The sequence below is a fragment of the Haliotis cracherodii genome, unplaced genomic scaffold (assembly GCF_022045235.1).
Source record: "Haliotis cracherodii isolate W230 unplaced genomic scaffold, xgHalCrac1.p SCAF_13, whole genome shotgun sequence".
In the NCBI taxonomy this organism is placed as follows: domain Eukaryota; kingdom Metazoa; phylum Mollusca; class Gastropoda; order Lepetellida; family Haliotidae; genus Haliotis; species Haliotis cracherodii.
In genome coordinates this window covers 32795843-32912429 of record NW_027266268.1, presented here as the reverse complement: position 1 = coordinate 32912429, position 116587 = coordinate 32795843, and the positions used below count along the sequence as shown (strand labels likewise).

General features: G+C 40.0%; 5 protein-coding genes across 6 annotated transcripts; 1 reads left to right on the top strand and 4 right to left on the bottom strand.

Moving 5' to 3' along the window:
• Window positions 1-330: 330 nt before the first annotated feature.
• On the bottom strand, window positions 331-4612 carry LOC139459868 (uncharacterized). The gene has a single exon (XM_071241576.1). It carries the CDS (start codon window positions 4498-4500, stop codon window positions 3193-3195), a length of 1308 nt encoding a protein of 435 aa, XP_071097677.1. The 5' UTR covers window positions 4501-4612; the 3' UTR covers window positions 331-3192.
• A 10372-nt stretch (window positions 4613-14984) lies between these two features.
• LOC139459200 (gem-associated protein 4-like) lies at window positions 14985-28928 on the bottom strand. 2 transcript variants are annotated; one of them, XM_071240654.1, is made up of 16 exons: window positions 28798-28928; window positions 27544-27930; window positions 25673-26343; window positions 24643-24800; window positions 23813-23867; window positions 22357-22486; window positions 21831-21995; window positions 20624-20731; window positions 20015-20173; window positions 19466-19829; window positions 18687-18802; window positions 17830-17869; window positions 17362-17489; window positions 16799-16931; window positions 15898-16022; window positions 14985-15357 (listed from the first exon to the last, which is right to left on the bottom strand). In XM_071240654.1, exons 1-16 carry the CDS (start codon window positions 28855-28857, stop codon window positions 15037-15039), a joined length of 3120 nt encoding a protein of 1039 aa, XP_071096755.1. In that variant the 5' UTR covers window positions 28858-28928; the 3' UTR covers window positions 14985-15036. The 2 variants fall into 2 exon arrangements, with proteins under 2 accessions (XP_071096755.1, XP_071096756.1); XM_071240655.1 differs by having other exon boundaries at window positions 18690-18802.
• Window positions 28929-33971: 5043 nt separating this feature from the next.
• On the bottom strand, window positions 33972-58904 carry LOC139459199 (coiled-coil alpha-helical rod protein 1-like). Its single transcript, XM_071240653.1, has 20 exons — window positions 58847-58904; window positions 58145-58292; window positions 57736-57769; window positions 56574-56828; window positions 54659-54846; window positions 53180-53315; window positions 50024-50131; window positions 48879-48931; window positions 47975-48062; window positions 45316-45426; window positions 44813-44919; window positions 43743-43855; window positions 42869-42956; window positions 41788-41912; window positions 41250-41320; window positions 39981-40098; window positions 39606-39707; window positions 37414-37565; window positions 36149-36257; window positions 33972-35057 (listed from the first exon to the last, which is right to left on the bottom strand). Exons 1-20 carry the CDS (start codon window positions 58896-58898, stop codon window positions 34960-34962), a joined length of 2256 nt encoding a protein of 751 aa, XP_071096754.1. The 5' UTR covers window positions 58899-58904; the 3' UTR covers window positions 33972-34959.
• A 3570-nt stretch (window positions 58905-62474) lies between these two features.
• LOC139459198 (tubulin polyglutamylase TTLL11-like) lies at window positions 62475-107039 on the top strand. Its single transcript, XM_071240651.1, has 7 exons — window positions 62475-63195; window positions 71879-71978; window positions 75222-75922; window positions 102236-102447; window positions 103166-103657; window positions 104173-104276; window positions 106337-107039. Exons 1-7 carry the CDS (start codon window positions 62512-62514, stop codon window positions 106717-106719), a joined length of 2676 nt encoding a protein of 891 aa, XP_071096752.1. The 5' UTR covers window positions 62475-62511; the 3' UTR covers window positions 106720-107039.
• Window positions 84084-90414, bottom strand: LOC139459197 (uncharacterized). Its single transcript, XM_071240650.1, has 2 exons — window positions 90306-90414; window positions 84084-86596 (listed from the first exon to the last, which is right to left on the bottom strand). The coding sequence occupies exons 1-2, from the start codon at window positions 90412-90414 to the stop codon at window positions 84222-84224; spliced, it is 2484 nt and encodes an 827-aa protein (XP_071096751.1). The 3' UTR covers window positions 84084-84221.
• Window positions 107040-116587: the final 9548 nt, after the last annotated feature.

Sequence of the window (116587 nt, the reverse complement as noted above, 5' to 3'; positions counted from 1 at the left end):
CTTTTTTGGTACAGACTACTTTCAACTGACATAGGTTTCAAAATTTAATATAATAAATCCTCATGGACATCTAGTCCTTTGTTTTTTCTTTGATCATTTTCATTTCTCTTGGGTTGTTAAAAGGTCTCATATTCTGTTTACATGTTTATCTAAGATGAGGCCTCTGTTCATAGATTGAGAGTGTGAATACATTTAAGGTTAGAAATGATACTTTGTGTGTGAATGTGATCGATACCTGATTGAGAAGCAAAATTTGCGATCGACCGATGCATCGGTGTATCATCCCACTACTACTAATCATGCTAATAAAGTGTATCATAACCTTGATAACCAATGATAATTCCACCACAAATATCACAGATGCTCTGAATGATAACCTTCAATCATAGTCAATCATGTCAATCGTAACCCTTCAGAGCAATCAATACATCAATGAACACTGATGAAGGAACTGCCGTATACCTGAGAGCATAAGCATAGGTTTGAAACTTATTATCTTCGATAAAACAGAATAGCACTCATCAAAGGTAGGAGATTTGGGGTTTAATGTTGGTTTAAATACCAATACCAGTTTAACTAAACATGCTAAAGGGAAAATCCACCTTGAAACCCACTATAATGATGTTGGGATTTAGGGCTGTAACAATTCACCGATGCCTATATCATCAATACTTATGTACACAAGATACTTGAATCGTCAGTTTGTGAGATCAAAATATGCTATAAATAGAACAGGATTTAATAGAGTTACCTCCCATAATGGCAGAAGTGGCATAGCGCCACCTCTAGAAATGGCAGAACATAGGGAAATGGTGGCTGAGGATATGCAGACTATCTGTTACATCTCATAGCCATCCTCTTAAATAAAACTGCTTTGTTCATCATGTTCACATGGTTTTCTTTGTTAAAGCTTTTGAGGTTGATATAAATAAATGTATGAAGAAAGAGGTTTTAGAGCTGAATTTCAGTGATTTCATCATTTCTTACTATTTGAAGTGGTGTATCGTGATACCAGTAGTATCATCAGTCCATATCGTGATACGAATCGTTTCGCAAGATACCAGGTGATTCTCAGCTGTACTGGGTATGGTGCTGGCAGTGTGAAGATTAACATACCGAAGTACTCTGGATTCTTTTAATACACATGATATAGTTCACCAGAGTCCCTAGGAAGCTAGCTAACTGCATATAAACAATGTGGATATTCAGCTAAAACACCATTGTATTCTGATATATTACTGTGTAATCAATATTGAGAGTAGTTGACAAATATACACATTAATCATGTTAATCATGACAACTATTTAAACATGACTTGCATTCAATAAATATTGTTAATGTTTACTTACCAAAGTAACCTGTAACCATGGTAACCTGACCCACCATGAAATACTAGAGACTCTGTATTAGCTGGTAGTTGAACAGTTTCTGTTATCATTCACATGTTTTACAGCAATATAACTTGAAATATAATCCATCGTATGTATTGTGCTACAGGGGTCGTAAGTCGATGTATTGTATCATCAAGATCATGGGTCTGTATCGCGTTACAGTACTGTAGAACCGTATCATTACACCACAGTTTCTGTTATCATTCACATGTTTTACAGCAATATAACTTGTAATGTAATGTATCGTATGTATCGTGATATACCTGATATAAGGGTTGTAGTGACTGAGTATGGTTTTACGCCGCTTTTAGCAATATTCCAGCAATATCACGGCGGGGGACACCAGAAATGGGCTTCACACATTGTACCCATGTCGGGAATCGAACCCGGGTCTTCGGCGTGACGAGCCAACGCTTTAACCACTAGGCTACCCGACCGCCCGATATAAGGGTTGTAAATCGACGTATTGTATCATGGGCCTCGTATCGCAATACAGTACTGTAGAACCGTATCATTACACCATGAAAATATGCATGCATTTGTAAAGCTTAACACATATGTTATTTTCCTAATCTATATTTATGACAGAGAAACACACAAGGTAAATAATATCTTTGTCAATCTTAAAATAATCAAATATTGACATATTTTCATTCACTAATATAACAGGAAGACAATGACTGCCCTATTTATAATACAGCACCAAATGATTTCCAGCTATGTTCATTTACATATGCACTCAAACATCGGGAAACCATACCTAAAGTTTTCGGAAACTGTACGCAAAGGTTTTGGAGCCAGTGGGCATCAGTGAGTGAGAGTATGGTTTTACGCCGCTTTTAGCAATATTCCAGCAATATCACGGCGGGGGACACCAGAAACGGGCTTCACACATTTTACCCATGTCGGGAATCGAACCCGGGTCTTCGGCGTGACGAGCGAACGCTTTAACCACTAGGCTACCCGACCGCCCCCAGTGGGCATCAGATGTACATGAACAGTTCTTACAACAAGTTGTTCCTACTAGATGACCTCATTTGCATATTTCTCGTATTGTGGTACCAAGTTAACTGGATTGCATGCTTTATAACATCAATAACACTGACCATTATCATGATTATGTGATAGCCCCAAACAATAATCTAGCCGAACATGATGAAAAACGAGAAATAATCAAAACATAGCATACATCATGTACACAAACATAACTTGCTCCTGATTTGAGTGGAATGAAAATGTTTATGAAACAAAAAATGATCTGACTGTGTTGCAGTCTATTGTCAATAAATTTGGTAGCACTGTTACCATGGTTACACCATAGGCTCTGCATTGTATTTACAGATGACCCTTACTGCAACTGTGTACAGACACATAAATAATGATATATATATCTACGAGCTACATGACCATGATGACACATAAGTAATTGTTGGCAGTAGTTATACAAGGTATTGTGACGTGATATTCAATGAAATGGTAATAGCACTAAGCATGCTAAGATGACTAAGCTTTTGCTTATGACAGGCAATCAGTACATGTACCATGTTGTCAAGGTAGTAAAATTATCTTATTTTTCTTTGTGCAAAATGATAATATTCTACAAAGTTTCATCTACCTTATGGGAAAGTAGAAGTTTACGAGAAAATGTCACTATTCCCTTCTCATTTTACTAGTCTCAGACTAGTGGACATATCACGTCATAATTTGTAAACCTGAATCAGCATATTTCAAAAGTGAAGAGTATGAAACCTTTTAAAAGATTCATTTACAGGTAGCATGGTTACAATTATCAAGCTCTCTATCACACAAATACATCCATAACCTTTTGAATTCTTTGTCTGCATAATGGGCAAACACGTCTTTCTATCAATCGAGATCGGACAATTCGATTTGCACAGTCTACACACAAGCACATATGCCGACATGGCAAAATGAGAACTGACTTCGTCTGATCTTGACATACAACACATTTCCTCTTGTCTTTCTCTCGTTCAATTTCAATTTCATACTCATGGGTACTCATTTCTAGCTTCTGTGCCCTGCTTGGTGTGGAAGATCGACTCCGTAAACTATACCTCTCAGCTGGACTAGGGAGCTGGACTTCAATATCATGGTCACTATCATCCGAGGAAAAAGTTTGAGAATTCAAAGACCCTTCACTCTCATCATCATCTTCATCATCCGAATCTTCATCACTCCCATCTTCATCATCACTACCTCCTGTCAATGTTTCATTGTCATCACTGACATACTCATTCTCTTCACTTTCATAGTCTTGATCATCAAAATCAAAGTCACTCTCAAAGTCATTGTCAATATCAAATATATTGTGTGCCCTTCGGTGTTGTCTTCTCACTCCTCGTCGCCACAATCTCAAAAATGAAAAACCTCTGTTCTGAAAAAACTTGATCAGCTCGGATACGATGACATAAAACATACAACACAACAGAATACCCAGGTACACTTCCTTTGAGAATGTAAACGTTTCTGAGAGATTTGTTGTCACATTGTCCCAGGCATTGCACAATTTGTCTCCAAGTTTCCACACACACTCAAGCAAGGATGCAAACCCATACCCAAGGCCACTGAAGACACCTTTGACAATAGATACTGTCAAAGTTCCAATCATTGAGAAACCGCCAACGACGGTGTCAACAAAGTTTCTTGACATGTCAATACCATAGTTCCATGTAGATCCACACGTTTCAATGACATCTGTTGCAGAATGCTTTAAGGTTGTTAAAGTCACATAGCTTCCTGTCCATATGCACACTGCAATTGTTTCAATTCCAGTCAAAACAAAACAAACAACTTTGTACAACAACAATAATATTCTCCAAATAAGGGCACAGAGAGTGCAGAAACACCCAAACAAATCTGTTGCGAAGTCAAAGATGTGATGTCCTACATCCATTGTTGCACAGACGATCCTCTCTAACGCCCAGGCAAGTGTTGTGACAATCAAAGATGCGTAAAGACACACTGTCGACATAACTTGGTAGTTTGTATACACAACATAACTGACAATTTCACAGATCGTTGCTACGGTCTGGGACATCGTTGAACAAAATGTAAAAAATCCCTGAGATACTGCTTCCACAGTGACCATCTTTGTTACACGTGTTAGCAATTATCTTCTGAATTTCATAAGTTCTGTTTCCGTTTATTGAAAAAATGATAAACACTTGAACAGAACCTGCAAGTACGCTGACACGACGCCATTTTTCTAGAGCACGGGAGTTGTTTCCGGTTTTGAAAAGAAATTCTATCAGATGCAACTTATTATGCTTTAAGAATTTCATGGGATGAACATATGACTTAAACGTGAAACAGAAGTTCAATTGACCTACAATAACGCAATCCTGTCTTTTCTTATACAGGTCGGACAGATAATAAACTTCTATATGATACTTGATTGAAATCTCAACATTTATGCTTGAATTTATGTAAGTAGTTGTAAAGAAAATATTAAGAGAATGACATAACCGGAAGGGAATTCCGTGTATCGAAAGAAGCTAAGGGATGCATCTATTTATACATGTCAAGAAGACCTTTTGCAGTAAAATGGTGCCGGCTTGATAGCATTAATTGCGCTGTGTTCAAATAGGCATCAGATCTGGCTTAATCAGGGATTTTGATATAAAAAACTGACAATGGCAATTGAATATACCGCGTGCAAGCCATGTTGTTTACATTGGTTGCAGGATCTTTCCTGATTTCAGTGGCTGGTTGCGTTTGTGTGACATTGAAGATATACTACGCTATGCCTCCCAATCTGACGTCAGGTCTCCGCTACACCTTTGACTTTATTGTAGCATTGGCAGAATTTATCCTTAAACTCGCATACATCATTATTTTATTTGTGATAAACATTGTTACGTATGTTTTATCAAGCATACTGCAGTTTGTGCCATATTTGTTCAAGACATTTTCCTCCCTCCTCTCGTTCCTGTTCTGGATTTTGACACAGCTCATTCGAGGAATATTTGGAATGGGAGACAAGACGACAAACACGCTAAGCTGGCTCTTCTTACTGTGTTCAGTGTATTTATACTTTGATCATAAAGGATATTTTTTCAGGTCAAAGACTCCAGAACAAACTCCTGAAAACCAGGATAACAGACAGAATGTTAGAACACAAAATAATAGAACTCCGAGAGAAAATCGTAGGAACGAACCAGAAGGTCGCCCACGTAATGATAATGAAAATGCACGACAGCGCATAGGGAGAGTAGTGGGAGAACGAATAAATGCAAACGACAGAGCAAGTAGAAATCAAAATCAAACAGACAGGCTGCGTGAAGTTCAAAGGCCACAAGCTCAGGAAATCAGGGCAGAGACTATTCAACGTCCACAAGCACAAGAAATTGTGGCTGGGGATATTCCTGATGATGCAAATGATGACACCCAACAACTTGAAGCCGAGAATCGCGAGAATGAAAATGAAGCCAACTCCCAAGAAGAAGCAGATAGAACAAGAATGCGTGATGACAATGTTCGGAACACGGAACGGGAACTGTACGATGGCGCCGCACCACCTAGGGCAGAGGAGAATATTGATACCACTCTGTGTGTAATATGTTTAGACAGAGAACGGAACGTTGCTGTGTTTCCTTGCGGCCACACCCATCTTTGCCTGACCTGTGTCCAGCGACTGAGAGAAGAAAATGGACTGTGTCCCATGTGTCAGAGACATATCAAAGAATACAGACAGATTTTTGTGTAAATGTTGTGAATGATTCCAACATATAATTATTAATATCAATGGTCACAGTAAATCTTGTTTATTAATGATTAATATTTTTTTCACTTTTTGTCAATTCGTGCTTAAACTGATTTTGTTTTTGTCAGTGAAATGTTTAACATGTTTAACTCAAAGAACATACTGTGTTACTCTTTTGAGCCTAAATACATGCTGGTTGTAGAGGCTGGAACCTGTAGGATAAACCAAGTACATGGTTCATAATATTATGAATTGGTGAATACAATATGTGATTTGTAAATGGTCATATTTAAAATTAATTTTTAAATGCAGAAAAGTAAAAAATTGTCAACTGCTTATCCTACTGATAAATATATTCCTTTTTGTGCCATATTTCACCCATTTTAAACCATTTGCAGAAATGGTTTGATTTAAATATTTTTTTACAATTAACCTTGTTAAGACAAACCTGATTGTGTCTGAAGGAACCTCCCTGTGTAATAGCCTAGCTTGGAAAAATGGTTTTTCTTTGATGAACTGGAATTCAAGAGTATTATCTATTTGTTTTTTTGTGTTTATTCCTCTTTCATATTTTTTGTATGATTTGAGGCGAGTCCTACCTACATGTTGTATTGCATGCCTTGCTGCCAGTCAATTCATATCAAAATATCATCCAATATACCCATCATTGATGTGATCCCCTTCAGTATATCTTGATTACAGTATTTGTAATGGTCTATGTGAAAACATTGCTGTGTTTGTGCTTCCAGGATCCAGGCAATCCTATTTGTTACCATGGTTACTTAGATGACTTTAATTGATTATGTTGTTCATGAAAGTGTATTGCAATTCATTTGAAACCTCACACTGACACAATTGGTTTCAAATTAATTTCAGAGGTTTCAAATCTCATATTCAAAACACAATAGATTTATGTTAGACGTGTATCAAAATTTACCCCCAGTGTTAAATCTGATCTTCCGGTACTTATTAATCTAGCCATGTCAGAAAGGTCAACTGTAGTGAACCAGTCAGCATGCTCAGATTACATGTTGATAAAAATATAAAACAATAGATTTTAGCCTTTAAATCAATATCAATAGCTGCACTGAACATGATTTTTCTGATGTGTATCAGTGTGTATTGTGTGTCACGTTATATAATGAACGTTGTATGTAATTCAGTGGATATACAAGTATTGTGGTAGAATTGTCAATAATGTCAAGACAGCCAGAGGGGATTCCAGGTGAAACTTGGTCACCAGCAACATAAGCTTGTCATACCAGATGCTTGTCATACCAGATGACTTAATAATCAGGTGGTGAGACTTGGTCACCAGCTACATAAGCTTGTCATACCAGATGCTTGTCATACCAGATGACTTAATAATCCGGTGGTGAGACTTGGTCACCAGCAACGTATGCTTGTCATACCAGATGCTTGTCATACCAGATGACTTAATAATCCGGTGGTGAGACTTGGTCACCAGCAACGTATGCTTGTCATACCAGATGCTTGTCATACCAGATGACTTAATAATCCGGTGGTCAGACTTGGTCACCAGCAACGTATGCTTGTCATTGCAGATGCTTGTCGTACCAGATGACTTAATAATCCGGTGGTGAGACTTGGTCACCAGCAACGTATGCTTGTCATACCAGATGCTTGTCATACCAGATGACTTAATAATCAGGTGGTGAGACTTGGTCACCAGCAACGTATGCTTGTCATACCAGATGCTTGTCATACCAGATGACTTAATAATCCGGTGGTCAGACTTGGTCACCAGCAACGTATGCTTGTCATACCAGATGCTTGTCATACCAGATGACTTGATAATCAGGTGGTCAGACTTGGTCACCAGCAACGTATGCTTGTCATGCCAGATGCTTGTCATACCAGATGACTTAATAATCAGGTGGTCAGACTTCGTCACCAGCAACGTATGCTTGTCATACCAGATGCTTGTCGTACCAGATGACTTAATAATCCGGTGGTCAGACTTGGTCACCAGCAACGTATGCTTGTCATACCAGATGCTTGTCATACCAGATGACTAAATAATCAGTTGGTGAGACTTGGTCACCAGCAATGTATGCTTGTCATACCAGATGACTTAATAATCGGTTGGTGAGACTTGGTCACCAGCAACGTATGCTTGTCATACCAGATGCTTGTCATACCAGATGACTTAATAATCAGTTGGTGAGACTTGGTCACCAGCAATGTATGCCTGTCATACCAGATGCTTGTCATACCAGATGCTTGTCATGCCAGATGCTTGTCATACCAGATGCTTGTCATACCAGTTCACTTAATGAATAGAGTGGTGACACCCAGTGACTTGGTTGACAGCATGTCATCATACCCAGACAGAGTGGTTCTTTGCTGATCATATCAATCACTGGTTTGTCTGGTTCTGACTCAATTATTTACAGGTTGCCATTCTATGGCTGGAATATACTGAGTGCAGCATTAAACAACAAACAAATCAACACTGTGCAATAGATGCGTCCTTGGTCATGCCAAGTTATGACATATGTTTTAATAATGCATTTTTCTTGAAATTGCCAATTTGAGCAGAGGCAAGTGTCAGCTGTCTCTACTACTAGTCAACACAATCTAAAAAAAAAATAATCTTAGTACTCGCTACTGCTAAACAATTGTGTTGCAATAGCAAGCATTAAGATCTGATTTTAATGAGATTGTTATCATGTGACAAGTGAAAAAATACTGGTTTCCTCAGGTATATTAAAAAAAGTCATCAATATTTGAATACACACATACATTTCTCAATTCTCATCTCCAGGGTTTAATTCTAAGTCACATTTGAATGACTGAAGATCCTCTTGCTAAAACAATCTCAGAAAAAATCTCAATTCCGGGTTTTATATTTATTCAGTCACATTTTAATGACTGAAGATCCCAAATCTGATCAAGATCATTTTCTAACTTACCGGTAACTGTTTTAGTTTTATAGTTCTAGTTCCCAGCATTCCCCGACAATCATGGAAGTATCGTAGATACGCCCTCTTTTGTTAAAGGAAGGGTATAGCATCATGTGTGTTCTGAATACGATTCATCACAGTTCATTAATGTTGTGTATGGGTAAACATGTTGAACACACATTTTGGCATGTGCACGTACATGCTGTATTGCCACTTTTTACCGTATATACCACGAAGTGCTTTAATTGTGGCAGCCTTTTGCTGCTGGCTATGCATTACCTGTCGTCATGTCTGTGACGAATACAATCTCATTAAAATCAGACCTCAGTTCTCGCTACCGCTAAACAAAGATCTGAAAAAATTCCATTAGGGGTCACTTCATAACGACCTTTCATCAGACTAATCAGAGCGTCGCTTACCAGATCATGAAATCGACAGTCGGAATGTGATTTCTAATCATACAACAACTTTAACACGGAGTATTCTGAACGATAGTTACGGGTTTAATGACTGAATCCATACAATCTAGACCATCTATTAGCCATTCAAGAATGTTCTTTTGTTTAGGTTTCAAATTTGTAATCGAGAATTTGTCAAAATATCTTGCAAAAGGTTTTCGCCAATTTGAAATTAGTGCCGTAAAGCACGAGAAAGCTGCCTTCTGATTGGTCATTCCATTGGTCAGTCAAAGTTCGCGCAAGGTCGATCTGACGTGACCCGTAATGGGATGTCGTCAGATCTTTGTTAAGCGTTGCGAGAACTAAGATCTGATTTTAATTAGATTGGTGACGAATACTGATTTTTTCAACTTGGTGCAATGAGAAATATGTGAATGTACAGTATTTTATTTTGAAGTCGTGACTGACTGATTAGCTTGCTTCTATATCACGTACACTGTTGTTAAATCTCTGACTAACAGCAGTGTTTGAAATTAAGGGGGCCCTGTGGTCCTTGAATCAATGGACCCCCTAAATTTTAAACTTTTAACATTAATGTTATTAAACTTTCATGTTTATACTTTAAGCAGTGTAACATTACAGGGGTGGAACATGCATGTTTTTATGTATATGTCAAGCCCATGCTTTCCGTAAAAGGTGACTATGCTTGTCGTAAAAGGTGACTATGCTTGTCGTAAAAGGTGACTATGCTTGTCGTAAAAGGTGACTATGCTTGTCGTAAAAGGCGACTATGCTTGTCGTAAAAGGTGACTATGCTTGCCGTAAAAGGTGACTATGCTTGCCGTAAAAGGTGACTATGCTTGTCGTAAAAGGTGACTATGCTTGTCGTAAAAGGTGACTATGCTTGTCGTAAAAGGCGACTAACGGGATCGGGTGGTCAGACTCGCTGACTTGATTGATGCATGTCATCGATCCCAATTGCATGGATCGATGCTCATGATATTAATCAGTGGATTGTCTGGTCCAGACTCGATTATTTACAGTCGCCGTGATATAGCTGGAATATTGATGAGTGCTGCGTTAAACAACAAACCAACCAACAACCAACCAATCTTCAGTCAAACAGTGATATGAGGCCATGCATTAGTTATGGAAGTCCAATAAGCACAACGTGCATGAATATTATGAGAACCCTACCGTTGTTGGAGGAGATGGCCACATGGCTGTAGCACGTTGCATGATAATTATTGATGTTTTGATATAATCCGAGCACGGACTGGTTTCCTGCTCGCTGGAACTGGGCTTTGGCTTCTGGGCTGAGTGAGTGAGTGAGTACGGTTTTACACAGCTTTTAGCAATATTCCAGCAATATCATGGCGGGGGACACTAGAAATTGGCTTCACAGAATGTACCCGTGTCGGGAATCGAACCCGGGTCTTCTGTGTGGCGAGCGAACACTTTCACCACTAGGCTACCCGACCGCCCGCTTCTGGGCTGAGCCACTACACTGCAAAGCTGCAGAGTGTTGGAGGCATGTAGTGTGGACAAACCTGTGAAGGTTTGACAAGGCTTGTGTATATCAGGTTTTGGAGTCTGAAATATGATGTCGCACAATGTGTTGAATGTCAGGCCATATTCTTGTTATTGACATTCGATTTTTCCACCCCTGAAATAAACTCATAGTATGTTATGTATGTGTTATGGAAAAAGATCTGTCATATCCAATTTCTTTTATGATTACTGTTGATCTGACTTGAACCTACAATCAAAATGAATGTGATCTGGCGCCATGATTATTGTAACCTAGCAACCTGTTGCTTTGAATCTCGTTGTCATGGAAACGTCATTCAATTTAGAAGTTTGAACTTTAATGGTTCTTTTTCATGCAAAATGTATTAAAGGTAATGGGACATTTTTGTTTCACAAAATATGGAAAGTGATTGGACTGATTCAACATAGCAGCTTTCCGCCATTTTAACTGCTCAGCAGCTCAAAGCCATGGGGACATAGCAACAGTATCCATGTAGGTGTGGCTTCGAGATGTCCGTCAGACCTATGCATTTGTTACGGGGGTTGGACCGATGGGTTAGTGCAATGTTTTTACTCAGCCATTTGATACATGATAGTACCTGATCGTGCAGGATACACTGAACCAAAACAGTTCGGGATAATGGATATTTAGGGGGATATTTTGATGAAAGTGTGTGTTCAATCTTCACTACAAATACATATCCCCAAAATATTCCTGATCCCTAATTTCTTTTATTCAGTATATATGAATAACTTCTCATTAGTAAAAACATGCAGGAAATGTCAGGTTTAGTTTGTGGTGTTCCCAGAGTTTATGTACTGTTTATGACAGTTTGTCAGATGTCTTTAATGCATAATATACTGAAGTCTTTACAAGTGTGCCACTTCTAAAGATGTTGATGTGTGCCCTTTGGAACTAAGTGAGCCCACCAGAATACTTTTCAATGAAAAACTAAATGTGTTTGTACGGATTATTTGTGCGAAATAAATTTCTCGTCTCCAAAGAGCAAACATTATCTCGACGTACTTTTGTCATGTGATTTGTAAGTGTACCTTCAGGCACCAGTGCCGGATCTGAAACATGTCATGATTTACACATGGCACTGTATCTATAGGGAACCCTGCAGTGTTAAACAGTTTTAGTCCACTAGTCCTTGTAATAACATACAGCAGAACCCTTAAAATGAATTCCTACAACTGTATTTTCTTGAGTATAGTGCGCACCCATGTATAATGCGCACCCCCCTCTAGTGGATTCAGTATTTTGGAAAAAAAAAATCGAATGTCAAGCGCAGAAAAAAATTACCTCTTCAGCAAATTCTGGTAAACGAGTGGGTGATGAGAAACTTGGTCAGTACAAATTAAAAATTTGAGATAAAAAATCACCAGACATGTTTATTTACCGTTTAAATTGTATTTTTTTTTGTTCTGCTAGGCATATTTTTACATCGTAAACTAAGCCGGAAACAGCAATCAGCTGTACACACGTTTTCTTGGAATCTACAGGTTATTCGGTCAATACACACCCAATGATATAACTTTACAGGATTTTCATGCAAGGATCGGCAAAAATTGTATCTGAAACTATTTTTTTTTCCAGGAATAATATATCCCAATATTTGGTAATTTAGTTGCAGCTTTTACAGGTCTGATGGTCCTGATGGTACATCAACTACAGGGCAGTTTAGCAAGGACTATGTCATTAGTGCCAAGTAGTAATGAGGGGCACCTGTTGGCATATTTTACATTTATTTGTGTAGCTTTTGATAACCAACCCAAATTATGTGCAGAGGATTACATAAATAGTGGTCGAGATTGAAGTAAATCTTGCATCACAACTGCTTGATCGGTCAATATTTTCCTCTCAATTTCCTACAGAGCTACTAGCATGGGCATGATGTTGTTTCTGGACTTGTATACTGAAGGTGAAACTAAGGGAACAAATGGAAATAAGCAGATTTGCTTGCTTGTTTGTGTAGACCTAAACTAAATACACAACTAAAAATAGTTAAGGGCCACCCGATTCTATTATTTTACTGAAGTTAATCTGTCATGCATGTAACTATGTACAGTAATATGAAAGAATTGGGTGGTCCTTAACCCTTTTTAGTAATATGTACTTAAGAAAGAAACATTACTATCTGTGTTCACTTCCGTATCTGTGTTTGGTACATACCAATTAATCAGTCAAAGATGACTTGCATTGCCCGTGTAATGGGGTGACCGCTTTTGACCACTTCCTGGCCTTTGTTACCAAACACTGCCTCTCTTAAAGCTTACTTTAGTTTTTTCCTTCAGAATAAGTACAACTTGTTTGTCATGCTCGTAATTGTTGCCAAATAGTTGTGTCTATTTTGTCCTACTTAGCAATTTGCTGGGTCCCTTTCAAGTCAGGCTTCGACTTTAATACTTTTATATTGCAGCCATGTAATATGTTTATATATTGCAGTCTTCAGTGACTTTTGTTGCTAATTAAAACAGTTTGGTATGATGGCTTTGTTTGTCATCCTTCCTCTATTGTGTTTGTAGTTTGGGTCACTTTTATCAGTATTCCAGTTATTTCACAGCGAGTCAGCCTAATGTGATGCCGGTCTCTGATGTTTACCATTTTGGTGGAACCCACAATGAATGTATGGTGCTGACAAACGTGAAAGATAACCATGAGAGCAAGTATTCAAACTCTTTATCATAGGTTCCTGGCGTGCCCAAGGGACACAACTCTACGCCTTAGACTGGCCTATCCGTGCCCCCTGTTACGCTTGATACACACACATGCACAACGAGGACTTTTACCAATTTGGTGAAACCCACTGGTGAGGTGGCGACAAACCAAGAACAATAATCAGTACGGTCTAATCTTGGATCTGTGTCTACGATCATGGAATTTGGTCAGGCCTAAGGGACACAACTCTGCTCAGCAAGCTGTCACACTTAGACGTCTGGGTCACCTTTCACCCCACCCCCATTCCCCCCCACCCCGATACCCATGGACTTAAAGCATGAATGAGTTTAGTGTGTGTCTAACCAAAACCATAAGGGTCATAGTGGCTCCCAGTATCACATGTTTTTGTTTGTTTGTTGTTTAACGCCACTCAGCAATTTTCCAGCTATATGACGGTGGTCTGTAAATAATCAAGTGTGGATCAGACAATCTAGTGACTGACATTATGAGCATCGATCTACGCAAGTGGGATATGATGACATGCATCAACCAAGTCAGCTAGCCTGACCACCCGTTCAGGTTAGTCACCTCTTACAACAAGCATAGGTTGCTGAAGACCAATTCATGTAAGACCACACTAATGTGAACTGGACTTGTGTGTCAGTATCTGGCACTGTCTCTCATCAGAAATGGACGAAACTTCTCAGTTTTTCTGTTGGACTGCCACATGTAACGATATAAAACACTGAGTGTAAATGTTTTATGTACTGATACACTGCAGGAACAGGGAGGGAGCAAGGGAACTGAACCCCTTTTCCAGACACTTTACATGACAAATGGCTAAAGGTAATCAGGGGCACGGGTGGCCCAGTCGTCTAAGGTGCCGCCATTCGCTGTGCAGAGTTGCGTCCCTTGGGCATGCCAGAAACCTATGATTGTGGGTTCAAATCCCGGTACGCCCCGATTATGTTTCTAGGTTTATCAGCACCAAACCTGTGCTCGCGGGTTTCACCGAAGTGGTAAACGTCTGAGATCTGCATCACTTCAGGCTTTCCTCCCACATGAAGCTGACATGCCATGATATAACTTGAATACTGTTAAAAGCGGCGTTAAACCAAACTCACTCACTCACTAAAGGTCATCAAGGGCAGGTAACTTAAGATGTGGATCAGTCCCTCGTTGAGTGTAATATGTAATGTAAGCCCTGGAGATATAGAGGATGATCGTGACTTTTTCAAAATGCTGGATCCACTTCTGTAATACATAAGACTTGGACATCCAGGGATAGACATGGCCACTTGCCGGTGAGTCCGAGAGAAGTGAAAATCCAGACTAGATTTGAAATGCCATCTTGATAGACATAAGGCGTCAGCCCATGACATCCAAGTTTTTATTTAATGAACACTCATTTCTGCAAACCTGTCTCCTGCTTTTTCTCAAATAGTTTTTTCAACAATGTCTCCTGTCTGCTGTTGTCCTCCATCAGACCCACAGCTTGCACGACAACCTGGTCCAGTTCCCGGAACTTCAGGATGTTGCTGGGAGATTGTCTCCCTTTCTTAAGGTCACTGTATTTGCCTAGCAAGTCCAGCAGAAAGACATACAAGGGTTCTGATTGGTCTGAGTCCATTGTAGTCATGGCAACAGTCACATGACTTAACATCTGAATGAGTATAAATGACACAATTTTTCTGTCCTGGACAGCCGTAAGAACCTTGGTCTGTTCCTGAAACAAGAAGGTCATGTGGTTTCCTTTAAAATCTTATTCAGGTCCAAGGCATCAACATATTTTGTGTATTAATCAAGTAAGTTTCAATAAAGATCCCATGGTGGCCATTTTGAAAATAGGACCAGAATTATGAAGCAATAACATGCACAATTTTAGCTTCAACAAGTTAAATGCAGTATCAGCAGATTACATAAAATAGTATTGTCTGGTCCAGACTTGATTATTTACAGATCGCCGTCATATAGCTGGAATATTGCCGAGTACGGCATTTAACAAACAAACAAACAAAACATAGACAGCAAGTGTAAGGTATCAAATGGCCACAAAGATCAAACAATAAAGAGTAGGGTAGAGATTGTGACATCACTTCCACAATGAAGCTTTGGTGGCGTATGGATCCAGGGTATGTATGTCATAATGGCATGGAGATGTAATGCTCTGGTTGATCAAGGACAGGTTTCAGACCGGGAAGCCTTATTACTATACAATATGTGGAACTAGTCAATAACAAAGGGAACCATCATCAATCAGCATTACCTGCAGAACTGTCACATAGCAGGTGTTGACATGCTGGACAGCAGACGCAGGAGCAGACATGTCACTAGAGGTTGCCATGACAACGTTAGACAGAATCTGAGTCAAAGTCAGCAAACATTTCACCTCTGGAAATATAAATGGCAGACCTTGAAATGAAAGGCACAGCTTATAAATTAGAAAACTAACAAACAAATCCATCAATATTTCTTGTTTATTTTCACTCACTGACTCGCTCACTATTTTACTTTTCACATTGACATAGGCACCCAGGGTAGAATGTGTCCCCAGCACCCCGTTGTTAATCAGCCCCATGACACCCGGGGTAGAATGTGTCCCCAGCACCCCATTGCTAATCAGCCCCATGACACCCGGGGTAGAATGTGTCCCCAGCACCCCATTGCTAATCAACCCCATGGCACCCGGGGTAGAATGTGTCCCCAGCACCTCATTGCTAATCAACCCCATGGCACCCGGGGTAGAATGTGTCCCCAGCACCCCATTGCTAATCAACCCCATGACACCCGGGGTAGAATGTGTCCCAAGCACCTCATTGTTAATCAACCCCATGGCACCCAGGGTAGAATGTGTCCCCAGCACCTCATTGTTAATCAACCCCATGACACCCGGGGTAGAATGTGTCCCCAGCACCCCATTGCTAATCAACCCCATGACACCCGGGGTAGAATGTGTCCCCAGCACCCCATTGCTAATCAGCCCCATGGGCACTTAAGGGGAACTGTCTGTATACCCTAATATACTACTCTTCTTTTGAGAAATACATACCAACAATATCAGCAAAGGGGACATGACAAAAGTGTTCAAACCTGGAGAATCAAACCCCAGTCTTTGGGTTCATTTCTAGTATTCCCCACAGCCCTAAGATTTCTGCGAGTATATTTACCATTTCTTGTTGCCAAGACAACCTTGTTATCCAATAGCAGCCTGTAGGGAGGAGTCAGGCAGTCGTGGGTAATGAGGGTCCACAGACAGCCGCTCACCCGTCTCCACTCCATCAGCAGCAGATTCCGCAGCATCTGCAACACCACATACATCACCATGAGGGCAACATCAGCAGGCACTTATCTCACAATGTGCAAGGACAAGCTACACCAGCAGGATAAGGACCTTTATGGCCCACTGGAAATGGCAAATTTAAAAGATGAGGACATTGATAAGATATTGCCATTGTCATATGGAAGTGTATTTTATAGTTTAACAATGATTGTAGATGTGCTGCATTGTGTTGTATTTTGCCAGTCGTCAGGAATGTAGTACTATTTATGGTAAGCAGTCGTCAGGAAGTTACTATATTTAGAAGCTAGAGTGGTGTGGTAATTTCCGGAAACGGCGAGACCCCTCCAGGATTGTATAGAGCCTTACAGCACTGTCTAGAAAGTTCAGGAAGCTACCGGTAGTTGGACAGTATGCAAGAGATGATACAGTCCTGAGACCAATCTCACCAACCTGGGACAGAGCAGACGTTAGGACATCAGGGGAGATAACTCTGTGGCCAGATGGGATTCGCTGGTTGATGGCGGTTGCTGTTTCATCGGAGACGCTGGCGCACCTCAGTAGTGGCAAACAGTTGTCAGCTGGTAGGAACAGACAAAACTTTCTCATTTTATCACTGAGCTGAGCTATAAGAAATAAGTTGTCACATACTACACTGCTAAGGGACTACAAAGAAACGTTTTCTCCCTTTTTCTGACATACACACTTCTATCAATAAATTTTGAACAAAAAGAGTGAATGATATTTGACATCCAATATAACGATATCACAGATATAATTGACTGGGTCCATGAAAGTATGATCAATCTGTGCCATCAGGTCCCAGTGACATGCACCAGCCATGGGACTACCAGATCCTGTTTAATCACAGGGAACTCTGGGCACATATTCCCCTTTGTATCATAGGAAGCCAAAACTCACCACAGCCTCGTATCACATGGTCAGCTAGGTCCTCAACAAACTACAACAGAAAAAGTGGCAAATTGACATAACCATGAAAATATACATGTTTACACTCTTGTCACAACTTAAATGGTCACCATTTTGAATTGTGTCGTTCTGATGTGACCCGTTATGGGATGTCCTCAGATCCTTGTTAAGCGGCAGCGCGAATTAAGATCTGATTTTAATGAGATTAAGAAAACCATATTATTTGATTCGGAGGAAGCTCCAGAAGTGTCCATCATTACTACTAATCAATCTACTCCAACTCCAACTCCACGCCTTGAAACTCACGCTAGTCCATCAGCCTGAGGCTACTAAATTGTGCTTGTAGTCCTCATCGACCATGTTGACTACAAGCATTTGAAGCAAGGTAGACACAATTTTATGGATAACAACTTCTTTAATACTGTGAAAAAACGACGTTTCGATACAGATTCTTATACCTGTGTCAAGCAAGACTGATATAAGGATCTATACCGAAACATCGTTTTTCACAGTATTAAAGAAGTCGTTATCCATAAAATTATGTCTACCTTGTCATCCGTCAACTTCTAAATAATGCCTATCAAACAATTTAAGCATTTGAGGGCTATAAATCTGAACCAGTTCTCAATTGTTCAATTTTGCTACAAACTGGAACTGAATATATATGAAAGAAAAAGTAAACACAGCAGTCTCATTCTCATTAGCTACAAACTCCGAGTGAAATAAGGTTTCCACTCGTCTTTAAAAAAACTAATTTTTAAGGCAGCCACTTGGCTAAACAATTAGGTCATTAACTTGAGTCAGTGGCCGTCATTGTGGATTTAACTGAGATTGCCCTGTAAACGTACCACCTGGTGTCCAGCTGCCTGTGTTGTGTCCAGGCAAGACAGAGTCTTCTGAAGGTGGACCAGAACCGTCCAATCAAGATCCTTCGTTTTCGATTTCAACCAATCAGCAGCCATCACTGCAAAATAGTCGGAAAACACACACTGATATGATTTGAAGAAAATACAAATGATAGGCCTTCCATTAAAAGCACTCTTAACATAAACAGGGCCCACTTACACAAAGTGATCTTAGCGCAAAGAAGATCGTAACACCCATACTTTAACATAGGCTTACAATAGTCTAAGCGCTAAGATCACTTTGTGCAAGTGGGCCCAGGTATTAAAATAACGTGAGTCAAATATCACAATACCAATACATGTCACTGATCACTGCATAAATTAGTTTTCCGATTATTATTTTTTATATATAGGGTCAGTTGGTGGTCAACATGTTCATAATAAAATTGCAAAGATATATTGTTGAAGCGACATCTCTATGGTTGATAGGATAAAATATGTGAAATACATTTAAAGAAACTTCACTTCCTACACTGAGCTACTTAATGGAAGAATTTCAGTGAAATCTTAACCGTGAGAAAAAAAAAAGAAAAATGATATTTGGCTTGTTCACGTCCAAAAGATATTTTCTTTTCATATGATTCAACATTTTTACGACTGAAATCAGACATGGTACAAAAGAAAACCAAAACTTAAAGTTTTCATCTTATTTCATATTTCCATAATTTTGGGTTGACAGATATACAAACAATGTAACCAAATATCACAATTTAGATGCTGACCATGCAATTTGGAGAAAATTCCAGCACATTTAGCCTGCATCAGCTGGAGACATCTCAAGCAGGACTGTTTTATACCGGACTTGTTCACTCGACCATCCCACAGCTCCACACAATCATCAAGCAGCTCAAACAGACATAGAAGTAGCGTCTGTGGCTGTAGTTCGATCAACCAGTCACAGTCCTTGTCACTTCTCTCCAGTACACAGATGAAGAGCCTCAAAGCAAGCTCTGTGTTGATTGGCTGTTCTTGATCTCCTGAGTTACATGAGCCAATGAAAGGCAAGATAGCTGCAGAGGCAAACTCTGCTGGGGGTAAGATGGCAGCTTCTTCAAATGTGTAGCCATTGACTTCTCTGTGAAAACTCTGAAAAGATTCATGATAATTTTATTGTCTACAACCTTACAAACAAGCTATTATTATATCAACATCGTATATGTCAGCAATTTTTCGCTATCATGGGATATAACCAATACCTGAAAAAAACCTGAAGGCCACAATCTTGTCACTGAAATATTTCATAAAGGCCAAGTTAGAAAGTGACCTCTCACCTGCACAGCAGTAGAAATAAACTTGATTAAATTCTTCTCTTCATTTCGATCAAGTTTGTTCACCAGCAAATACTGGGTGATCACATGACACAGGAGAGATTTCTCAGGTTGGTGGTTGCCATAGCAACAACGACACAAGTCCGGCACCGAGTTGAAAATCTGAGAATGAATGTAAAGAAATATTTTTGTTTATTTTTTTATGCTGGATAGGACCTGGTACATACTTGTGAGTGAGAAAGAGAGGGAGTGAGAATAGTTTAACACCTCTTTTAGCAATATTCCAGCAATATCATCAGAAATGGGCTTCACACACTGTACCCATGTCAGGAATATCGAACACAGATCTTCGGCGTGATGAGCGAAGGCTTTAATCACTAGACTACCTGACCGCCCCAAGGGAGGGAAGGAGGGAGGAAGGGTGGGAGGAAGTGGGTGTATGGGTGTGCGGGAGGTTTTGCATCTTATATCACAATGTCCCGTAAGTAATCGAGTCTGGTCCAGTGGATTATAAGATAAGTCACGATGGATGACACACTATCAATATTTATACTTTCAAAAATCATGTGGTGCTTGGGACATATTTTGGTGGGAGTCAGGTGAGTGATATACCTTCAGTACGACTGGAATCTGTCCTGAACTTTTGACTGCAACAGTGACAGCATACTCCACCAAAGCTACAGGGTCGACCAGGGACAGCCTCAACACAGCTCGGAGGTCCTGGCAGTAAAGAGATGCAAAGAGTGTGTGAGTGACATTTGTTTTAAATGCCACCTGGAACAGCATCAACTTGATGTTTGAGGAAAGCCCCAAGTGATGCAGGTCTTACATATTGACCACTTTGGTAAAATGGGTACGTGCTGACAAACCAAGAAACATAATCACAGAGAATCTGAGACCGAATTGATGGTGCCTTAGATGACTGGGCTACCCTGCCCTAGATATCAAGTGTATTCTACCATGAGTTTGGACATCTACCATGAGCATCGATCCACACAAATGGGATACGATGATATGCCTCAACCAAGTTGGTGAGCCTGACCACCCGATCCTGTTAGTCGCCTCTTACAACAAACATAGTCGCCTCTTACGGCATGCATGGGTTGCTGAAGACCTATTCTAAATCTAACCTGAATGAAGATATGAGGACACCACCAAACGTTACACCAGGTAAGCTTTCTAATCAGCCAATCAGCATCAAGGCTTCTAGATTCTCAATATGAGTGAGCAAAGCATTAAGACAGCATATCTGGTTTCAGTATTTTGATAACAAATATTGTCGGGGTTATTGTGCTCGGTTTCAAATAAACATAAGAGGTATCTAATGTACAGTTTGACTACCTCAAATTTCAGAACACAGTAGCACTTATCAGGTTTCAGAGACAGACATTGAAGAAAAATATAATTCAGAAGCTTCATTTTATGCTTGGTACTTTAGGCCAGACTTTTTTAATTTTATGTTTGACGGATTTATTCCAGCTTTTCCACACAAGGTCGGTCATAATAAAAATAAAGAGCTATGTCAGTCATTTATTTATTTATATGAAAGTCATTCTGCTGTGGAGTTAAAACTGCAGCTGGTTTCTTGAATCACTGATAGTGATGTAGACATGGAATTGATACATAACATTTTATATTCAGAGGGTCTAGCGGGAGACATTATAAAAACAAATATTTTAATGTTTCATTTATTTCTTTTCCAGCTGCTTTTCAGTTGGGGTGGCGGCCCGTGAAACAAAAAATACAAATTGTATGGCCTTAAGATGCTAATGTATTCTCTCAGTAAATCAAGTAAAGCATTTAGTCAGGCGTTACTTACTTTTTCTGATGTTTCGCTGGTGAACTGGTTGAAGGTAATGTTCATCTCCTGGTGGAAGCTGCCCACAGAGGAGAGAAGGTCAGGGTCGTCACAAGACAGGAAGTTCTCAAGAATTATCTTCTCTTGGGTCAAGATTGGTAATCTTGAAAAGGCATCCAACAAAATCTACAACCATAAGAATATATACATATATGGAATTCAGTACTCCCAATAAGAATTGGAAGTGCATGTATTGTCTTTTTAATTTTCTATTTCAAAATATATTTTAGTGTTTAGTGTTTAGTGTTTGTTGTGGTATATTACTTTTGAAGTTTAATAGTAACATGGACATATATACGTCTTTGCACAAGTCCATGATGGATTTTGAGACATGACTTCTCAAGACATGGGTCTTGGAGACATTTTTATCTCGGAGATATGATAGGGAAATTATACATTTCACAACTGAGGAAAATTATCAACTTTTCATCGAGACCTACCGGGGTACCACAAAAAGTAAATAAACTGACAACATCAGGAAATGTACCTGCAGGACTGGGGCTAAAGATAGACCTTGACATTCCACCCTGATTAATGTCCGTAATGTCTGAAGGAGAGCTTGGATGTCGGACTCAGAAAACAACAAATCACAGTTCTCTCGCAATAAATAAGTGTATCTGAAAAGAGAGATAAAAACGAAACCATTGGTGCAAGTATTGTGATTATTTCCTTGAAGGTGATCCCATAAAAAACCTTGATTATCCAGTATCCAGTGTATCGTATGACAGATTAAAGGGGGTTGCCAGGTGAGGTTGGTCTTAGCACTGGATCATACTTTGCAAAACCATTTTATGTAATATTTTTCCATGCCCCCCCAAAGTAATATTTTCGTCATCCCCCAAACAAAGTTGTCATTCATAAATTTTGCTGACCCTTTCCTCTATAATAAATATATAAATGACCAGTCCCTTAGCCCCTTATCTCGAGCCTGATGCTACAATTGGCCATCGAGTCACAATTCTAAAAGCAGTGTCTCAAACAATGTTACTCCCAACAAGCCAGCCAGACTCATAAATCTAACGACCCCATCTGTCAGTTGCTAACCCACAATTGTATGAACATGCTAGAATAGATAATCAACAGTTTTTGTATTAGACTGACTTTACTCTGTGCCTCCAACCTTTACAGTTTAAACATGTTTGTAATTACAAGCTTAGCTTTTGATCCCAGGTAAGTGAGTCATATGACAATGTCTGATTTAACACTGTTTAACACAGCAAGGAAATTTTCTAATAGACAGTCCATCAAGTCAGACAAAATGACATGTCATAAGTTAGAGACAGATTAAGGTGGTGGCATCCCTTCTGAAACAAAGCTAAAGAGGCCAATAGCTCCAGGGTATTTATCCCAATTGAATGCAGATGAAATAAATTGGACAACCAAGGATCCAATGAATATTGGATTTGAGCAAAATAACAAACATTATCAAATGTTACTACATGTTTTTTTTTTTTGTTTAATGCCCCATTCAGCAATATTGCAGCTATATGACGGCGGTCTGTAAATAATCACGTCTGGACCAGACAATCCAGTGATTGACATCATGAGCATCGATCCACGCAATTGGGATACGAGTCAGCGAGCCTGACCACCCGATCCCGTTAGTCGCCTCTTACAACAAGTATAGTCAACTTTTACGGCAAGCATGGGTTGCTGAAGACCTATTCTACCCCGGATCTTCACGGGTCTGCTACTACATGTACTGTACTGTAGTTTGATCTGTTGTGCGATACTCATTGATTTGAAGCATGTAAATTTGCCTATAATACCCGTATCAAATATCAAATACATCACAATCGAATAACCATTTCTTGTTTGTATTATTTTTAGACACCAACCATGAAACAAGGGTGGACACTTTCTTGTGTCTGGCCGTATATATTCTGAACTGGCTACATCAATATAATACCAACATGATCAATCTTAAAACATCTAGTTATTACCTTTCATTCCTCCAACGAGCAGGATCACAGCAAGTTACAATTCTTGTAATGTGTGCTGAAACAGAATTATTAGCTGAAACACATACTTAGAAAAAGACAAGATTCTAAAAGGCTCGCTCTCTCTGTTTCTCACTCTCTCTCTCTCTCCACAAGACGATCATAGCGCATGACAGTTGTTTGTTATATTAGAGTTATATTAACCTTAGTGCTACCCTATAATGACATGCAAACCCTTTCACTGAGTTTGACGACTTGCTTTGAAAAATATTTGGACAAAGTTCTTGATTCAAAATTGAAAACTGAACGAAAGAATATACTGGAATGTCTAATAGATGGCCTTGATTGTATGGCAGTACTTCCCATGAGCAATGCAAAGTCCCTTACATTCAAATGTTTATCCTCTTGGAGTCACAGATAGATAACAACAGATTAAAGTCAGTAACTGTCATTCGGAATACCCTATGATAAATATTTTGAGGTTGCATGATTAGAAAACACTGACTGTCACTTTCCTGATCTGGTAAGCAATGCTCTGATTGGTCGGATGAAAGGTTGTTCTGACGTAAAATTGTTATGGGATGTCCTCAGATCTTTGTTTAGCAGAATGAGAACTAAGATCTGATTCTAATGAGCAACCAATCCATGTCTTCTTATGACAAGCATAGGTTGCTGGGGACCAATTCTAAATTAGAATCCCAACAGCGTACAGCTCATAGCAACTCTCATTGTTCCCACTTGATCCCCACAGGCATTGGTGAATGGAATGGGGTCACCAAGATTTTAAGGGTGGCGTGTCCAATAGCTGGTATGGAGGGATCGTCAAGTCTTACCCTCAAAGCCAGCCAATCTCCCAAACAATATTTCCTCAAGAGTTATCTTCCCCTGCCTCTCTTCCTCCTCCTTCTGTTTCAGTGCCATCTGGTGGCAGCGATGGGATTCAAATGATGCCAGGAACTGATGTACTGTAGATATCCTCGTATCTCCAGAGCTGCAAAAACAAACATAAGCATCTGCATGAGCTGGGTGAGTGAGAGAGTGAGTTGGGTTTAAAGCCGCTTTGAACAGTATGTGGCAAAAGCCCGAAGTGACGCATGTGTCAGATGTTTACCACTTTGGTGAAACCCACGAGCACAGGTATGGTGCTGACAAACCGGAAACATAATCAGGGCAAATTCATAGGTTTCTGCGTGCCCAACTCTGCATAGTAAAGTAAGTGAGTGGGTGGGTGGGTGGGTGGTTGGTTGGTTGGTTGGTTGGGTGGGTGGGTGGGTGGGTGGGTGAGTGAGTGAGTGAGTGAGTGAGTGAGTGAGTGAGTGAGTGAGTGAGTGAGTGAGTGAGTGAGAGTGAGTGAGTGAGTGAGAGTGAGTGAGTGAGTGAGTGAGTGTGAGTGGGTGGGTGGGTGGGTGGGTGGGTGGGTGGTTTGGGAGTGAGTGAGAGCAATATTCCTGCGATATCATGGCGGGGACACTAGGAATGGGCTTCACACATTGTACCCATGTGGGGAATCAAACATGGGTGTTCCGCGTGACAAGCAAGCAATGTAACCACGAGGATACCCCAAAGGCCCCACAGTAAATTGCACAGTAAAATAGATGACTAGGCCACTCACGTCCCCCCTGCATGACCTAGGAAAGAGAGTAATAGATGTTGGAAATATTTTCCAGTACTCAGTCTCTCAACCCCATGTTAATATGAGGAATATGAAATGTTTACATGTTCAAACACGCAACTTACTTACAAAACTTGACCACACGCATCATGAAATAAAAAATTGTTATTCAAAGTGTAAAGATATTTTTCAGCAACTGTTAACTAACGACAGTTTTATTTCTGAAATTTCCAATCCGAAAGTGCAATTACCTATCAGTTTTGGTTGTTTCAAATAATCTCTCATAAAAAGAAATCACATTCAAGTCCATTATGCCAAGATCTAGAGTTGTCTCCCTTGCCAGGTCTTCCATCAATGCAGCGTTTCTTCCTGATTGGCTCTCTCCTTCACTGTTGAAGTCTTTCAGAAAAGAAGCTGAAACCTCCAACCATGTTAGCTTTGGAAAACCTTTATGAATCCTCTGTAGTAATTCTGAAAAGTTATTTTCACAATCTTGTCTTGTTCTGGACTTGTTCAAAAGTCCTAAAATCCTCGTTGTTTCTCGATGAACAACAGTTTTATCTTTTCCCTGTTCTGACTGTAAGAGCAATGTTTTTAACTCAGTAATACTTATTTTATTATGACAAACACCTCCAAGAATGACAAGTATATGAATTATTTCAATAAATAATCCCTTAGACTGTAGCTCTTGTTGGTTAATCCTATTCAAGTGCTTGTGAAACCAATTAACAGTATCTTCCATTGTCATGGCAACATTAAGTTGGCCCTGGTTTTGATTGGCTGACTTGATCACCAACCAGAAGAGGTATTTCTGACAGGTGACCACAAGTTCAAGGTTGTTGGGGTCATCTGATGACTTGACCTCTTCAATGATGGACTTGACAACTATTGCCGCTTGAGATTCATCAAGGACTTGCAAACACTGAAAAAAGAAATAACATTAAATAAAGATAATACGATCCGATAATCCCAAACTGTGAATCCAAATGCTCAAGTTCACAGGGATGATCACAGATGTTGTTTATATTAATTACCCAAAAAGGTTGACTAACATCTAGTCTCTGAAATGAACATATCTTACTGCAAAAACAGTTGTTAAATTATCTTAATAAATATATAATAAAAAGGAGCCCACAGACTCTCGTCATTTCCAGATACTGCAGTAATCTAGACTTGCCAAACCTTATAGACTTACATGGGCTGTATTTGATATATTTGTATCAGGGCCTGTATGACAGACTACCAAAAAGGCTGATTATCACTTTACACTATTTGAAAGTGTTAAGCATCACAGCATCTTGAAATTATAGAATAGTATGGAATGCTTAATAAATAGAGGTTATCATGCGAGTGTGTTTGGGGATGGTAAATATCCTGCATTAGGAATAAACATTGTATTTAGCGAGCCTAGTCTATGATACGTCACGGCCATGTTCATACGTTGTTGACAGTCGGCCTGTCCTGTCATAACGTTAAGAAGTGCAGTCAGATGTATAGACAGCAACAAAACGAAACAAGGTAACAATTCAAACATCTTTCGGCCAAATCCAACTTTTTTTAATTTGTGGAAAAGGTTTCAAGCCGCAGAGGTCTACAAGCACAGATATTGCTACTGATCCCGATTGGCTAGGCCTAGTGCCCTGGCAAAATTGTTTCGAAATTTATATCTCCAAAGTTGCCAAAACTTATAATAGTCCTTAGCTACGTCACAGTTAGACACTGATTTTCAGTATATTAGACTGTTCTTTTGATAATGATAGCAATTATCCCTGTAGTTTATCCAGATTCCCAATGGTTAATTCTGACTCGATCGCAGAATGACAAGGGCGACGCCATGTTTTTTATAAACACTGAAAGTAGTCCCTACTTGACCTTTGATATTTGCATCTCTATCCGCATATGACCCCAACTGATATTGTTTTTATCTGTTGGCTTTATCCTGCCGAGAAACCTACCCATTATATGATAAAGATTAGTTACAGGTTGGTCTAGAAGTTGGTCAGGGAGAACACTTCATACAGAATACAGTATCCTGAGAATCCTGAGATAAATTCCTGCAGTAACCATGGTAACAGTGCTACATACACCTTGATTACAAGCCTAGACTCATGAAAACACTCACCTCAAGAAGCTGTCCATTCCACTTAAACCTCTTAACAAGCTCAAAAAGGATTGCTAGATTCAAGCATGGGAAATGTTGGAAAATGTGATCAGCTGATCTGGAGCCCTTGTTGTCCGTGACTGTTGGTGTCTCTGCCTTATCCAGAGATCTGTCATTACTGTTGGAAGCTCCATTTTCTTTGACTGCATCAACCTGCTGATCCTTGTTGTGGCTGTTCTTCAAGATATGTGTCAGCAGGAAAGACAGCAGCTTGAAGTTCCACACATTTCTGTCCAAGAGACTGCGCTCACTGTCCAGCCCATCGAGGATCTCACGGACAGATGGTGATATCAGGTCAGTGAATTTCTGCACTTCGTCCGAATCTGTAATGTCAGCTGGACTTGGAAACTGTCAGATGGAACAAAGAATGCACAGTGTCATCACTCTGATTATCAAAAGATCAGTTCTACTTGATGATGTGAGATATGTAACCTGGTTACTGAGTGAGTGGGAATTCATGTACTGGTCAGCAGTAGAGATCTCAACTACATATCAAGGAAACCTGTTTCCAGTACATGGATAAGAAATGCAGCATGTTGTACTAAACTCATGTCATATTTATTCCATATCGATCAAATTTAGATGTAAAAATGTCACTGAATATCTGTGGGACAGTGTATGAGTAATGTAAATGTTCTTGTTTGTTTTTTAACAATGCACTCAGCAATATAGACTAACACTTAGTCAATGTCTTTTAAATAATAAAACATATTTTTTCGCAAGCACCATTCCTCTTCTTCAAGCAAACTAGACTTGTTTAGTTTGATCTAGACTTGCCTAGGCTTTTAGTAAAAAAAAATACCTAAAAAATATAAATTCCACAGTCATGGTGCAGGACTTTCAGCAAGTCTATAGTCATATAGCTACATGACAGCGGTGTGTAAATAATATTGTCTGGATCAGTCGCGCCAGTGATTGACATGAGAATCCATCGACGCAATTGCGATACGATGTTTCGAGTAAGTCGGTTGATAATATAGCATCTTCCTTCAGTTTACTTGTTGAGCAGAAAGTGAATAATTGCTTAGAAAATTGACATTCCGACAATATAAACTACACCTATCCAGTAATGTAAACAGATACCGCCCATGTATGTAAGTGACATGATATAGAGTGGGGGCTGAACAACTGTTGAAATGTCTATCGTGGCTAGATGGTAGCGAGCAAAATGACACACAGCATGCAGCAGTTGGCGAAATATAATTTAATTCGTACCTCTAACGTTGCGAATTTCGCTGCAGACTGAAAAACAGCTAGTTCTGCACAGAATTCCATCACCGTATTGACATGACAAAGCTCTCCTAATCAAAACGATGTTTAGAAAACAAATTCACGTGCGTTTTCCTAGACACCGGAACCGAACACAATCTTTACCTCCAAATCATAAAGAGTTACATAATTATCTCCCTTCTGTCGTATCTCTTAACGATAATTATTAAGGACATAATTGGAGCGGAACTGTCTGGATAAACGAGGTAGTACAGTATGAGTGCAGCATGTAAATTGTAAAACCATTTATTCAGAAATGTTATGAGATATCAAGTTAGCTGGCTGGATCAACAAGGGAAACTGTGAACGAAATACGCACAAAGTCGGAAAGCGCACATTAAATCCCCCATAGTAAGTAGGTAAGACTAGGGAAGGGGCTATCCACGCTTAATATTAATTAGTGGACAACTGACGTGATTGAATTAATTTTCTACATGACGTTTTGGAGTAACACAAAACAGAAATATTTTAAATCATTTGACGAATTGGCAATTTATTTTAAGTCTGTTTAGCCTTGGATTAATGAAAAAAGAAAGTTCTGTGTGCAATGTTTAAATTGATATAATTAAAACTAATCATAATGAAATCATATCTTTATATGGGATTGCATTCTGTTAAGACATGAAAAACAATATCATTATTGGTCAAAGTATGATTATTTGTCAAGGAGGAAAACAATTTTTTCAGTTTTTTGTGTATAGTTGATGTTTAACAGACATATCCTCAGACTTCAAATGTTACCCGTCTGAGATTGCATTAAGTTACAAATAGTGAAAGAGTGAGTGAGTGAGTTGGGTTTAACGCCGCTTTTAACAGTATTCCAGTTATATCAGGGCGTGTCAGCTTAATGTGGGAGGAAAGCCCGAAGTGATGCAGGTCTCAGACGTTTACCACTTCGGTGAAACCCACGAGCACGGGTATGGTATTGACAAACCTAGAAACATCATCGGAGCGAACCGGGATTCGAACCGACAATCATAGGTTTCTGGCGTGCCCAGGGGACACAACTCTGCACAGCGAATCGCGGCGCCTTAGACAACTGGGCCACCCGTGCCCCCCTACAAATAGTGAGAGAAGTGATGGCCACAATCTCCTCAGCAAGTGTCCCAATGTATCTGGACTTTGGGTGGGCTGTGACAAAAAAACACTTTTTTTCCATCGGTTTGATTTGTTGGTAATATCTCTGGTTTTCTTGAGTTTGTTGTGTGGGGAAAGGTGGCCCAGTCATCTTAGGCACCCCAATTCGCTGTACAGAGTTGCTTCCCCTGGGCACATCAGCAACCTTTGGTTTTGGTTTCGAATCCCGGTTTGCCCCGATTATGTTTCTAGGTTTCTCAGCACCATACCCGTGCTCATGGGTTTCACTAAAGTGGTAAACGTCTGAGACCTGCATCACTTCAGCCTTTCCTGCCATTTTACTAAAACAAAGTTTGTTTATTATACCCCCGTTTACGAAGCGTTCGGTCTGTCCGTCCTTCCGTCCGAGCTTTTGTACGGCCCATATCTTTTTAACTACGCATACTAGCTTCATCAAGCTTGCTACACACATTTACCACAATGAGTACTTGTGCCTTTTGCTAGTTTGAAGATTCTGAATTTTTTTATTTTTGCCGTTTCCATGGGATCATGGTGAAACATAAATTTTGGGTAGAGTTTTTGTATGATCCATGTTTACAGTATTATGTATCCTAGCTTCAGCAAACTTGCTACATTAACCACTATGATTGTTTTTGATCTTTTATAAGATTCTGAAAGTTTTCTCTTTTGCTGTTTTCATGGAAACATGATGGAATTTAGAAATTTTGATGACTGGTTTTGTATAGCTCATGGGGTTACAAAGGAAAGGGCAGTTCCTCAGATTTAAAGCAACAGGTATATTTCATTTGTTAACAAACTATTTACTATTTGTTGTTGACCAGCGGGGATAACGGGGTATGTGAGCTTTGATCACTTCTTTCTTGTTGTTCAATGCTGCACTCAGCAATATTCCAGCTATACAATAACAGTCTGTAAAATAATCAAGTCTGGACAAGACAATCCACTGATTGACATCAAGAGCATTGATCAACACTATTGGGATACAATGATATGCATCAACCAAGTTAGTGAGCCTGACCACCCGATCGCCTTTTACGACAAGAATTGTCGCCTTTTACAAATTACCACAAAGAGACTTTGTAGCTGATGTATAGGTTTCAATGTTTAGCTGATTGTGTCCTCATAACCTTTCATTGTGGCCTGATCATGTTTGTTGCCAATCATTGATGTTGTTGCTGTTCAGTGCTATAGCGGTCAACACTTGGTTTGTCCTCTCAGCTTTCATCATATATAGTCTGGAAGGTAATTTAAGGTACCGACGTTTACTACAATATCTGAAAAACTATCGGACCTACTCCAGTCAAAGTTGGTATGAGATTATAAAACAGTCATACATAACTGGATATTACATTTAAAGACAATCGGTGCATGAATAAAAAATCTGTCTGGAATCACGCACGTTGAGACGCCCAACGCTAACACCGTATTCGTGCGTGCGTGCGTGCGTGCGTGCGTGCGTGCGTGCGTGATTCCTGTGCACCCTTTCGAGTTGAGTTGACACTTTCAACTGTGTCATATGGCCCTGTGACGCAGGGGTAGCATTATGCAGATGGCTGTTTCAATGAATGCTCGTTCCACCCGTAATGAACAGGTCTGGTTGTTGATTAAATATATTGATAACTAAATAGACAGATTTTTTATTCATGCACCGATTGTCTTTATATGTAATATGCAGTTATGTATGACTGTTTAATAACCTCATACCAACTTTGACTGGAGTAGGTCCGATAGTCTTTCAGATATTGTAGTAAACGTCGGTACCTTAAATTACCTTCCAGACTATACAGGCAGTGATTATACAGCTGCGCACTTGCTCATGTTCGGTCTTTAACACAAATACAATCATGCAGGAACATATTTCTGATTCCAGGGTTATCTAAATATTCATGCGCACTCAGTATAGAGGTTAGGCGTGCGGCAGAGATTATCAGTGCTGGACACAGCGGCTTCAATCCATTGTATTAAAGAGTACATGGAGTATTCAAGAATATATTTTACTCTGAAATTTGGCATTAAAGGGGGAACTGTTTCAAGCCCATTTCAAATGTAAATCTAGATGTTGTAAGTAATATAACCCCGCAAGCTATATGACGACGGCAAGATTCCAGCTATATGACGACGGCAAGATTCCAGCTATATGACCACGACAAGATTCCAGCTATATGACGACGGCAAGATTCCAGCTGTATGACGACGGCAAGATTCCAGCTATATGACGGCGGCAAGATTCCAGCTATATGACGACTGCCTGTAAATAATCGAGTCTGGAGAGTCTGAAGCAAGACAATCAGTGATTGATCATAGGCGGATCCAGAGGATCCTTTTGAGTGAGTGAGTGAGTGAGTGAGTGAGTTGGGTTTAATACCGCTTTTAACAGTATTCCAGTTATATCACGGCGTGTCAGCTTCATGTGGGAGGAAAGCCCGAAGTGATGCAGGTCTTAGACGTTTACCACTTCAGTGAAACCCAAGAGCACGGTATGGTGCTGACAAACCTAGAAACATAATCGGGGCAAACCAGGATTCGAACCCACAATCATAGGTTTGGATCCTTTTGAAAACCAAATGTATGTTGTAGACAATCTCCCCACTGGGAGAGGATTTTGATATTTTGGACCCCTCAGTTTTAAAATGCTGGATCCGCCTATGTTGATACTGTGAGCAGGAACGGGTCTGACCATCCATTCCATTTGGTCGCCTCTAACGACAAGCATAGGTAGCCATGACCAATTCCGACCCAGAAATCCAGACAGAGGTCGAAACTTATACACAACTCCTTTGTGTAGATGCCATGGTCCTCATAAATGACAGGGGGATATTGTGATATTAATGAGATTGAATCCCCCATGACAACACATAGCATCCAAATAAGAGGCACACACACACTGGATGCTTGTGTTGATTTTATTTTTGTATTATTTACAAAATATTCACAATATAATACATTGGATTGTGTCACAAATAAGAAGCACTTTTTGACAACAGGTCCAATATTTTGGCAAAGCCTATATGTTTCATAGATATTCAAATGAGACAAGGTACAGTGAAAACTCCTGAACTCGACCACCAAATAGTGAGAGAGTGAGTATAGTTCTATGCTGCTTTTAGCAATATTCCAGCAATAGCATGGTGGGAATGCCAGAAATGAGCTTCACACATTGTACCCAAAACTAACATTTAGTCTATGAAATCTTATGTTACACAATATCCTTCTTGACTCTAAAATATACTGATTTCATGTGGAATAGAGCTAGCTTGAGCTGGCTAGACTTGCTTTTGTATGCATTTCTAGATTATTATTTTTTCTCATAAAATAACTGTATTCCACAGTCTATGGTGCAGGACTAATTGTACCCATGAAGCAGACAATATTACATAATATCCATACTTGACAACTGACATTGTGTTGAACAAACAAGTTCATTGTGTGCTCAGTTGTGTTTGTTGGTATTCTTGGTGTGAAAAGAATAAAAACTGTTTGTCCCTCATCACTTAACTTTTCAATAAAAAAATCTAAACATGTCACACCACCCTCATTTTTTGTGAATAAAGTGACTGAGAAACTGCAGAACTACTATCATATCACAGATACAACTCGGACGGAATGTTATAGTTATATGTTATAATAAAATTATTGAAATATCTTTTTCTCACAGGATGAATATGATGTACAAGTGAGTGGGTAGCTACATGCCACTTTCTGCAATATTTCAGACACACCACAGCGGAGGCACAAGACATGGGATTCGCACACTGTACCCATGTGAGCAATCGAACGTACAATCGAAGTACAAAAATTCTCAAGCCCTTGTACCGTATTTTCTTGAGAATAGTGCACACTTTTTTCCCCCAAAACACAGCTGTGTAGAAGGGGATGCGTATTATACACGAATTAATGAGTTTTGATGTTTTTTCGGTACTCAAGATTCACAAACTATGTGTTTGTTGTGTCTACAGCCATTCCGCTTGCCGAAAGAATAATGTCTCCTTAACTTCACAAGTGTTGTGTTTTTATGTATCATGACCATAATGTATATTTGCATCGTATCATAACGATGTGTTACAACCCTTATCTTCAGTGAGTGAGTGAGTAGGGTTTTACACCACTTGTTGCAATATTCCAGCCACATCATGTCGGCGGACACCAGAAACAAGATTCAGGCTTATTATCCATTTGGGAACAGAACCTGGTCTTGGATGTGTGGCACCAATGGTTCTACTACTAGGCTACCCCACTGCCCCTATTCTTGACAATGTACAAGGAGTAAATGGTTGCGCCGTGATGATCTCCTTTGTTTCAGCATCGCACTGTTGGTGAGTTAGTCCTTCTCGTCCTTCACATCTTCCCGAGGCAAGTGAGTTAACTGACATTAAAAGTCCAGTTTCCACCCTTGCCGAACTAGACTGGTATTATGGAGTTACATTTTGGCTGGACTGAGTCTATGCATTGTCCAATCAAAATCGCGCACCGAAATCGAAATCCTGTAGGTAAACGTGCAGATTTCGGTCGATTGCAGGATTTGCAAAGCATGTGCACCGCCAACTCGTTGTCAGCAGATATTTTCCAAATCTTTTCATGTTTTTATTCAAGGTGCTAGCGGGATTTGATGCATTTCGCGGTGTAAAACCTGTTTTGTCACAATATAGATCTTGATTATCGATCAGATCATCTTGACCAGGTGCCACCATTTTGTGTGAAGCAAACGCAAGTGATACGAGAGGTGAAATCTGATTGGTCCATAGGAGAGGCTTAGAAGAGACACAACTGGTAAAAGCCACTGGTGGCGCTACGATCGAGCCCAGTAATTCCAGCCTAGTTCGGCAAGGGTGGAAACTGGACTTATATAGTCAGTTAACTCTCTTGCCCTGGGAAGATGCGTCCTTCAATGATATTGCAATGGTTCTCCAACCACGCTATCTCGCTGCCCCTATTCTTGACAATGTACAAAGAGTGAATGGTTAGGCCATGATGAGACTGTCTCCTTGTTCAAGCATAGCCACGGTTGGTGAGTTAGTCTTCCTCCTCCTCGTCTTCCGATTCATCTCCCTCCTCCAGCACCGCCGCCGTCAGTGACCGCAGGTCCTCTAGCACCGATGTAATGGGCTCTCCTGCAATGTGAAGTCGAGAGATTACTTTAACAACTTCCACATCATACAGTATTTATTTAACTCATCTTCTCTTCCTCTCCATCCTCAATTATCCAGTGTTATGTCTCCATTATAATATATACCACTCAAAAGAGGTTATAGAACACACTATTCTTTCATATAAACAATACTTAATCTGTCATCTGTAGTAATATGAGAAAATTGGGCAGTCCAGTAGTATATAATACTCTGGAGCCATCATTTACCACCATGGTGAGTGAGTGAGTATGGTTTTACGCCGCTTTTAGCAATATTCCAGCAATATCACGGCGGGGGACACCAGAAATGGGCTTCACACATTGTACCCATGTCGGGAATCAAACCTGGGTCTTCGGCGTGACAAGCGAACGCTTTAACCAGTAGGCTACCCGACCGCCCCTCACCACCATGGAATCATTTAAGTCAAACTCAAATGACACAATGCAATAAACAAGTGCCTGTCACTCCAAGGTAAGAGAAACTGTCAAGGAAGTTACCGGTATCGAGAAGAGGCTTGGGATTGAAGTGATTGGCAGTGTGCAATGTATTTATCAAGATAGAACAGAGAGACAATACACTGGATAATCAAGGATACTTACCCACATTCCCTGACCTTCCGACACAGTGTTTTCCATACAACTATTACATATGCTATACCACGAAAGCTTTGATAGGGTCAATCAGATACTTCGTATTTAAATATAGACTTAAATATAGACTTGACATATTATGAGAATCATTTTTGTGTAAAATGCAAAGATGAAAATATCTCTATCAAAAGTGGAGTAGTATATATTGAACCCATTGTTCATTGAATGTGTCGCCAATTTTCAGTGCAGTCTGTGTCAAAACCTTTTGAGACTACTAGCCGGAAACATGGCTTTTCACATCCTTTCAGAAGACTTTAATGTTATAATATGGACTATTATTAACTGAGCTAGACTTTTATAAGACTCAGGCTTCAGACTAGTGGCTAAAGTCGCAGACTGTCAGTGTGCAGGGTTAATGACTCTTCAGTCTTACAGTTTAAGATATTGTTTGCCTTATTTTAGTGTAATCAATATGTAACCCACCTTTACTGCTGGCGGTGGGCTGAGTCTGTACCTCCTCACACTGGAGAGTGACGGGTTCCCCACGCTCACATCGCACTTTGCTCAGCAGCCCCTCCTGGCGCAGAGTGGCCTGCAAACAGGGAGAATACAGCTGAAGTAACAGAAGCACACAGCTGAAGTAACAGAAGCACACAGCTGAAGTAACAGAAGCATACAGCTGAAGTAACAGAAGCACACAGCTGAAGTAACAGAAGCACACAGCTGAAGTAACAGGATACAGCTGAAGTAACAGAAGCATATAGCTGAAGTAACAGAAGCACACAGCTGAAGTAACAGAAGCACACAGCTGAAGTAACAGAAGCATACAGCTGAAGTAACAGAAGCACACAGCTGAAGTAACAGAAGCACACAGCTGAAGTAGCAGAAGCACACAGCTGAAGTAACAGAAACACACAGCTGAAGTAACAGAAGCACACAGCTGAAGTAACAGGATACAGCTGAAGTAACAGAAGCATACAGCTGAAGCAACAGAAGCATACAGCTGAAGCAACAGAAGCATACAGCTGAAGTAACAGGTGCACAGCTGAAGTAACAGGATACAGCTGAAGTAACAGGTGCACAGCTGAAGTAACAGGATACAGCTGAAGTAACAGAAACAAACAGCTGAAGTAACAGAAGTACACAGCTGAAGTAACAGAGCACACAGCTGAAGTAACAGGATACAGCTGAAGTAACATGGGCACACAGCTGAAGTAACAGAAGCACACAGCTGAAGTAACAGAAGCATACAGCTGAAGTAACAGAAGCATACAGCTGAAGTAACAGAAGCACACAGCTGAAGTAACAGAAGCACACAGCTGAAGTAACAGAAGCATACAGCTGAAGTAGCAGAAACACACAGCTGAAGTAACAGAAGCACACAGCTGAAGTAACAGAAGCACACAGCTGAAGTAACAGAAGCATACAGCTGAAGTAGCAGAAACACACAGCTGAAGTAACAGAAGCATACAGCTGAAGTAACAGGTTACAGCTGAAGTAACAGAAGCACACAGCTGAAGTAACAGAAGCACACAGCTGAAGTAACAGAAACACACAGCTGAAGTAACAGAAGCATACAGCTGAAGTAACAGAAGCATACAGCTGAAGTAACAGGTTACAGCTGAAGTAACAGAAGCATACAGCTGAAGTAACAGAAGCATACAGTTGAAGTAACAGAAGCACACAGCTGAAGTAACAGAAGCACACAGCTGAAGTAACACAAGCACACAGCTGACAACACACATTACCATCATCATGTTTCTCTCTTTCTCCACCAGGGTGAGCTGCTGCTGTAGTTTATCCACCTGACGCTTGAAGTGTTCCTCCACTGTCTGCGTCTCCTCTCTCAGTCTCTCCCTCTCTCTGCCGCTCTGTCTCTCCAGCTGACGCACAGACACAACTGTAACACACGAGGGTAGCTCACTTACTTCCCGTGAACTGACAGGGGAAGATGTCAAGGGCCTGTCATTTATTTTCAAAGCAGATCCCGAATTGAAAAAAGGGGCTTGCACACCATACCACAGTCTTTCTAGACACAGATCCCAGAGCATACGAAATATTGACTATACTCGTATATTCTGTGAAACAATCACATCCATTTAAGGATTGTAGTTGTATTTGTTGACGTTCATCAGCTGATGAAGAAGTGCTTCATGGTAAATTTGCTCACGTGAGGCACTGCTTCATCAGCTGATGAACGTCAACAAATACAACCTCAATCCTTATATTGACAGACACATAAATCATGACAAAACAATCCATTAAACATGAAACTTTAATAATTGAAAGCGAACTATATCAACGCGGAGAGTTGTGACATCGTGAAGTCATCCGTCCCAAACATTCATCGGGAAATGAACGACATGTCAGCTTGGTAGTGTTCATCTAGGCAAGGTCACCCGCTACTGTCAATATTCCATACTGATGCCCTTCTCATCCCTGGCACCACAATCATCCCCCTCTTCAGCAGACTTATTTTAGAGACTTGACTGTTCCCTTTCACAATTATTTTTATTTAACCTCATACAAAACTTTATTTCAAGGACTGTATCTTAGACTTACTCTATAAAAAGCCACAGTGTAAACTTAAACACATGATGATTGAACCGCAAATGTCTGTGTGTTTAGGTACGTAGGTGGGTGGGTCGGAAGGAAGGGGTGTATCAAACTACAAGTTAAATCACCCACCCTACAGCCCAGACTTAGCCCCAGTGACTATTTCCTGTTCCGGCAAATTAAATCTGTCCTACGTGGAAGACGCTTCCAGGATGACGAGGACATAAAGGCTGCCACAGAGGCGTGGTTAGAGGGCCAATCTGCGGATTTCTATAAAAGTGGTATTAAAAGCTTGAAGGACTAATGGAATAAGTGTATTCAGGTGAAGTGAGATTGTATTGAAAAATATAAGCGCAAAAGATATTCTGTGACTTGGTCTTATATTGAAGTTGCAAAACTTAATGAACGCCTCTCGAACTTCTCAAGAGAAGTTAAAGAACACTCGATTCTTTCATATGCCATGGCATGACTGATCAACTATAGTCAAATGAAAGAATTGGGTGTTCCTTAACTTCTTTTGAATAGTATACGAGCAAAAGCACATATACTTTAACATTGGTTTACAACAAGACATGATAAGTTGGTCACTGTGAAACTTGTCATGCTTGGATCAGTGTCATGCCAGTTATCTGATAAACTACTTGAGCACAGCTGGAATGTGGAGAATCATTGACAGAAACAATATGAAGTGCTACAGGTTAACGTGTCGGCAATCCATCAATGCGTTTATTTCTTCTATGAGATATCAGTATTAAGAACAACTGGATGTTAGTAAAAAGAACATGCTTTAAAAATATTTACCTGTATTTATATCTTAAATGATTTAAACAATCTCACAATTTTCATGTCAATTATCTGTACCTTTTCTCCCAATACCGATTGTCATACCTCTCCCACTTTTGAAAGCGATTGTTTGGCCATTCCGTTTATCTAGGTTGCCCAGCAACATCTATGGGGAACAACTCACTAGACACTTCCCTCTCAAAAATAACGTCGTCCAATTTACGATAACACCAAGTCGTATGTTCAAATCTCCAGAAATTAGGTCATGATAGAACAATGTTTTATCTTATCATAAACCATGCTTCGTCATTGCTTTTCACGATTTATCACGAAATTATCTACGTTGGCTGATAATAATGCACTCAGCAACGTTCCAGCTATATGATGGCAGTCTGTAAATGATCCAGTCAGGGTCAGACAATCCAGTGATTGACATTGTGAGCAGCGATCCACGTCATCAGGGTACACTGCCAAGCATCAATTAAGTGGAGCCTAACCATCCAATCCACTTACTGGCCTCTTATGACCAGCCTAGGCTGCTCGGGACTTATTCCATATATCCACAATCAAGTCTTGTCAAGACCAGCTGTAGTTCACTCACCAGCCTTGGTGTGCTCCCTGCGAGCCTCGTTCAACTTGCGGTCCATCTCTGCCAGCTGCTCAGCGTATTCGTCTCGGTCTTGTTTCCTCTGTTCTTCCAGAGCTGCAGCATACATTGGATAAAAGTGTGCAACCGGTTCAGACCCATGAGAATGTTCCAGTTTCTGCATAAATTGGAAGAGGGTCCTCTTGGCCCACCGGCAATGTCAAATGTAATGTTGAGGAAAACTAACTGTTTCAGTCATCTAGTCCTAATAATGATAACATAGAGCAAAACCCTTAATAATGGCAAATTTCTACTCGTCCTTATGATACATGAACTATTGGACAGTTAGGACTACTGGACTAGTGCCAATTCCTAACGCTGTGGATGTACCTGTCTGTGTGGCAAACTCCTGTTTTGCCAGTTCAGATCTCAACACGTCTGCTCTGTCCTTGACGTCGTCTAGCTCCGTCTGCGTCTGCTCCAATTTCTCGCTCAGACTGGCACATGTCTGCAGACACATCAACAAGACATTGGGTTTGTAGACCAAAGCCAAACGTACATTCTTGTCAAAGACAAGCACAGATGCAGCTTTTTGGAAAAGAATGTTCAGTAATCGTGTAATTTTGACAAATGAGTCATAATGTTGTTACATGTGTGAACGTCACATGTGTACCCTCGAGTCAAAGGGCATGGACGCACAAGGCAAACCTGGGACTCAAAACATCAGCAAAGATCCAATTTAGTCGCCTCTTACTCTCAGTGATTAGTGCTGGGGGACATATTCAAGTCCCCAGGGGGTTGAAAATATGTGTTTGACTCAATGACTTGAATATATTCAATAACATATTCTGCCTTTTCAGACATTACAGCTGGTATGGTTGTGGTGATATATTAAGATCACCTTCCATTGTTGGCTGTGATTCCTTCCAAAGGCAAGTTGCTAAACATGGCTCAAAAAACAGTTTCAGCCTTTTTAGGACCTTTTTAAGTCCTACCAAAGCAATGATCTACCTTTCAAGGCTTAATGTTTTAAAACAGATTTATTAGGACATTGTTATCATCTTTCACTGTCAGAAAGGCTCCATTTGCCGTAAAAAGTGACTATGCTTGTCGTAAGAGGTGACTAACGGGAACAGGTGGTCAGACTCACTGACTTGGTTAATGCATGTCATCGATCCCAAATGCGTGAATCGCTGCACATGTCAATCACTGGATTGTCTGGTCCAGACTCGATTATTTACAGACCGCCGTCATATAGCTGGAATATTGCTGAGTGCGGCGTTAAACAACAAACAAACAAAACATTCAAAGGTAAAACATGAGTGCTTCAACATTATTTATCAAATGCGTATAAACAGACCAATCTTTTGCTATTTGATATAATATCATGACACATTATTGAAGAAAACGTTATTATAATATATCTTAGTTATATCAGAGTTGACCAAATTCAAGGCAGATTCAAATTCAAGGCAGATTCAAATTCAAGGCAGATTCATATTCTTCAAGGTAGATTCAAATTCAAGGCCTTTTCCATGCTGGACTGCTATATTTAAGGCCTGTGCAAACCTAGTACAATTGGCTAGTTCTGTATTAAAATATTTCAAATGCTGGTTCGTCTTCCTGAATACTGGTGTAATGAAGGGAACCAAGCCTTACTTGTGATTTCTGTTGAACGCTAACTTCCAGATCTTCAACTGTTTGCTTCAGGCTTGTGATCTCTCCCTCATCTGCAACAGAGCACAATCGTTTGGATGGTGGATTTAGGCAGTTGATTTCCATGATAACTTCATGAATCTGGAGCACACTTGGAGGTGAACTTAATTACCATGCAAGACTTAACAACAAACGCTCAGACACAGAATTGCTAAAGTTTCATGTTGGAGTGAGATAGTGAGTGAGTGAGTGAGTGAGTGAGTGAGTGAGTGAGTGAGTGAGTGAGTGTGAGTGAGTGAGTGAGTGAGTGAGTGAGTGAGTGAGTGAGTGAGTGAGTGGTTTTACGCCACTTTTAGCAATATTCCAGCAATATCACGGCGGGGTACACCAGAAATGGGCTTCACACATTGTACCCATGTCGGGAATCGAACCCGGGTCTTCGGCGTGACGAGCGAACGCTTTAACCACTAGGCTACCCCACCACACCTTCTGTTAGAACAATGAGGGTGACACATGAAGTGAGAGTTGAAGCAGTCCTTACACTCCGCTCTCGCCATGTCCAGCTTGTGGGAGAGAAGCTCGGCGTCCTGCTGGATCTGGCTGGCGAGCAGGTTCCTCTCACCCAGGACTCTCTCCAGCTCCTGGCTCAGATGGCTGGTGTCAGCCCTGTCGGGGGCAGATACACAGAATCAGAAGCTAATTCAAGCTACAATTTCTTAATCACATCTTTAACTCCGCTTTGATACCTGTCCCCACAAAGATCTGACAACCCTCCATAGGTGGTTGTGTCTGCTGAACTTTGTATTCAGCCAATCAGCATTAAGGCTTTTCAATTCTTGGTAGGAGCAAGTGAAGAATTTTGAGCAGAAAATCTTATTTCTGAACACAGACAGGCAGTCCTGAACGAAAATAATAAAGGTCATGCTGTACATTGTTGACATTCTATACACCCTATTCTTTCTGAACACCATGGCATTGACACCAAAAAGGGAGTACTATCAAGGAAATATTTGTGTTCAGTGTGGATTTTCTCTGGTTACGACCTGTATTTTCGAAACAAGGTGATAATGAAAAGAAACTTAATCATGTTAGAAAGCTCACATCTGATTGGCTTAAGAACAAATGAATACCTTCTATAAAATGTGACTGTCAAGATTCACTCGGACTTCAGCTGATGCAGCCTCCTATCAAGGGGTGGGGTTGATTGTGGGTGGCTGTCAAGAATACTTTACTTACACAGAGATGTGCATGTGCATGTGCGTGTGGCTGCTTGTACTAGTACGGACTAATGCTGGTTTTAAAGTGCTACCCCCTGAGATACCATGCCACAGTTAACATGGATACCCCACTGAGACACATAATACTGACTCAGAGTTGGACAGTCTATATTCTATGCCCTTAATGCCGAACACAAGGCAGGGTAACAAAAAGTACCATCATTTAACAGATTTTCGTATGACCCCCCCACAGTTTTGAACCACTGACCTTCAGCTCTCCAGGCAGATGCTCAATCCACTACACCATGCTACAATACAGAGGTAGTCTCCAACTGGGAAAACATTCCCACCGTCAGTGATATTAAAGTGTTGCGGTTGTGTCACCCCTGAGTCTAGCCTACCTACCGAGGACTTGTCCCTGTCTCTATCTCCTGGTCCACATCTTGGCTCTTGGCCTGTAACCGTAGCAATGCTTCCTTCCTTGCAAACTGACCTTGAAAATGTTAGACAAAACACATTGACATTATTACAGTTTTGGATCAACAACCTGTACTGAGAAGCTATGGAAACACATTCTGATTACAGATGATTTAAGAGACTTACTCCTTACAATATTTTACAAATTTTCATTTTTGATCAACTTAAGTCACACGGAAGTATACAAATCGGGGAGAATCTGGTATTCCAATCCCCCAACACAACTCTGCAAATTTAAATTAGAGCCTAGTAGATTCCAATAGCTGTGGTCACTATGGCCTTGGACCCAGATTCATTCTACAAGCTTGACCCTTGAACATCCGGGGTAGAATAGATCTTCAGCAACCAATGCTCGCCGTAAAAGGTGACTGTGCTTGTCGTAAGAGACGACTAACGGGATCGGGTGGTCAGGCTCGCAGACTTGGTTGATGCATGTCATCATATACTAATTGCGTAGAACAATACACATGACGTCAATCACTGGATTGTCTGGTCCAGACTCGATTTTTTTACAGACCATCGTAATATAGTTAGAATATTGCTGAGTGCGGCGTTAAACAACAAACAACAACAACAACTTCAAGCTCATAGGGGCATGGCCAAAAGGTCACATGGTACTTGTGCTATGGCTTCCATGGCTACCATAGGCGCATCCAGATGGGGGTCCAAGGGGTCCGACCACCCCCTTTTGAAAACCAAATGTGGTATGTAGTAAACAATCCCAAACCCCTAACTCCCACTGAGGGAGGATTTTGTTATTGAATGCCTCCCTTTTAAAAACGCTGGATCCACCCTTGTGTACCTTGCAGCATCTGGACCCTGTGTCCGGCGAAGCTGATCCTCTGTCCGTGTGTCTGGAGAATGCCCATCACGTCCTGCAACACTTTCAGCTTCTCCTCAAACTGACCACTCACGCTGGAAACGGAGAAAGGGGGACAACTCATACATGACGAAGGGGCATTGATGTTGCCAGAGACAAACGGCATAAGGCTAAAAAAAATAGTATTGGTTCTCAGGCACTGCCTGCTGCATCATCATAAACTTTGCCACAGGTTTCGTTTTTATTTCCATATTTAAAAAAAAAAAATCCTCAAATATTCCAAGTCCAACAGTAGTCAAATACTGTATTCCAGTATTTTTACTCCCAGGTTGATTGTAAACAACTGTTTATTAGGCTGCACAACTTTTTATTTACTAGTAGAACAACAAACAACAACAACAAAAAAGACACTGCCCTATTTTCAAAAGCCATTGTCTGAAAACCAATTCTTTTATTTTTTTAAGCCTATTATATGCATGATTTATTTGGAAGGACATTTATTTGGAAGGACATTTATGCTCATCTTGACTGTTCGTCAAAAAGAATTGCTCTTTGAAAACATCTGCTCCAGTCTTGGATAAACACTTAGAAGTTAGAAGAACATGAAGACTGATAAGAAGAATAATAAAGAATAATAAAGAAGTTTTTCACTCATAAACATGTCATGTCTTCAAACCATCTGCTATTCACGCGCTTTGTCCCATATGCTTCCAAAAGAAAAATGAACTTGATAACAAATATTTCAGCTTATTGTCTCACAATTCTAACAAGCTGGAGACAATGTTTGTTTTGTTTGTTGTTTAACGCATACTCAGCAATATTCCAGCTATATGACGGCGGTCTGTAAATAATCAAGTCTGAATCAGACAATCCAGTGATTGACATCATGAGCATTGATCCATGCAATTTGGAACAATGACATTCATCAACCAAGTAGTCATAGTCTACCCTGGATCTTCCCAGATCAGCTGGAGACAATGAACTAGATCACTATGGAAGAATTGCAGCAGGCAGACACAGAACAATCAACAAGTTGAGAAAGTGTTTGGTACCTCTGTGCCAACTGTTGCAGACCCTCGGCACTGGTTCTGTTCTGAGATAGGTTGTCATCGAGACATAGTGCCACCTGCTGGGCTTGAGTTATCTCCTCTTGGTATCTCTATTTCAAGGGAAGACGGTAAACAGAACATATAAGTGAATGAGCACAGTAAATTAAAACTGAAACTGGGAAAGACAAAATTTGGTTCGATAATTTATAAAAATCTGGGTAAATTTAAGATTTCATTCAATTCCAAAATGTAAAACTAACGGTAAACATTTAAGACTCTTCCTTTTTTACGGTTATCATTGGCATGTAAGTCAATAACATTAGTTAAAACTAGAAAAACAGGAATTCTTAATTCCAATTTTGTTCTGACATTTGCTTCCCAGATGGCCCAGATATCAGCCTCTCAGAAAGTCGTGATAAATCCCTGAATGACAAGTTATACCACTACAGTCACTGTGTGATAGGGGCCACGTGACTTGAACACTCAAACAGGAGACGTTCCACTACCTGACAGTTGTTCTGTTCCATCTGCAGCTGGGCGTTCTTCTCCATCAGTGAGTGAGTGAGCACCTCGACCCGACTCCCACTTGACACCAGCTGTTCCTCCAAGTGCTTCACCTGGTCAGTTAGGCAGGATTAATGTTACTTGATTTGTTTGTTTGTTTGTTTGTTTGTTTGTTTGTTTTTTGTTTAACGCCGCACTCAGCAATATTCTAGTTATCTAGCAACAACAGTCAGTAAATAATCGAGTCTGGACCAGACAATCCATTGATTGACATCATCAGCATCAATCTACGCAATTGGGATACGATGACATGCATCAACCAAGTCAGCGAGCATGTCCACCTGATTCCGTCAGTTGCCTCTTATGGCAAGCACAGGTTGCTGAAGACATATTCACTGACTGGATCCTTACGGGTCTAATGTCTCAGAGAATGTTGTTGCAAACAGCAAATTTCCTGCAACAACCCAGCAGCCTTAATGGATGAAGTCTGAGCCAGACAAACCAGTGGTTGATATTATGAGCACTGTCCCACACATTTGGTGTATATTGCTCTCGCTAGGGAAATACGAGAATTTAGACACTCGTGCCATACACATAGCATGACAGAAAACACTCATAAAATATCCTCTATATATCATTGGTGGGAAGAAGTAGTAACGATTACCAATATGAAATTGTTGAAACTTACATAAACTAATGTGATGAAATAAAGTTTAGATTTACCGAAACAAACTTGTTATTGCCAATCATGTCAATTATCAAAGATGGATAGCAACTGCTTTTGTTATACATGTATATCAAATGTCCACAAAGTAATCCATGCCTATATGTGTCACTGGTCACCAGTGGCATGAAATGTGTTGATTTCTATTAGGACTTTTGTGTATTTGCTTAAAGTTACTTCTCCGATATCTATCAACAATTGTTCGATATTTAGTAAGTGATTATCAATCTCTATGATCTATATCGATAGCCAGCCCTGGCAACGTCTCACACCTTTGGTGTATATTGAAAGCCTGACCAGCTGATGTTACTGGGGATCAGCTCTAACCAATAATCTAACCAAGTGATGTAGGTGGACATTTAAAACTTCATTGAAACCCATCGCCATACAGCAAAGGTTGACACAGTTGTGGAATAATAGAAACTCAACTCATAGACATCATTGTCAATACAGGTTCTGCATACACTATGTTCCTGCATCACTAACACCTTGCAGTGTTGTTGCTATTTCTAACAACCAATCAGACGTAGCGAGAGGGAAGCCAGCAAGTTCTCAGACCAATGAATGCTCACATTACAATACATGTACTATTTCTAACGCATTGCTTCTATGTCAGACAGTGGTAAGGTCCGCACGACTTCATGCACATGGCATGACAGTACAACACTACAAAGGAATTGTATATATTCACAGGTGATGAGAGAGTGAGTGAATTTGGTTATACACCGCTTTTAGCAATATTGTGCAATATCACGTGGGGACACCAAAAATGAGCTTCCCACATTGTACCCATGTCGGGAATCAAACCCTGATCTTCGGTGTGATGAGCGAACGTTAACCACTAGGCTACCCCAGTCTTGTCAGCTTTATTAGTGAGTGAGTGAGTATAGTTTTACTCTGCTTTTAGCAATATTCCAGCAATATCACGGAGGGGGACACCAGAAAATGGGCTTCACACATTGTACCCATGATGGGAATCAAACCTGGGTCTTCATCGTGACGACTCGTCACTGACGAGCGAACGGTTTAACCACTAGGCTACCCCACCGCCCCTCACTGGTGATGAAGTAACGTAGCATATACAAACCTGTGAAGTACTGACCTGATACGAGCTATAATGAATTACAGATTATGCTCCAAGTTGCATTAAAGTTGCTAATTCCGAATCTTGTCAGCTTTGTTAGTGAGTGATTGAGTGAGTATGGTTTTACTCTGCTTTTAGCAATATTCCAGAAATATCATGGCAGGGGACACTAGAAATTGGGATTCACACATTGTACCCATGTCGGGAATTGAGCCCAGGTCTTCGGCATGACGAGTGAACGCTTTAACCACTAGGCTACCCGACCGCCCCTCACACATTGTACCCATGTCGGGAATCGAACCCAGGTCTTCGGCGTGACAAGGGAACGCTTTAACCACTAGGCTACCCGACCGCCCCTCACACATTGTACCCATGTCGGGAATCGAACCCAGGTCTTCGGCGTGACAAGGGAACGCTTTAACCACTAGGCTACACGACCACCCCACACACATTGTACCCATGTCAGGAATCAAACCCAGGTCTTCGGCGTGACAAGGGAACGCTTTAACCACAAGGCTACCCGACCACCCCTCACACATTGTACCCATGTCGGGAATCGAACTCAGGTCTTCGGCGTGACAAGGGAACGCTTTAACCACATGGCTACCCGACCACCCCACACACATTGTACCCATGTCGGGAATCGAACCCAGGTCTTCGGCGTGACGAGCGAACGCTTTAACCACTAGGCTACCCGACCACCGACAGTTTTGTTAAACAAATGACCTTTCAACTCCCAAACCCTTACAAATATTTTAACTTTGTTTGGTAGCTTCATGGATCTTTTGAACAGACCCATAGCTAGCAGGTATCAACCACCCTGAAATCTCCCACCTCCCTACCACACTCTCACCTTCTCTCTCCAGTTCTGTTCATTCTTCTTCGCAACAATATCAGCGGATTTCTGCTGAACCAAAAGTGCGAAAACTTTGTCCCGCCACCTAGAACATAGACACACCTTAGATCAAAACAAGGGCACATACAGCCGTAAGGAAAAGGCCAAATAATGGGGGTGCACTTATACTGTGAAAATAACAGAAATAATCCAGAAAATAATTGTTAGACAATTGCTACCCAACAGGAGAAAGGGGACCTTATGGGTAAGAGTATACATTTGTGCTGTGTCATCATAAAGAAAGATGTTTGATGTCGACTTACTTCCGTAAATATCGCAATGTGTGCGGACTGTACAAAAATACTAGCAAAATCCAAGATATGTTTTATATTTGTATACTTATCCTACATTACTTAATTCTAATTTTTCTCCCCTTAGTTCGTAATGTAATAAAAACATTATTTCAGCATACATGTCAAGGTTAAATTAATCTGACATCATATCTAAAACATTATTTCAGCATACATGTCAAGGTTAAATTAATCTGACATCATGTCTAAAACCTGCAGTTATTACATAAACAGTTATGAGTCTGAAAATGGGACTTTGCAGATAATGAGTCCAAATGTTTAATGCCATGTATCTCTGTAATAAATATGAACTGACACCTGTGATTTGTATTTTTGTGTTCCTAAGATACAGTAGTTTTAAAATATAATGAGAAGTCAATATGAGATTTTTCACCCATAAGGTCACAATTGTTGTTTTTGTTCAAACATTCCCATATGATTCAGTTATAGCATTTTAATACGTCAACATAGGTATACTTCAAAAAGGGGCGTGGGGCTGCACATCCATGCACCACCCTCAGGATCCGCGTACATGCAAAACATAACGTAGGTCCACGTCAGTATATTCCTACCTGGTCAAGAGTAAAGCTTCCTGCTTACTACTGGATATAGTCTCACACTTGGCCTGCAAGATAAATGTACACCACCTAAAACTCACACTATTCACAATCACAAAATTCTAGAGTTATTTATATGAACTACCGTATTCGACATAATAAGTGCCCTGGGGGCTCTCAAATTTTGAAATAGGGGCTGAAAGATTGTAAATTTCATGGTTTATGCTGACAGCCTGAAATGTTTATATATGACAGATATATTTTTCCAGAATTTAATTGCCCAGGGGAGACCAGTTCTAACCCAGAATCCCCACTGAAGACCAATTGTAACCCGGAATCCACACTGGAGACCAATTCTAACCCGGAATCCACACTGGAGACCAATTCTAACCCGGAATCCACACTGGAGACCAATTCTAACCCGGAATCCACACTGGAGACCAATTCTAAACCGGAATCCACACTGGAGACCAATTCTAAACCGGAATCCACACTGGAGACCAATTCTAAACCGGAATCCACACTGGAGACCAATTCTAAACCGGAATCCACACTGGAGACCAATTCTAAACCGGAATCCACACTGGAGACCAATTCTAAACCGGAATCCACACTGGAGACCAATTCTAACCCGGAATCCACACTGGAGACCAATTCTAACCTGGAATTCACACTGGAGACCAATTCTAACCTGGAATTCACACTGGAGACCAATTCTAACTCGGAATCCACACTGGAGACCAATTCTAAACCGGAATCCACACTGGAGACCAATTCTAACCCGGAATCCACACTGGAGACCAATTCTAACCCGGAATCTACACTGGAAACCAATTCTACCTCGGAATCCACACTGGAGACCAATTCTAAACCGGAATCCACACTGGAGACCAATTCTAACCAGGAATCCACACTGGAGACCAATTCTAACCAGGAATCCACACTGGAGACCAATTCTAACCTGGAATTCCCACTGGGGAATACTACAAGCATCAATACCACACAAGAATATTGGTCAGTAAGCATGAGAAAAATGATTGCCATGATATATACAGACATCTCTAACTGTTTTGTACTTATTGTTTAACATTGATTACAATTAAGGCTATATTGTTTGTTACTCATATTGTGGAGCTACTGACAAGTTCATATTGACATACCTTGGACAGCTCTGCTTCCTGTACATTGAGAATCTCGGACATTGACTTGAGTCGGATGTTGGCAAGCTCCATGTTGGATTCTAGATTGTCCTTCTCAGCAGCGTAAATCTGAAACACCACCACATACATCATGATGCTGAGAAACAACAACCTTGTCATGAAACTGAGGACATGGAAACAACAACCTTGACATGACACTGAGAACATGGAAACAACAGCCTTGACATGACACTGAGAACATGGAAACAACAGCCTTGACATGACACTGAGAACATGGAAACAACAGCCTTGACATGAAACTGAGAACATGGAAACAACAGCCTTGACATGACACTGAGAACATGGAAACAACAGCCTTGACATGAAACTGAGAACATGGAAACAACAGCCTTGACATGACACTGAGAACATGGAAACAACAGCCTTGACATGACACTGAGAACATGGAAACAACAGTCTTGACATGACACTTAGAACATGGAAACAACAGCCTTGACATGACACTGAGAACATGGAAACAACAGTCTTGACATGACACTGAGAACATGGAAACAACAGCCTTGACATGACACTGAGAACATGGAAACAACAGTCTTGACATGACACTGAGAACATGGAAACAATGGCCTTGACATGACACTGAGAACATGGAAACAACAGCCTTGACATGACACTGATAACATGGAAATAACAGCCTTGACATGACACTGAGAACATGGAAACAACAGCCTTGACATGACACTGAGGACATGGAAACAACAGCCTTGACATGACACTGAGGACATGGAAACAACAGCCTTGACATGACACTGAGAACATGGAAACAACAGCCTTGACATGACACTGAGAACATGGAAACAACAGCCTTGACATGACACTGAGAACATGGAAACAACAGCCTTGACATGACACTGAGAACATGGAAACAACAGCCTTGACATGACACTGAGAACATGGAAACAACAGCCTTGACATGACACTGAGAACATGGAAACAACAGCCTTGACATGACACTGAGAACATGGAAACAACAGCCTTGACATGACACTGAGAACATGGAAACAACAGTCTTGACATGACACTGAGAACATGGAAACAATAGTCTTGACATGACACTGAGAACATGGAAACAACAGCCTTGACGTGACACTGATTACATGGAAATAACAGCCTTGACATGACACTGAGGACATTTAAACATCAACCTTGACATGACACTGAGAACATGGAAACAACAGCCTTGATATAACACTGATAACATGGAAACAACAGCCTTGACATGACACTGATAACATGGAAACAACAACCTTGATATAACACTGAGAACATGGAAACAACAGCCTTGACATGACACTGAGAACATGGAAACAACAGTCTTGACATGACACTGAGAACATGGAAACAATAGTCTTGACATGACACTGAGAACATGGAAACAACAGCCTTGACGTGACACTGATTACATGGAAATAACAGCCTTGACATGACACTGAGGACATGTAAACATCAACCTTGACATGACACTGAGAACATGGAAACAACAGCCTTGATATAACACTGATAACATGGAAACAACAACCTTGATATAACACTGAGAACATGGAAACAACAACCTTGACATGACACTGAGAACATGGAAACAACAGCCTTGAGATGACACTGAGAACATGGAAACAACAACCTTGAGATGACACAGAGAACATGGAAACAACAGCCTTGACATGACACAGAGAACATGGAAACAACAGCCTTGACATGACACTGAGAACATGGAAACAACAGTCTTGACATGTCACTGAGGACATGGAAACAACAACCTTGTCATGACACTGAGAACATGGAAACAACAGTCTTGACATGAAACTGAGAACATGGAAACAACAGTCTTGACATGACACTGAGAACATGGAAACAACAACCTTGACATGACACTGAGAACATGGAAACAACAACCTTGACATGACACTGAGAACATGGAAACAACAGCCTTGATATAACACTGATAACATGGAAACAACAAGCTTGACATGACACTGAGAACATAGAAACAACAGCCTTGACATGACACTGAGAACATGGAAACAACAGCCTTGACATGACACTGAGAACATGGAAACAACAGCCTTGACATGACACTGAGAACATGGAAACAACAGCCTTGACATGACACTGAGGACATGGAAACAACAGCCTTGACATGACACTGAGAACATGGGAACAACGGCCTTGACATGACACTGATAACATGGAAACAACAACCTTGACATGACACTGATAACATGGAAACAACAGCCTTGACATGACACTGAGGACATGGAAACAACGGCCTTGACATGACACTGAGAACATGGAAACAATGGCATTGACATGACACTGAGAACATGGAAACAACAGCCTTGACATGACACTGAGAACATGGAAACAACAGCCTTGACATGACACTGATAGCATGGAAACAATGGCCTTGACATGACACTGATAGCATGGAAACAACAGCCTTGACATGACACTGATAACATGGAAACAACAGCCTTGACATGACACTGAGAACATGGAAACAACAGCCTTGACATGACACTGAGAACATGGAAACAACAACCTTGAGATGACACTGAGAACATGGAAACAATGGCCTTGACCTGACACTGAGAACATGGATACAACAGCCTTGACATGACACTGAGAACATGGAAACAACAGCCTTGACATGACACAGAGAACATGGAAACAACGGCCTTGACATGACACTTAGAACATGGAAACAACAGCCTTGACATGACACAGAGAACATGGAAACAACAGCCTTGACATGACACTGAGAACATGGAAACAACAACCTTGACATGACACTGAGAACATGGAAACAACAGTCTTGACAAGAGGACTCAAACAATTGATGCATGACTTTTGAGTGGGTTTAACACCACTTGAAGTATTTCAGTCATATCATAGCTTGTCAGGCAATGACTGCCAATTTAGTTAACCCACTAGCACAGGTTCAGTGTTGAAAGCCAAGGTAAAAAGCTGAGCACACCTGGATTTGGAAACCCATGACCAACTGATCCTGGCATTGAAAAGGGTTGCAACTCTGCAAAGCAAATTGCTTCACCACAACACCATCAACCAGTGAGTCAAGCTTGGTTTGATTGGACTGACCTTGATTCTGTTATTGAGCGTCTCCCTCTCTCTCCTCCACACCTCTGCTGGCTGGTACGTCTTCTCTGTCTCCCCAATGTAGGTCTTCAGTTGCAAAATTTGCTGATTCTGATTGTCAGCAAGCATAGACTTTGATCTGGAGACCAAAAGCATCATCATTGTTTACGTTGTCATCCTCATCATCATGTAACATAGTCGTCCATCATGTAACATAGATGCTGTCCTTAAGTAAACACATCAATTCTGTTTCATTGGAATTAATCTCCACACTAACCTCACCTCCACATGCACCTTGAGCTGAGCTATGGTTGCAGAAGATTATGTTCTGAAAGACTCAATGACTCAGTCTTTTACCTCAAGGAAAAGATGAGGTTAGTGTAGAGAGATTGAGTCTTTTATCTCTAGGCAGAGATCTGCCTAGAGGTAAAAGACTCAATCTCTCCACACTAACCTGATCTCTATCTAGAGGACTCAATCTCCTCACACTAACCTAACTTCTGCCTCAAGCTCAGCGAAGGTGGCAGCAGATTCTGATCTGAGAGACTCAATCTCTCTACACTAACCTGATCTCTGCCTAGAGGTAAAAGAATCAATCTCTCCACACTAACCTGACTTCTGCCTCAAGCTCAGCGATGGTGGCAACAGATTCTGATCTGAGAGACTAAATCTCTCTACACTAACCTGATCTCTGCCTAGAGGTAAGCGACTCAATCTCTCCACACTAACCTGACTTCTGCCTCAAGCTCAGCGATGGTGGCAGCAGATTCTGATCTGAGAGACTCAATCTCTCTACACGAACCTGATCTCTGCCTAAGGTTAAGCGACTCAATCTCCTCACACTAACCTGACTTCTGCCTCAAGCTCAGCGATGGTGGCAGCAGATTCTGATCTGAGAGACTCAATCTCTCTACACTAACCTGATCTCTGCCTAAGGTTAAGCGACTCAATCTCCTCACACTAACCTGACTTCTGCCTTAAGCTCAGCGATGGTGGCAGCAGATTCTGATCTGAGAGACTCAATGTCTCTACACTAACCTGATCTCTGTCTAGAGGTAAAAGAATCAATCTCTCCACACTAACCTGACTTCTGCCTCAAGCTGAGCGATGGTGGCAGCAGATTCTGATCTGAGAGACTCAATCTCTCTACACTAACCTGATCTCTGCCTAGAGGTAAAAGAATCAATCTCTCCACACTAACCTGACTTCTGCCTCAAGCTGAGCGATGGTGGCAGCAGATTCCGATCTGAGAGACTCAATCTCTCTACACTAACCTGATCTCTGCCTAGAGGTATGCGACTCAATCTCTCCACACTAACCTGACTTCTGCCTCAAGCTGAGCGATGGTGGCAGCAGATTCTGATCTGAGAGACTCAATCTCTCTACACTAACCTGATCTCTGCCTAGAGATAAAAGACTCAATCTCTCTACACTAACCTGATCTCTGCCTAGAGGTAAGCGACTCAATCTCTCCACACTAACCTGACTTCTGCCTCAAGCTGAGCGATGGTGGCAGCAGATTCTGATCTGAGAGATTCAATCTCGGTCTCCAGACCACGCAGCCGAGCCACGTACTGCGACTTTGTTTCGGCTAGCTCCCTGGTGGTGTTGTCCAGTGCAGAGTTGATGTCGTCCACCTCCTTCTGATGCTGATGACTCAGTCGGTCCACCTGGGGATCAGCATGGTACACTCTAGATTGGTGGGTGGTCAGATCAAAGGCAGTATATATATGTGTTGTTTAATGCTGGGGTAGACTGCAGTATTTGGGTCCCCACTTCGGAAAGAACGTTTTTACGTGTTTACAGAAGTTGTCGAATGAAAAACGTTCCACAAACAACACGAAGTCGACACCACGAGAATACGGCTTTACTTTCTATCGTAAAACTCTCGTCCCCCTTAGGGGCGGAGGTTTAGACCATACTTTTCACTTCCTGCTCATTTTTGGGGTCCTTTTTGCACAAAAATGCCTCCTAATGGATTTCGGCGCGTTAGCGCGTGCGCGCTTATATATAAACAAAGCTGCCGAAGGCAGCGGTTTCCTTACGGAAACCCACGAAGTGGAGACCCAAATACTGCAGTTGACCCTTAATGCTGCACTACGCAATATTCCAGCTATATGATAGCGGATTGTAAATATTCAAAACAAAGATACAATCCAGTGATTGATATTGTGAGCAACGATCCATGTCGTCAGGATATGATGACATGCAATCAGCCAGGTCACCGAGTCCCTAAACCTAGTGTTAATGGTTGAAAATTTTGGGGTCTCTTGATAGGGGTGAAAGATACAGCAAGGTACGATATGATACCTATCACGATACATGGATCACAATATGATACATATGGTGATATGCATATTTACATCAAATCGAGTGAGAACTTCTTAATAAATATTTCAGAGCAGGTTCAAAAGGAAAAGCTAGCTGTAGAAACATGTTTGTAGCGGCTGTTTTTAATAGTGAACTTGAAACGCTAATTACAACACATCTTGTGATATTTGACTGACAGAAATGCTTGAGGTCATTGAACATGGTAAATAAGTAGGAAGCAATATATTTCAGCAAGTGTTTTGTCTGTATGTATCAATTCAGAAAAAAACATATCACGTTGCAACGATTTATCGTATCACCCTTATCTCTAGATGCAAATACTGTAGGAGCAATCCTCAGGGACCCCAGCGCCCACTTGCACAAAAGCAATCTAGGCGCTAAGATGATCGTAACTCCCATACTTTAACATAAGCTTACGATAGTCTTAGCGCTAAGATTTCTTTGTGCAAGTTGGCCCAGGACCCTTAAGTTCAAACACTGCAAGATAATGGACACTTTTGTCACAATTGGCTTGCTAAATGGGCTGCAAAATGGACTGTCCACTTACTATCACTGAGTGATATAACAATAGTTTAGTTTTGCTCATCTTCCTGTGGCAAGGGATTTAACTGACAATAAAAGTCCAGTTAAGTTTCCACCCTTGCCAAACTAGGCTGGAATTTCGTGGCTCGATAGTAGCACACCAGTGGCTATTAAGAGTTATGTCCCTTCAAGTCCCTCCTATTGACCAATCAGATTGCACCTATCATATTACTTGCATTTACTCAAAACAAAATGGCAGCCTAGTTTGGCAAGGGTGGAAACTGGACTCTTATAATAATCACTTAGCTACCTTTATCTAGCTACACTGCATTGCAATTATCAATGGTCCAATTGCAATACATTGATGACATATAAAGATATCAATAATCAACATCAATCTCTCTCAAAGATTGCCCTCTGACTTTAAAGAAAGAGAAAAGCCTAGTGACCTGGCCAGTTGGAAAAACAAACTTCCAATGACAAACACTTGTCTGTTTCAAGGCTTTGCAGCCCCATTAAAATAGAGTTAGTAATGAGGAAATACCTGTTGCTCATATCTCTCCTCACTCTCCCGCACAGCCATCTCCAGCCCGGACACCCGGTGATTGGCCTCCCGCTCCTGCAGCGCCATCTGTCTCTCCACGTCAGACATGTTCTCCTTGTGCTCATGCTGGAGAGATCGTATCTCACTCTTCAGGTTCTCAATCTCCCGGGACTGACGACTGATGAGTTCATCGGCATATTTAGTTTCTTCTTTTGATGATGGCTGATGTACAATGTGAACCTTGGGTGCTTGTGTCTAAAATGATATAAATCATAATGATAATTGTCCATTTGTATGGCACTTTTCCATGCTGGATATCACGCTCAAACCATACAGAGAATTATTACCCCGGTCATTGAATCGGTGTCCACCCCATCAGTTGAATTTCTGAAATTAAGGTAGGTAAAATAATTCTATGGATGGGGAAAGTATATTCGTGTTTACTTAACGTGTCTGCAGTTAGAGTATTCCATTATTTTTTCTCATGGGGGTGTTAGGGACAGTATATGACACCTGACACGAGGACTCCATTATTTCATATTCTTTATTCTGTTGTAACAAGGATATAACAACACATTTTCACATACATACAGCAATAACAGCATAATAAATAATCAATATATATATTATCAAACGTTTAGTTTATCTTGATGATTCTAACAATTTTCATGATCTTTATTCATAAAAACGTTTACAATAGCCACGTTAACATACATACACAAATCGGGTGGTCACCATTGAATTCGTGTGTACTAGAATTTCATTCTCAGCTCCCTGGAGAGCATACAACCCAAGCTGCCTGTGTGGTGCTAGAAGGTTAAAAGTCACATTTCTGTAGCACATGTGGTGTGTCCTTAGGCAAGTGATGTTGTTCCAAATATGCTTCTCTTTGTCAATTAGTGAATGGGTACCTGGTAGAATGAGATGGTAGTGTGACCATGTGCGTCATAAGGCAGCCTCGGTTGTATACTCCCCAGGGAGCTGAGAATGAAATTTGAGTGCACACTGATCCATTGGGGTAATATTGTCGTGCTTTGAGCATGTTTTGGGGTGTGCATTTGACACATCATATATGTATCCACATTATCATTATTGTAGTCTGTTTGACATTAAACTGTATCTTAGATAGGTCAATTGTGTTATAAGGAAAGAGACAGCTTACCTCTGGGACTACAGCAGATCTTTGCCTTTCAATTCTGTGACAAAAAATAAACAAATAATAAGCATTCAAAATTTCAGAAACAGTTTTTGTTTTTAATTCAAAGCTATTTTAGTCATGATAAATGATGGTGATAATTATATTAATTCATTTCTACAAAGAAACCAGTCATTACCATATATAAACAAAACACTGGTCAATCAAGATAAAGTGAAAGAGAGATAGGATATTGGGCTAACACCTAAGAGTAATCTCTTTTTAATCAAGAGAAAGTGAGTTTGTTTTGAAGCCACTTTGAACAGTATTTCAGCGATATCATGGTTTGTCTCCTAAAGTGCAAGAAAACCCCGAAATGAAGCTGGTGTTAGATGTTTACGACTTTGGCATGTTGATCACCATACATGGTTTATACCTCAAGTTTTCAATTTCTTGTTTGAGTTTGTTAAACTCCTCCTTGGCACGGGCAACTTCTTGCCACGGGTCTTCCTGGGTCTTCACGTTCTTCCTCTGGCTGCTGCTCTCGAACACACTGGGGGGCATCAACTCCAGGGGATTCATGTCTGAAGTGACAGTTAGCATCATGAACGTATGAGGGTATGAGTTAGCTATCTCATCTCTTTTAACAATATAGTCTTATGCAATTTGAGGAAGATCCCTACATTTTTATGAAGTTTGGCAGAGAAAATGGCTACTGTGTATTTGCATAAAGGTAAACAATCAGTGCTAATCACTTGGTAAATGAGCACTTGTTATTTCTAATAGCGCCTGTGATCCATGGTAAAGTGTTTGCTAATTAGATTAACTCGTCAGCCTCGCTTAGCTTCTAGCTGGCAACTTGACCTCGATCCTGTGTGCGATGCTAATTGAATCCGAAATATTCAAGTACTCTATTGAAATACAATGTGGAATGTTGTGAACGTCGTGAAATACAAACGATAAATGTTGTCATCACGAACTTATAAGCATGTCCAGTGCGCGCAAGCCTCAACATGTCAGTGACACAAACATATCAAAAGTGTACATAATCAGGCATAAACTTCATGTGAAACAAACATATAATCATAAAAGATAGATATGTTATCATTTTCGACGGTTGGATCGACCTAAAACATACTTGGTACATTTGGTTTGAAGAAATCACTCGGCTTATTCAAAAACGCCGCCATTGTTGTTTACATTTTAAAGGGAGACAACTCGTTCATAACTAACCCAATACTCCTTACTAAGCAGATTCTTGATAAAATGACTCTGTTAGGAGTTTTTAAATACACATAACCAGAAAGGGCTTCTTGTTATGTAAATCTTTTGAACGAGGTGAAACACACAAATGAACAAGTTTTTCAATGCGCCAAATCCACACTCTAAAGCATGCTCAAAGTGGTACATTATTACCCAGGATGAGTGTGCGCAGGATTTTCTATCTCAGCTCCCTGGGGAGTATGAAACCAGTGCTGCCTGTGAGGCTCTAGAAGGTTAACAGTCATCTAATCCTACCGGGTATCCATTCATTACTGGGTGAACATTCAGCATATACAAAAACAACATAGGTAGCGTGTTAATCGTTAGATGAACTAGCCATGTTGTGATTACAAAACGAAATATTGTTAAGGAAACTTTTAGTTTAGTCAGAGATCAAATACCAATATATGGTCTCTGGTTTAGTTTATAAATTTATATATCCACCTTTTAAGCAACCTGCACAATGACTGCGGAATATCTTCATTTCATCAAAGTAAATCTAGATGATAATAGGTGATAAAACAAGCAAATCAAGCTGGCAAAATTCCAAACAAAACATTCCTATTAGAACAAAAATGAAACTGACACATTTCTTGTATAATACAACATTTCTTAAGGGTATATGTTAGTCTACCTTTTAGTCCAATGACTGGTTTCTTTGGGAGAAAATGTTTGAAATGAAATGTGGCCAGTGAATGGATAATGGAGGTTGCCTTCCCGGTGACAATACCATCAATGAAAGGATCAAACTTATAACTAAATACACTCTCCCCAAAATGGCTGGGTGTACTAGTTCGGTTGTACAGTGCTAGCAGACTGAGATACCATGCCACAGTTTACATGGATACCCCACTCAGACAAAGTGTACTGAACCGACAAGTTCGTGTTTTATCCCTTTGGTGTCGAGCTAGGCCGGGTAACAACAAGTACCATGTTGAATTTTGGTATTTTAAATATTTTGGTATGAGTGAGTGAGTTGGGTTTAGCGCCGCTTTTAACAGTGTTCCAGTTATATCACGGCGTGTCAGCTTAATGTGGGAGGAAAGCCAGAAGTGATGCAGGTCTCAGACGTTTTCCACTTCGGTGAAACCCACGAGCACGGGTATGATGCTGACAAACCTAGAAATATAATCGGGGTGAACCGGTATTCGAACCCACAATCATAGGTTTCTGGCGTGCCCAAAGGGACGCAACTCTGCATAGCGGTTCGCGGAGCATTAGACGAATGGGCCACCCGCGCCCCCTATTTTGGTATGACGAGACCAGGATAACAAAACACCGACCTTCCGCTCCCCGGGCAGACAGTGTATGCTTTAGTCCACGGGAGTTATGATTAAGTACAAGACCAAGACCTACACCCCAAATATCTCTTTGTCGTGGAGTGATTCTCAAATTATGTTGTTGCTTATTCGATTGACGATAAATGTTGTGCACATTTTACGAGCGCTTCCAGTAGTGGCGATTTCGTACTGATCGTGAAATGACATTCTGTAGAGAAGTTCATTAACGAATCTCAAGAATTAAATATACATCGGTTAACAAATATACATGTATACACAAACACATTTGTATATACAAGTAATGTCACTCTGTCCTATACAGACGTAGAGTGGAAGTGTAAATTGAATATTAATTAGCAGCTCATTAATTCCAGCACGATATTTACGGATATGCGTCAAATGTGAAGATCCGGGGTAGAATAGGTCTTCAGCAACCCATGCTTGCCGTAAAAGGCGACTACCGGGTATGCTTTTCGTAAGAGGTCACTTACCGGATCGTGTGGTCAGACTCGCTGACTTGGTTGATGCATATCATCGTTCCCAATTGCGTGGATCGATGCTCATGATGTCAATCACTGGGCTGTCTGGTCCAGACTCGATTATTTACAGACCGCCGTCATATAGCTGGAATATTGCTGAGTGCGGCGTTAATAAACAAACAAACAAACAAATCATCATTTGTCATATAAACGATAGTTATGGAAGCGATTACTGAATGTACAGCCTGGTCCAACGACATATTCAATAAATATACTCCGACGATACAGGAAAATATATACAAATCAAAAGAAGTTAAAATGCAACTAAAGTGAAAAGTAAATGACTGCAAATACCAATTTTCCAAGAAATATTTAGTCAATTTCCAAGAGAAAAAATTCATCATATTCGTATAAACTATTTAAATGTCCAAGTGAAAGTGCTGAAATCACACGTTCCGCAATGGGGCCCAAAAACAAATATATTTTGCGGCGGCCCCGTTCCACAAAGCTATCTTAGCGCTACGATTGTCGTAAGTCAGTTATAAAGAATGGGAGTTACGATCGACTTACCGCTAAAATCACTTTGTGGAACGGGGCCCGGGCCTAAAGTTTCCGGCGCAGCGGTGACAAATGTTTTCATTTGCCGATATGTTTGCCGTGTGTATCTTTCTGGTGATTCTTAGCCGTTTTACAGTTCCTGTTTCTGCTATTTCTGTTAATCCTACAAAAATAATAACATTACATACCTTGTTGAAGACCTTTTGATCTTGACATTGTGAATAATTAAAATAACAATCAACAATCGGTAACTGGTGTTTATTACCAACAAATAACACAGAAAACACCACCAACCGCCGGTCCTATTCCACACAATAAATGCCTGTCAGAGATTAATCCCTTGTGTAAATGAATAATCATCAATGACCCGCGCTTTTTATGATAATTTTCTTATATTCATATTTAAACAATATTTTTATTATACATATTTTTCATAATTAAATGGAAACATAACACTCAGCATTGTCGAGGATGATTATTGCCCGGTGAATTATTTTCACTTCCGTTATTCTTATTTTTTAAAAGGGAGGTGTCCAAAATATCAAAATCTTCTCTCAGTGTGTGGGATGGGTACACCATATTTTGGTTTTTAAAAGGTGGGGAGGGGCGCCAGGACTCTCTGGGTGCCCCTCCGTTACTTTATTAAAAACAAACCCAGTTTACGGCTCTCTTGTAACCATTAAACACGAGTCGGAAATTGATTCAGTCGAGCGAATCCAACACATTTTACGTGCGACTCGATCAATTGTCAAACTCTTTAAGAACGTTTTAATCTCAGAAACCGAGAAGAATATTTACTTCGACAAAGACTGTTTATATCTGTTTAGATACAGTAGTTACAATAGCGGGTATCGACCAGTGCTGCCCGAGGCTCTATGTATTCCAATCAAGCCCGGCAGGGCGGGAGGGGCTGTTGCCATGGACGCAAGTACACAAAATGTCGGGAGCTTCCCCTATGTGAATGATTAATGAATAACAATGGATTCTATGGCGCGGCCGTCAAAAGCTATTTCGGTGGAGGGGTATGATCCAATACAGCATAGTGACATGGTATATACAAACACATAGATTACGCGACCAATTTGACTGTGTGCCGGACCTGTATTCGCGGGAGAGATTTTTCAGTGTCGTTATCGCCAATATCTTGGCCTTGACAGGTGCCCGTTTACTTGAAACAAAATGTGCCTCTTAACAATGTAATCAGATATGGCATAAATTGAAGCATGAGTGTCCCGTTGGAAAATAGGCTGGAAAACAGCCCATATAGCAAGCCCCAAGGCCACAGTCGTCGGGACTTAGCTTTGAAGAAAGCAGCACAGTTGCGACGGGAGAGGTTAGCGAAAGAAGCGAATGACTCGAAACAACGGGAAGAGAAGAGGTTTCGCGAGGAAACTGACATGAAACATCGCGACGACAGAGAGAGGAGATATCGAGAGGACGTGGAAATGAGACATCGAGAAGAGAGAGAATTGAGACGACGTGAGATATCTTATAGAGAAGAGAGTCTTAAGAATGACACGCGACATCGAGAGGAGAGAGACTCAAGATTAAGACCAGATAAAAGTTCAGGTGATCAGAAACTTGAAAGTCAGGACAGTCGCCACCCACGGGACGACAGTCGCCACCGTAAGGATGAAAGTCGCCTACCTCGGGACGACAGTCGCCACCGTAAGGATGAAAGTCGCCTACCACGGGACGACAGTCGCCACCGTAAGGATGACGGCCGTCAGCCTAGGGAGGACCGGCGCCACCCTGATACATCAGCGACGCTGGTGGTACACCCAGCAGTGCGGCCACCCCCCCAGCTGAAGCCTATATACAGGGGACATGTGACAGTGGATACTTCCAAAGCAAGGTCTAATATTGATGTAGTTCGAAGATGCATTCACGATTTGGGCTGGAGAGAGGTAGGTTAATTTAAGTGACAATTGTTTAAATTTTGTTAATTAATTTAGAAAAGTTATTCATTAGTAATGAAATTCTAAACTGTTTGAAAGGTGACAAATTAATCTTTTTCAGTTACCTATCATGCCTGTTTCATAAAGTTTAAAAGTAAAGTAAACTAGGAACTTTTAAAAACATTGTTTCAAAAACTTCATGGAAAGTAGATAGAAAACTGTATAGAAGTTTAGGGTATTGAAATTTACTTATCATGCCTGTTTCATAAAGTTTAAAAAGTGATGTGAAAAATCATAACTATTCAAAACATTGTTTCAACAATTTCATAGAAAGTGAATATAGTATACTTTATAGAAGTTTAGGGTATTGGAATTTATTGAACTGACTGAAAATGTGTGTATTGTAAATATAACAGATATTGTGAAAAAGCCATATATTTGATTCATCTATTAGAAACTACATGTAGTCCCCACATTGTTGCAACAGCTAAGTTAAATGAGTTTATACCATGGTTTAATACTGTATATTGAATTATGATCTTATTTTATGTTACCATATGTTGTAGAATAGATAGTTATATTTTTAAAAAGTCATTAAATGGTTCAGATATATAAAAATGTGCAGATATGTTTGGCATATGTTTCCTGGCTGTTTTTGTAATTGTCATTTTGTCATTAGGGTTTGTAATCATATCTACATATAACTATAAGATATTATTACTGTTCATCATAATCAAACTTTATAAATTAATAAATGCAACCAAATAATAAATTTTTAACACTTTGTTTATTGTAAAACGAAAATTTATTTTGAAAGATATACATTTGAAAAATAGTTAACTTCAATATTTGTGAGTGAGTGTAAATATTTTAAAATTGAGATTTTTAAGTCAGATACACAACCTCAAGTGTTTTAAAAAAATCACATGAAGGTTGAAAATAGCTGTGTCATGTTTCAAGTAAAACTTGATGCAGAACCATTTGTGACGGAGCATTTTAATGCAGTTGTTTTGGCATGTTCAAGATTGACTCAAACTGCCTGTGTCAATCAGTCTATTTCTTCGAGACAAATGTTACATTGCATTATGTACTGGCGTGATAGGTCAGTTATATAATTGAGCCACCTGAGCACTCCCTTGATTAGACCTGTCTGTGTCGAAAGGTCTGGAGTCAAACCAACACAAGACCTTTGCATGGAAATATGCACTTTGTGGCGTAACGATAAACAAGAAGATTGGTTGATCGAACTGTAGCAGTTACCATGGGTACAGGATTGCAATTAGAGGTGATCTTGATGTAATGAGGGGCTTTGATGTAAAACCTCACTCACTCACTCACTCAGTTTCAGTGTTTAAATTACTATGTCTAAGTTAATTCATGAACCTAACAAATACACAGGTATGTGTGTATACTAGACTGATGCCAATAACATTATTCTGGACCACTAAATTTGTTGACAATAACAAGAATGTACAGATTAAGCTATCACAGAAGAGATATATCCTACTAAATATGCAAAGCAGTTAGAACTATAAAATAGTGATGCTGTTCCCTTTACCTGGCCCATCCTAATGTGAGGTGGCGAACAATAGCTTTTTAGCTCACCAGGACGGAAGATATATAAAGTCTATGGCATAGTGCATTGCCGTCTCAGTCTGTCACCATATCTGGAAAATAAAACGCCAAGAGAGTTACAAATTAAAAATAAATAGACTAAGGACCTACACTGTTCTTAATAACCAATTATCAATATTTCCCAAACCACAACATAATTGGTTTTGGGACTCAGAATGACAAATGAAATGTCTGTATGTTTTAAATCCAGCTGGGGCAGTCGGGTAGCCTAGTGGTTAAAGCGTTTGCTCGTCACACCAAAGACCCGGGTTCGATTCCCCACATGTGTACAATGTGTGAAGCCCATTCCTGGTGTTCCCCGCTGTGGAATTGCTAAACTATTGCTAAAAGTGGCATAAAACAATACTCACTCACTCACTCACTTTAAATCCAGCCATGATATAGCTGGAATAATGCTAAAAGAGGTGTAAAACCATACTCACTCACTCTGCATTTTAAAACTGTGAGATGTGTGAATTAATCTGGATTCATCCATGGGTCAGTATATTACCTGGGTATGTAGTCCTGTGTGAATTGCTGTCATTTCAACAATACTAAGTTTCATCGTGATGTTAAAAAGCATTTTCTTTTCCTTAGAGCTTAGAACAATAGCCTACTAACAGAACCAGATTTATCACTTTAACTTATTACTTTAATAAAAAATCATTGTTGTCTTTTTGTTAGTGAGATAAAAGTTATTATTTACATTGTAAAGTCATAAGTGTACATGAAGTTGGGTTTTTTCTTATTTTTTTTTATATATCTTATTTCCATTGCCCTAAACGACAAATTATATGACTTGTAAAACAAACTGCATAATCTCGAAAAAAATTCTTGAAACACATAAATAGCATAGATTTTGTAATCTACATACCAAGTATTTTCTATTCATACACAGATATTATTTTTTTTCATATGGTTATTTTTGATATTTTAAATGATTTTAGATTATTAAAAACACTATTTTTAACTGATATTATCTCTAAACATCTTCAAAATTAAATTTTTGAACCACACAAACTTCACAATCTGTTCCCTGTAATTCTCCTAGATTTACCTGTACAAGTAGGTACTTGGTAGCAGTTTAATAAAGAATATATGGTATAGGTTATTGACAATTCATATTTTCGATAAGCCACGCCTAGTGTGTGTACACACAACTAACAATAGGATGTGTTGTCAGACACAAACACAAGAAGTAGAGAATGTGTTATGATATCAATGTCCAACACAACTGTGTAAACATATCACATGTAGAGTACAAATACATAAAGATAGTCAAGCCAATCAGACATATTTGTTTATTCCAAATCAATAATTATCCTGCAGCAAGTACATTAAACTTGCAAATATTCTCTCTTCATGATTGTCTTGTCAGCACCGCTGGGCCCCGAGATAATCCACTCAGAGCTGGTCGATCAAGAATATAGATAGGCTGGGTATGCATTTCATATCGACGTAAGGCATCGATCCATGGAATGGGACTATTATTTGATTACTGCGTGTGACAGGAGATTAAACTGATTGGTTTATGTCAAAGTTACTTTAAAATGGAATGAGCATTCTTATAATTGTAGGGGCAGTGAGGTGGCCTAGTGGTTACAGCGTTTGCTCGTCACGCTGAAGACCCGGGTTTGATTTTCCACATGGGTACAATGTGTGAAGCCCAATTCTAGTGTCCCCCGCCGTGATATTTATTGAATATCTTAAAAGCTAAATTATGTGAATCACTTCTTAATGCCTTTCAAAGACCATCTTAAAAAGCTGTGTAATACCATACCCACTCACTCTAATTTGGGTTTTAAGACAGTAGGTCCCTAGCAACCTCTGCCCTTCTTGTAACATACCGTACAGTAAACTACCATTATAACGAACTCAAAGGGGCCACTAATGTTAGTCCCTAATAACCGTAGTCCGCCATTAGCATATTTACAGCAAATATACAACAGATAGCTGGGACTAAAAAATAAGTTCGTTTTATCGGTCAGTTCGTTATAAGCGTGTTCGTTATAAACGTAGTTTACTATGCCTTGAACCTTTTACATTCTGTAGTTTTTTTTATATTAGGGTATTACAAATAAACTGCAAGTGGTTCAGTGGTATTTGATCAGCTAACCAAGCAGTATTTTTTGTTTATATCTTAAAAAAACAAAATTAGGCGATGCCCACGAACAGACTATTCTTTCCTGATGGGACTTCCCGTGTTTAGGCCAACTCATAATTATGTTCATGAGCCTAAAAACAAAAATAATTCCGCCTTTAGGCCAATAGACTTAAATTCAGATATTTATTTTGAAGTGATCTTCCTTAAGTTAATAACTTACTCCCTTCGAAAGTTAATACATGGCAATGCACTAAACGAGGCACATTCTAATGTGCATTCAACAGTCTGGTTCAAAGTTTAATATTGTCTCAGTTAAATCAACTTAACAGTTTCTGACGTATTCAGCAAAGTGTGTCCCCTATTTAGGTAAGAAAGTGTTAGCTTCCCAAATTGGTGGGCTTAATTTCGGATATATTTTAAATGAGAAAATTCTATTTTCTGTAATGCGGCCTGGGGCTTAAATACAACACAAAATTTGGTGCTGTGTTTTTGAGAAAATGACACCACTATCAGTATGAATTCCCAACATCCACAATGCACCCTCCCTTACCAATCAGCGGTACCCCAACATAAAACTTGAACCTGATTAAAGTCACACAAAAGAATTGTATACGTATTGAAGAATATCTTAGACAAAAGAATTATTCATATATTTTTTATCCATCCAAGAGGGTAAATCCACCTTTAACAATATCGACACAAAATAAAATTGCTGTATTGATTTTGTAGGCTACAAAGTAACCACGATTACTCATCCGTGGATAATCATACCTACCAATCCTAGTTTTATATCTCCCCCGAGATCAACGACGCTTGACTCTGAATGTTGTTTAATTCCACACTTGGGTACCTGCGACCGGTTGCACATCAATAATGGAGGTCTACACACACGGCAGGAGGTAAACTGCGACAGCTGTACGTGAGATCGGGAGCAACAGACTTGAACTGTTGGACGGTCCATCAGGCAACACTATTCTATGTTTCCCATTTACAAATCGACTGACCAGAATGAATTGTTAGCAACAACAAAATAAATACAGAATTTTTATCATGTTTTTTCTGTTTTCTCAGTTTGTTACACCAGTGGATAATACAAAGAAAACAATAGACTAGTTTAACGCTATGTGGGGTGATGTATGGTTTTCATTGTTTACAGATCAGCTGAACAGAATAAATCAGAATTTTTAGAAAACAGTAATTAAAATTTATTTTCCTGTTTGTTTATCTGTTCTTTCATGGATTGGTAAAACAAAATGATCCAACTACAAGGGTTTGTTTGTTGTTTAACGCCACCCTCAGCAATATTCCAGCTATATGATGGCGGTCTGTAAAAAATCAAGTAGGGCCAGACAATCCAGTGATTGACATCATGAGCATCGATCCACGCAATTGGGATCGATGACATGGATCAACCAAGTCAGCGAGTCAGACCACCCAATCCCGTTAGTCGCCTTTTACGACAAGCATAGTCACCTTTAATGGCAAGCATGGGTTGCTGAAGACCCATTCTACCCCGGATCTTCACAGGCTCCAACTACAAAAAGCAACAGATAGCAATAAAGAGCAACTTATATTTTTTAGAGTAATCACTGAGTCAGTGCATATTATTTATAATTATAAAACAACCAATAAAAAAAACAACACTGACAGAAGCAATTACTGTAAACACGATAAACATCCAAAGCTAAACAGTTGTAGTATGGTAGCTTGTGTTTAAGTCGCAACTCACCACACCGACAATCAGGGCAGTGATACCAGCCATGAACAATGCGTCCAGCCTATTCTTCATGTCTATCGAGTCTCCATTAATATTTCTTGTGCTGTGTCAATAGAACCACACAATAATAGAGAGTAGTCTTTTATTCAATATGGACTTGACCATAGATCCATATACTGTGATATAGCCCACCGCAATATATGTGGTACAGTGTATAATCAATGTGACAGTATTTTTCTATTAACCAAGCATTGCATTGTATATATTTAAACTAATACTATGGGCAATATGTTCTTGCTTATTTGGCATTAATACAACTTCTTTAATGATGGCATTGTTACATATTTCAAGGGCAAATATTTTTCTCTCAAATTAAACTATTCTGAACAGACAAGTATGAAAAGTATTCACATCTGGCAATGCTCTCATATCTACCAGTTTCAATTTGTAGATTACGACAACTTGAACAGAACCTTGTCAGAGCTGTCCTAAATTTATCAAGTGAGATAACATTAATAAAATTTTCACAACCAAATACATATTTAATACAACTACCATATTCAACGTAATAAGCGTCCAGGGCGCTCTCAAAATTAGAAACAGAGGGCGTTTATTAGAATATTGTTTTGAGTTCGTGAATGACTGTAAATTTCGTGGTTTAAGCTAACAGCCTGAAATATTACATACGACAGATATATTTTTCAAGAATTTAATTGCCCATAATTAAGGGTGATATAACACACGAGTGCGTATTATACACGAAAAAAAAAGTCTTGTGTGCATTGATCAATCGGAAGGGGTGCTGATTGGGATTGTTCACTAGCCAATATATTAGCAAATATCGCCATGGGTGCTTATTAGAGCGGGGCGCTTATTACGTTGAATACGGTAAATGTGTTTGTGTTAGAACCACTGGAAAATGCACAATGTCTTGTACATGATGCCTTAAAACATAACTTGATTTCAGAAAGAAATTGTTGGACATTACCTGCACCTGGAGTGCTCCAAACATGACCAGATCCCAATTTACAAATCAGCGTCAGTAATTTAGTAACCCATCTTGAATAAATGACTATATAATAGAAACTAGAATTAAAGAATGTTCAGAAACTCAAATATATTTGATCTTTTATCTCAACCTACTGAGGCTTATGTGTCTGTAATAAAATGTATGAGCCAAAAACAAGTGTGACCTTTAAAGCTCACAATGGTAACAACGAAAAATGAGCTGACATTTAGATCTGTACATGACTCTATAGATAGGACTATAGGGTTTGTGTGACATTGGACCTCGTTGTCCATAGCTTCCTTTCACAATTGCCATCTTTTTCAGTCTGTTTCCTTGTATGTTTTATCCTGTAACTGGATAGTGCGTATGTCTATGTAGAGGGTTTTTTTCTAACTTGTAAGAAATTGTCCACAATCTATTTCACTGATGTGAATAAAATATTCACAATACAATGAGGTGCAAGTCAGGCTTAGTATCACCCTCTGGCTTTGAGTTTTGCGTTGAACCTCACAACTGATTAATTTGACGAACAAATAACTTAACCTGAGCAGTTTTTTAAACAAAATATGTTTTCTTGAATCAAAAAAGTTCAATCTCTTTACCACCTCTTCATCTTTCAAATTATGTAACCATGGTTACTGACACAGCAATATTTGACACATTAGAAGTACTCCTATGTCAAACTCCTGCTATCATGTAACATTTTTATCTTATTTTTTGGGGAAAATAAAACTTCAGATGCATCTTTCAAATAATATCTTGATTTTGTTACTATAAATCTAACATTACTGAGAATGTTTTGAATTGAATTTTAGTCAACATGTTTCAATTTTGAGTCCTGACTTCATTGATATTTTGAATTATACATATTTTTATATATTTTTATTGATATTTTTAAACACAACTTTCCTTGGCAATTCTTCTATGTTGTTACCATGTTTACTGCAGGCAACATACATGTAAATACAATCACTGCTTTAACAAGCCATTTATTGAATTACTAGACTGTATTAAGTCTCCATTTTAACTATATTAACATATCAAAAATACCATTCTCATAATTTAATCTAAAACTATTGAAAAAATTAATATGATTTAGTTTTCAAAATAATTCTGAAAAACTAGAATGGAATATTGAGGTTTAATAATTTGTGGTTAGTGGCGCCGGAGCGAGGCTATCAAGTCTTGGCTATGCTATTGATTTATGTTATATAAAGACAGGATTAAGTGAGACCACACGAACAACGTGTGATTGTCGTCAGCACGCCCGGTATGATGGCGGCTGTGGACGAGTGTAACAAACAATGTTGTACATGCAAATCAAATCGAAACTCAAGCGTTGGATAATGCTTTATTTGAATCTACTGGAGGCTTTTTTAGCCATTTTGAGTGGTTTGTCTTTTGTTAGAGAAAGGACTGATTGATCATGGGAAGTCAATGGCTATAGGCTTGCTGCAAGTCACTGCAGTGGAAGTATTAGACAAGTGCAAGGAGATTAGACCAAACTAGACTTACCATTATCTCATTCTTTATGGATGCTGCAAATTTATGTATACTACTCAAAAGAAGTTAAGAACACTCAGTATTTTTCAAAAGACTTCTGCAGATTAAAAATTGATGTCACAATGCCTGAGGAAAAAATAGGATATGTGTGAAGGAAGGAAATATAAATATTAAATTAATAAAATAAGAATTTTTTTTTAAAGATTGGACTACTTCTATGTTCGCCAAAACAGTCTTGATCTTAGAAATGAAAAAAAAGCTGTTACCAAGCAGGCGTAAATATCAGCTTATTTTCGGTTATACCCAAAATTTTGTCTTATTGTACATTGAGTGTACGTTTACCTGTAAAACAAGGCCACAATTGATGGGTTCAGTTATTTCAAAATGCTACTTTGATTTGACCTTGTGTTTGGAACATACTGAAGTAAGTATTACTCAGAATGGTCAGCTGCCGCCATTTTGTTGTCATGGATACAGGGGAGATAACAATGTGAGAGAAAAATCGTTTTCAAAGGGAAACATCATTTGTGAATGAATTTCTGTGTAGATTTTAGTTCAATTAATACAAATAATAACGAAACTTGATATATTTGTGTTACCCAATATACCACAACACAGAAACAATATTGCTGGCATACTGATAATACCATTGGCCCAGGCTCGAGTGTTGCCATGATATTGCTGCGATGTTGCTGACTGTAGAGTAGTTGAGCATTCCCTCACTCACTCTACTCCTATGTTCCAGGTCATCGTGCCCCGGAGAGAACCATGTGACTTCTACTGGCACGCGATTGGCTTCCAGGACCACAGCGACCTCATATCGGGGAGAGTCAACAAATTTCCAGGTCTGTTGTCCTCCTGGGAATAAATCTTTCCCATTTGTTCTTACATCGGAATTCTGTTAGAAATGGGAAAAATATAAAAAATAGCTTTTAAGATCCCTCTGCTAAAATATATGCATAAATTAAAGTGAAATCCCAGCATGGTTATCGGCTAAAAATAGAAATAGAAATATCATAGACAATGCCAACAGAGCATTATTACTGTCATTTTAGGGGGACGGACTTAGCCTTATGGTTATGTGGTGGTTCTTCACGCTTTAGACCCAGGTTTGATTCCCTATGTGGGTGCCATGTGTGAAGCCAATTGCTAATAGTGGTATAAAAACCTAGTTCCCTGATGTTTTCGTTGTACGTTTCCAAATACCACTTAGTGTGTGATGTGCAGAGTTGCTTCTCATTGGTGTGTCAGGATCCTCTGAACATTAGTTTGAATCACAGATTCATGCTGTGATATAACTGAAATATTGTATTAATACAGACGGTCTGGAGTTTGATAAAAGGGGGACACTATGCCAACTTAAAAAATTGAACCAAATGAGACAACCCCCACTACATCCACACCCACACACCTACACACCCCTCATCTTATCTTCATCACCCCATCCCCCACCCACTCACACCCACACACCTCCACCACCCCATCCCCCATCGCCCATCCACTCACACCCACACACCTACACAACCCTCACCCACCCCCACCCACATACACCTCATCCACCCTCCACCCACCCCATTCCCCCACCCACACACCTACACACCACTCATCCACCCTTCACCACACCCTCATACTCACCCACCCCCACCCCACCACCCCACACCACACCACACCCCACCCACCCCACACCACCCCCAACACCTCCAGCACCCACCCCCACACCCTACACCCAGTACCCCAACCACAGTCCGCCAGTGATGATTAATCCCAACTCACTGACTGTGAAAGAGCCAATACCTGAGACAGCCTGGCAACCCAAGTAGTTCGAGTGTGGGTGTGACATGTCACATATTGGCTAACTAAGTTTACAATAAAAATTTCCTTCTATAGCCTAAGGAAACTGCTGCAAATTCCTACAAATGTATTGATTCATATGCACATCATACGATGTCTATTACCATGGGCACTTAATACAAATAATTAACTTCACAGGCATTGCAGTATTATTGAAGCAGGCCATTTCGAACATTCATTTGTGATTTGGCCAATATCAGTTCTTGCATAATGTGTACCAAAGTTCTCATGCTCCAAGTAAAGACACTCACAGATGCCCTATTAATTTCAGGGTATGTTTTTTAACTGCTTTTAACACTTGACTTTAGTCAATGAATGAGTAGGTGTTGGGTATGTCTGACGATATCGGTGCCGCTGTGGTAAATCACCTTGACAGGCTTTGATAAGGGTGTGTTTACAAGGGCTGAAACAACGGGGTGCAAAGAATGATTGATTCAGGCGATTGTCCATGGGACATTGATAAGTACTTTAAATATTTATAGTCAACATCGGTGCCATGCTGTGCTGTGAAGCTGTTGATAAAATGAAATATTTGTGTTGGTAGCGTTTCCATTATTTGTATAGTGAGTGAGTGAGTATGGTTTTACGCCGCTTTTAGCAATATTCCAGCAATATCATGGCGGTGTTTGTATAGACATGTCAATATACATTCAGAGCGTGTTGATGAAAATATTCTAATGAAGACAGTATTCATAGTCACACCACTAGGGTTGCTGTATCCATTTTTTCCACAGGTTGTCCTTTTGTAACTACCCTGTATGTGCCATGCCGAGGGTGGATGATTTGATTTTGATGAGAGGGGAGTGAGCTTTGGTTTGATTTTGCATTACTGTGTAAAGGGCTTCATGGTTGTAGCCCAGGTGGTGTAAGTAGGTTAGCATCCCCCCCTACAGGTGATTTGAACTCTCCCATTAGTAGTGAGTGAGTTTGGTTTAACGCCGCTTTTAACAGTATTCCAGTTATATCGCTGCGTGTCAGCTTAATGTGGGAGGAAAGCCCGAAGTGAAGCAGGTCTTAGACGTTTACCACTTCGGTGAAACCCACGAGCACGTGTATGGTGCTGACAAACCTAGAAACATAATTGGGTCGAACCGGGATTCAAACCCACAATCATAGGTTTCTGGCGTGCCCAAGGGACACAACTCTGCACAGCGAATCGCAGCACCTTAGACGACTGGGCCACCCGTGCCCCCTCTCCCATTAGTACGGCGTGTCACTTTAATGTGGGAGGAAAGCCTGAAGTGATGCAGGTCTCAGATGTTAACCACTTAGTAAAGCAGCAAACACGGGAGGGTGCAAACAAACCTAAAACAATAATCGAGGCAAATCGGGATTTGAACCCACAATCGTAGGTTTCGTGCATGCCCAAGTGAGGCAACACTGCACAGCGAATTGAGGCGTTTTTGACGACCTGTGCCCCCGAAAACATCATGGGAGAGAACGTAACATTTGGTATAGAAAATAATATTGGTTGCATGTTTGTACAGATCTGTATCTGATTCACATGATGCCTCAAACTTGAGGGTTAGTTCTCAGCTCGAGTAATCTACAGTAAACAACGTTTATAATGAACATGCTCATAATGAACTGACGAATATAACGCACTATTTCTTCAGTCTCGGCCATTGGCTGTATATTTTATAAGAAAAAATAATGGATATAATGAACATGCTTATAACGAAATAATGGATATAGCGAACTCAATTTGTGGTCCCACGTGTACTCTGTCAGTGATAATGCTTTTCCTTATAATGAATTGGGGCGGTGGGGTAGCCCAGTGGTTAGAGCATTTGCTCGTCACGCCGAAGACCCAGGTTCGATTACCGACATGGGTTCAATGTGTGAAGCCCATTTCTGGTGTCCCCCGGTGATATTGCTGGAATATTGCAAAAAGCAGCGTTAAACCATACTCACTCACTCACTTATAATGAACTGTTAATCTCTCAGCTGCTCATGTGACACCGATCAGCCAATCAAAACATTTGCGGCCACGTGATTAACTGGATTAAGTACAGAGACCTTGACCCCAATTAATACTCTCAGTTAACAATAGTAAAACAGTGATTGGGCTAAAGTCTTTGAAAGTCTTTAAATGCAACGACTACAGAGGAAATTCAGTCAAAATGCTTATAACTAATACCGTTATAACGAACTAACATTAGTAGTCCCTTTGAGTTTGTTATAAAAGCAGTTTATTGTATATGTATTTTAGAAAAAATATTGCATTTTCATTGCAGGTATACAAGAAATGTTAAGTAAAATCAATCTGTGTCGAACACTGGACTTCATGAGGAATCTGTTCCCAAGTGATTATGACTTCTATCCGCGCTCATGGTTTTTACCCTACCAGTTTCACGAGTTCAGCAACGAGGTCCGACAGCTGACCGAGAAAAAGGTGAAACCGAAACCCACGTATATTGTCAAACCGAGCGAGGGTTCACAGGGCGAGGGTATCTACCTTCTCCGGGAACCCACGCAGTACAACAGCCATAATGGCCGCTGCCATATAGTCCAAGAATATTTGTCCAATGTGTTTTTGTTGGAGAAATTCAAATTTGATCTCCGAGTGTATGTGACAGTGACGAGTGTCGAACCGCTGGAGTTTTATATATGTAAAGAGGGCCTCGCCCGATTTTCTACCATTCCATACGAAAATCCGACCAATAAAAACTTGCAAGAAGTGTTCATGCATTTGACGAATTATTCATTGAATAAGCGAAGTAGTACTTTCAACCAATCGGAGAAGGACGAGGAGGGGAGTAAGCGTAAGCTGACATCAGTATTCCAGCAGATGAACACGATGGGTCACGATACAGAGTGGATCTGGGAAGAGATTGAACGAATTGTGTGCAAGACGATGATCGCAGTTGTTGGCGATCTGAAGATTCATGCTCAGACCTCCATGCCGACCGGAAAACCAGGCCCCAGGTGCTTCCAGGTGAGATATAATGCTGTGTGTTGGGGTGAAACGATACAAGATGGTCACGATACAATATGTAACATCATATAAGCTGGTCACTATACAATACGATACAAGCTGGTCACGATACAATACTTATGATGATACAAGCTGGTCACGGTACAATACGTATCACGAAACAAGGTGGTCATGATACAGTGCATATGATGTTTCATAGATTGCGATACGTAGCGTTATCCAGTATGCATATTTTTGTCAAATTTCATAGAAACTTCTTGACTTTAAATGGTTCAAAGGGAAAGGCTAGCTGTAGACACATTTTCGTAGTGGCTATTTTTAATAACTGGAAATGCTAATTACATTTTGCTGTACTGACTGACCAAAAATGCTTGGGGTCATTAAATGAGTTAGAAATATTTTATTTTAGCGAGTGTACCATCTTGTATCGATACAGTTGAAAATGTATCGTGTATCGTATTGTTGTAATAAAACTCATGATGCACCAGCGACATCTTAGACCTGTGGACTTTTCAGGTTATGTTTTATGAATTAGTGGTGTAATATCTGTGAAAAGCCATGCATAAGGTCACCACAGATCTGTGACCAACGTAAGGTCACCACAGATCTGTGACCAACGTAAGGTCACCACAGATCTGTGACCAACGCAAGGTCACCACAGATCTGTGACCAACGCAAGGTCACAACTGATCTGTGACCAACGTAAGGTCACCACAGATCTGTTACCAATATACATGACCTTGTATTTTCTAAAAAGAAGGTATTTAAAATTTACGCTCAAAGCAAAGCATATTCTAACATATACTTAGTATTGATACGTGACGACCGAACTCCTCATGCATGTGTACTACGCTACTACTCTAATTATTACCTATGATCTGATTACAGATCAATCACAAAGTAGTCTCCGACTGTGTCTCATATTCTGATGTTGTAACTCGTGCAATCAGTCATGTGATATGTGTCAATATGGTAATTACGTTTAGGAATGTAAAGTGCCCACTTATAAAGCCAGGTTGAGCAATACCTGTAGTGGGGCATAAGGGACAAGTCATGCCTGGCCTTTGTATACTCTATTGCAACTAAAAAATGTCTAACACACACAACATTAGACTTGAGTGAGTGAGTGAGTATGGTTTTACGCCGCTTTTAGTAATATTCCAGCAATATCACGGTGGGGGACACCAGAAATGGGCTTCACACATTGTACCCATTTTGGGAATCGAACCCAGGTCTTCGGCGTGACGAGCTAACGCTTTAACCACTAGGCTACCCGACCGCCCCCCTTAGACTTGAACATGCCCTTGAACCCCATCCATGGTGTAGTGGATAGAGCATGGTTTGGAGAGTGGAACTTGCATGTTTGATCCCCTGGCCGCATCATAGCAAAAGATGCTATAAGATGGTACTTGTTGTCACCCTGGCTGGTGCTCGGCTAAAACAAGGACTGGTCGGCTCAAAGTCTGTGTCATATGCCTGAGTGGGGTATCCATGTTCAATTGCATCATGGTATCGAAGTGGGCTAGCACTATTAAACTGGCATATGTCCTGACTAGTACAAGCAGACACACACACATTCATGTCGCTATATAAGTGATATTAAACCCTATTTCACCTCACTATACCTCACATCTCCTTGAACACACCAGTCACGTTCCATAAGGTGATGTCAGTGTTAAAGTATGGCAGTTACAATAATCTTAGTATAGGATCCCTTTATGGAATAGTTTCAATACGAGTGAATATCTACATTCCGGTATTTGTTTTCTTACGAATCTAGTTGCAACATAGACCACAAGTCTGAAAAAAGCTGTGGATTATTATTTATATTCTCTATAAAAGTAAGTATTTTGTACACAATGACTGCACATATTTTGTTACCTGTACATTGTTCATAGAAAGGTAGAACGATGGTACTCTATTTATTACCTACAAGGGCAAACATATTGGGCTTCATAAAAATCATATGTGCCCCAGGGTCATATCACGTCACAAGACAACAGTGTATTGTTTCCATCATCTATATGTCATTGTTGACGTCATTCGAATCTTATTGTGATGTGAGGTCGGAATGACGTCACATTGAAAACGATGCCATTGCTGAAGATTGTTGATGTCATTTGAATCTTATTGTGATGTGAGGTCGGAATGACGTCACACTGAAAACGATGCCATAGCTGAAGATTGTTGACGTCATTCAACAACTTGCTGTCCTTATAGCTAAACACTCAAATTCGTCTCTGTATGTAGACATCTTCTTCAGTAATAAATAGAACATTATATTCGTGTTCATGTCATAGTATGACATAAAACACTGACATAATATCCTCTATACAATGGCTTTTATCATGTCGCAATACACAGGTTAAACACTCTGGTCATCTTTGTGTCCTAACAAGCACAATGTTGCTTACAGCTACCAACAAGGAGCATGTGGGTTAAATACGGTAATAACGTTCACAATCTGCTTGATCTCTTACTTGCTTTGGTGATTATCTCAAATAGCTCGTAAATCTCTTAAGCCTAATTCCATTACTCCACTCCAGGAGTAGCAAGGCTCTGTCTCAGAGCTTAGGGCACAGCAAGCCAACATTTGCCCTTACTTGATCTTACATTAATCTTCTTAACACGCCATAGCCAGAATACTCAGCAGTCGCCCTTCACAAGTTTCTACTTCTGGTGGCTTTGTTCACAGACCTGCAGCAAAACTTATTATGGCCTCAGAAAGAGTTGCATGTCCTGGGCCCTGTCTTGGGAGATTTTAGCGCTAAGCTGATCTTAACTCTCATACTTTAACATCGACTTATGACAGTCGTAACTCTACGATCACTTTGTGGAGCAGGGCCCTGAGTGCTGAGCTTATCGTAACTCTCAGACATTAACATAAACTTACAACAAACTTAACACTGTGATCGACATACGACAGTCGTAACACTCTGATTGCTTAGTGGAGCAGGGCCCTGAGCGCTTAAACGATAGTAAATCCCACACTTTAATATAGACTTACAACAAACATAGTGCTCTGATTGATTTGTGGAACAGGCCCCAGAGTGCTAAGAGGATCGTAAGTCTCATAATTTAACATAGACTTACGACAGTCGTAGCTCTGCAATCGCTTTGTGGAACAGGTCCGGGAGTGCTAAGATGATCGTAAGTCTCATAATTTAACATAGACTTACGACAGTCGTAGCTCTGCGATCGATTTGTGGAACAGGGCCCGGAGTGCTAAGATGATCGTAAGTCTCATACATTAACATAGACTTACAACAAACGTAGCACTGTGATCGACATACGACAGTCGTAACACTAGGATTGCTTTGTGGAGCAGGGCCCTGAGGGCTTAAACGATAGTAAATCCCACACTTTAATATAGACTTACAACAAACATAGTGCTGTGATCAATTTGTGGAACAGGGCCGGGAGTGCTAAGATGATCGTAAGTCTCATAATTTAACATAGACTTACGACAGTCGTAGCTCTGCAATCGATTTGTGGAACAGGGCCTACGACTGTCATAGCGCTAAGATTACTTTGTGGAACGGGACCCCGAGTGCTTAGCAGATTGTAAGTCCAATAGTATAACATAGACTTACGACAGTCGTAGAGCAACGATCACTTTGGGGAAAGATTATGTGTTGTAATGGTGAAAGTGGCATGGTGGCAGCTGTTTCAGGGTGGCAGCTGATCGTAGAATTTGTTAAATCTTTTAAAACCAGTCAGGGCATTAGTAACAAGGATTTATGAAGGGTGCATATTGTGTCGTACCACTCATGGATTTATGCAGTGTAAACACCTCCCTAAATGAAAAAATGAAAATCCTTAAATATCAGGTTTTTTTGTAGCCTTATTCAGAATTCACTGTTGACAAATAAATGTATACATATTTGAAACAAGGGATAAGGAAACACTGGTATGTAGACTGGAACTAGTTTATGATTTGCAGCCAATCGGCGATGAGCATGCTGCACATGGGCAGACAACCCATAGTCCCAGTACAGATTTTATAAAGTTGATTATAAAGGATGAACGGACGAGTGAACACAATAACGGCAGACAAGATAGTTATATGTGCAGTGAAGTGATCATCAAATTTGAGATATATTAAGATTTAAAACTTCTGATCGACCAATCAGAATACCAAAGTTCTTGTAGAAAGAGCGACTGATTTATAAAGTAAGTGTGCTGTAGAAAGAATGAGTGGTCGAGTGTTCAACTGTTGAAATATTCACATCTTGCAATTCTATTAAATCGTGAAGTTTATTAATGTTAATCACCATTCTGTTTGATTAGCAAGCAAACGTTTATTGATTATTGATTACTGATCTGTATACTGATATAATGATTGTTGATACTTGCTTTTTCCTAAGGCAGTAATATGATTCAGGTGCCAACGATTGTCCTTGTCTGTAATTGGAACCCAGATTGTGTTTGTGTGACGAGTGATGTATTCTTATTGATTACTGACACAGTTCTTGTAATGCATGACGAGAATACTGAAATCTAATTTCCTCTGTACTCAAGCTCAATCTCATCAAAATTAGACCTTAGGTATCGCTGTCGCTAAACAAAAATCTGAGGACATCCCATTACAGGTCACTTCAGAACGACCTTTCATCCCACCAATCAAAGCGTCGCTTACCAGATCATGTGTTTTCTAATTATGCAACCTTAAAAACATTTACACTGGGTATTCAGAATGACAGTTTATACGCCCTTACGACTGATTCCATCAAAATTATCTCTCGCTTCCATGGGATAAACATTTGGACGGAGGAGGCGTTGCACACTAATTGGGAAGCACTGCCATACAATCGCAACCATATATTAGACATTCTGGAATGTTCGTTTGGTCAGTTTTCAGAATTTTTTATTGAGAACTGTGTCAGCATATTTTTCAAGTGTAGTCTGGATGTCGCCAGGTTGAAACGAGTGTCGTTAAGCTCAAGAAAGCTGCTTTCCTATTGGCTGATGTCGTTTTCTTGTTTGTCATTTCAGTGGTCAGTCAAAGTTCGCGAAAGGTCGTTCTGACATGACCCGTAATAGGATGTTCTCAGATCTTTGTTTAGCGGCATGTGACTGGTTACCATGACGTCACAATCAAATGACATCATTAATGGCTCTGCTACTGAAGCTGTTCGCAGTACTTTTTACACTGAAGACACTGCTAATTACTGTCTACAAAATGAAAAAGTTGGAAGAATGATGTTGGATGATAAATAAAATCTCACCCTTGTGTCTTTTGATATCAAATATATCAACACTCGTTGTTAAAAGTGGCATATATCCTCGGCAAGCCTTGGAATTTTTTCACTTTTATCAACTCTTGTTGATATATTTAATATCAAAAGACATTTGGGTGAGATTCTCTATTTATTTATATACATGTTTGTTTTTTAAATATTTAGAAAATCAAGATGTTCTAGTCGTAATGACCTCCTACATGGTCTAGTGGATGGAGTGTCTGCCTGGTGAGAGGTCGGGTGTTCGATCCCTGGATGCATCATACCAAAGATGTTAAAAGATGGTACTTTTTGTTACCCTGCCTGGTGCTTCGCATTAAGAGTATAAAATAAGTACTGGTTGTCAGTTTTCTGTGTGTGAGTGGGGTATATATGTTAAACTGCGGCATGGTATCTCAGTGGGTTAGCACTATAAATCCAGCATTAGTACAGACTAGTACAATCATCCACAATCATCCACAAACACAGAAACACACTCACGCACGCACGCACACACACACGCACACAGTCCTGCATGTCCTGCAGACCTGATTGTGTTTCTAAATGGTCGACCCCATAGGCCAGGTGATACTTTAGGTCTTCCAGCCTTTGGGTATGGCTTGATGACTACCTCTAAGACAAGGGTCATCCAAAAAACATGGAAATTAATTGGTCTGGTGTTAGCCTGCAGGCACTGTCAAACATTTAATTACAAACATGTTTCACTTTAAGTACAGTTTAATTCTCATAAGTCAAACTACACAATCAATATTTTGGTTGTCACTATAAAAGACGCCATATTGTACACATCATGGTATCTGCATTGATAACATGGATTTGTGTTGTAGTGTTATACACCGTGGCTTTTGAAAATGTGAAGAAGTCACAGCACATGTTTTACTTCAGTAACTAGTTTTCAATGACTACCCGGTAGACATTTCTTAAATAATACTGAAAACAAATAATTCTTTGGTTGCAAGGAAACTCTGAAATATTCAAAACATTAGGATTTGTTAACATGACACGGAAGGTATAAATGTAATGCTAGATTTTGGGGAGGGTCACTGACAAAATGGATGGCTATTTGCCTGTTATAATATTCTACATTTCTATTATATTTTAAAAAAAATTAATGAAAAGAAATCAGACCCAACAAAATAAGAGGCTAAAATAGATTTCAAATACATATTTGCCATTCTTTTGTCAAATGTTGAGATACATGGCACTTTCATATATATACTAGACAAAAGAAGTTAAAGAAAACCCAATTTTTTCATATGACTATAGTTAATCTGCCATGGCTTGTGGGTATTCGGCCTTCCTCCAATTGTGGGTGTTCTTTAACTTGTTTTGAGTAGTATATATATTCTTCACCTGACATGAATGCTTCAATGGAGACAGCTTAAGCTACAACTATAGGAGTCTAAAGGCTTTAGTCTATGTGTTTTGTGAGTACCTTGTGTAGAATGGGGGTAATCTGTTGCTGATGGCGTGATCAAGTCAACAAGCAAAGTTAAACTTGCCAGGACTGCCAGGACTGCCAGGACCCAAGTTGTGCCATTTACTTAAGTTTGTCAAGCTCTGGGTCCATATGCACAAAGTGATTTTAGTGCTGTGATGATGAACTCTTATGCTATATCATAGACTGAGCGTTAAGATCATTTTGTGCATGTGATCCCAGCATCTTGCCGCTTATACGAAGTCATGCCATTTACTTAAATTTGTCAAGATCTGGGTCCATATGCACAAAGTGATTTCAGCACTATGATGATTGTAACTCCTGTACTCTAACATAGACTGAGCATAAAGATCATATTGTGCATGTGATCCCAGCATCTTGCGGCCTAAGTTATAATACCTGCAGTCCAAGAATGAACAATGAGGCCAACATTTAATATTACTTGGGATCACAGAGGAGGAACTTAATATATTTTTACCCCAAAAACTCTTGAACATCCAGCAAATGCTCTTCTTATAAAATTGAGGATAAATTATTTTTTTCACAGCATTTTGGGAAACTCATTATTTTTTGCAAAAAACAACTTTTTGAGAACCCCTCAGAAACTCAAAACAGTGAGCCCCATGGCAGTATTGCAGATTTACCTAACTGAGTGAATTATCTACCTCTGACATGTGAGAACATGCATGCTTGTTCAGAAAAAAAATTAATCAGTAAAATTAATTTTATTTTTTTCAAAAATTTTAGAAAACAGGTGATCCAATATAAAAAAAGCAAATGTTGATCTTATAACATGGATGGACATAACTTGGAGTGGTTCAAAGTAAGGGGGAGTATGGCAGTTCTTTTAAGTCTTGTAGCACTTACATACTCTTTTACAGAAAGATGTTTAAAACAGCATATAATTTAAACTACTTTGTAGTTTTTAAGAGTGCAGAATGAACTGTTCAGACAGTATATACTGTATATTTCTTTGAAGAAGTGCCATTTACTCAAGATCTGGGCCCATATGCACAAAGCTATTGTAGCATTAGGATGATCATAACTCTTATGCTATATCACAGACTGAGCATTAAGATAATTTTGTGCATGTGATCCCAGCATCTTCCCGCCTATACCAATCGTGCCATTTACTTAAGTTTATCAAGATCTGGGTCCATATGCACAAAGTGATTTTAGCACTATGATGATCGTAACTCTTATGCTATATCATAGACTGAGCATTAAGATGATTTTGTGCAGCAAGAAATGTTTAGACAGTATACTGTATATTTCTTTGAAGAAGTGCCATTTACTTAAGTTTATCAAGATCTGGGTCCATATGCACAAAGTAATTTTAGCACTATGATGATCATAACTCTTATGCTATATCTTAAACTAAGCGTTAAGATAAATTTGTGCCGAAAGAACTGTTTAGACAGAATATACTGTATATTTCTTTGAAGAAGTGCCATTCACTTAAGTTTATCAAGATCTGGGTCCATATGCACAAAGTGATTTTAGCACTATGATGATCATAACTCTTATGCTATATCTTAAACTAAGCGTTAAGATAATTTTGTGCCGAAAGAACTGTTTAGACAGTATACTGTATATTTCTTTGAAGAAGTGTCTTTTGTAGTCAATGATGTGGATTTTCAGATTTGACTCTGACAATGTTCTCAATGTCTTGTATTGAACTAAGGCTAGCTTGGGAGTCGGACTCCGATTCCTGCTGACTCAGGGATTCATTCATGATTCTCTGTTCCCGCTTCGTTGGCCTCTTGCCAAGTCTCCGATCTCGCACATACTTTCTCCGATTCTGAAGAGCTTCACCCAGCCTTCTCCACAGCATGTCCCGGAAAGGGACGAGGTTAGGTGCCAGTGTGAACGCGCACTGGTAGAACACTTTTTTCTGGTGTTCACTGATGGCCCGTATGCTCTGAGGAACGTCCTGCCACAGTTTGGCCATCATGGCTGACTCGCGGATCACCTGTTGTCCAAGTCGCTGTGGCTCGGAAGGCTTACCTTGCTTTGATTTCTTTGTCAAGAGTTCTTCACCGGTGTACTGGGCTATTCCTCGGTCTATCGTACTGTAGATTCTCATTTCGGGGACTTCCTCCATCACAAAAGAGTCCCACATGCCCGAGTTCTCCAGATCTTCGTTTGAGACTGCATCATCAGACTCTTGATCAGTCCTCATGATGAAGTTCGATGACTGTTGTTCATCACAGGAGGTCTGCAGCGGGGGTTCAAACAAGCCGACAGGTTTCCTGTCTATGTGACTGTCATATTGAACAGGTCCTGTTCGGATGTGATGGTGTCTGGAATCAGATTTGGACATAAACAGCCGTTTGTGGAGGTTTACCTTCTCAATGTCAGCAGGGGGGTCACATCGCGTATCCACTTGCCCATCCTCAAAGTCCACCATGGAGAAGTCTTCTGAATATCTTTGCCTTTTGATTTCAGTCCTGTATCTAATCTCAGCTTCTTCTTTGAGAGCAGAACAGGCAGCAGAGGACAGGAGAGACAGGTTCTGGGAGCTGGAGGAAGAACAGTCCAGAGCACTCCTCTTCCTCCGGAACACTTCTTCGTTTTCTCTCACCATCTGCTGCTTGTGGTCCGCCTCGGACTCTCCACTGTTCTGAGTGTCCATTGTGGAGTCCGGGTATGTCTGTCTGTCTTCATCTTCAGCAGTGTTGTACATCATCGGGACCTGATTGTCAGAGACGTCCGGTCGACTTTGGGTGGAGCTGGGGCCATTATTCCAGTTGGGTGGTTTCCTTGCTCTGTCGCTCTGACTAGATGAGGTGGAAGTATCCGGTACCTGGTCCTCAAAGTCTTCAGCAGGTTCCGGAGAGTCGCAGTAGTCGAGATCAATAACATCCACATCCGAAGAAGCTGACTGTTCATCCAGCCTCTTACCACGTTTGCCCAGTACCTTGTCTCGGAGGTATTTACGGCGGTTCAACAGAGCTTCTCCAAGTCTCTTCCACAACAGGTCCTTGAACTCTCTCAGATTGGGAGCCATGTAGAAGGAATACTCAAAGAACATCTCCTTCTGCATGGTAGTGAGGAGCTGAAGACAAGGAGGATCATCCCAAATGCCTGCGCGTGACGACGCCTCACGGACCACCATCTGCCCCAGTCTCTGGGCCTCGCTGGGTTTTCCCTGCTTTGCCTTCCTGCTGAGAAGGTCCAGACCAGAGAACTGGGTCAGTCGGTGGGTCAACACTGATGGAATAAATTTGGAATCGGTCAGTTCATGTTCTGCCTGAAACGGGGACTGATGTCTGTTGGATTGGGAAAGATCTGCCGGGACATGAGACTCATTCTCAGCAGCTAGCCGTGACTTGCTTTGAATGAAGTGTGATAGTGCAGCATGGGAAGATTGTCTTGGGTATTCTCTGTAGTCAGTTCCAATGGTGCTTGCTTTGGTAGAAGCTTTTGATGACCCGTCTTGGCTTAAGTTCTGAGGTTTTAGATGATGAGGTAGGGAATCTCTTGTAGAGCTGTTTTGAATGAATGTAAAATGTTTCAAGGGTTCTGTCACAGATTTGCTGTAAGATAATGCCATCGGAACATGATGAGTTTGTGTCTCAGTCTGGTTGTCATGGATACTGGTGCCATGAGGATTTTTGCACAGTCCTTGGTATGTGTTGACATCAGCTCTATAACAAGCACCTGTTGTGTCTGTTAGTTTCTCAAAGGATCGAATCAGGTGAAACTGCTCCTCTGACAGAACGTTATCTTTCGTACCAGCTGCGTAAGATCCAAATCCACTGTCACTTCGAACATTTCTGATTGATTCGGAAACATGACTGTTGGCAGTTTTCTGAACTCTGATTGGCTCTGGGGTTGGTATATCCTTGGTTTTGATTGGATGTGTTTGAACTGGATTGTTGTCCTTTCCTTGAAGGATCTTCCTGACAAGATGTCTGTCTTTGAAGATGCTGAACAAATCCTTGATGTCGTTGTCCGTCAGCTCCGTGAACACCTCACCATCCACCTGATGCTCTGAAACAGTAACAGAAAAGAAAAATGAGTGAATAAGGTTTAATGCTGCTTTGAACAGTGTAAAGTCATATCACAGCATGTCAGCTTGATGTGGGAGGAAAGCCCTAAATGATGCAGGTCTTAGATGAATTGTTTGATAGGCTTTACTTAGAAATTGACGAATGATAAAGTAGAAATGATTTTATGGTTGGTTGGTTGGTTGTTTTACGCTGCACTCAGCAATATTCCAGCTATATGACGGCGGTCTGTAAATAATCGGGTCTGGACCAGACAATTCAGTGATTAATATCATGAGCATCGATCCACGCAATTGGGATCGATAACATGCATCAACCAAGTCAGCGAGCCTGACCACCCGATCCCGTTAGCCGCCTTTTACAACAAGCATAGTCGCCTTTTACGGCAAGCATGGGTTGCTGAAGACCTATTCTACCCCGGATCTTCACGGGTCTGATTTTATGGATAACAACTTCTTTATTTACTGTGAAGGCGACGTTTCAGTGTATAAAGAAGTTGTTATCCATAAAATTATCCCTACTTTGTCAGGTCTTAGATGTTTATCAGTTTGGTGAAACCCACAAGTATGGGTATGGTGCTGACAAACCTGGATCATAAGCTTCTGGCATGCCTTAGATAGGCAACTCAGCAGACTGAAATGTGGCACCTCAGACAACTGAGCCACCTGTACCCAAAAATCAGAGTTAGTGAGTGAGTATGGTTTGATGCCGCTTTTAGCAATATTCCAGCAATATCACGGCAATTAACCACTAGACTGCCTGCTTGCCCGTCCGCCCGTCCCAATTCAGAATAGGACTACCGCCATAAGCAGTGTAATTAGTGACCCAATGTCATGACCTCTCCTTATATTTTTTCTTTCATGTCATGGGGCGGTGGGGTAGCTTAGTGGTTAAGGCATTCACTTGTCATGCCCAAGACCTGGGTTCGAGAATATTTTTCAAATTTCACGTCTCATGTGAAGCATACTCTGTTATCCATAAAATAAAATGCTTGACAACTGACGTTGAATAAAAGTGCCAAGCTCAGTGTGTTTGAAGTTATGTTTACTGGTTTTCTTGGTGGGGAAAAAACATGTTCCTCCTCACTCACTCACTCACTCACTATATAGGTCGTCACAAGAGGCGTCACAAAGGTGATCTGGCTCAATGATTTGGTTGATTGCATGTCATTGTATCCCAATTGTATTAATCAATGCTCATGATGTCAATCACTAAATTGCTTGGCCCAGACTTGACTATTTACAGACCGCCATCATTTAGCTGGAATATCGCTGAGCGTGGTGTTAAACAACAAACAAACATGGGATGTATGATATAAAGGGTAAAAATGTAGCCAAGACTTGTTACACACAATAACAAATTTGTTATCCATAAATAGTTATGTCTTCAAAGCGCTGCTGAATTGTGTCCCTTTGAAGCCAGGAACTGCCGATTGCTCATAGTGTTAGTTTGAATCCTAAATTCACTGATTATTACCATACTTGATATTTTAGCATCATTTCTCGATATTATTTACAGAAGCTGTCCAGGAAATATAGAACTAACAAGCTTTAGATGTTCATTTGGAATCTTAACGTCAAATCAAATCTTGACATTCAAGTCTTTACAGTATGATAACTATTCTCGAGTACTTGAAATCTAGTCTTGACATTTTGGAATGTAGGCCCTGACAAATTTGAATCTAGGTCTTGACAAATGTAGAACTGTCTTGACAATTTGGAATGAAATTCTTGATAATTTGCAATCTAGTCTGCCAATTCAGACTTAGTTTCCAGCGTGACATTTAAACACATCAACATTTAGAGAGAGTAATCAGTTTTAATAGAGTTCTACAAAATATTGAGAGTCCCTTGGGCACGTCAGAAACCTATGATTGTGGGTTCGAATCCGGGTTCGCCCCGATTCGCACCGATTATGTTTCTAGGTTTGTCAGCACCATGCCCGTGCTCGTGGATTTCACTGAAATGGTAAACGTCTGAGACCTGCATCACTTTGGGCTTTCCTCCCACATTAAGCTGACACGCTGCGATATAACCGGAATACTGTTAAAAGCAGTGTTAAACCAAACTCACTCACTCACTACAAAATTTTGAGTTAGCCAACAAAGAAAAGCTTTGTTTTGATGACATAACTTAATCACTCCCTGCGACAACCTCAACTGTATTTTAGCCATGTTCAATTACAGGCTCCAGGTTATGTTTAAAGAGCACAAAAGAAATTCTATCAATGCATGTTTTTTTCTCATCTGAATTTAATTATTTATTGTTTTGTGAAAAAAAAATTAGTTTAACAGATAGATCTGATCAGTAACACTTTATAGCGTAGGTTTATCCTTTGTTTTATCCTTACTTGTTGGAAAACATTCTGAGCTTTTCTAAAATGTCTTTTTTGTTATCACAAATATTTTGTGAGCGACAATTTATCAAAGAACACAGTTACGTTCCCTGTGAAAAACATCTATACAAGAAGAAGCATAAGTGTTTTATAATAAGTTTCTGTTGTTTTTAACTCTACTCGGTAGACACGTTGCTGTATTTCTACTTGTGATAAAGGGCGGTCGTGTAGCCTAGTGGTTAAAGCGTTCGCTCGTCACGCCGAAGACCCGGGTTCGATTCCCGACATGGGTACAATGTGTGAAGCCCATTTCTGGTGTCCCCCGCTGTGATATTGCTGGAATATTGCTAAAAGTGGCGTAAAACCATACTCACTCACTCTACTTGTGATAAAGGCAGACAACTCCAGGCATGTGTTGTGCCAGAGGTTTAGGGAGTTCGATGAAAATGTTCAGTCACAGTTGTTATTCTATGTACAAAATTAATAGGGACAAATCACAGTAGTTTTATGCATTGAAAAATAATGAAATTATGAAATAAAAATAGAAAAAACACTTATCATCTTTCAATGTAGCATGGATGATACCTTAGAAAATAAAACCTATTTTTAAAAGCGATTTCATTTGGATATTTTAAAAACTTTTTCTGCCATGTATGAGGTTTTGTTTATTTGTTTGTTATTTAACGCCGCACTCAGCAATATTCCAGCTATATGATGACGGTCTGTAAATTATCGAGACTGGACCAGACAATCCAGTGCTAGTGATTGACATCTGAAGTATTCAGTATCTACAAAAACTAAATTGCAAATTAGAAATATTGATACGATTGATATAAAATATTATCATATTTGTTTGACAAACTGGCAATTTGGTAATTTGAGGGGGAGATCAGGAAAAAAAAGGAAAAAATGACACAGCGAAAGGTGGGGAGGTGTGGGGTCTGTTCTGTTTTTTCAAATAATTATTTTTAAGAATTTAAACATTATTTAAAGACTGGTCATTTAATATATTATAGGGGAGGGTGCAAGACAAAATGTTACATGGATATAGGGGTGGGGATGAGTGTGTGTGGGGGGTGTCATGAAAATATGTTGATACATATGATACAGTCGTACCACTAATCTCACCCCCCTTTCCCCACCCCAATAATAAATGACCAGTCCCTTAATGTATCTCTATGAAACAAAAATGTAAAAACTATTTTTTTACAAAACTTTATATTTGTAAATCATAACAAATATAAAGCCAATCAAAGGAATACATTTTTTCTAGATGGATTGTAATAAATTATTCAATATGAAACCCAAGATATGACAAAAGGTAAGGATTATGAAAAAAACTCTTTTAGAATAAATACCTCGAACAGCGTTCACACCAATGGCACTGACACCAAGTTTGGACAAATACTCAGCAATATTGCTGCAAGACATATGATTCAGTGCCCCGCGTCCAGTCATCGCGGACATTAGTCCAGATTACAGTTCAAACACCAAACTGTCAAAATCCATGGTTTCCACTGAACAGAATCTGCCATCATTCTCAGTTATCAGCTAGATCCACGCCATCACATTCACCAGACTGTTTTTTCCACGGACAAACTTCGCAAGACTGTAATTGTTTCAGGCTTCATGGCAAGAAGTGCCATTAGCGACCTGTGATCACTGTAGCACGCTTCAAAGGTTACTGATCGTGGGTATCCTCCATGTTTTTTTTTGTTAGATAATGCAGGTGTGAAAAACTGCTTGCGGCTTATGGAACACTGATGACTTTTGAATAATCCCAGCACGTCTAGCCACTGACTAGAGTAATGGTGTGGTGGCTGTTATCAGAATTCTGGATTATATTTACACAAATAGAGACACATTTAGCCAATTATGGCATCGGAGATGGAGGCACCTTATCCTTGTGTCTCACTGGCAGTGAAATTCATCATCAAATAATATGTCTAAGCTGGCGATTGGTTAAAATAATGGACCTCACAGTGAATCCATTACTGCCTGGTCATGAAAACTAGGTCATCCCCATTATTCACCATGGCAACAGTCCATTAAATACCAGCTGTCAGAGAAGAAATGGAGTCCCCCCTCTCTTTACATCCTCACTATAATGCAGAAATGGGAGACATATGTTTTTGAACATTTTGGGCTATATCAGTAATAGAGTTTTTCTATGAGACTGATTTGATTGTAGCAATGTCATAAATTAATTGTTTATTTGATGACAATGATGGTTATAATATGCTTTATAGCGAGGTTTACAGGTCTATTAATACTTGGAGATGTGGGTTACACCTCAATCTGATGTAATGTATTGACTGTCTTTGGTAAAACTATAGAAATATTACTGGAAGGCCATTTGATATTAGGTTAAAGAGATAACTTAACTAATAGATATCATCAAAGGCAACAAGCACTTGCTTGAGGAAATACATCCTTGTCAATAAGGTCTCTTAAGATAAGATAAGAAATTTATTGCACAGAACATCCCATATTTGAAACAGATTGCAAAATGTGCTACATTACAGAAACATAAGACTAAAGAAGGATGTATGGGAGTGATATTGAAAGTTGTAGTGCATGATAGGTTACATTACCGATGTTGTAGAGGGAAATATTATATCCTGCAACATTGAATAAATGGGAACAGATACTACTGGTACAGTTTGAAACATTATTTCACATGTTTTAAAAGGAATCTTAATTTATCAGGCCTGTTTTTGAAGGATCATAGTCATTTAGCTTTCTGAATATGTCATTTGTCAGTTTCATAATTTTTGTGATGTAATTGTATATTGATGTGCCCACTTCCTGAAATTATTATATGTTGAGAGAAATTCTCTAAAAAATATAAAGTATTTTTCAGGATGTCTTTTAATCAATTTCAGTACTAAAAAACACCCACCAAATTAGAATGATATGAAAAGGGATGTCTTCCTCAAACATAAAAAAGGGATGGAGATATTATTAGAGGAAAAGAATTTGGGATGTTAGAAACAAAATACAAGTGGAAACAAATCAGAAAAGTCCTTTTGTTTTCATTCAGCAAATCCAAAATGTTTGTACTTACTAAGATGAAACTGTGTCAAAGTACAAGACTGGCATGTCGAACACAGCACACTTAAATTCAGAATATGTTTTAAAGAAGAAAAATAAAATTCAAGTAATTAAAATTGGTTCCTCAACTACAGACAAGAATTTTTTGCTAAAAACCTAAGAAATAAAAAACGGCTAGGCAAAAATTAAATTTGCATGTTAATTATGAGAATAATAAGTCCATTTATGATGCACTAAATTCCATTCACCAAGTGAGACCTCATGGCGCAACATTATCTACCCTGGTCAATGGATCAGTGTACACTAAATTTTCATTCTCAGCTCCCTGGGAAGTATCCAACCCAAATATATGTTTTATTTCTTTTACAAATAATATTATGAATTAAAGTAAAAAAAGAAATAATAAGTAAAAAAAAACCAAGTTTGTATACTTTATTTATTGTTTTAATTTCATGTTGGCACATTTGTGAATCGAAAACAAGAACAAATATCTGGTAGTGTAATGAAAAGCAGAAGGAAGGCACTGATAGATAAATGTAAACTCACACTTTGGGAAAAAGATATCCCTCTACCTAGCGAAACTCTAAGGTAAATAAGGTCTAAACTCATAAGTAAATATATACTAATGTTCATCAGTATTAGACCCGTGAAGATCCGGGATAGAATACATCTTCAGCAACCCATGCTGGCCGTAAAAGGCGACTAACAGGATCAGGTGGTCAGGCTCGATGACTTGGTTGATGCATGTCATCGATCCCAATTGCATGGATCGATGCTCATGATATTACTGGATTGTCTGGTCCAGACTTGATTCTTTACAGACCGCCGTCATATAGGTGGAATATTGCTGAGTGTGGCGTAAAACAACAGTAAAATAAAAGTTTGATAAATACAAACAGAAAGTTTGTTATAAGCACACAATTTCAATAAAACACTGCAGTTTTAATATATTTTTCCATTCTAAAACATGAATTGGTCTTGTTAAATGGATAGAATTAACCAAGAAGATAAAGTTTACTTGTGTGATTATGTCTCCATCAAAGACTTTGCCTGAAGCTGAGGAGTGGCCTGCATTTTGCTGAGAACGTACTTATCTCTTTTTGTTGACTTTTAAAGCTTGAAAATAATAATGTCATTATCTAAGACCTGGATCCACTTGCACAAATCCATCTTAGTGCTAAGATTATACCAACTCCCATACTTTAACATCACCTTATGATAGTCATAGCGCTAAATTCGCTTTGTGCAAGTGGGGCCAGGTGAGCTACAGCGGTGTGACACACTTATTCAAATCCTTGGGTCAGAATATAAGTCATATGTTACGAGTGGAATATTTCTCGGGACTTTAAAATGTACAATCAATGAATAGAGCTGAAAATATTTTATCAATACCGTATTCTACGTAATAAGCGCCCCGCTCTAATAAGTGCCCGCGGCGATAATTGCTAACATATTGACCAGTGAACAATCCCAATTAGCACCCCTTCCGATTGATCAATGTACACAAGACTTATTAATTCGCGTATAATACGCACTCATGTGTTATATGCACCCTTAATTATGGGCAGTGAAATTCTGGAAAAATGTATCTGTCGTACATAAACATTTCAGGCTGTCAGCATAAACCACGAAATTTATCTTTCAACTGTGTTTTTTCCATCAAAATAATATTCTAATAAGAGCCCCCTATTTCTAATTTTGAGAGAGCCCTGGGCGCTTATTACGTCGAATACGGTACATTTGGTATTTGGTTGAATTCTCCCATGGAATGAAGGCCTGTGCCAAGACTTCAATGACGGTGCGTTTGGAATGGACAATGTATGCCCGGTGTGTATTCTCTGTACGTGTGCTACATACAAGTCTATTCTGTGTCTACTGAATCCATTAGGAGTGTTTGTTAAGGGGGTGGGGCCCTGTGTGAGGAAAGTACCTTCTTGATCTTTCTATTGGCAGTCATACATGCTTTATCACCCACATATTTATGGGGTCAGGAGAGTGGGTTTTCAAATGTAGACTGTTTACTTAATCTACAGTAATCAATGTTCCCCACCCAATGATGGGATTTTGCTTTTGTTTTAGATGTTTGTTTGTCAAAATATACTTTTTGTTTTGTTTATCATATGATTTGAATTTTTGTATATTGTTTTGGGGCAACAAAAAAACTGTTTGTTCAAAGAGGTAATCATGAGTCATTCAAGAATAATTATTTGATTGGCATCCTGTGAGGTTTGATTGATAAGTTGGCAGAAGGAATTGTGTAATAATGAAATCTTTTGTTGTCAGTGAGTGAGTTTGGTTTAACACCGCTTTTAACAGTATTCCAGTTATATCGTGGCGTGTCAGCTTAATGAGGGAGGAAAGCCCGAAGTGATGCAGGTCTCAGACGTTTAGACCATGGGTATGGTGCTGACAAACCTAGAAACATAATCGGGGTGAACCGGGATTCGAACCCACAATCATAGGTTTCTGGCGTGCCGAAGGGACGCAACTCTGCATAGCGAATTGCAGCGCCTAAGATGACTGGGCGGCCCGTGCCCCCTTTAGCTGTCGACATTACATGATGTCATAGAGGTATTGAGTCAGTTGAGGAAATTGTTTAGCTGTGACAATAAAGAAGCAGGGTTCTGTGACCTTTGAAAAATGATCAAACATTAGAACCATGCAGTGACCAAGTACTTTCAGACACAAACCCATCTATGTAGATATGAGTACAACACAATGTAAGGATTCTCCTATGCCACTTACCGTGGACAGCAGAGTTTAAGCATGGCAGAGAGAGCCTTGAAGACAACTCATCTCTATCATTCAGCAACACCAGACATTATCAAGAGAGTACCCGATATTTAGACGACCAGCTGGGTAATGACTGGGTGTCATATTGCTAGTTCAGTAGGCTTTTGCCAGGAGAGAGTACATTCCATTATCACAGAAACTTTGGCAGTGAAGAGAGTATCAGCTGGGTTCCAAAGCTTCTGTCTGGGACAAGATGGCTAATAATAACCTATCTGTTTGAAACTGATCCAGTAAGTTTCTTGCAACAATTAGTGACTTGATGAAATCTGGGTTCACTATAAAAATTAAATAATAAAAGAAGTGGAAGCATTTGACATCACAAACCCCAGAGTAGGAATAGACTGTCTCATCAGCTGGAAAGATTATTGCATTCATGTTCTGGGATGCCAATATGGACCAAAAGCCATCCATGGAGATATGAGCACCAGCAACAGATGCCCCTTCATAAAAGAGGTGGGCAGCAGAGTTTAAGTTATGCAGGGAGAGCCTTGAAGATGACCACCCTCCTGGAAGGCCTGTGACGTTAGCAACACCAGAAATGATCCAGAGAATCCACAATATGATAACTTTCCGGTGAATGACTAAGCATCATATTGGGAGTTCAGTAGGCATTTCCTACGAGAGAGTACACCCATTGTCACAGGAAAGTTTGAAATAATGAAAGTATCAGCTTGTTGGGTTCTATATCATCTGACATCTAATCAAAAACGCACCAGGCACAACATGCTTTGTGATAATCTAACTCTGTTTGAAGCTGATTCAGAAAGGTTCGTGCAACGATTAGTGGCTATCAATGAAACCTTGGTTCACCTGTTCCAGTTCAAACAACAATCAAAACAGTGAAAGCACTGACATCACCACCACCAAAGAAGGCAAAGGCTGTCCAATCAGCTGGAAAGGTTATGGCATCAGTGATCTTGGGGACCGCCTCCGTGGTCTAATGGTAGAGTGTCTGCCCGGAGAGTAGAAGGTCTGGGGTTTGATCCCCAGCCGCGTCATGCCAAAAGACGTTAAAAGATGTGACTTGTTGTTACCCTGTCTGGCGCTCGGCATTAAGGGGCTAAAACAAGGACTGGTCGGCTCAAAGTCAGTATACTGTGTCTGAGTGGGGTATTCATGTTAAACTGCGGCATGGTATCTCAGTGTGCTAGCACTATAAATCGGCATCAGTCCGGACTAGTACAAGCAGCCACACACACACACATGCAAGTGCATGCATTTCGCTATATAAGTGCAATAATCTTGGACGCGACGTTAAACCCCATTTTACATCACCTCACAACTGATCTTGGATGCCGAGGGTGTCATCATGGTGGACCATCTTCCAAACAGCTAGACAATGTACGACGATATAAGACAACAAACAAACAAAAACATAGGGTTACACAGTGTTTTGTATCATTACATAAATGAAAACCATTTGTAATAATTAATAGTTTACAGATTTCGTATTAGTGGCTATCTTTGTCAACATTGTAAACTGTTCACTACAAATCTAGGTGAGCTGTAATGCTGTGGCACTATTTCTTTTTCTGTAAGTATATTTATACTATTCAACAAAGGAAATACCTACCATGGGTAAGCTGACAATGACAGCAAAACCAGATGAAAGGAGCCAAGCCAACTATCTGAGTAGCCATTCATCACGTCAACAACAGACCAACAAAGTATTTCAAGGGCCCTTTTCAACAACATATCCACTGACTTTCAATATTTATGATCTCTTATGATTGGTCTGTGTGTCACATGTCTAGTTTTTGGAGTATCATAGCGTCGCCTGATCCTATAACTCTTGTGTCCGGCATGTTATCATGTCATGTCCGTAGGGGAATAAATACACTACACCATAGGCTGATATGAATAAATAACACCACACCATAGGCTGATATGAATAAATAACACTACACCATAGGCTGATATGAATAAATACACTACACCATAGGCTGATATTAATAAATAACACTACACCATAGGCTGATATGAATAAATGACACTACACCATAGGCTGATATGAATAAATGACACTATTGATACTATTTGTGATATGATAATTAGTTCATGAAGTTCTCTTTGCAGGCCTCAGCTAGTGCCTTGTTAGTTGTGGTTTCCTTTTTCTTATCTCACCTGACTAAAGAGTCCCATGCTTCATTATCCAATCTCATTATAATCGGATCTCTTTCTCCGATACAATACTCCTCCCCGTGAAGATCTGAGGACCTTCATTGGAGGTCGTGTCAGGTGAACTTTCTAATCAGCCAATCAGAGTCAAGGTTCTAATTCTCAGCGTGAGCGAGGGAAGCATTTAAGTGTCACATGTGAGTGAGTTGGGTTTAACGCCGCTGTTAACAGTATTCCAGTTATATCACGGCATGTCAGCTTCATGTGGGAGGAAAGCCCGAAGTGATGCAGGTCTCAGACGTTTACCACTTTGGTGAAACCCACGAGCACGGGCATGGTGCTGACAAACCTAGAAACATAATCGGGGTGAACCAGGATTCAATCATAGGTTTCTGGCGTGTCGAAGGGATGCAACTCTGCACATCAAATCGCAGCACCTTAGACGACTGCGCCACCCATGCCCCTGCGTCACATGTGACACAACATACCAGTATGTTAGTTTGCGCATCAAACCAATCCAACATCTCTTGAATATGAGTAATTCTCATATATTAACCAACATGTATTGTATTCACGTTTCTCTTGGCATCAGTATATTATCACAGTGATCTTAGCACCTTGAGAGTTAAAATATGGCAATCACCATCATCTTAGCGATAAAATCAGGCATACCAGACTCATAAACTGCGATGTCTGTTCCACCTTGTAACCCATCGACATACATAGCAAACCAGAACGTGAAATACAAGTATGTTCTCTGCTCAAAATATCAATCACTGGTTTGTGTGGTCCTGACTCGATTATTTACAGACTGAATTAGGGCTGGGACGGGTAACTCGGGTACCTGGATCAGATGGGTATTTAGTAGGACCCGGGTACCCACAGGACTACCCGGACCCGTGGTCATATTGTTTAATGACAAAAATTATCTAGAACTCTATGGTTACACTACAAGTCACTAATGTTCCCATTTCTTTCTGACTACGCACCCATTCCTTCTGACTTTTCATAAGGTTGAATAAAAATATAAATAAATTCAACTTCAGTGTATGAATGACCAGATTCTTAAATACATGTATCTAAATATGTTTTGCCAGGGCTATGCTAAAAATGTTCCCAATCGGACATTTTGAGACATCTCCTGACACCTACAGTGGGTACCAGGGTAGGGTCGGGTAATAGTGGGGTGGGTACCCGGGTAGTAAATTTGGACTTGTCCCAGCCGTAGACTGAATTGCTGAGTGTGGCGTTAAACAAGCAGTGTTACATTTGATGGCAACATCAGATAGAGTGTTCTGGTTTTATTGAGTAATTGATGAGTACACAATAGTTATGCAGATTCTTGAAACATGTTTGTATTGCCAACTGGAATATTGATAACCTGTCTCAGGACCGGATGTCTTGCATGCTGTTGCGGCTCTCACTGATGTTGTTGTTAAATACTTATTTGTTCCTTTTGACTGGTAACTAAGCGACTTTTTATTGAAATACAGATTATATTTTCAAACCCAGAGTCAGTGGCTAAAGGGGAAATGAAACTACTTTCTGGTAAATATTGTTTCTAAAAAGAATGGTCTGTAGATGATATAAGAAATTAAGAGAACTATACTTTCTGGTTTGACTGTTTCTTTGAGAGTTATATTTCCCATTCCTATATGGGGGCCACAGGTAGCCCAATCGTCTAAGGCGCCGCAATTCGCTGTGCAGAGTTGCGTCCCTTGGGCACGCCAGAAACCAATGATTGTGGGTTCGAATGCCGGTGTGCTACGATTATGTTTCTAGGTTTGTCAGCACCATACCCATGCTCGTGGGTTTCACCGAAGTGGTTAACGTCTGAGACCTGCATCACTTCAGGCTTTCCTCCCACATTAAGCTGACACACCGTGATATAACTGGAATACTGACAAAAGTGGCGTTAAACCGAACTCACCCAACTCATTCCTATATGACTACATGTATTGTGGGTAAAGAATTTGATGCTATAGTGTAGGCCTGTTGTGAATGGCATACAATTTCAGGGGAACAGTCTGCAGAAAGTAAAAACAGGCTGCAAAAACTTACATCCACTTCATCAAAACCACAAACATTTGCCATGTAACACCTAAGGTATGATTATGTGATTTTCTTTCTTTTTTTTTAAAAATAAAATTTTAACTCTGGATTCTCATCTATTCTCCAAGTCTGTCTTTGTGGGCATTTGGAAGTTATAAATAAGACAAGACATATTGTAGATAAAAACTTCTTTATTGATATTTACATAGGAAAATTTTATTCATAACAATTTTTGCTCTATTATATTTTTGAGTAGAAGGAGCCCAGGGAATCTCATCATGTTTAGAAGAAATCTAGACTTGTCAAATAATTGTAGACTTGCTTGGGATTTTATGGATTATTTTAACTCATTCACCATGGTATTTATCTGGAGAGGAGCTGTTGTTGTTTTGTTTAATAACATTGAAAACATTTGAACATTTGAAAACATTCTTGTACTGGAAGTAGGGCTGGGACGATTCCAAATTTACTACCCGGGTAGTCTGACACCCTATTACCCATCCCTAGCCGTATACCCGCTATAGGTCTCAAGAGTTGGGTACAAAATGTCCGAATGGGAATTGTTTTACCGCAGCCCTGGCAAAAACTATTTAGATACATGTATCAAATGATCAGATCATGTATACACTGCAGTTGATAGACGCTCTACCCTTACTCGAACATATAAAAGTCAGAACGAATGCCTGCATAGTGAGAAAGAAATGTGAACATTAGCTATACCTGTAGTGTAACCATTGAGTTTTATTGTTAATGTCATTAAACAGTTTGTCACGTGACTAAACACGGGTCCGGGTAGTCATGTGGGTACCCGGGTCCTACTCAGGACCCACCCGACCCGAGTACCCGAATTACCCGTCCCATCCCCCTAACTGGTATTTACTTCCCAGATTACATTTGGGGCCGGACTAGTTGAAAAAAAGTGCCTGCATTTTAAGAAAGACAAGTAAGTGTTAATAAACAAAATTGTTAGTCCCTAAAACCGTCAAGCTGGATGGCGTGATCATACAAAAGTACACAAGTTAGCTGCACTAGTCACACAACCTGCCAAACAGGTGCCAGAAGTGATTAATATTTCATTTCTAGTCGGCGATGAGAAAGTCCTGTATTGCTGGGTGTGTTGGTCACAGCGGCTGTTTACAGATATTTACCACAGTAACCACACTGGACTGAAACCAATTCCTTGGGTTGTATTTGTCGTTGCTGTGTGCGGAGTATTTTATTGTGCCGAGGACAGGCGACATGAGGCTGAAGGCTTTGAACATTAATTTGATTCCAGCAATGAAAACATCAAAATTGATTTCTTCAATGTTGCTTGGGTCTCAAAATATTCGGATTGACATAATTCAATTTATTAAGCCCTCTGAGCTATTTTTTTCAAGAACTGAAAACATCCGAATTGATTTCTTCTATTTTACTTGAGTATCCAAATATTTGGGATGACCAGGCTCAGTTTAAGCATTGATCCAATCACACTCACCAAATGTTTTGAAACAATATCTTATGTGTCTTTGAAAACAGTTCTCAGATCGAAGTTTTCACTTTCTCACAATCAGGTTAGGAGTAGAGTTGAAATGACAGTTTATATATGAATTTGCCTTTGAACCATAGAATGTACCCTTGCCCCCTAATGAGTGAGTGAGTATGGTTTTACGCCGCTTTTAGTAATATTCCAGCAATATCACGGCGGGGAACACCAGAAATGGACTTCACACATTATACCTATGTCGGGAATCGAACCCGGGTCTTCGGCATGACGAGCGAACGCTTTAACCACTAGGCTACCCGACCGCCCCTTGCCCCCTAATGAGTTGAATACAGTATTAGCTGTTGTTATTTAACAAATTATTTATAATTATCCAAAACCAAGATTTCTATGAATAGTGAAACAATAGTTCTATGAATGATAAAAATAAACATCAAATAAATATTCCACCTTGGACAACAGTGGCATCCATAATCTTCGTTAAGTGTCAGTATTTCTTGACATTGTTAACTGTTAACTCTAATCAAGATGAGCTATAGTGTCATGGCACTTTCTACATTAACCGTATTTGACGTAATAAGCGCCCGGGGGGGCTCTCAAAATTAGAAATAGTGGGCTCTTATTAGAATATAATTTTGGTGAGAAAAAAACAGAGTTGAAAGATCGTATATTTCATGGTTTATGCTAACAGCCTGAAATGATACATAAGAAAAGTCTGTGCGTATTATACACGACAGATATAGTTTCCAGAACTTAATTGCCAATAATTAAGGGGGCATATAACACACGAGTGCATATTTTACACGAATAAATAAGTCTTGTGTACATTGACCAATCGGAAGGGTTGCTAATTGGGATTGTTCACTAGCCAAATATTAGCAAATATCGCCGTGGGTGCTTATTACAGCAAAAACGGTACTTACTTAAAGAGTTGACTGTTTAATGATGTGTAATCTCTCGATGGTTTGTGAGGAATCATTATTAACTGACCAAAATAATTGAAGAAAATGGCCCCAAAATTCCTTGAAACTAAGGAGTAATTGTTGTGGACCAGAACAAATTGATCTATCATTTTCACCACCATCACAGTACCGTCTGTATTTCACTAGCATAAAGTTGTTGTGCAGATTACTGTTTTCAAAGAAGAAACAAAGATTAAAATACTCCCTTCAAATATATATATATATATATATATATATATATATATATATATATATATATATTTGGAGGGGGTATCTATATAGGGATATTTAATATTTATATAGGGATATATATATATATATATATTTTAATGAGGGTAAAATAGGGAACACATGCATATTTGTCTCGGCCTAAGACAGAACGAGCCAGCCAGCCGAGTGTTGCAGGGTTGTGGCCTTCTATATCCCACCGGAATAGATGGTATTTTATATTGAACATGAAGTTAGGGGTCTTGAGTATTCTTTGGATATTTTTATGACATTATGTGTATGGTCTCTACTAAAAAAAGTATCCCCAAAATATTCATGATCCCTTAACTTCAGTCTCTACCTCAAAACAAAACCCCAAAAATATTCATGATCCCTAAACTTCAGTCTCTACTACAAAAAATACCCCAAAATATTCATGATCCCTTAATTTCAGTCTCTACTACAAAACAATACACCCAAATATTCATGATCCTTAACTTCAGTGTCTACTATAAAAAAATACACACAAAATATTCATGATCCAGGATGCAGTGATGGACGTCTCAAATATTTAACATTTTTTGTTCAGTATGTCTTATTCTCTTGGTGTTTTTTTCAGATTCTGGGCTTTGACATCCTTCTGTTGAAGAACTTGAAGCCCATCCTCCTGGAGGTGAACGCCAACCCCAGCCTCAGCATCTTCGGGGAGCAGGAGGTGATCCCGGGGGTGTTCGAGTGTGTGGAGAGTCTCAAGGACGAAGAAGTCAAGGTTCCTCTTGTCAGGGACACATTCCTCCTCATTGCGCCCAAAAATAAATTCACACGTAAAAAGTAAGTCATAATTCTAAGTTGCCCTTGTCCACTTCGGAGTTTTTGAGTAAATGATCGCCTTGGACTTTGTCACCTGTGTCATTAACCAGATCATTATCTGCATCGTTGTCCTCATCATTATCTGCATCAGGGAAGAGGATTTGTGTATGTCAACTGCTTTATTATGAAGTTGACAACCATAAATTCTCTTCGTTATATGTATCACTTCTAAATGCCTTTCATAGACCTCATTATCTGCATATTGTCTGTGTCATTAACTAGATCATTATCCAGTGATTGACATCATGAGCATCGATCCACACAATTGGGATTGATGACATGCATCAATCAAGTCAGCAAGCCTGACCACCCAATCCTTTTCGTTGCTTCTTACGACAAGCATTGGTTGCTGAGGACTTATTCTAACCCGGAATTTTCACGGGACTATTTTGACAGTGAAGCCAAAGGATTTGCCTCCCAAAACTGATTTTGCAACCGATGAGGTCTGTTTCAAACTGTGTGCACTGGTTGTTTTGTAATACATGTCACTATCAACATTACATTATGGCAGATTCCAGATCTTCACGGGTCTTATCTAGATTCGTCACTTTCTTCATCATCATGTAGATCATTATCTTCAACGTAATCTAGATCCTTATATTGTCCAGATAATTCTCTTCTACATAATCTTTAACACAATCTTCATCACCATCGTCATCATTTGCATCTTCTTCATCAGTTGCAGACAACACCGCAGACGGAGAAATGAAAACAACGCCAACAATCAGCAGAGACAGGGCGAGACGGCCATCATCATCAAGATGGAGGAGATGACCGTTGTCAAGGAGACCGCCATCAGGATCATGGACCCCAGCATGGAGGTTGACGACGGCGACAAGAAGGATGACAGCAACGACAAGAGTGCCGATGACAGTGACGCGAGAACGGACAGCGATGATCGAGGCACGGACTCAGATAACAAAATGGAGGAAGGTGACAGTGGGCGAGAAGAATACGACTCAGGAGAGGAAGGAGATGAAGAGTACGAGGAGGAGGAGGAGAAAGATGATGAAGACAAGGAGTCGTGTTTGAAGCGGATATATCCTGATGTCTATGGCACCCAGTTTGACTATCTGCGGCTGATGGAAAGACTCGCTACACTGTTCACAAAGTCATTAGGGGTTCGAGGAGCTCATCGGATAGGGCCAACAGCTTTCAGAATGTTTGCAAGGTAAATTTTCTTAGTGATATAGTAATATCCTTAGTGAGTGAGTATGGTTTTACACCGCTTTTAGCAATATTCCAGCAATATCACGGCGGGGGACACCAGAAATGGGCTTTACACGTTTTACCCATGTCGGGAATCGAACTCGGGTCTTCGGCATGACGAGCGAACGCTTTAACCACTAAGCTTCCTGACCGCCCCTCTTTTATCTTTAAGTGTGACTTGTCTGTCATAGATCATATCCTTATTAATAAGTGGAATTTTAGAACAAGAGTTGGATATGGCTTTGAAAGAAGTTGAAATCCATGAAGTCAATTCCGGACTTCAATATCATATTAAATCAGTTTTTGAGAAGGATTAGATACTGACCAAAAGTATTGAAAATTTCACATTTTAAATAGGTTTTGATTCTTTTCTGAACTTTTTACTCAGGTATCAGTTATTATTTGTATCTCTTTGATTTTGGTTTTGGTTAAGTTGAAGTTTAAATAATTTTATCGTTTATTAACGTACAATTTCAGAAAATGTCGTCTGAATCGCCGAGGAGTAACGAATGCATCCGTGGACATCCTCTTCATAGATTATCAAAGGAAGTGGGAGTTTATGAACCCTGACCGTACATCAGGTAACTCAAATGTCAAGGTCATTTGACCACTGAAATTGTGAAAAAAAGTTAAATACTGTAAACAGGGGATTTTTTGCAACCGTTTTATTATTGCGAGTTTTGTGAACGAGACTCAATCGCAAAAATTAAAAACGCAAAAATAAGTATAAATAATACATACATACTTTAGTCATTGCAACACGTCATCAAATGTTGAAATCATCAACCAGAACTACAAGTTACTCAATAAGTTAAAAACACAAATGAATGCAGAATGGTCACACAATACATCACAAATGACAGTGTAAACAGACCAGTTAGTGTCACTGTTACCTCACAGTAATCCTGCCTTCTTCCAACCTCGCTTGATTGCGTCAGTGTCCTTTGCAATTTTGTCCACACATGACATGACACTGAGTTGAGTCAATTATCGTATTTGATAATTGGTCGCAATCTCTTCCGGTCAACTTTCCAGTCAACTTTCCGGCCAACTCAGAAAAACAAGCTTCGGAGAGAAGCTGTCTATTGTTTGGTACGCGAGGGGTCATCGCAACACGGCAACTCGCAAAAATATCTCGTCGCAGTATTGTCTTTGGCGTGGTATTCGCAATATTTTAACGGCGCAGAAATAAAGCTGTTTACAGTACATTATCAGGCCAAAATCTTGAATTGTTTGGCAACACATCTTACCATTATTCACGCCTATTGACGTTGATCCTGTTTTCAATGTTCAACTTCATTATTGAGTTTCTGCCACAGTGAGTGAGTGAGTGAGTTGGGTTTAACACTGCTTTTAACAGTATTCCAGTTATATCACGGCGTGTCATCATAATGTGGGAGGAAAGCCTGAAGTGATGCAGGTCTTAGACGTTTACCACTTCGGTGAAACCCACGAGCATGGGTATGGTGCTGACAAACCTAGAAACATAATCTGGGCGAACCAGGATTTGAACTAACAATCATAGGTTTCTGGTGTGCCGAAGGGACACAACTCTGCATAGCAAATCGCAGCGCCTTAGACGACTGCGCCGCCCGTGCCCCCTTGTGTTGTGGACATTACATGATGTCATAGAGGTATGTCCCACAATCAAAGGTTTCTGGCCTGCCAAAGGTACGCAATTCTGCACAGCAAATCACGGCGCCTTGGACGACTGGGCCCCCCGTGCCCCCCCTGCCACAAAAGAGATCTATTTGTGACATCAAAATATTTTGAATAAACATAGATTTTGATTGGTTGTGAACTTAGATAAAAATTGTAACAAGCATCAACAATGGTGTTTATGGAAATTATGAGATATTCATGGAGTGAGTGAGTTGGGTTTACACTGTTTTTAGCAGTATTCCAGCACCACAAATAAGGCTTCACCATTGTAACCATGGAGGAATCGAACCCGATCCTTCATCATCACAAGTGAACGCTTTGACCACTCGGCTAACCCATCATCCTGAGTTGTACTTGTTCCTGACCATCCACCTTTTCAACTACCATACACCCTACTGTTGTGTCATAGATCGCAGCGAATCGCTGCAAAATTGCTGATGCGGCGTTAAGCAATATTCACTCACTCACTGTGTCATAGACTTTAATTGTAAAATAAGGGGAGCGTGTACTGCAGTCTGATTGGTTGATAAACATTGAATAGGATTGGATCTTGGAAGGTTTTCAGACTTTTCACTTTGTATTAATACTTTTCTTGATGTTTTATCTTCTTTTCCTCAAACCTACATTTGAAGAAAATGTATCATTCAGCTTGACAAACAGAATACCACCACACTAGTTCAATATTAAGTTTGATCAATATTCATCCGAACTGCTTATGTTAAAGAGAGAGAATTTAGAGATGTCAACTTCTTTATTTAGATGATCACAACGTTTCAGAATATATGGTAAATCTGGTAAAATTATGAAAGAGTAAGAATATACTCCTGAAACGTTGTGTTCCTCACAATAAAGAAGTTGACATCCATCAATTCTCTCCCTTACGTGAAATTCTCTCTCTGAAAAGATTTAATGTCTGTCTCAAACATGCCTCAGTCAGCCCGGATGCAGTAATGGACATCTCTCTCTTGCTGCATTTCAGGTTTGGGATTCCAGGGTTTCGTTGACGCCTGTTTCGAGATTTCCCGACGCAAGTTCTTTAAGACGAACCGTCGTGACATGATGGAATCCTTCATCTGTTACTGTGAGGAGGGGCTGAACGAACATAAACAGGAAGAGGAGGCACTCCGACGCAGGTTCTCACGGCCCCCACGACGCCTCCTCCGACGCCCTGTTCATTTGTTTCAGAGAGCCACAGTTACCTCCCTTGAAGAGGAGTCCGTCCATAGTGTGTATGAACACCCTCTTGTCAGGAGGAGTCTGACTTTTGCGAAATCCTCCGAATTTGGCATGTTGATGAGCCAAAAGAGGAAGCAGACATACAAACCCAAGCCATTAAGTCTGTACTCTTCCGATGATGACTGACTAGGCGTGGTGTGGCACTAACTAAAGGAAGTCTTCAAGCACTGTTGGAAATCTTCCAGTGTCTGAGCCCATTTTTTCACTTGTTGACATATTTTCTTCCTCAAAACCATATATTGTCAAAAGTGTTTGCAAGTGAAAACAGGAAAGTTTTTTGCAATTTCAAGTCAAAGAGTTATGTCCCTTTTCTTCCTCCAAACCATATATTGTCAAAATTGTTTACAAGTGGTAAGAGTACTTGTTAAAGTATGGTCGGTATGATGATATATGCAAACTTACTAAAGAAACTTTTTGGAAAGTTTCTTTGCATTCCATGTCAAAGAGTTAAGTTCCATTTCTTCCTCAAAACCACATATTGTCAAATATAATTGCAAAAAACATTTTTTGTGGTAACGGTTCTTTTTAAGGATCAAACATAAAGATTTACTGAAAGAAACATGCTGTTTGGATAGATTCTTGGAATTGCAAGTCAAAGAGTAATGTCCCTTTCGTTATTTTTATGCTGTGGGAGTTTTTCCTGCTGAAATACTAAGAAGAAAGGGGATTTCTTTAAATTCATTATATTCCACAAGTGTGACAGTTTGGGGTTGGCAGTTCACTCCAGTCAAGAGATCATGTCAATCTACTGACATTGTTTTAGAATCGAATGTATTTATATGTACACATTTGTTGATTTATTCCCTTGGAGAGTAATTCAGAAAGCTTTCAGTGTCTCCTCCATCAGAGATATGAGGAAGCCTCTGTGACCTATGATTAATTACTGTAAGTGCAATAAGTGGAATTTGTTTGACCAGTCAGGCAATGTGACATATTTATGGATGGACCAATTTCATAGATCAACTTTTTTAAAGGAAAACAAAATGACTGAAAATAAGTTTATATTATCCCCAACTTGCTATCTCCTCTCTTAAATATATTTGAAGACTATATTTTCTTTTTGGTAAAAAAAAGTTGAAGTAGGTGGATAGTAAGTACAAGTGATTCAAGTTTAGGACAGACTCGTGAGTACGACAAATATGACAAGTAAACAACTGGTCTGACGGCACTTGAACAAAGGGAGATCACTCAATTGTCTACACATATCAAGGGAGATCACTCCAGCTTCTTCATCAAAGCTCCTCCCAGCAATAGCCCGTTCACGGAGCTCTCTATACTATCGCTGCCACCAGTCCAAATTCCCCACTTTGATAGGTGGCCTCAACCATGCTTGGAGCTGAACTCGCTGACCGTTATGTTTCCAAACAAGTCATGACTGCTGTGATGCTGAATACTCCTACCCCAGCTTACTTATTTTCTTTGGTTGTCGATTTGAATTTCTTTTTCATTTCAACTATCATGTAATTGGTATAGTAAGAATGTAAGGGGGACGTTTTTCTGTGAGTCTGCAGCCTCGAACCAATTTGATTAGACAAACAAAAAGGTATATTCATCTGGGAAATCTGGTCAGTCGTAAACCTTTTCAAAATTCACTATGATGGCATTCCCAAAGACAGAAACAAAAGTATAAACGATACTACATTTGGGGTTAGAGGGCAAATTTCAAGAGTCTTGTAATGGCTGTGCCAACACTGGTGGCAGCGATGTTACCGAGAATGTAACGAAGGTGTCACGAGTTGGGAACAAGCTTGCTTCTACATCATGTCAAGGGAGATCACTCCCATTTCTTTATAAAGTCTACACAAGGCTCTATCACAGTGGTAGTTTTAATTTTGATGAATATTTGTCGAAATGAGGCATCACGTGACTGGTATGGATGCCATCTTCCTGCTGTTTTAACACGAGCCTGCTTGATTGGTGCTCAAAGATTTCCTTTTAGTTAGGTTTTATGCATGTGGTCCATTTCAATACTAAGTCTTTGTCTGAGCCCACATTAAGCTGACACGCAGTGATATAACTGGAATACTGTTAAAAGCGGTGTTAAACCCAACAAACTCACACCACACAACTGGACAAATGAACAGGATATATATGCCTGGCTCCCACGCACACCTGTCATCAAAGTGATCTGAAACTTCTTTGAGAACACAGCCCCAGTGGACACAGATGCCATGCAATTATTTTGGGGTGCAGGAGTAAGGATTCATTGATTCATATTGAATTGTGATGTTTGAAATGGGAAATAGGGTTGTATGAATAGAATCACTTGAGGATTCATCCTAGTCTCCCCCATCTTCCTGAGGCAAGAGAGTTAACTGACTTTAAAAGTCCCATTGCCACCCTTGCCGAACTAGGCTGAAATTCCTGGGCGCGATCGTAGCGCCACCAGTGGCTATTACCAGTTATGTCCCTTCTAAGCCTCTCCCATGGACCAATCAGATTCCACCTCTCGTATCACTTGCGTTTGTTTCACACAAAAAGGTGGCGCCCAGTCAGGACGATCTCATCGACAATCAAGATCTATATTGTGATAAAAAGGGTCTTACGTCGCGAAATGCATCAAATCACGTGAGCACCTTGATTAAAAACTTGAAAAGATTTGGAAAATATCTGCTGACAACGAGTTGGCGGTGCACATGCTTTGCAAATTCTGCAATCGACCGAAATCTGCACGACCGAAATTACGAAACGAACCGAATTTCAATTTTATTTTGCCATTTTGATTGGACTATGCATAGACTCAGCCAAAATGTAACTCCATAATACCAGCCTAGTTCGGCAAGGGTGGAAACTGGACTTTTATTGTCAGTTGGGAGGATGAGTGTCCCCTTTATTCACATGAAAGTTCACAAAAACAGATACAGTGTCTTTTGACAAATGACCAAATCAGGATGATATGGTTCATAATGCAACAGGGTGATAATATTGACATGGCGCAATAAGTGTTGAACTTGTGCCCTTCCCCACTGTGTTTTGGGACAATTGAATATGTTAAAACTCATAACCACTACTGTCAAAAATCTTCCGATTAGAGTATCATGTTTCTCAACCTTGAAGCACTAGTTTCCATTTCAACTGTCTTTTTGGACCAGAAAATATGTTTATACTAATTACCAATACTGTCAAAACAATCATCCGATTCTTTTGAATCTGTTTGTTTGAAGTCCCCATCCATGAAGCATCCTTGTCCGTAACCATGGTAACCAGGCTTTCACCATGGAATACAGGTTTTTGAGTCTAATATGCATTCTTCATTGTACAACTTTCCACTAAGCCATCTTTGGTATTGATTTATTACTTGTGTAAATGTGTTTATATGTTATCTGATGCAGCAGTGAGGGTCAATGTACTGTATATATTGATTTGAACACGTTATACCAGGGTAATATCGACACAAGAAGTGATAATGAAGGCTTGTCCCTGACAATCAGGCTGGGTCGACCTTTTTTCCCCAAGGTCAACACATAGTCTCCATCTGTGACAGGTATAAATACCAGAGGCGGATCAGGTTTATAAAAATGGGGTGGGGGTTACAAGATATAGGTATTTTGGACTGGGTAAAGGTCAGTTTTGGTCCATGTGGTTTGTTTTTTTCAAAGGGGGTCAGGGTCCGATAAAGACCTTGTCTGAACAGGAATGTTTTTTCCCCAAAGAAATGAACCACCAGCTAAAAGAAAAAGAAGGTGCTTACACAAGTAAGAACTATACTTAGTCACTGATTGGGTTGTTTCAAAATGGTAATTTTGGGGAAAAGACCTATTAAATGTGATGAAATTCGCGTGGTCTTATTATACAAGATTAAGTTAATAAAATTCAACTCTCAAGCAGTATACTGATAAAACTTAACATATGAAGTAAATTTATCCTTTTATAAGCAAGCCTAAACCATAATGTTGTGTATGGGCTGGACTGACTTGTTGGCACTGAAAGTGCTCACCAATAAAAGGATTAATTGACTCCAAGTTAAATATATAGACCAATGAACCAACCCATATCTGTTTTGGGTGTTACCTGAAACACAAGACATGTTTTTTCCCAGTTGTGATGCGTAACAACCAATGGTTTGATTGAACTAGTGCATTTCCAGACAAGCAAAGTGTTGTCTGGATAACTGAGGTCCCTGTCCCAGCCTAATTGACAGAGATGAGCCCCCCTTTAAATGTGTACATACAGCGTTGCTCCACCTTAACATGCACAGTATTCACAGAACACAGACAAGCAATGTGTTGTCTGGATAACTGAGGTCCCTGTCCCAGCCTAATTGACAGAGATGAGCCCCCCTTTAAATGTGTACATACAGCGTAGCTAGCTCCACCTTCACATGCACAGTATTCTGTTGAATCATGTCACCAGTATTTGGATATATTTTACATATGAGTGTTATGCTCAATACTATTCTACCTTGCTCAACTGTTCACAGCTGTGATATTGTCAAGCTTTCGTGTGATATGTGTCGGTGATCATCAAGCCTTTTATTGATGTGTTGATATTGTCAAGCCTGTGTGTGTTGTGTATATGTGACATTATCAAGCCTGTGTGTGATGTGTGGCTGCGGTAGTTATTTCTCACTAGCATGTATTTTCATGTACCCATACAGCCAGAAAACAAATACTACCTATCTTTACAATATGGAAGTGACCCTGTGTGGAGTTATAGAAAGATACAGTGCACAGTTATTTCCCCTTATTGTAACCATGACAACATGTTGATTTAAGAAAACATGCATTCTGAGTTCCAATTTGAGTAGGTCTGACTTTGAACAATATATAAAAATGGGCGGATACAGAGCGGGGGTGCGCACCCCCTCTTTTTATTTCGAAAAAAAATCTTTATTTCTTTATAAATTACTACCAAAGACAATAAATAAATCTTAATTGTGTACACCCCCTTTTCAAAAAAGCTGTATCTGCCCATGTATAAGGATGTGACAATTCCAGTTGTGATCTAATTATTACTTAGAGAAAATATCAATTGTCAAATTTTAACAAAAACCTAAAATATTTAGTTTTAGTTGTGTAAGTGAATTGCATTATCATAACATTCCCCTTTAGTTGCTCAAATAATTCATGTGCCAAACAAAGATTGTTGACATAGATTGTAAATAACAATTATCATTCTTAAGGCAAGTAAAGATTGCATCAAAGGTGACTTTGGCTATTAAGAAGTTGCGTATAATTATTACGTCTTGAGGAAATATGAGAAGCCATTTGTACAAGTCCAATATTTTGTGAAAAGTGTTTTAATTATCTTAAAACTATTGATTGTGTATTTTAAAAGTTAAAGCAAAATATTTGAGAAATGGCTCTGACATCTTTAATCTGGGAAGCCATTTTTTTATAGTTAAATTATATGTTGATTTGATGAATCGATGTATGAATGAGTAATGAATATGTTTTGTGATGGTGTTATGAATGGTAATGAAAAGGTCTTTTAGAAATAGAAAACTGAACATTCATTGCCTGATGTATTTATGAATACTGATTAGTGATACGCCTTATTGAGAATATTAACAGCATTTCACAGCATATCAACTTACACAAGAAGATTGAACCTACAGATATAAACACATGCTTTGTAAACGTGTGAAGATATTTGCATATCCTATCAAGCATTCCTTACATTCCATGGTTAGAATATTATTTCATTATCTAAGGCCATAATAAGTTAATTCTTGACAGAAAATGCAGAAAATGGTGCGTGTTGCCTTTGATCTCATTGATGAAATATGACATATATCAATTCTCTATCCACTAAAGTTTGTTTCAAGGCATCAGTAGTGGTAATATGACTGTGGTTGCTGTAAATAACGGTGAGTTGTGCGATCTTCCGATCGCTTCACATACGAGTTCGTCGAAATGAAGGGAAACAAAGAAAATGTAGAATGAAAGTTTCAATACAATTAATAAATTAGGTTACAAACATAAGTCCAGATATATAATAAACTCTTTTTGTAACCAGTCAGTGTAATTACATGATTAGTTTACATACTTTTTCGGTGTTATGTTCTCAAAGTAATGTCTTTGTGTTTCGGGGAAAAAACCATCAAAACTCTTCAACCTTGTGTATATTTATTTGTCCATACCAACTCGTCACTATAATTTCAGATATTGTCATGAAGTAGATAAAAAGTTGTTTAACAAAACCCCTTGTAACAACAGGCATTGAAACACCAACAATTTCACGATAGTTTGTTAAATAACTTTTTGTTTTCCATTTGTGATGACCACTTTAATGTTAGATACAGTTTGAATAAGACAGCCATGAGATCTGTACACCATTTCATGTGATATAAACTGTTTACAGAGTTAGTATTTACCAATCCTCTGTGAAAGTATATGCTATGCATTGTATTTTTATATGACTTTTATATACCTTACATTGCACATTCCGAAGTAGTGGATAAGTTTTTTATGCATTAACTTATTTTTAATTGCATAGATGAATGATTAATTGTTATTAAAAAAGATAGCCTCTTAGTGGCTGACCATTTAATATTCTGGAGACCAGGGTGCCATTGTACAAAACAACCTTAGCGCTATGACTGTCGTAAGTCTATGTTAAGGTATGGGAGTTACGGTCACCTTAGCGCTACTACTGTCGTAAGTCTGTGTTAAGGTATGGGAGTTATGGTCACCTTAGCGCTACGACTGTCGTAAGTCTGTGTTAAGGTATGGGAGTTACGATCACCTTAGCGCTACGACTGTCGTAAGTCTGTGTTAAGGTATGGGAGTTACGATCACCTTAGCGCTACGACTGTCGTAAGTCTGTGTTAAGGTATTGGAGCTACGGTCACCTTAGCGCTACGACTGTCGTAAGTCTATGTTAAAGTATGGGAGTTACGATCACCTTAGCGCTACGACTGTCGTAAGTCTGTGTTAAGGTATGGGAGTTACGATCACCTTAGCGCTGTGACTGTCGTAAGTCTATGTTAAAGTATGGGAGTTACGATCACCTTAGCGCTACGACTGTCGTAAGTCTGTGTTAAGGTATGGGAGTTACGATCACCTTAGCGCTACGACTGTCGTAAGTCTGTATTAAGGTATGGGAGTTACGGTCGCCTTAGCGCTACGACTGTCGTAAGCCTATGTTAAGGTATGGGGGTTACGATCACCTTAGCGCTAAGATCGCTTTGTACAATGGCACCCAGGGACTTTTTGAACAAACAATCTGTACACAAAAATAATAGCAAAAGTAATTCCATCAGTAAAAAGTATAGGGGAAAAATTGTTCACTGGACATGCACAAACAAAAATCCTAGCCAAATATTTGACTGTGAGAAGTGCTATGTGTTTGACTACATGATTTATGTGTCTTGTTTTGTTATCAGTTGTTGACAGTTGTTATAACTGTTGTTGGAGATAGTGTTTTTGATATCATTTGTCCTCTACAGACAGCCATACATTACAGGAGGCCCTTATGGGGATCCATACATTACAGGAGGCCCTTACAGACACCCATACATTACAAGAGGCCCCTACAGACACCCATACATTACAAGAGGCCCCTACAGACACCCATACATTACAAGAGGCCCCTACAGACACCCATACATTGAATGTGGCCCCTTCAGGCACCAATACATTACAGGAGGCCTCTACAGACACCCATACATTACAAGAGGCCCCTACAGACACCCATACATTACAAGAGGCCCTTACAGACACCCATTCATTACAGGAGGCCCCTACAGACACCCATACATTACAAGAGGCCCTTACAGGGATCCATACATTACAAGAGGCCCCTACAGACACCCATACATTACAATAGGCCCCTACAGACACCCATACATTACAAGAGGCCTCTACAGACACCCATACATTGAATGTGGCCCCTTCAGGCACCAATACATTACAGGAGGCCTCTACAGACACCCATTCATTACAGGAGGCCCCTACAGACACCCATACATTACAAGAGGCCCTTACAGGGATCCATACATTACAAGAGGCCCCTACAGACACCCATACATTACAAGAAGCACCTACAGACACCCATACATTGAATGTGGCCCCTTCAGGCACCAATACATAACAGGAGGCCTCTACAGACACCCATACATTACAAGAGGCCTCTACAGACACCCATTCATTACAGGAGGCCCCTACAGACACCCATACATTACAAGAGGCCCTTACAGGGATCCATACATTACAAGAGGCCCCTACAGACACCCATACATTACAAGAGGCCTCTACAGACACCCATTCATTACAGGAGGCCCCTACAGACACCCATACATTACAAGAGGCCCTTACAGGGATCCATACATTACAAGAGGCCCCTACAGACACCCATACATTACAAGAGGCCCCTACAGTCAGCCATACATTACAAGAGGCCCCTACAGTCAGCCATACATTACAAGAGGCCCCTACAGTCAGCCATACATTACAAGAGGCCCCTACAGTCAGCCATACATTACAAGAGGCCCCTACAGACACCCATACATTACAAGAGGCCCCTACAGACACCCATACATTACAAGAGGCCCCTACAGACACCCATACATTACAAGAGGCCCCTACAGTCAACCATACATTACAAGAGGCCCCTACAGTCAGCCATACATTACAAGAGGCCCCTACAGTCAGCCATACATTACAAGAGGCCCCTACAGTCAACCATACATTACAAGAGGCCCCTACAGTCAGCCATACATTACAAGAGGCCCCTACAGTCAGCCATACATTACAAGAGGCCCCTACAGTCAGCCATACATTACAAGAGGCCCCTACAGACACCCATACATTACAGGAGGCCCCTACAGACACCCATACATTACAAGAGGCCCCTACAGACACCCATACATTGAATGTGGCCCCTTCAGGCACCAATACATTACAGGAGGCCTCTACAGACACCCATTCATTACAAGAGGCCCCTACAGACACCCATACATTACAAGAGGCCCCTACAGACACCCATACATTACAAGAGGCCCCTACAGTCAACCATACATTACAAGAGGCCCCTACAGTCAGCCATACATTACAAGAGGCCCCTACAGTCAGCCATACATTACAAGAGGCCCCTACAGTCAGCCATACATTACAAGAGGCCCCTACAGACACCCATACATTACAAGAGGCCCCTACAGACACCCATACATTACAAGAGGCCCCTACAGACACCCATACATTGAATGTGGCCCCTTCAGGCACCAATACATTACAGGAGGCCTCTACAGACACCCATACATTACAGGAGGCCCCTACAGACACCCATACATTACAAGAGGCCCCTACAGACACCCATACATTACAAGAAGCACCTACAGACACCCATACATTGAATGTGCCCCTTCAGGCACCAATACATAACAGGAGGCCTCTACAGACACCCATACATTACAAGAGGCCTCTACAGACACCCATTCATTACAGGAGGCCCCTACACACACCCATACATTACAAGAGGCCCTTACAGGGATCCATACATTACAAGAGGCCCCTACAGACACCCATACATTACAAGAGGCCTCTACAGACACCCATTCATTACAGGAGGCCCCTACAGACACCCATACATTACAAGAGGCCCTTACAGGGATCCATACATTACAAGAGGCCCCTACAGACACACATACATTACAAGAGGCCCCTACAGACACCCATACATTACAAGAGGCCTCTACAGACACCCATTCATTACAGGAGGCCCCTACAGACACCCATACATTACAAGAGGCCCTTACAGGGATCCATACATTACAGGAGGCCTCTACAGACACCCATACATTACAGGAGGCCCCTACAGACACCCATACATTACAAGAGGCCCCTACAGACACCCATACATTACAAGAGGCCTCTACAGACACCCATTCATTACAGGAGGCCCCTACAGACACCCATACATTACAAGAGGCCCTTACAGGGATCCATACATTACAGGAGGCCCCTACATACACCCATACATTACAGGAGGTCCTTATGGAGATCCATACACTAGAGACCTTTACCCACAAGGCCAACTGATGCTCTGCCCTTTT

Bases quoted from the DNA above. Each gene is read 5' to 3' on its own strand.
- LOC139459868 (XM_071241576.1), bottom strand. From the start codon at position 4,500: ATGGTCACTGTGGAAGCAGTATCTCAGGGATTTTTTACATTTTGTTCA.
- LOC139459200 (XM_071240654.1), bottom strand. From the start codon at position 28,857: ATGGAATTCTGTGCAGAACTAGCTGTTTTTCAGTCTGCAGCGAAATTC. The intron at 24,801-25,672 runs GTAATTGCACTT...TTGTTTTTGCAG, and splicing joins GAAACAACCAAAACTGATAG to CTCTGGAGATACGAGGATAT. The intron at 16,932-17,361 runs GTTGGTGAGATT...GTGGTGTTGCAG, and splicing joins TAACGTCTGCTCTGTCCCAG to ATGCTGCGGAATCTGCTGCT.
- LOC139459199 (XM_071240653.1), bottom strand. From the start codon at position 58,898: ATGGCGGCGTTTTTGAATAAGCCGAGTGATTTCTTCAAACCAAATGTA. The intron at 53,316-54,658 runs GTTAGTGTGGAG...TTTGGTCTCCAG, and splicing joins CAGCTTGAGGCAGAAGTCAG to ATCAAAGTCTATGCTTGCTG. The intron at 35,058-36,148 runs GTGGGTTACATA...TTCACATTGCAG, and splicing joins GCCCACCGCCAGCAGTAAAG to GAGAGCCCATTACATCGGTG.
- LOC139459198 (XM_071240651.1), top strand. From the start codon at position 62,512: ATGAGTGTCCCGTTGGAAAATAGGCTGGAAAACAGCCCATATAGCAAG. The intron at 71,979-75,221 runs GTCTGTTGTCCT...TTTTCATTGCAG, and splicing joins GAGAGTCAACAAATTTCCAG to GTATACAAGAAATGTTAAGT. The intron at 102,448-103,165 runs GTAAGTCATAAT...CTTCTTCATCAG, and splicing joins AATAAATTCACACGTAAAAA to TTGCAGACAACACCGCAGAC.
- LOC139459197 (XM_071240650.1), bottom strand. From the start codon at position 90,414: ATGTCCGCGATGACTGGACGCGGGGCACTGAATCATATGTCTTGCAGC. The intron at 86,597-90,305 runs GTATTTATTCTA...TTACTGTTTCAG, and splicing joins TGGTGTGAACGCTGTTCGAG to AGCATCAGGTGGATGGTGAG.